Source organism: Ylistrum balloti, unplaced genomic scaffold (genome assembly GCF_031769215.1).
Source record: "Ylistrum balloti isolate Yb309-2 unplaced genomic scaffold, AGI_CSIRO_Ybal_v1 Utg369986, whole genome shotgun sequence".
In the NCBI taxonomy this organism is placed as follows: domain Eukaryota; kingdom Metazoa; phylum Mollusca; class Bivalvia; order Pectinida; family Pectinidae; genus Ylistrum; species Ylistrum balloti.
Window position 1 is genome coordinate 152,258 of NW_026782071.1, and position 144,179 is coordinate 296,436.

Consider the following 144,179-nt stretch of genomic DNA (forward strand, 5'->3'; position numbering starts at 1 on the left):
TACGCACAAAAATTACTTGGACGAATTCACGTGGTAATGGGCAGGTAACGTGATAAATCACAATACTTAAACATGATACGGTGTAGTAGTAATATATTGATAAATACATTTACAAATCAATCTTACATTCACATAACAGCGACACAGACTTAAAAAGACATTTCATAAATCAAAATTATATTCAAAATATCTAACTTAAGTTTTAATAATAAACAACAGGAAATGCCAACAAATTATCGAAACCTTAATTCAATGTAAAAACCAAAAAGTCATGCAAACAAAGGCAAACTACAATCTAGCATCACTGACAAGTCCTAGAAGGACGAAACAGTTATATGATGTAACATCACTGACGAGTCCTAGAAGGACGAAACACTTATATGATGTAGCATCACTGACGAGTCCTAGGAGGAAGAAACAGTTGTATGATGTAGCATCACTGACGAGTCCTAGAAGGACAAAACAGCTGTATGATGTAGCATCACTGACGAGTCCTAGAAGGACGAAACAGTTATATGATGTAGCATCACTGACGAGCCTAGAAGGAAGAAACAGTTGTATGATGTAGCATCACTGACGAGTCCTAGAAGGAAGAAACAGTTGTATGATGTAGCATCACTGACGAAGCCTAGAAGGACGAAACAGTTATATGATGCAGCATCACTGAGGAGTCTAGAAGGACAAAACAGCCGTATGATGTAACATTACTGACGAATCCTAGAAGGACGAAACAGCTGTATGATGTAACATTACTGACGAATCCTAGAAGGACGAAACAGCTGTATGATGTAGCATCACTGAGGAGTCTAGAAGGACGAAACAGCTGTATGATGTAGCATCACTGGGGAGTCTAGAAGGACAAAACAGCCGTATGATGTAACATCACTGACGAGTCCTAGAAGAACGAAACAGTTATATGATGTAGCATCACTGACGAGTCATAGAAGGAAGAAACAGTTGTATGATGTAACATCACTGACGAGTCCTAGAAGGACGAAACAGTTGTATGATGTAGCATCACTGACGAGTCCTAAAAGGAAGAAACAGTTGTATGATGTAGCATCACTGACGAGTCCTAGAAGGACGAAACAGTTATATGATGTAGCATCACTGACGAGCCTAGAAGGAAGAAACAGTTGTATGATGTAACATCACTGACGAGTCTAGAAGGACGAAACAGCTGTATGATGTAGCATCACTGAGGAGTCTAGAAGGACAAAACAGCTGTATGATGTAACATTACTGACGAGTCCTATGGAAGGACGAAACCGTTATATGATGTAACATCATTGACGAGTCCTAGAAGGACGAAACAGTTGTATGATGTAACATCACTGACGAGTCTAGAAGGACGAAACAGCTGTATGATGTAGCATCACTGAGGAGTCTAGAAGGACAAAACAGCTGTATGATGTAACATTACTGACGAGTCCTATGGAAGGACGAAACCGTTATATGATGTAACATCATTGACGAGTCCTAGAAGGACGAAACAGTTGTATGATGTAACATCACTGACGAGTCCTAGAAGGAAGAAACAGTTGTATGATGTAACATCACTGACGAGTCCTAGAAGGACAAAACAGCTGTATGATGTAGCATCACTGACAAGTCCTAGAAGGATGAAGCAGCTGTATGATGTAGCATAGGTGACAAGTCCTAGAATGACGAAACAGCTGTATGATGTAGCATCATTGACGAGTCCTCGAAGGACGAAATAGCTGTATGAAGTAGTTGAATTCAATGCTTGGCTCTGGTGTATCTAAAACTAAATCAAAGACGTTAGTTATTCATTTGTGTGTCTTTTGCACAATATTCAAGATTACAGGTGGTAGACAATGGTGGAGGACTTTTAGTACCCCGCGGTTAACCGTAACCTACACGACTTAGTTCATTCTAATAGTAGTACAGTTCAGGATACACACATATACTTGACGTTCTTCTAAAATTATTACAAATATGAAGTGCCACTCCCAATCTAGTTTTAAACTTTTCTTTGGATTTTTCTAAGTTGCCTGCAAGGCTTCAAAATTTAGGCCGTAGACATCACTGACACGTCCTATAAGCGACCAATGGAAGGACGTATGTAGGGATTTTAATGAAGTTTTAGAGTCTCAATTATTCCCAATACTTAACATTATTTGATGATTACTAGTTGTCTATGAAACACCGAGAAGAAAGGATAATATGTAGTTTTAAGTGATTATCAATTAAGTTTGTTTTCCTACGCAGGAACTCCTATATTGTTTGTAGATAAGTATCAAGCTATCCTGCTTACTATACCCTCTAAATACAGCCCGCTGGCAGAGTTCATTTGGAGACCAAGGTTTACATGGCGAGTGACGTGGATGAACACTTGGTATTATGCTTCTTGAATTAATCCAATAGCCTTCGTCTTTGTCCATATATTCATCGTTGTAAATTCAGCATTAGAGGAGGGACACTGATGTTGACATGGCGAGTGGGATTATGTTTATATTGACTCTTTGGCTATTAGTTTTTTTTAATAAATTGGAGACATTCTATATTTGCACTACATTGACCACAGCAAGACACGCTCTTTTAACACCAAAAGAATTTTGTTTTATTTCCTAAATATCAGTTTTATTTTCCAAACACTATATAACAGTATCGCAAATGTTCTGTGTTTTGCAAATTTGTGCTAAAACATATTTTCTCTTCTTTAAACACTGAGTGTTTCATAAACAACTAGTTGTAATATTAATTTAGGATATTTGTTAATATGACATTTAAAATGCAGACACGATGTAATTTTAGGACTAAGAATGTAAAAATAGACCGCAAATGTTCGGGGAGGTGTTCCATGTTAACATGGGCAGTGCGGAATCATTGTTTTTCGACCTTTCGTCTTTCGAGTTGGTCTATGACTGAGCCTTGTAACTTCCCACTACTCTGTTGTAGAACCTTTATTCTGATTTCTGACGCGCCTTAAACTGGACAACTGTGATTACTGTGGGATCTACATTCCTTGGTATGTTAACAAAAATGCCCCCGGTTCCATATCAAACGTTGAAAATGACGTCAGAGTGTTAAGATTCGTCTTACTTGCTATAATATCAATAAACGACTTGGCATGATTAATTAATACCTAGTATTTCGTCTTCTGGAAGAAAGGACAATGCTTACGTTTTAAGTGGTTATTAAAAAAGTTTCTTTTTATCAGCCGGTAATCCGACATCAAGCTATCGCGCCTTATCTGTTCAAACAGCATCCACATCTTTTGTACATTGTTGAGTGTAGTATTGACATTGTGATCAAGGAAGACAAACTACTCTGCTTTCATTTCAGATTTTAAACTTCAAAATATTATAGGAATAATTGATTTTACCCACTCTTGATATGGATCGCAGCGTGCTCTGGTTTCGGCCATTCTATGGCAAAATTTTTCATGGGATTCATTGCTAACTTGTAATTAAAATGTAAACGATAGAAGAAGTTTCATGATATTTTGGTTCCTTCCTACGCTATCGTACCGTAACAAATAGGATAATGTGAAAGTTAATTAAGTGTCCAGACGGATCATGGATGGAAGAGGTAGATCTTAGGTCATCTTGGTACTTTCTGCAGTTGCAGAATTAAAATGGATTGACCAAGGTTTACATGGCGTGGCGACGATGTAGCTGAAGACGCGTACCCTTCCGGAACACTCTCTTTGTACTAATTTAGGAGTCACCGTGTTAACTGTTCTATATATTGCTTAACTTCTCTTTAACTTCAGTTTGTTAAAGGATTTTGTTAATATGTTGATGTTTTCTTACTTGTTTTGATGCTTAATATCCCTAAATACACTTCATTATTCCCCAAACGTGAAAACTGGGAGACTATAGCTTTCCTTTCCTTTCCGCTTGTCCGCCCGTCCGTCCGTCGTTCGTCCGGAAGTAATGGGTTTAGAGGATTGCTAGGACATGTCAGGCATGTTTCTGTATGAAAAAAATGTTTGCAGATTTCTTGTGTAGAAAATAACTGATGTAAATAATATTGCCTGCTTTGTCGAGTTGCTGGAGTACTCCAGTCATCCGAACGGACTGACTCAAAAAGTATGTGCATCATTCCATTAGTAAGTTGTTCCCATGCTGCTGTAGCGTTCGATAACTAGACAGAGAAAACATACGACGTAGTTTCCTGTATATAAAATGAGATGAAAAAGAAACGCAATTAGCAGAAAGTTAATATTGTAAATTAAATCCTTGACGTACACCCTTGAAACTTGACAAATGTGTGCATTTGAGTTAAGTCCTATGGTACCGTATTAAAATCACTGATGCGTAACTAAACTGCGCACGCCGCTTGTACAAAAGAATAAGAGACAAAAGCACGATATCTCGAACCCAGTATAAAGGACTGGTCCACATTCTGTGTGTGCGAATCTTCAGACATATCCATCTTGATTTCCCACATTTTAAGCATAAACAGTTCACCGTAAAAAATGCCACGACTGTCCGAGGTTGACAGGGGTCGTGCCATTGCACTTCTTATGCAAGGTACCCCGCAAAATCAGGTCGCTAATCAAATTGGAGTCCATCCATCGAACATTTGCCGTCTCATCCAAAGACTACATACCACCGGAAGGGTTGCAGACCGTTCCCGAAGCGGTCGCCCTCGTGTGACGACGCGTCGGCAGGATAGGGCAATGGTACTTTCGCACCTTCGCAATCGCTTTCTGACGGCCACGGAAACAGCAAGGAACATAATTGGGCGTCATCATGTTCCAGTTGATCCAAAGACAGTGCGTACTCGACTGCGTGCCTTCGGTCTAAGACCGCGGCGGCCATATGTTGGACCACAGCTTAATGCGCGGCGACGTGCCAGACGAATGCAATGGCTGAATGCACATTCCGTAAGACGCTTCCCAATGCAACGTTGGAGAAGGGTCCTGTTCTCAGATGAATCCAGGTTTTCGCTTTACCGGGCAAACGGCCGACGTCGTGTCTATAGACGTACCCACGAGCGTTATGCAGATGCTTGCGTGATAGAGAATGACCGCTTTGAAGGAGGATCGGTCATGGTATGGGGAGGGATTGCATGGTATCAAGACTCCTCTGGTCGTTATTCAGGGAAATCTCACGGCCGTCCGCTATAGAGATCAAGTCCAAGCGTCGCATGTTTTTCCTCTAGTACAGCAGCGTCAACTGACGTTTCAGCAGGACAACGCCCGCCCGCATGTAGTGATGGTTTGCTGTGGTTGTCTCGCAGCAAACAATGTCCTCACCATAGACTGGCACCCATACAGCCCTGACCTCTCCCCAATAGAGCATTTATAGGACGAGTTGGACAGAAGGATAAGACGTAGGCCGAATCCTCCAATCAACGTCGCTCAGTTGGCGTTGGCGCTGGATGAGGAATGGAATCATATACCAATGAGAAGGGTTAATATCCCGATCAATTCAATGCACAAAAGAGTTCGTGCAGTTACTGCAGCTCGCGTTTCTTTTTCCTCTCAGTATAACAAGAACTGGACATGCGTGATAATGAAGGAAACCCCAAATGTATATTATACAATGATCATGCTTCATTTAGATTGTCTATAAATGATAAGGCTACGGACCTCCTCAGTTATATTGGATTAGTAAACTTCACAAGAATTTACATAAACATCGTTTTATTGGTGGCCCGTCTAACTGTTCAACCAAACTTTTGTCAAATTTACAACTACCATTCTAAGCACTATCAAATCTCTGCTACATTCTTATTGTGATACTGTAATTAATAGTATGTGGATTTTTAAGAACTCCAATGACCTTTTGACCAATTATCAACACCCTCTTCTATAAAAACATTTGATTTTTTCCACCTTGTACACCACCATACCCCATTCTAAGCTGAAGGAAAGCCCTCATTCTCTTGTTATGACAGCTTTCTTCTCCAAGAAAGATAAACGGTGGTACAGATATTTGGTTGTGAACTACACTGCAACGTATTGCGAAAAACATACGTCCAAATCCAAATAGAAATATACGGAGGACGAAATGGGGGATGTGTGACATGCTGATTCACTGTTGTTCGACCTTTCGTCTATCGAGTTGGTCTATGATCTTGTTTCTGCCGCGCCTTAAACTGGAAAGATGTGATTACCCCACATCACACACTTCGCGTCTTTTTTATCAGGGATTGTTTCCTGGTGTTTTCTGCAGGATCCATAGCTGTGTAGGTGAATTAGAATTGATGTATCATTATACTTGGTAAATCTTAACAACAAACAACATTATCGTAGTCTGTAGAAAATAACATAATTATCTCAGATACACAGAAAGGAGCGAATATGACCCTAATTGGACTGACTAACCAGGTGCTGATGAATAATATTTCATCAATATACTTTGAGTATAGGTAAACTTTTACATGTTTTGTTAAAAAGACAATCAGGGCTCATCATAATGAAAATTATAGGGGCGTTTTGTATCGTCAGAGTGCTAATGATTGAGAAATATTCTATTTCTTTGTGCGATATGAAGCCCGACGTTTCTGATGCTCGTTAGTGTATCTGTTGGTCCCGTTGTGCGATATGAAGCCCGACGTTTCTGATGCTCGTTAGTTTGCCTGTTGGTCCCGTTGTGCGATATGAAGCCGGACGTTTCTGATGCTCGTTAGTTTACCTGTTGGTCCCGTTGTGCGATATGAAGCCCGACGTTTCTGATGCTCGTTAGTGTACTTATTGGTCCCGTTGTACGATATGAAGCCGGACGTTTCTGATGCTCGTTAGTTTACCTGTTGGTCCCGTTGTACGATATGAAGCCCGACGTTTCTGATGCTCGTTAGTTTACCTGTTGGTCCCGTTGTACGATATGAAGCCCGACGTTTCTGATGCTCGTTAGTTTGTCTGTTGGTTCCGTTGTACGATATAAAGCTGGACGTGTTTGATGCTCGTTAGTGTACCTGTTGGTCCCGTTGTACGATACGAAGCCGGACTTTTCTGATGTTCGTTAGTTTGCTTTGCTTGGTGATACTGTTGTTGTATATATACCTTGTTTTCCTTTGAGAATGATACAATCACTTACTTGGATTGACCATTGTTTACATGGCTGGTGGAGTCGATGAAGCAGAAAACGATTACTCTTTCGGAACACTTGGTTTTTTTTTTTCAGGAATATTGTTGGTCTTATAGGTGCCAATATATACAGGATTTTAATTTCATTAAATTTAAATTTAGTTAATTTGACAACTCACCAAGTACACATTTCGCATAAAGACGTACACTTATCCATTTAGATACGATACTTTGTTCCTGTCGTCCGAAAAGCAGACGTGACATGACCTTGAATAAGTTCCAGGTGGATAAATGATGAAATTATACACAGAATTTTTATATTCACATATCATACCATATCGTATTCATCTATTCAAAACAACAGCAAGTTCTGTTCCTTGCATCTTTGAGATACAGAAAAAGTAAGGCTCACCGTAAAATACGGTAAAACCCACCTCCCCTATATATGATCATGAATTGAAACGCACTTGTAAATATCAATATACAAAGTTTGTTTTCCATGTCTGCCCGGAAGGATGTTATAATCATCAGTTTTAAATGTTAACATCGTGTTACAGGAAATGCATTTTACATTTTACACATGTGAATATAAAATGCAAAACTGTTGAATAATATTTAATGCAACAACACTATGATTTTCCACACTAGAAACCGCATATAAGGGACAAAATTGATATCATTCATAGATTTATATCATATCTTTTTAAAACTTTTAATTCTTGTGAATCATCAAATCTATCAAATTATGAGATAGGTAAACCTTCTCATTTGATTTTTAACATTGTTTCATCGGTTTTTTTTTACCGCCTCCTAGGTTTCAACAATTAAGACCCATAGCATCACTGACGATTCCTAGAAGGATGAAACAACTGTATGATGTAACATCACTGACGATTCCTAAAAGGATGAAACAACTGTATGATGCAGCATCACTGACGATTCCTAGAAGGATGAAACCGTTGTATGATGTAGCATCACTGACGATTCCTAGAAGGACGAAACAGCTGTATGATGTAACATCACTGACGATTCCTAGAAGGATGAAACAACTGTATGACGTAGCATCACTGACGAGCCCTTGAAGGACGAAACAGCTGTATGATGTTACATAACTGACGATTCCTAGAAGGATGAAACAACTGTATGACGTAGCATCACTGACGAGTCCTTGGACGAAACAGTTGTATAATGTAGCATCACTGACGAGCACCAGAAGGACGAAACAGCTGTATGATGTAGCATCACTGACGAGCACCAGAAGGACGAAACAGCTGTATGATGTAACATCACTGACGAGTCCTAGAAGGACGAAACAGCTGTATGATGTAGCATCACTGACGAGCACCAGAAGGACGAGTCAGCTGTATGATGTAACATCACTAGGGGAACGAAACATTTTTGTTCACTGTATCTGATTCTAATTTTGTATTAACAGTTACTTTCAGCTGTGGTCTGTTGAAATCGCGGTGTATTGTACAATATTTGTTTTACATGTAAAAAACGCTAAACACTTGTGTATATTTCGTGTATTCGTATTAAAATATGCTAATGCGCATATTGTATAATATTTATGTTAAAAGACGTTAATCACTTAAACATGATTTGTACATTCCTGATATCCACCATGCGACTGTTGATACAAACAAGTCAGTGTCGAATATTTTTATTAACTCTGCTTGGAAAATTAAAATAATTATAAATTGTGGTGCAGGTGATTGTTACATTATGAAAACCTCTTACTTTTTTTTTTTTTTTTTAGGTTTTAACCTGATTTGTTTCCGGATCATTTCTCTCGATATGACTTACATTTATCTATCTTTTATATAGACTTTGGTGTTAGATAACGTGTTGTATTGGTGATTTTAGTCTCTACAGCAGTGGCGTTGGTTAAAGGGGGGCAACTGTGGGTGTACTGAATATTGGATCAGATATTGAACGAGGGTAAACATAGATTTGATACATCTATGATTTTTCTCATGAGTATCTACATCTATATTTTAGCTTAGGTGTATATTAATCTTATTCTCAAAAACTTTTCGGCAAAATAAGCGTTGTTATTGTCGAGGAATTGTATTTATTAATTTATATCGATGCTAGAATAAAAATCATGAAAATAGATTTGATAAAAATAAACCTGATAAAGAAAACTATTGCCCATGTCATAACTTCTATGAAAAATACACTATTTTTGCTTCTGTCCAACGGCTATAGTGCGAATTATTGAAGTGTTGTAAATAAAAACCTGTCATGGTATAAGGATTAGACATTTTATAGGTATCTGTGGTATTCTTCATATTGTCATCAGAATTGGCTAAATTTCTTCCATTCCAGTCACAATTTCAACGACGAACAGTTTTTAAAATTTCATTTCATTTTTTTATACTATTTTTGTTTTTAAGATAGTGACTTGAAACTCTTGTTAAGTATCCGAACACACTCGACACAATGTTAAAATCACCAGATTTATTTTCTATCTTATAAGCCTATTGACACAGTATCAAAATCAGTACATTAATTTTCTATCCTAGAAATCTATTTTGATACATTGTCAAAATCATCACTTTTACTTTCTGTCCTATAAACCTTAATGCCACAGTGTCAAAATCATCACTTTTATTTTCTGTCCTATAAACCTTAATGCCACAGTGTCAAAATCATCACTTTTATTTTCTGTCCTATAAACCTTAATGCCACAGTGTCAAAATCATCACTTTTATTTTCTGTTCTGTAAACCTTAATGCCACAGTGTCAAAATTATCACTTTTACTTATTGTCCTATAAACCATAATGCCACAGTGTCAAAATCATCACTTTTATTTTCTGTCCTATAAACCTTAATGCCACAGTGTCAAAATCATCACTTTTATTTTCTGTCCTATAATCCTTAATGCCACAGTGCCAAAATCATCACTTTTATTTTCTGTCCTATAAACCTTAATGCCACAGTGTCAAAATCATCACTTTTATTTTCTGTCCTATAAACCTTAATGCCACAGTGTCAAAATCATCACTTTTATTTTCTGTCCTATAAACCTTAATGCCACAGTGTCAAAATCATCACTTTTATTTTCTGTTCTGTAAACCTTAATGCCACAGTGTCAAAATCATCACTTTTACTTATTGTCCTATAAACCTTAATGCCACAGTGTCAAAATCATCACTTTTATTTTCTGTCCTATAAACCTTAATGCCACAATGTCAAAATCATCACTTTTATTTTCTGTCTTATAAACCTTAATGCCACAGTGTCAAAATCATCACTTTTATTTTCTGTCCTATAAACCGTAATGCCACAGTGTCAAAATCATCACTTTTATTTTCTGTCCTATAAACCTTAATGCCACAGTGTCAAAATCATCACTTTTATTTTCTGTTCTATAAACCTTAATGCCACAGTGTCAAAATCATCACTTTTATTTTCTGTTCTGTAAACCTTAATGCCACAGTGTCAAAATCATCACCTTTACTTATTGTTCTATAAACCTTAATGCCACAGTGTCAAAATCATCACTTTTATATTCTGTCCTTTAAACCTTAATGCCACAGTGTCAAAATCATCACTTTTATTTTCTGTTCTGTAAACCTTAATGCCACAGTGTCAAAATCATCACCTTTACTTATTGTTCTATAAACCTTAATGCCACAGTGTCAAAATCATCACTTTTATATTCTGTCCTTTAAACCTTAATGCCACAGTGTCAAAATCATCACTTTTATTTTCTGTTCTGTAAACCTTAATGCCACAGTGTCAAAATCATCACTTTTACTTATTGTCCTATAAACCTTAATGCCACAGTGTCAAAATCATCACTTTTATTTTCTACCCTTTTCCAGATTTTAGATTTTTTCTGTTCAATCTATGAAGCAATTGGACCAATAAAACTAATCTAATTAAGATTTCGCCAAAATGATTTTCTGGGTGACAACAGTTTTGGTTTCTAATAGTAAAGAACTGTGTGATGTAGATGTAGAAGCTATGTGATTTAGATGAATAAGCTGTGTGATGTAGTTGTAGCTGTGTTCTGCAGTTATATAAGCTGTGAGATGTATAAGCTGTGTGATGTAGTTGTTTAAGCTGTGTGATGTAGATATATAAGCTGTATGATGTAGTTGTATAAGCTGTGTGATGTAGTTGTTTAAGCTGTGTGATGTAGTTGTATAAGCTGTGTGATGTAGTTGTATAAGCTGTGTGATGTAGATGTTTAAGCTGTGTGATGTAGTTGTATAAGCTGTGTGATGTAGTTGTATAAGCTGTGTGATGTAGATGTTTAAGCAGTGTGATGTAGTTGTATAAGCTGTGTGATGTAGATGTATAAGCTGTGTGATGTAGATGTATAAGCTGTAGATGTAGTTGTATAAGCTGTGTGATGTAGATGTTTAAGCTGTGTGATGTAGTTGTTTAAGCTGTGTGATGTAGTTGTTTAAGCTGTGTGATGTAGATGTTTAAGCTGTGTGATGTAGTTGTTTAAGCTGTGTGATGTAGATATATAAGCTGTGTGATGTATAAGCTGTGTGATGTAGTTGTATAAGCTGTGTGATGTAGTTGTATAAGCTGTGTGATGTAGTTGTATACTTTATTGTGCACATCCTTTGTCATTTATTACAAACAACAGATCAGAAGTGACAATCACTTCAATTGTTTTCACGAAACGCTATACATATATATGATACATATTGTCGCCCCGTCTGCCATCAGAGCGATATAGAAGATATATGAGCTCCATTTTCAGTACAACTGTGTGATGTAGATATATAACGTCGCTGTCAACCTCCGTAAACAGGTCAACAACAACATGTCTGTGTGATGTACGTTGTATAAGCATGTGTGAAATGTAGCCGATATATAATCTGTGTGAAAACCTTGTATAGACTGTGTGATGTACAATATATAAATCTGTGTGAAACATTATTTTCAAGTTAAAATAATTCTAAATACATTACATAATTATGTGTTTTTTTAATAAAGCACTGTTTCTATTTTTAACCTTGGAGATTCCACACTGGTCATAGTCTGTGTGATGTACAATAATCAAGTCTGTGTGATGACAATATATAAGTCTGTATAGAACGTACAATAATAAGCTGTATGATGTAGTTGTTTAAGCTGTGTGATGTAGATATATAAGCTGTGTGACAATGTACCGAGTCTGTATAAGCTGTGTGATGTAGTCTGTATAAACTGGACAATAATGTAGTCTGTATAAGCTGACAATAATGTAGTCTGTATTAAGCTGTGTGATGTAGATATATAAGCTGTGTGATGTAGTCTGTATAAACTGTGTGATGTAGTTGTATAAACTGTGTGATGTAGTCTGTATAAACTGTGACAATAATAGCTGTGTGAGTCTGTATAAGCTGTGACAATAATACCGAGTCTGTATAGAACGGACAATAATACCGAGTCTGTATAGAACGGACAATAATACCGAGTCTGTATAGAACGGACAATAGTACCGAGTCTGTATAGAACGGACAATAAAACCAAATCTGCGAAAAATGACATTTAACGGTATCGCTACCAAATGATATTGACGCTGAATCAAAGAATGAATGAAAATCATAGTTCTGTTATAGTTTTATGTTTTATGGACAAAATTCAAGGAAAAGTTAAAAGTTATAATTGTGATTCACGTCATATTTCCTTTTCACTTCATTTTCACCTTTCAGATCCTGCATGTTATCACTCTCGTCAACTACGAATCGAAAACAATTTGGCCTCTAAAGAAATCTGCAGACAATTTTCAAAAAAGAAAAACCAATCTTGGGAATTGGAGACAAATGCCGTACAGCCTTCCTCCGAATACACACGGATAACATCCCCTATATTCCAAAGTCTATAACAGTGAATACTTTACTTTAAAAAGTTATCTCCCTTTCTATTTTATACGTTGCATATTAGAAGTATAATTAAGTGGTTTAAAGCAGGTATCTATCCATCAATGAAGACGTCATTTTCCTCACTACGAGAAAAATTGAAAACCATTTTCTAGGGGCTTAATTTTCATAGTTTGTCCAAAACTTCCTGTTTTGTGGATTAATATTGCTCAATAAATCATTTTATATAAATTCTAACATGTAATGGATACTTGAGGTCGTGGAATAAGAGTTCCAACGAAATCAACGAAAATTAATCCTCTACGAAAAGTAACGATTTTACAGTACAAGGCTACGTTACTACAACGGCCTGATCAGCTATTTATACTCCCAAAACGGAGATCACAATATTACAACGGCCTGATCTGCTATTTATACTCCCAAAACGGAGATCACAATATTACAACGGCCTGATCTGCTATTTATACTCCCAAAACGGAGATCACAATATTACAACGGCCTGATCTGCTATTTATACTCCCAAAACGGAGATCACAATATTACAACGGCCTGATCTGCCATTTATACTCCCAAAACGGAGATCGCGCAGTACAATACAACGGCCTGATCTGCAATTTATACTCTCAAAATAGAGATCGCGTAGCATAATACTACTGTTATATTATTGGTTCATATTGGCAGATACATTGTAGAATATGGAGAAAATCTATCACATTAAATCCTAATTTTGATTTTTATACATGATTTATTAATTCTTGATTTGATTTTGTAATTTTCCGGAAATCCTTACCGGTGACCGGATCCCTGTTATATAATGATTATGTAATAAACCCCGGATGTGCAGGAATAAACAAATGAAGAAATGGAGGCAAATTCTCGAAGTTACGTGATCTGTTCGCTAATTCCCTATACTACAACGGCCTTATCTGCTATTTATACTCCCAAAACAGAGATCGCGCAGCACAATACTATAACTAGGCCGTCGCAAAGGTGAGCACGTATCATTTCTATGTACATACTGATTACCATATTTATGCAAATATTTCCTCGAAAATTGTATATATGCTGAGCAGACAAAATATAAAATGACATTTCACAGTCGCCTGACAACCAGGTCATTACAATTGTTATAAAAAGGTAAAGAGGCCGAGATTGTCAGACAATCTATTTCGTATCGCGAAAGATGGGTTTCCGTTGCATTTACATAACTGCTTACTTTTTACCATTTGTCCTGCTTAAAAAACACGTAATTAACAAACTGGATCATAACTCCATTCGTTTAAATTGTTCGTAACTGCATAATTACAAAGCTTGTTTAAGATTATACAACATCGTAAAATGTCTTCTGAATTACGTTAAGTTGATGGTCGTTATTATCATGTAGGCATATTTTGGTCGATGAAGTAGAAGACGCTTGCCCTCAGAAACAACTGATCTTATCATCCGGGTATTTTTGTATTAATGACAAAAGGGTGAGAAATATCAATGAAAGGAAATCTATGTAGTCAGGGTAAATATAACAAAATCTAAACCATCTATTGAAATCCCTGATACGTCACATAACCAAGGTCAAATATACGTGATATGTTCTTAACCCGCCGTATAACCAAGGTCAAAAACGCGTAATGATCTGTTCTTAACCCGCCGTATAACCAAGGTCAAACACGCGTAATGATCTGTTCTTAACCCGCCGTATAACCAAGGTCAAACACGCGTAATGATCTGTTCTTAACCCGCCGTATAACCAAGGTCAAACACGCGTAATGATCTGTTCTTAACCCGCCGTATAACCAAGGTCTAACACGCGTAATGATCTGTTCTTAACCCGCCATATAACCAAGGTCAAACACGCGTAATGATAAGGTAGAGCTAAACAAGTGACTGTTTTGTCCTTCTAGAACTTGTCACTAGTTGGTTACCTTTCACGTAACAATCTATGTTGGTAGCCCGTCACGTTACAGTCTGTGTTGGTAATCTTTCACGTAACAGTCTGTGTTGGTAGTCCGTCACGTTACAGTCTGTGTTGGTAATCTTTCACGTAACAGTCTGTGTTGGTAGCCAGTCACGTTACAGTCTGTGTTGGTAACCTTTCACGTAACTGTATGTGTTGGTTACCTTTCACGAAACAGTCTGTGTTGGTAACCTTTCACGTTACGGTCTGTGTTGGTAATATTTCACGTAACTGTATGCGTTGGTAACCTTTCACGTTACAGTCTGTGTTGGTAGCCCGTCACGTTACAGTCTGTGTTGGTAACCTTTCACGTTACAGTCTGTGTTGGTTACCTTTCACGTAACAGTCTGTGTTGGTAACCTTTCACGTAACAGTCTGCGTTAATAACCTTTCACATAACAGTCTGTGTTGGTAACCCTTCACGTTACGGTCTATGTTGGTAACTTTTCACGTAACGGTCTGTTTTGGTAATATTTCACGTAACAGTCTGTGCTGGTAACCTTTCACGTTAGTCTGTGTTGGTAACCTTTCACGTTACGGTCTGTGTTGGTAATATTTCACGTAACAGTCTGTGCTGGTAACCTTTCACGTAACTGTATGTGTTGGTTACCTTCACGTTACGGTTTATATTGAAATGTAGATATGCTGTATAAATAAAGCACTATGCTTATCCTGATGTGGTCTAAGCCGGTCGATATGGTTTTGTTATATGTAACCATATGACATAACACCAGATAGCGTTTTATTTGAAAAGAAACATTACAAAAACAAAACAAAAAATGATATCGACGATGATCTATAGCTTTCTGCTTGCTATCTTTTGTTTAATACACTTTTGACACAATTGCCAATGAAAAGATATCCGTTGGATAAAACTCACTATATAGTCGTTATAGCAGAGTTTTATTGGCTAATTCAAAAGATTTTCTCTGCTCTCGTGTTTCAGTTCAGATGACATGGAAGCGGAAGTCGAATGCATTTGCAGCGGACTATATTTAAAATCAGATTACAGAATGGACCAGCAGATTTCTACAGTAAACGCTAGTAAAAACCAAACAACCATCCCGTCCGAAATGATGCTGGTGTGTCAAGCGTAACATTATAAGGTATTAAGATTACGGTGTTGGTTCCTGAGTTTTTACCATGTCAAAAATTAGTATTGTTTATGAATAGCAAGCTTGATGGTCTCGTTTCCCGTTGATTTACATATACATTTCGGTCGAATGGCAGAATATACCGATATTTTCACTCGTGCTTTGCACGTGAAATATATCGGCATTCACCTTTACTAGTGAAGTATGCCCAAGATTCGAGATTAACGACATTTAGTAGACTCTTGTCAAACAAGTATACCCGGACAACAGAGAACGGGTAAGACATGAACAGGCTTCAATTTCCGAAATGACGTGGAAAGGTATGGTGATACCTGCCCCGCCATACGGGTCTTCCCCGGGTTTCCTCCAACACTTAGACACTTGTTTCGCAATTGTTGTAGTATTAATAGTTCGAATACGCCCCAGAAGTGATAGTTTTTTAACATCACTTCGAAGGTTTGAAATATTCTGTTTTAGTTTTCAACATTTTATCAAGTAGGTGAATATTTTCATGAGTTTAAACTCAGATCCATTGACATTATTCATTAAAATTGCTAAAGATGGGCGTCTGTATTAAAGACGTGCCTATAGACCGTGTTGAAAATGTTGATTCTGTCACGACGCCGCAGGCACCTTTAAAATGTTGTAAATAAACGCGGTGTTTCCACCTTGACCTGAACCGGTCGTCGATAGGATTTTTCTTCACTTATACATTAGTCTAGTATCTGGTTTTCATGACGGCTACCGTACTGAGGTCCTTGTGGGATCTTATTTACACTACAAAACATTGACAGATCTGCAGTGCACTAAGGTAGGTACACCTCGTGACTACGTCATTCATGTCAATTTAATTATATATTTTTATGCAAATAATCTGTAAAACATTTTGAAATAATTTCTCTTTTGAATCAAAACAGAATTAACAGACATGAATTAAATCATGGGTTACTACATATAGTTGGTGTGATTCAATATAGATCTATGGTCTATTGATCTCATTAACACTGGCTGTGGCCTTCATGTCACGTGGTTTGTTGGTGATTAAATCGCGACTGTGGCCTTCATGTCACGTGGTTTGTTGGTGATTAAATCGCGACTGTGGCCTTCATGTCACGTGGTTTGTTGGTGATTAAATCGCGACTGTGGCCTTCATGTCACGTGGTTTGTTGGTGATTAAATCGCCAGTTTGGACAGAGTTGCTTATGGTGATAATTGAATGTACCTATATTAATTGAAGAGGATTTACATATCCTTTTCACTTTTATAAATGTAATACCATTTAAAACAAGTTGGTCATCGTTCCAGGTTGGTATATGCAAATCAATAATTTTCTCTTTTTATTCTTTCATTTTCCATCTTTTATAAGGATTTCTGAGTTTTGTGATATGTTGATTTTTTTACATTTGACTGTATTTAAAAAACAACTGTAGACAGATTGATGTTTTTGCCAATGAATACTGTTGAGGACTTGAAGTTAGAGTTAGTGTTCAATTTGCTTCACTGTATGATAATTTTATTTTTTAAAGAATCAAAGTAACAAAAGTATTCGACAAGTTACAACCAGCCCAATAGGTAACACTGAGGTTTTCAGGGGAAGTTAGATAAGAAAATATTTATTATTTGTAGGGTTAAAGAGCGAATTCTTATTCGAGACGTTTTTGAAATTTTTTTTTATGTTTTTCGTTCAACCATTTATCTCGATTGTATAACTTCATACATTATCCTGCACCTTTTAATCTTGTTTGTCCGACTGCATATATCAACCCTATACCTTTTTATCTTGTTTGTCCGACTGCGTATATCAACCCTATACTTTTTGTCTCGTTTGTCCGATTTCATATATCAACCCTATACCCTTTTTTTGTCCCGTTTGCCCGACTTCATATATCAACCCTATACTTTTTTTGTCTCGTTTGTCCGATTTCATATATCAACCCTATACCCTTTTTTTGTCCCGTTTGCCCGACTTCATATATCAACCCTATACTTTTTTTGTCTCGTTTGTCCGATTTCATATATCAACCCTATACCCTTTTTTGGTCTCGTTTGCCCGACTTCATATATCAACCCTATACTTTTTTGTCTCGTTTGTCCGATTTCATATATCAACCCTATACCCTTTTTTGGTCTCGTTTGCCCGACTTCATATATCAACCCTATACTTTTTTTGTCTCGTTTGCCCGACTTCATATATCAACCCTATACTTTTTTTTTGTCTCGTTTGCCCGACTTCATATATCAACCCTATACTTTTTTTGTCTCGTTTGTCCGACTTCATATATCAACCCTATACTTGTTTTGTCTCGTTTGTCCGACTTCATATATCAACCCTATACGTTTTTGTCTCTTTTGCCCGACTTCATATATCAACCCTATACTTTTTTATCTCGTTTGCCCGACTTCATATATCAACCCTATACTTTTTTTATCTTGTTTGTCCGACTTCATATATCAACCCTATACTTTTTTTTATCTTGTTTGTCCGACTTCATATATCAACCCTATGCTTTTTTTATCTTGTTTGTCCGACTTCATATATCAACCCTATACTTTTTTGGTCTCGTTTGTCCGACTTCATATATCAACCCTATACTCAACCCTATACTTTTTTTGTCTCGTTTGTCCGACTTCATATATCAACCCTATATTATATCAACCCTATACTTTTTTGTCTCGTTTGTCCGACTTCATATATCAACCCTATACTTTTTTTTATCTCGTTTGCCCGACTTCATATATCAACCCTATACTTTTTTTATCTTGTTTGTCCGACTTCATATATCAACCCTATACTTTTTTGTCTCGTTTGTCCGACTTCATATATCAACCCTATACTTTTTTGTCTCATTTGTCCGACTTCATATATCAACCCTATACTTTTTTGTCTCGTTTGTCCGACTTCATATATCAACCCAATACTTTTTTGTCTCGTTTGTCCGACCTCATATATCAACCCAATACTTTTTTGTCTCGTTTGTCCGACGTGATTATTGACTTTTTCGTTCCTAAATGTGTCATTTAAGAGACGACAGAGGAAAATCCAAGGTGATCGAAAGAAAAGTCAAAATGTAGAGGTGAGGTGAAGTAGCCACACTAATTGATAAATTTTGTAATGATCACGTGTTAGGTGGATACTGATTCATGTTATCAACGACAGGAGGAGAAGCATTACCCAATGTCATCGCGTAATTACGAAAGTTGCCGAAGCAAAGTAATTAGATGGAATTTCTTTTAGAAGATCAGAAAAAAATGTTTTGCTATATTGTTTTCAACGATACATTTTTATTTTATTTCCCACATTTGCATATTACTTGTAAATTTACAGAGATAAGGACTGGAAAACAAACTAATGAATCGCATTGATTTTAATATATATATATATATATTGTTCCACTGGTAGAATGTGGTCACAAAACCGATGGTGTGTTGCTTAAAAGTGGATCACATCGTAATTAGATAGATACCCAACAAATGAAGTCAGGCTATGTTAAATACTATACCATAGGTATTGAAATATCAGAAATGTTGTTTATGTGTGTATCTACAGTACAGGTGAAACTTATCTTAATATCATCATCAACGTGAACAAGCCAGTGTCCTGTATAGGAGCGACAATTGTTTTGTTTGTTATGCGTCCTAGATTTGCAGATTTCGATGTGGTGGTATATATATATCATAGATATTGTATATAAGCATGGAGAAGTTTAAGGTGAAGCAGTGTGATCATGGAATTGTATTAAACTCTTGTAATGCATTTTTTGCAAACCGACCATATCATCAGATCTAAAGGTCACGTTTTGCACATTCGTCTGTAGAACCATTGCCTCTGTAGAGTGTAACAAAATAAGATCCGATTAATAATTATGCAGTTAATAACCAATCAGAGTTAATTAATAATATTTTATATAATTGATGATATTTAGTGCAGAGGTATCAAACCGTTTATCGGTCAAGGAATTAGATAGGTACATAGTCTTAGAGTCAAGATTATACGAAAGTGAAGTGGTCAGTAATGGAATACACAAAGTCAAGTGTAGTCAGTGTTGACATAGTACTTAAGGTCTCACGTTAAATACATAATTAATTTGGGCAAATTCTGGTAGGGTTAGGAACACTTGACCATATCCCATGTTTGGCAACGTGATCGTTGTCTATAAAATAGGGGCTCGCACTGTTGCTAACAGACTTGGGGAGAACGACTGGCCAGAGAACATCACCAGTGTTACTCTCTCTCCTCATTTCTCATATTCGGCCAATGGAACCTAAAACTTGTTAACTGTGGACTTTATTTCAACTTTTCGAACTCTTTCGTTTTAACTGCATGTGAAGACTAGAGAACTTGTACTACCTGGTTGGATTGTTATTTTTAAGCATATATAAGCACCTGAAGTGTTATGAAGTACTAACTATGGAAAACCACTATACGATGAAATAAACGTTTCGGTCAACCCAAGTAAACACTGTGTTTAGTCATTGTGTTACAAGAGCGTTGAATATATATGCGTTAATACTTATTGACATCATCTTCGCCTTAGTAAACGATTGGACGATTTTTTGAACTGCTCCAAAGTTCGCTGGACGTAAAAAGGTTGTCTGTATTTTTCTGTCATAAGCAAATCATTTTGTATGATGCATAATGGTTATTTCTTGTACTGTTGAAGTTTGAATAAACCAAAGTTTAAACAAAGCACATAATGAGAGCGCACCGAGCGGCCGTGGCTTTGTTTCAGGCGTACAGCAGCCAATAAACGAAGGGACATAACTCTTTGAAACCAAGAGATAAATGTATTACAGTGACTTTTCTTACTTATATTACAGGAACCAAAATCTAGAGAGACGATCTACTTAAAGCATTTGCAGTGCTTCAAATCATTTTGACTTTGCCTATACTTGACAAGTGCTCCACTGAAATAACCATATGGGCAAATAAGGCGACACTCGTAGTGATTCAATCAATTATACTGATTTAAAATCATTGTGGAAATCGATCAGAAAATACTTCCTGGTTTGTTTTTTTACATTCATTTTCGACTTTAAACATATTCAGCTCTTAACACCACTGAAAAGACCTAAAAGAAAAAAAAAAGAATACAACGTCATTTCTGTCTTGATTTATATCTATATGTATTTATTCATTTTGTTTATTCTTTTTTTTTAATTTATTTTTATTGGGTCTACAGCATCTAATTCCGTATTCATATTGAATTGTTTTTCACTTGAGTGTCTTATCCAAAGGTACGTTACGTTATCATTTAGGTTAATATTTAACTTAATCAACACCCTTCCCTCCATCAACTTCCTTTTTTATGTTATTCTTATCATCATCTTTACTACTTGTGTAATTGATTTCGGTTCCAGTAATCCCGGCTACGTTTCCTCGTAATCCTCATCTTCTACTGCGTCATGGCCGGTAACTTGGACAACTGTACAACGTCACTACACAATTTTCAGGACGGCCAAGATTCTGTGTAAGTGTTATAATTCGACATAGTTGTATTTCTTTCTGTTCATGAAGAACGTTGTATTTGTTATTTATTTCTGTTTGAGATTTACAAACGCATTGTGACTTTTATCTACATATTTTTGTTAGTTTAATGGTTTTGTTTTGTTTATCGCTCCGTAAACAGTCAGTGTCATTTTGAGACAAGGTCTCCTTGTAGTAGATGGTGTTTACCTCACTGAACGCCATGTTTAGGTAATTAGTGTAAAGTGCCTTGTCCTCGGTCATTACACCACAAACTGGTCCATCTAAGCTATCACAGCCCTTTGTTAATTTCATCGTAATAGTTATATAACTTGTATTTATTGTAAGTGACTACAGTTTGCAGCGTGATATTAATTTCTCTACCATATATAAATCTTTATTTGCATGCGGTTCTTTAGGTTAAAATAATGAATATTGATATCCTGTTACATTCAAGCTCTCCTCAGGCAGATTATTAAAAAAGTCATAAAGATTCAAGTTAAACATACATTTCATATACTGTTATAAACCTGTGGTGCTCAATTTGCGTGATTTGTTTTCTTCATGGACACTTTGTAGATAAATGCAGCTCAGCACCAACGAAATCAATCTAAATGAATCTCCCACAAAACATTAGTTTACAGTATACTGCATGTAAATACACAAATAACATAACACTGATTTGATAAAATGATGGCTTTTACATGCATGTACATGTACACATGGAAGAAACACCGAATGAACATCAAAACAAGTGTAAAAATCCCCCAAAGGACCGAAACATATATCGAACAGCTGTTTACTTCTGTCATTGAAAACCAGACGCAACATGGTCAAACGAAAATACTTGATTATCGTTGATGTTTTCTTGAGTTGGAACCTCGCCTTGATTTAGATTGGGAGCAGGCCTAGTAAGTTACAATAGCTTGAGCCTAATCGTTATCATTTAGGTTAATATTTAACTTAATCAACACCCTTCCCTCCATCAACTTCCTTTTTTATGTTATTCTTATCATCATCTTTACTACTTGTGTAATTGATTTCGGTTCCAGTAATCCCGGCTACGTTTCCTCGTAATCCTCATCTTCTACTGCGTCATGGCCGGTAACTTGGACAACTGTGACACTTGCCCTAATACAATCTGCCCTGAGGCGTCATGTTTATCACGACCAACATAACCTGGACACTGCCTTTGACGCTGGAGGCAAGGTCACTCTTAGCCTCACTGCTGTCACCGTGACGTCACAAATGCTTTGGCCAGCAGACTTCCTGCAAAGTGCTACAGTCGCCATTAAGGTAAACCATAACACTAACTTTCAGATTGAGTTAATATTAAACCCTCTATCCAGTATCATAGTATCCGCCTGTTATCCAGTGAACTCTCTCCATGTAATATTTTGTGTTTACATGAATATCACTAGTGTAAACACATAGGATATTTTTTTCATTGGCTACGCCAGTTAGCAATCAATTGTGATATCACGATATGAATTATGACATAACATTGTGAATTAAAACTTTGTCAGCAAAATGGTTACCTTCTTTTAATTTTGTCCTCCAAACTTTTTTCATTAAAACTCATCAAAATATAACTTTCCATAGTGAGATAATTTAAATATATCTTAAATTCCTTTTCATTTCATACACGAGTTTATGAAACGATTCTTTCTAAGTTCTTCTAGCTTTTTCGATTTAGAATTTTCCTATGAAATAAAAACTTCTCTAAATTTCCACGTGTAATTGTCTGTGTGACACTATAAACAAGCGTTAACGTGATATCTGTCCGAGGCCTTTAGCTTTGCTGTGATATGAAGTCTTGGTTTGGGTCATGATAGAGGCTGATTACAGGTGTTCTGTCCTTAAAATTCATCTGATAAAATTTTCGGTAAAAACAGAGTTGTGAAAAAAAATGAAGATTTCTGACTAGCACAACGATCTTTGATGATACCTCCTACTGAAGGATTAAAAAAATTCACATGTGGCGAAACAGGGAGAACAGAGGAAAATATTGATAACATCGGATGAATATTTTAAAACAGGATCTAGTCACTGTTGCCTTTATGAAACGTATTTGGTTGATTTACACCTAACTTCTGAAAGTATTACCCATAAGACAGATGCTTGGTCATAGGGAATGCACCATGCTGTTTTCTCCATGTTGGCTTTCTGTTGATGATTCCAATATGTAATACATTGTATTGCCATATAATGTATAAGATATTCCGTATTTCATGATGTGACCAATCATTTCATATAGTTATAATCACGTGACATAAGTTGCTTTGTAACAGACAGGATTGGGAGGATCGTTATTTTTCTCCATCGGTATCGTCCTGGATATCCTTCTCTTTCCCATGTTGTCTATACACCTCAAGACTCGCGCACCTGGAGCCAAAACCTTTCTTCAGGTAATATCATCTTCACATTTTTATGTTACATCAGCATCATTCTTCGCTTTCTTTCAAGTTACTTTCTCTCTTCATCAATGGAAATAACATGGTCATTATGAAAATTTATCAGATTAGAAACTTAAGTCATGCCGTTTTACATTTTATAGAGTAATTCTTTTCTTTTAAGTTTTTCTTCTTGCATGTATCGTTTTTAAATTCAATAAATATTGTTTAAATATTAGTTATTTGTTTTTTTTTAATTTCCTCATATTTTGTGTTTATTGATATAAGATATTTTAAACGTAAATAAAATAACACAAAACAGTTTTACTTTTTTCAACGTGAATACATATGTAACATGTTAAATAATTTCTCGAAGTAGATGATAACGCATGTTTTACAATCAGTGCTTGGTTAAATTAATGTATTAAATGAATACATAATTTTTCCTACAAATAATGTGTGAACTTAATTAATTAATTGATATATAATTGACTTTTAAATCGAATTTACTCTCTTCATCGTTATGTCATTTTCATGTGATTGAATTAAGTTTTTTCCTTTTTTTTATTTGTTTTTATAGATCATATATTCTAGATTCGGAAAGGTTGCCCACATTTACTTCTGTTTTGTGGCACTGCTAGCAAATCTCGTTACTATGACCTCACTGGTGTTGGCAGGAAAAGCCAGTCTGCACGTGCTGGTGAAGGATGCCTCAGATGAGTTTGTTATTCTCATCCTTGCTGTCCTGTTTGGATCGTACTGTCTGATTGGTGGACTTGGAACCACTTTTTATATATCGTACTTTAACACGGCCTTGACTTTCGTCACGTTGCTGGTGTTTGTGGTGATGGTCAGTTACACTGATAAAGGGCCTACTCAGGCCTATGCCACGAATGAAGCCATGTATGAGGCCATGGTGTGTATTGCTGGACCTGATGGTAACCATGACAATTCGCTCATGACCTTCAGGTCAAGGTCGGGTATCATTTATGGTTTAGTGTTGTTCTTCATGGCTACTTCGATAAGTTTTTGTGACCAAGCCAACTGGCAGAGCAGAATAGCCGCTAAGCCAGCGCAGGGCGTTCTCGGATTCTTCATAGCAGCCTAAATCTGGTTTGCAATTCCAACGACAATAGCGATGACGTCAGCCATGACGTATATGTCGCTGGGCTATCAGAATGGCACACACTTGCTCACGTCCAGTGATATAGATTCTGGTGAGTATTTCATACCTGAGAATTTTAAACACATGGTATTGTATTGTTTGTCGAAAACGTTTGTAATGAGTCATTTGATCAGGATACGAATCTTCTGGCTTTTCGTAAATCCGCCGTAAGTCAACTCTTTTTTTTAAAAAAAAAAGAAGCATTGCTTAAGGCTATTTTCTTTCCACTTTGAGTTTGAGAGACATAATAAAAAGGAATATCCCGTTACTGAACGTGTAGGTCTCTTTTATTGTATAAGACAAAGTTTCATATTATGTAACGAAATCATATTTTTAAAGGATTCATTACCCCATTCGTGATGGAAACTCTAATGGGATCTAAAGGCGGATACCTGCTCATCACCATGGTAACAATGGCACTCATGTCTACGGGGTCTGGTGAGGTGATGGCAGTTTCTTCCATTATCGTTTACGATATATATCGTACCTACGTCAACCCATACAGGTATAGAAAACTCATACAGACACAAAAAGGCAACAATAATGATAACAAATTCTTCATACAAGTATAGAAAAGCAATACAGAAACAAAAAGGCAACAATAATGATAACAAATTCTTCATACAAGTATAGAAAAGCAATACAGAAATAAAAAGGCAACAATAATGATAACAGATTCTTCATACAGGTACAGAAAATTCAAACAGACACAAAAAGGCAACAATAATGATAACAAATTCTTCATACAAGTATAGAAAAGCAATACAGAAACAAAAAGGCAACAATAATGATAACAAATTCTTCATACAAGTATAGAAAAGCAATACAGAAATAAAAAGGCAACAATAATGATAACAGATTCTTCATACAGGTACAGAAAATTCAAACAGACACAAAAAGGCAACAATAATGATAACAAATTCTTCATACAAGTATAGAAAAGCAATACAGAAAAAAAAGGCAACAATAATGATAACTGATTTATCATACAGGTATAGTAAATTCATACAGTATCTTGATTCAAACTCCAAATCTTTGAAACTAAAGCAAAATATGAATAAAAAGAAGATTTACATGGATGCTTATGAAAAGGTATAAGGAGAATAAGACAAAGGTGTTCCGAAAGAGAAAGCGTCAGTGACAACATCCAGCATGTAAATCTTGGTCAATCCAAGTAATTTCACTTTTCGAAATGAGAACAGATTAACAACAACGTAACCAACACATCCTAACGAGCATCAAACTAACCAACAGACATCCTTACGAGCATCAAATTAACCGACAGACATCCTAACGAGCATCAAAGTAACTAACAGACATTCTAACGAGCATCAAATCAACCGACAGACATCCTAACGAGCATCAAATTAACCGACAGACATCCTAACGAGCATCAAAGTAACTAACAGACATTCTAACGAGCATCAAATTAACTAACAGACATCCTAACGAGCATCAAATTAACCGACAGACATCCAAACGAGCATCAAAGTAACTAACAGACATTCTAACGAGCATCAAATTAACCGACAGACATCCTAACGAGCAACAAATTAACCAACAGACATCCTAACGAGCATCAAAGTAACCAACAGACATCTTAACGAGCATCAAATTAACCAACAGACATCCTCACGAGCATCAAAGTAACCAACAGACATCCTTACGAGCATCCAAGTAACCAACAGACATCCTTACGAGCATCAAATTAACCAACAGACATCCTTACGAGCATCAAAATAACCAACAGACATTCCAACGAGCATCAAATTAACTAACAGACATCCTAACGAGCATCAAAGTAACTAACAGACACGACATTCTAACGAGCATCAAATTAACCGACAAATTAACTAACAGACATCCTAACGAGCATCAAATTAACCAACAGTCATCCTTACGAGCATCAAAGTAACTAACAGACATCCTAACGAGCATCAAATTAACTAACAGACATCCTAACGAGCATCAAATTAACCGACAGACATTCCAACGAGCATCAAATTAACTAACAGACATCCTAACGAGCATCAAAGTAACTAACAGACATCCTTACGAGCATCAAATTAACCGACAGACATTCCAACGAGCTTCAAATTAACTAACAGACATCCTAACGAGCATCAAAGTAACCAACAGAAATTCTAACGAACATCAAATTAACAAACAGAAATTCTAACGAGCATCAAATTAACTAACAGACATCCTAACGAGCATCAAATTAACCAACAGTCATCCTTACGAGCATCAAAGTAACTAACAGACATCCTTACGAGCATCAAATTAACCGACAGACATCCTAACGAGCATCAAAGTAACTAACAGACATTCTAACGAGCATCAAATTAACCGACAGACATTCCAACGAGCATCAAATTAACTAACAGACATCCTAACGAGCATCAAAGTAACTAACAGACATTCCAACGAGCATCAAATTAACTAACAGACATCCTAACGAGCATCAAATTAACTAACAGACATCCTAACGAGCATCAAATTAACTAACAGACATCCTAACGAGCATCAAAGTAACTAACAGACATCCTTACGAGCATCCAAGTAACTAATATACATCCTTACGAGCATCAAATTAACCGACAGACATCCTAATGAGCATCAAATTAACCGACAGACATCCTAACGAGCATCAAATTAACCAACAGACATCCTAACGAGCATCAAATTAACCAACAGACATCCTAACGAGCATCAAATTAACCAACAGACATCCTTACGAGCATCCAAGTAACTACCAGACATCGTTACGAGCATCAAATTAACTAACAGACATCCTAACGAGCATCAAATTAACTAACAGACATCCTAACGAGCATCAAATTAACTAACATCCTTACGAGCATCAAAGTAACCAACAGAAATTCTAACGAACATCAAATTAACAAACAGAAATTCTAACGAGCATCAAATTAACTAACAGACATCCTAACGAGCATCAAAGTAACTAACAGACATCCTTACGAGCATCAAATTAACCGACAGACATCCTAACGAGCATCAAAATAACTAACAGACATCCTAACGAGCATCAAATTAACTGACAGACATCCTTACGAGCATCCTAATAACCAGCAGACATCCTAACGAGCATCAAAATAACCAACAGACATCCTTACGAGCATCAAATTAACCAACAGACATCCTCACGAGCATCAATTTAACCAACAGACATCCTTACGAGCATCAAATTAACCAACAGACATCCTAACGAGCATCAAATTAACCAACAGACATCCTCACGAGCATCAAATTAACCAACAGACATCCTCACGAGCATCAAATTAACTAACAGACATCCTCACGAGAATCAAATTAACCAACAGACATCCTAACTAACATCAAATTAACCAACAGACATCCTAACGAGCATCAAATAAACCAACAGACATCATAACGAGCATCAAATTAACCAACAGACATCTTAACGAGCATCAAATTAACCAACAGACATCCTCACGAGCATCAAATTAACCAACAGACATCCTTACGAGCATCCAAGTAACCAACAGACATCCTTACGAGCATCAAATTAACCAACAGACATCCTAACGAGCATCAAAATAACCAACAGACATCCTTACGAGCATCAAATTAACCAACAGACATCCTTACGAACATCAAAGAAATGGATCATTATGCTGATCATATAGCTTCCCCATTATTTTCATCAATTATATTACAAACATCGAGTAACGTGTAATAATCTTTGAAAAAAGTATGACGTGAGCAGTTCTGTATGTATGGCGTATGTAGCGAATAACACAAATTCATAATAACCAAACAGTTGTTAAAAGTTTGCTTAACTGCGTCTCTTATCCCCTATTAGGATACTAGAGTAGAGAGATAGATTTAACGTGTAGAAAGTATTGATGTCACTTGCCAATTCATACTCATTCCTTCTCTAGTACTACAATTTCCTCAAATATATCACTACACTCTCCCGTCATGGCAACAAGAGTGAAAAATACCAGGTTATACAAATTGTTTTAGTGTGTCGCCTGCAGAGCTGGGGACACTTAGGGATCACTTTGTCCGTCGTCAAGCGTCGGCGGCGTCCGTACGAAAGCTTTCCGGACCTTTTTCGGTTATGCTTTGAGTTATCGAAATGAAATTTAGTATATGGCTTCTTGTTGGAATGGTACAGATTGGTTTTGATTCTTGGCTGTCTGTGACCCTTCTTTGCAGAGTTATGCCTCTTCGAAAATTCTTCGAGAATATAGTTTTTTGTACATTTTTTTGGGAATATTGTTTTCAGGAATTTACTTGGTTATGCTTCAAGCTGTCAAAATGCAATTTTGTATACGAGTTCTTGGTCAAAAGTTACGCACCGAGTACGCTTCTTGGCAGTCTGGAACCCTTTTTGGCTGTGATATGTCCCTTTAAACTTTCTAGGGAATATTGCTTTGCGCAGTTTTTCCTTTATGCTTCGAGTTACAGAAATGAAATTTGGTATTACAACTTTATGGTTAAACGTTGCACATCCAGTTCGATTTCTGGGTGACACTTCATGCATTCGACACATACAGTTCCGAGGAACTCTTGTATTTGGTGTCAAATAACTACACCTTAGTCTTAGTTAACACGCCAAATGCCTGTATATAAGCCATATTTTGTCTGTAAACATAAGGGCCTAGTGGCTGATTAATACGTAGATTGTTTTAATACGATCTATCATTTAACTCACATGATCTCAATCAGACCAGAATTCCTTTCATACGGCGTCAGAACATCCGGTATTACCAGACACTCATATCCTCGCTTTTAACCATATCGATAAATTATTCTCACCATTTTTCCACTTCCCTGATAGGAAATCAAGTTCGCCGACAAGCTGTTTGTTGTGTGGTAAAGAAAAAGTATCGGCCAAGACAATAAGAGAAACAGAAGTCTGTGTTTGTAAATCGGTGGAGAACTGTCGTGACTGCAAAGACGATATCAAATTACGCATGACCGGAAGTAAGAATTTTGGTATGCGGTATGGATGTAAAAAGCACGGATTGTACCGCCATTACGAGGATCTTTTGATTCATTACAAGAGCTGGTGCATTGTTTGGGTTACCATTGCCGTGGTACCCTATGGTCTTGTGATTATGGCTTCCGGGGTGAATTTGAACTGGGCTGTTTTTCACGTTACAGGCTCTCCTTAGTCCATTCTTGATACCGCTCCTTGTCACGATTGCCTGGTCAAAGAGTACGGCTGCTGGGGTTATTGCGGGTATGTTTTCATTACAGTTTGTCATAGGCATATATATTCTTCTTTATATCGATATTCTGTCTTTTGAGGGCGAAAAAACAGGAAAATAAATTCTTCGAAAAAATTGTTTCGTTATATGGAAAAAATTGGCCACTTCGTGTTACTAGTGCAAAAATATATCTGTCTGTTAATAGTATCAAGAAAATATGACTCATTGGGAAAAAAGTTGTGTTTAATATCAAATCTAACGGTACACAAACTATGTAACATATAATTACCCCGATATTTCATTTTGCATGTTGTTAGGCAGTGCAAGTGGTCTCGTGGCGGCAATCACAGGAATCCTGGTGGTAGGCGAAACAGCCCATAAAGATGGCCTGAGAAATTTCATGGTAAATACTTCGACAGAATTTAGTCTTCTTGGCGGCATTGGAGCAGGCGTCATCACCAGTTCTGTGGTAACCATAGTAATATCACTGTGTACCAACAACATCCGGTCTGCAGAGGACGCGGAGAAAGAGTGGGAAAAGACCCTTTCGATTGATAATCCCCTAAACCCATGGGTGAATATTTATAGAGAAGAACTTTCAAAAATAACTCAAGATACCAAAATAACCGGAAACGATATGGCCGCCATATTTCGCCGTGCTAAGTGGGTATCGTACATAGGAGGTGGAATAAGCGTGCTATTTTTCTTGGTTGTCTTTCCTGCTGTGATGTTGAGCTTTGAGGTGTTGACATACCAGCAGTTTTCACGCTGGCTCACTGCCTGTCAGGTATGGAGTATGATCGGAGCGGTGTTCGCGATTATAGTGCCACCTGTCGAAGAAATTATTCAAGTGTGGCGTCAACATCGAAAAAACAATAGCGACAAAATCAAAGCTGCTTATGAAAACAAAGCATATGAAGAACGTTTATAATTTGATTTCTTTTCTCTTTCTTTTCTGTACAGTGAAAGTTACACACGTCTACAAGATATACTACTCTTTTATACTTTTTAAGAAGTTGAATTTTATTCAAGTTTTTTCTCCATAATCACAAAAAACTATAAAATCTCACCTCACAATAATCCAAATTTGTATACACATATACATTTCAGTAGCATGCTGTACTGTACAACTTACACTTAATGATAAATCTGTATACACACATACTTTGTAACAATTTACATACTTTGTAATAGTATACTGTACTATACAACCTACACACAATGATATCAATTTGTATACACACATACTTTGTAACAATTTACATACTTTGTAATAGTATACTGTACTATACAACCTACACACAATGATATCAATTTGTATACACACATACTTTCAAATAGCATACTGTACTATCCAACTTACACCAATGATATAAATTTGTATATACAGGTACTTTAGAGGTACACATATGTATACTGTACTTACATCTTACACATAATGATATAACTTTGTATATACATGTGCTTAGTAATATACTATATTTTCATAAAAAAACATGTGCATATATCTGTATGTCAAGTTGGTAACTTAAAGTATAGTTGTATATTTTTTTATTTTAATCAGCAGATTATCTTAACTTAATAACTGATTGATAAAAATCCATTTGTTTTTTTTTTTTTTATCTTTTCTTGTTTTTTATATGTATATTCATATATCCCCATATCTTCTATTTTATTACAATAGTTAATGTATTTTTTCCCTTCAGAAATTGTAGGTACTGTATTTTTAGGTCATCCGACCCGAAGGGTCCGATGACCTATAGTCATCATGCTTCGTCCGTCGTCGTCCGCCGTGCGCCGTGCGCCGTCCGCCGTCCGCCGTGCGCCGTCCGTAAACTTTTCATTCAAACGACTTCTTCTCAAATACTAGAAGGTCTAGGGGGCTAATACTTGGCACAGAGGATACTGGCATGGAGCTACCAAGTTTGTTCAAATGAATGACCTTGACCCACTTTAAAGGTCACAGGGGTCAAATATGTTAAAATCTTTAAACAACTTCTTCTCATTAACCAAAAGGCTCAGAGTGTAGATATTGGGCCTGTGACATGCTGGGATGAAGGACTACCAAGTTTGTTCAAATGAATGACCTTGAACCACTTTAAAGGTCACAGGGGTCAAATATGTTAAAATCTTTAAACAACTTCTTCTCATTAACCAAAAGGCTCAGAGTGTAGATATTGGGCCTGTGACATGCTGGAATGAAGGACAACCAAGTTTGTTTAAATGAATGACCTTGAACAACTTTCAAGGTCACAGGGGTCAAATATGTCAAAATCTTTAAATAACTTCTTCTCAAATACTAGAAGGCCTAGGGGGCTAATACTTGGCCCATAGCATGCTGGCATGGAGCTCTACAAAGTTTGTTCAAATGAATGACCTTGGCCCACTTTCAAGGTCACAGGGGTCAAATATGTTAAAATATACAAAGGACTTCATCTCAATAAGCAAAAGTCTATGAGTGCCGATATTGGGTCTGTAGCATGCTGGGAGGAAAGGCTACCAAGTTTATTTAAATGAATGACCTTGAACAACTTTCAAGGTCGCAGGGGTCAAATATGTCAAAATCTTTAAATAACTTCTTCTCAAATACTAGAAGGCCTAGGTGGCTAATACTTGGCCCATAGCATGCTGGCATGGAGCCCTACAAAGTTTGTTCAAATGAATGACCTTGGCCCACTTTCAAGGTCACAGGGGTCAAATATGTTAAAATCTTTAAACAACTTCTCATTAACCAAAAGGCTCAGAGTGTAGATATTGGGCCTGTGACATGCTGGGATGAAGGACTACCAAGTTTGTTCAAATGAATGACCTTGAACCACTTTAAAGGTCACAGGGGTCAAATATGTTAAAATCTTTAAACAACTTCTTCTCAATAACCAAAAGGCTCAGATTGCTGATATTGTGCCTGTGGCATGCTGGAATGAAGGACAACCAAGTTTGTTTAAATGAATGACCTTGAACAACTTTCAAGGTCACAGGGGTCAAATATGTCAAAATCTTTAAATAACTTCTTCTCAAATACTAGAAGGCCTAGGGGGCTAATACTTGGCCCATAGCATGCTGGCATGGAGCTCTACAAAGTTTGTTCAAATGAATGACCTTGGCCCACTTTCAAGGTCACAGGGGTCAAATATGTTAAAATATACAAAGGACTTCATCTCAATAAGCAAAAGTCTATGAGTGCCGATATTGGGTCTGTAGCATGCTGGGAGGAAAGGTTACCAAGTTTATTCAAATGAATAACCTCAACCCACTTTCAAGGTCGCAGGGGTCAAATATGTTAAAATATACAAAGGACTTCATCTCAATAAGCAAAAGTCTATGAGTGCCGATATTGGGTCTGTAGCATGCTGGGAGGAAAGGTTACCAAGTTTATTTAAATGAATGACCTTGAACAACTTTCAAGGTCGCAGGGGTCAAATATGTCAAAATCTTTAAATAACTTCTTCTCAAATACTAGAAGGCCTAGGGGGCTAATACTTGGCCCATAGCATGCTGGCATGGAGCCCTACAAAGTTTGTTCAAATGAATGACCTTGGCCCACTTTCAAGGTCACAGGGGTCAAATATGTTAAAATATACAAAGGACTTCATCTCAATAAGCAAAAGTCTATGAGTGCCGATATTGGGTCTGTAGCATGCTGGGAGGAAAGGCTACCAAGTTTATTCAAATGAATGACCTCAACCCACTTTCAAGGTCACAGGGGTCAAATATGTTAAAATATACAAACGACTTCTTCTCAACAAGCAAAAGTCCATGAGTGCTGATATTGGGCCTGTAAGATGCTTGGAGGAGAGGCTACCAAGTTTGTTCAAATGAATGACCTCAACCCACTTTCTAGGTTTGGCTTGCTTTTTGTCAGATGACCGTTAAGGCCCATGGGCCTCTTGTTCAACTTACAATAGTAAATAAAATATCTCATGAGAATTAGTAAAAAATCAATTTCATATCGGTGTTCCATATCTACACCTGTTACACCAAAAATAAAGATTTTTGGATGCCTAAGTAAGGTTATTTGGTATTTGTTTTCTAGCATTTCCATCAACAAAAGCCAAAATGTTTTGACCACACTACATTCCCAGAACAAGTGAATAATAGTTTCCCTCTCATTTATACAGAAAGGACATCTTTCAGTTTCTGTTTGTTTACATTTCATTAACTTTGTATTAGTATACAACATATTGTGTATTATTTTATACTGAAAGTTTATAAGTTTTGTATCATCAGTTACCTCCCTTGGCATGAGATTAATCAGTTCCCAAGTTTCTTCGCTGATATCAGTAGTGAGAATTTCTTGCCATTTTCTTTGACTACTTATTGGCTTTTCAGAAAATAAATGAATAAAAATATGATAAAAATATTTAGTTACTTTATCATGTGTAGTAAGGTAATTGATTAATTTATATTCAACAGTAGGTGTATCAACATTTACATTCTGCAGAATTACTTTCCAATTTCTTGGTATGGCATTAATAACGCCATTGTAATCTAAATAATTTACATTAATGTTATAGTTAATAGAGGAATTATCATAAGACATAAGTATATTGTTTTCTAGGTAGTCAGAAACAAAAAATATGCCCTTTTTACACCACTGTTTATAAAAAACTATCTTTTGTCTCTTTTAATGAAACTATTAAAAAAGATAGGCTGTGATACCACCTCTTCAGGGGTTGTGGGGGGACACATTTCCTTGTATAGAAGCCCAAGCGGTAAACACCTCTCTCCAGAAAGTATTAAAATGCTTTGATAATTCTGTTAATCCTACTTTGGTCATTTTAAAAATATTATCACCTCCAACACCATCCAATTCATCTATGAGTAGTATTTTCCATGCTGATTGTTTCAATTGATCAATGATTTTTTTATCCAAGACATCTTGAGAGAATGACAAAAACTTAAAACTTGTGGAAGACACAATCCCTCATTTCCATAGTCACTATACATAATATTTCTCTTTATTTTGTCTGGCTTTCCATCCCACAAAAACAAAAACAAAAAAACATTTTTGTAGTTCATTTGTAATATATGAAGGTGGGTCCAGAAGGACAGTACATGTCTGAATAAAAATAGACAATGCTAGAGTTCGAATGATTGCTACTCTTCCAATGTAAGATAAATTTCTAAAAGACCAATATTTCAATAATTTTTGAACTGCTTTTGATTTTTCAATGTAGTTATCTTCAAATATGTTCATTTTTTGAAAATTATATTTAATACCAAGGAGTTTAAAAATACCTTGGTGATTCCATGATAAATTTCTTTCATGTAAAAGTTCCAACCCAAAACCCCATTTTGCCCCAATCCAAATTGCCTGAGTTTTTTCAGAATTTATTTTAAGTCCTGATACTTTTCCAAAATCTTCCAAAATATTTAATACTGTTTCAAGGGACACTGGATCATCTAAGAGTGTAAAAGATGTATCATCTGCAATTTGGTTTATTAAATATTCGGAGTTATTAATAGTAATGCCATTCATATCTGGATTAATTTTTAAAGCTGAACTTAGTAGTTCTACACATAAAATAAATATATAGGGACTCAAAGGGTTGCCCTGCCTTATCCCACGCTGTACATCGAAAAATTCTGAACAATTCCCATTGTTTGAAATACAACAAGAACTGTTTTTATACAGAGCTTTAATCCATTGAATAATTGAAGGCCCAAAACCATAAAACTGTAAAGAATGAAAAATAAAATCTAAAGAATCGAAAACTTTTTCAAAGTCAATCAATAAAAGAAGTCCTGGAATATTACTTTTTCCAGTATTTTCTATTATGTCTGCAACCAATCCAGTGCACTCTCCTATATATCTACCTTTTATAAAGCCTTTCTGTGTATCACTAGTAAGAGTATCTAAAACTTTCTTTATCCTAAATTTATAGAACTCTGCAGTGTATCCATCAATACCAGGCGATTTATTGTTCTTCATACTTTTTACTGAGAAGAGACACTCTCTGTATTCTAATTTACCTTCTTATTCATCAATTTGTGTGACAGACAATTTTTTTATGAATGGATTTGTATCATCAAAAAACATATGCTGATTTCCTTCTGCTGTATTATTTGTATATAATTTTTCGTAGTAATGTTTCTGTTCTTGAATAATCTCTTCTAAATCAATTATCTCCTGTCCATGATCTTTTATAAGTTTCGGAAAAAAGTTATATATCAGGTGTTTGTTATTTTCATCCTCTCATAACCTATTGTCATATTTCTTATTAGTATTATTCCGAAATTTGATCAGTAAGACACATGTTTCAAAGTCTATTTAGTGCTTTGTAGATACATATCTGGAGATGTACTTGTAACATTTTAAAGTAGGTCATAAATCCAAATATGGCCGCCATGACGTCATATGTTAAAAACATTAAGTGGTATCTCGAAAATTGAGCTCGTTAAATTTGTAGATAAGTTTCACATCTATTTTCCCAATAATTGTTAATAGAAAGTATGTCAAATAAAATAACCTCGATGTTGGGTCAAAGGTCGCAATTTATTTTTTTGTCTATTTTGAAAATTTCTTTGACAGATTGATGTAGAATGTCATTCCGATGAACTTAATGTCTTAAGTGTTTCTGTAGCAATTGCTATTGCTATTGACGCCATTTTGAAAATTTTCATTAATCTTTTAAAATCCGAATCCAATTCTTCCGGTAATTGCAAAATCTCATTAACGGTTGAAAGCATGTAATTCATATTTGGATATATTATGTAAGATATCAAATAATAACATAATTCAGGACACATGTGTTTGTAAAATGTCAACTTCCGGTTTTAGTTAGGGGTCAAATTTCAAATTGGAAATATTGTGAAACAGACTATATAAAAAAATTGCTGAAATTCTACAATGCCAAGAGGCTAGATATTTTAATTCAATATCTTTAGGTTATTGGCTATTAAGTATAAATGATCTTGACCAACTTTCAAGGTCACAAAGGTCAATTTTGTCAAAGGTTTTAAATACTATGTTCTCAGTAACCAAGATGCTCATGATGATGAAATTACAGTGTATGTCTATTGCTATTGAATGTATTAATAAAACCTAGTCTGAACATTCAACTTCCTGTTCTCGGTAGTGATGAACGTTGAAAATTGCTATTTTAGGTAACAAAGATCGAGATTCTTGATATTTCATTTTGAGTAAGCTCTTGTCATTGACTTTCAAGTTCGATATTATGAATTACCTTGACTCATTTTCAAGGTCACAGGGTTCAATTATATGAAAGTATTTAAAAAGTATTTTCTCGATAACTAAAATGTACACAGAGATGAAATGTCGCCAGTAGCATACTGTGATCAATTGTTATTGAATGTTTAATAAAACCTTGTCTGAAAATTCAATTTCCGGTTCTCGGTAGTGGTTTAAAAATTGCTAATTTTGGTAACAAACTTTAAAAAGTTCCACAGTGTCTAAAACTTTGTTATTGCATACGTAAAATGTCTAGGTCAATAGCTACCAGCTTTGATACTATGAATTACATTGACCTACTTCCGAGGTCACAGGGGTCAATTTTGTTAAGATTTTGTAAAATTTTTGTAATGGCTTTTTGCAGGAAGCAAGAGGTACAGAGTGATATTTGTCATTTGCATATTGCGCTCAATCGCAATAGACAGTAATAAAAAATATTGTAACTCATTTTAAAAGGTTTTCCGGTAATATAAACAAGTAATATGAAAATGTACAGTTTACTGTGTAATATGTAAGTTGCTTGAATGGTTGCGGAAATTATTGACCTTTATAAATCTATATCTTTACGTTTACCAAATACTATCATGCTATATAAAAACGTCCTTATCAAACCCACCTAAAGGGTATATTATTATATCATATTTCTTTACACTATTTCCCACATTAAGTGTATCATATTTCTTTACACTATTTCCCACATTAAGTGTATCATATTTCTTTACACTATTTCCCACATTAAGTGTATCATATTTCTTTACACTATTTCCCACATTAAGTGTATCATATTTCTTTACACTATTTCCCACATTAAGTGTATCATATTTCTTTACACTATTTCCCCGCATAGAGTGTATCATATTTCTTTTCATTATTTCCCCGCATAGAGTGTATCATATTTCTTTACACTATTTCCCACATTAAGTGTATCATATTTCTTTACATTATTTCCCACATTAAGTGTATCATATTTCTTTACACTATTTCCCACATTAAGTGTATCATATTTCTTTACATTATTTCCCACATTAAGTGTATCATATTTCTTTTCATTATTTCCCCGCATAGAGTGTATCATATTTCTTTTCATTATTTCCCCGCATAGAGTGTATCATATTTCTTTTCATTATTTCCCCGCAAAGAGTGTATCATATTTCTTTTCATTATTTCCCACATAGAGTGTATCATATTTCTTTACATTATTTCCCACATAGATTGTGTCATATTTCTTTATATTATTTCCCCGCATAGATTGTGTCATATTTCTTTACATTATTTCCCTCATAGAGTGTATCATATTTCTTTACATTATTTCCCACATAGATTGTGTCATATTTCTTTATATTATTTCCCACATACAGTATTTTATATACTTAATATCTTATATCATTTCCGAATGTATTTTATTCCATTGTTATGATGTCTACCTACATTTACTCTCGAGTCCAGTAACATTGTAAAATGTCATACATTCTTTCTATTTCATTCAGCAGTTGTCAAATGAAATATGCTTATACTATATAACCTGGAAGAAATATGTAGAAATATATTGTTTTTATTTTGTGTCAATGTCTTATTGCCATGTGCACAATTAAAAATGATAATTTGGCTTTGTAAAGGCAATTTTAATGTTATCAATCAGTATGATAACTTGGAGCCTCATGACATAAATAATCTACACCGTATAAAATATTTGACACCGTATTTTATAAACCGAACAAGTACTAAGTGCTTGTGAGACAATTTGTTTATCATGTATCAAGGACTTTACAGAACGTGCAGATTATATCGGAAGTTTATTTCATTTCAAAACATTTTATTAATACAAAGTATTAATAGGATTAGACAGCAGGCTAGTGCCTATATAAGTCTTCTCCTGGGACAACACAGGTGGTTAATTACAGTTACACTGATCAGATTCAAACACACATACATACTCCCTCTCTTTCACACTCACAAACCTACATACTTACATGTACATGTATAACATACAGTAACTTACAGTGGATACATACATACAAACACACATATAGACATACATATATACACACACCCTCACACGCACATACACACCCTCTCTCCCATACACACCCTGACACACACATACAGATATATACACAGAGAAACCTTAGAAGGGAGATAACTCTTACTTAATTTGGTATATAATTCAAAATACAAAATAATCTGATCTGTAAAATTTAGAAATATTTTAACTGAATTAATACACTTACGGTACACTTGCTCCTCCATACTGACAGGAATATTGGGCCATGAGTGTTTATTATGGATATAATGAGAGGAATCAATAAGTGCGTCATGTTTTCCCTTCCCAGTAAATTATTCATTTCCGGGATATAATGTTTATGTTAATCTATTATCAAATTTACTTTAAACTGCGGTATACGGTCTCCATGATATAACCGACCATTTTATAAACTTCATTTTTTTAGACATTAATTAAGGTCATATTTTCCATGGTATAATTCAATACGTATTAGAAAAAAATGTTTAAAGGTAACGATCTAGAATTATGGTCCAACCACCAACACTTTACACCTGGACCATTCTGTTAAACTAACCTATACTCACCAAACATTAAAACACTGAGAATAAGTTACTAATTATCAACGAAAGGTTGAGTTAGAATATAACTAACAAAAATACACAATAAACAATATACAATGTTAGTACCATTAGTTTATACATGAAAAGGTGATATTCACTTGCGCGCCTTTTATACAGTCTTTGATATTATGATTTATTTTAACAAAAGGAACTCTTCTAATAAATTTGTGTTAAAATGTATTATTCACTTTTATGAGTTATGTACAATCTTTAAAATTGCAGGTGAGAGACCCTGCTGGAGACCTTTAGTCCCCGAGGTTTGCTATAAGATGCATGTCACGTTTTACTCCATCTAGATTTTGACTTTTCTTTCGATCACTTTGGATTACCCACAGTCAACTCCTTGGCATCAAAATTTAGGCTTAGCATCATTGACGAGTCCTAAAAGGACGAAACAGTTGTAAAATCCATTGTTTTTGCTCTACTGTATCTAACACAAAAGTTGTATGATTATATGTTATGTACTTGTGTTTCTGTTGTACAATCTTATTCCAATGTTGTAATGGAAGAAGGAACAGAATTAGGTGTTATCTGAATAATATCCAATAATTTACTGTAGACAAAATGTGGTAACAGGTAGTCGCGCTGATTTTACTATCACCGACCTAAATCCCTTTGTAAACAGAAGTGTCGTTTAATGTCAACTCCAAGCCGTTGTCGCTTGAAGCATTCTCGTCTCTCATTGGTCTAGATTTATCTTTGGCGGGTGCATTTTTCCTAAGCACTTTGTAGTATGCTTGTTTCAATATCTTGATCAAGATTTTCCGAAATCTCATCCCAACTACACCATAAATGATGAAATTTATGGACGAGTTGAGAATAACGATGGTGTTAAATACACAGATAAGATCAACGAAACCGGCCTTGTATACATTGTACACGTATACCGCCACAAGGAAGGGACCATTCAGGTTGGACAACACTGAAAACAAAACGATCAGAAGAAGCACAATAGTCACATTCGTCTCCTTGCTCTGAAGAGTTCCTGGCGATGTACTCATCATCCTAACACGCTTCCGGTATGTTATACAGAGTTTACATATAATAGGAATACTAAGCGATCCAAGCAGAAGAGTCGGTAAAATGTTGTACATTAGCAAGTTTAACCAAAATGGTACCTTTGAATCATAAAATGCTTTTCCAACAACAGTTAAATAATTAATGTAACACAGTTCACCGTAGCATGGATAACTAACTGGTTCAAATTCAATAAGTTGCTGGATGCTGAACACGAAGAAGAAAACTACAATGATTGCAAGGACAATAGTGGCCCTTTTCTTGGTACAAAGAACGTTTGCTTTGTGAAATACGCAGACGAAGATGAACCTTTCAGCGCAAAGCGTTATTGTGATCCAGATGTTGATTCCACGAAAGAAGTATATAACATAGAGAAGAACAATGTAAATACACGGGTATAACACGTCCAGGTAATAGGAATTACCTTCCGGTATCTGGAAAAGATAATATTCCGAAACTGCATTCAGTGACCATACCAAAGTGACCGCCATGTCCGTGATAACGAGGGCTCGGAACAACAGGATTGTTGTCGAGGACTGCATCTTTTTGTGCCACAACACAGCAATTGTCAACGAGTTCCCGATGATGCCAAGAATTAGCAACATCGGTATTATGACGGGGTATATGACATGGACCAAGTTCGGCCATTCTAGCTTGGATAAATAATCACGACGGATGAGGAAGGTGCTTCCGTTTGATGAAGAATTAGGTGGTACGAAACCCGGACGAAGTGCGCTGAGCGGAATGTTCATATTTCTCCTTTACAGATGAAACCTGAAACACACTTGAGATATTATAAACAAATACTTCAATACTTTGTAACGGTATAAATACAACAAGAAAATGTCAACGTGTGATCAAAACCCAAGTTCAAAATCAGTAAAATTAGGGCAAAATATGAACGAAATAAAGATTTACACTGATACTCCTGAAAAAGAACAAGGAGAATAAGACCATGTGTTCCGGAAGAGTAAACGTCTGATTCATCAACAACACCCGCCGTGTAAAATCTTGGTTAATCTTGGTTAAAACTAGATGTTAGTCTGCAATTTCAATTTAATGTAACTTTCGAACTCAATAAAAAAAACCTTTTCACAATAAGATATATTATAACATATATTCTTTTACAAACCTTCCTCTGTATGTATGCTTCAATTTATCAAAAGATAGGAAAGACTTACATGTAATGTAAATGATGAGCCAAATACCTTCCACTAAAAGTTTACTAGATTATTTCTAAACCCAGCGTCGCTTACAGTTATCCACTTATAACTGACAGAGGTATTGATCAAGTGTCCTCTTATACCAAACCAAGGGTGACATCAACTTCCGCCTGACCTCCGATTGAGGTGTTGATATAGTGTTCATCCTTAAATCCGGTTTTTCAATGGTAAACAAGACTCATTGCATCTCGCTGGTCAGTAACCTTAATAGATCAATACTTAATCGATGCAGTGATGATGCAGATATTTATTTTAAATTGATTAGAAAATAAACACCCATCCGTGTCCCTCTTAAGACGCAATTGTGACTCATAAAAACAGTTGTACCGAAGGATTATTTACTGAGTCAAAAGCCTGTAAGTTACATTGCTAGATGATTTTGGTTCTATTCTCATTGTTGTTTTTTCCAGGAGTCTCCGAGTACATCTTCCCTTTGGTCATATTTTGCCCTTGTTTTATTGAATTAATAAAATTGAGTTATGATGATGTTAACATGTTTGTATTTTTGGACAGTGTGAAGATTGTACAAAAATTACAGTGAATGGCTAGAATCAGCTAAATTAGAGACAAATAATCAAATAAATTTTATTATACAGCTGTTTCGTCCCTCTAGAACTCGTCATTGAGATACATCCTCCAACTGTTCCTTCCTTCTAGGACTCGTCAGTGATGCTACACCATACAACTGTTCCTTCCTTCTAGGACTCGTCAGTGATGCTACACCATACAACTGTTTCGTCCTTCTAGGACTTGTCAGTGAGGCTACATCATACAGCTGTTTCGTCCTTCTAGGACTCGTCAGTGATGTACACCATACAACTGTTCCTTCCTTCTAGGACTTGTCAGTGATATTACATCATACAGCTGTTTCGTCCTTCTAGGACTTGTCAGTGAGGCTACATCATACAGCTGTTTCGTCCTTCTAGGACTTGTCAGTGAGGCTACATCATACAGCTGTTTCGTCCTTCTAGGACTCGTCAGTGATGTTATACCCTCCAACTGTTTCGTCCTTCTAGGACTCGTCAGTGATGTTATACCCTCCAACTGTTTCGTCCTTCTAGGACTCGTCAGTGATGTTATACCCTCCAACTGTTTTGTCCTTCTAGAACTCGTCAGTGATGTTATACCCTCCAACTGTTTTGTCCTTCTAGAACTCGTCAGTGATGTTATACCCTCCAACTGTTTTGTCCTTCTATGACTAGTTTGTGATGTTACATCCTACAGCTGTTACACCCTTCTATGAATCGTCAATGATGTTACATCCTACAGCTGTTTCCTCCTTCTTTAAATTTTAAACTGCCGTGCTGTCACTAACATCACTTGCTATTTTGTTGGTGCCATTGATTCTCCTGTGGTTAAGTGTTTGTTATATCAGCCTTGAATTGGAAAATAATATAGATGATACATACAGTCTAGTTTTGTTAAGTGGGAGAGTATCATAGATGATACATACACTTTGTTTACTATAAATTTCCCTTATGAGAGGAAGTTATTCTTATCATTTGTATATCATTTTAATTTGATTGTAACATCACATAATTGAAACAAGTGTACCTAGCACGGACATTACCGTGAAGATCAGTGCCTGTACAGATGGCAATGGTCATGGTACAAAAAATAATTTCTTCCGTCATCACTACTTAACAGTTAATGTATCTTTATTAACTTTCATAAGGGATTTATTTAGTTGAAATGATAGGAAGAAATCGTTATCTTCACCACTGGAATCACGAAAATGAAGTCACAAAAACATGTGTTATTTCAAATCAGATACTGATTATTTTAACTCCAAAACGTTTATGTATGAATTGCGAGTAAGTTTAACCATTGGTAATCATTTTAAAACAATTCAATTGTCATTTAATTTTGTCATTCCAATTATATGGAAGAGACAATATTTGTTGATTTCATTATATCTAACCGTGCTACAAAGGATCGTAAAAAAAAAGATCAACAAGAAAATAACACCTTTAAAAAAAAGATTTTACATCAGAAACACTTAACTCATTAATTAAACTATGTTTCGTTTTTTATGTCTTGTTAGTAATGATAGAGGTCAAAAACGTTACAGTACATGAGGCGATTAAGTAAAATTAAAATAAATATAGGAATATACCCGTTTCCTAATTACTTATCACTCCGAACAGAATTGTGTGTCAGTACGGAATCATGGTATACATGCTGATTGGCAAAAGACACACAAGGTAATAGCACCTTAAAAACGTAGAATTAGATACAGTAAGTAAAGCAACACAATAAATTAAACTTTAGCTGAATGGTCTTTCTAGAACTTGCCAGACATCCAAAGAACTCAGGGCGGGGGACATTGCAAACACGAATGTGATATATTAACACACATATGTACACATAATATACACTTCCTAGTTTTTTATAGATAAAAGAAAAAACAAACAAACAAAACACGTGTAGGTGTTCACCGATCCTTTCCTTGTGTTTATCGCCTTAATTAATGTAAATGTCCGATAATAAAAATACTATACTTAATCACGTTTAACACACAAACCGGAAGTTAATGGGATTAAACTTCAACAATATACACCTAGATCGAAAATGATCGTCAAGTGTTGATGAAAGCACACATGGGGAGACGTCATCAATATTCCGGCCAATCGTGAGTGGTCATTTCCCAACGACGCATGTTCGACAAAGACTTATAGTGACCTTTTATCACTGCTACATCGCCAACAGTTTCATATCTTATTCACAGTTCCTGACGTAATGAAATCCATGTGCTATTTTTTTTTCATTTTTTATTTTTTTATGTTTACATTCTGTTGATATGATTACAGGTTTCTTCACGCATTTTCTTATTAAAATTGTACTTTTTGCATGAGTTTTTACTTCAACAGAATCAAGACACAGATGACATGTCGGTATATTTTTTCTATTTAGTTTTATTTCTATTTAAAGGTAGAAAAATATATCAAACTGGTTTTAAAATACGTCCTGAAAGCTTCATCCTATCTTCAATATACAATGTAAGTATGGACATCAAGTATATATTGACCTTTGTACTCCGTAATATTGTGTATCTGCTTCTTCTTCCTTTATTTCAGGCTGCCCACGCTAGAGAGACTGTCCTTACGCTCATCGACACACTTCCGGTTATACTAACTGTAAATATCCTATTTCGTAAGCAATGTCCCATTGGTAAGGTCCAATCTCAATACGATTGTTTTACGAAAGCTGTCTTGGGTATTTTTTTCCAATCAAATTTAGCATAAGATATAGATGATACAAACTGTGTTAACAAAATGTTCCGTCCTTCTAGCCAGAAGGATTAAGTACATGAGGCGGATTAGAAGGATTAAGTACATTAGGCGGATTAGAAGGATTAAGTACATGAGGCGGATTAGAAGGATTAAGTACATGAGGCGGATTAGAAGGATTAAGTACATGAGGCGGATTAGAAGTATTAAGTACATGAGGCGGATTAGAAGGATTAAGTACATGAGGCGGATTAGAAGGATTAAGTACATGAGGCGGATTAGAAGGATTAAGTACATGAGGCGGATTAGAAGGATTAAGTACATGAGGCGGATTAGAAGGATTAAGTACATTTTGAGGCGGATTAGAAGGATTAAGTACATGAGGCGGATTAGAAGGATTAAGTACATGAGGCGGATTAGAAGGATTAAGTACATGAGGCGGATTAGAAGTATTAAGTACATGAGGCGGATTAGAAGTATTAAGTACATGAGGCGGATTAGAAGTATTAAGTACATGAGGCGGATTAGAAGTATTAAGTACATGAGGCGGATTAGAAGTATTAAGTACATGAGGCGGATTAGAAGGATTAAGTACATGAGGCGGATTAGAAGTATTAAGTACATGAGGCGGATTAGAAGGATTAAGTACATGAGGCGGATTAGAAGTATTAAGTACATGAGGCGGATTAGAAGGATTAAGTACATGAGGCGGATTAGAAGTATTAAGTACATGAGGCGGATTAGAAGGATTAAGTACATGAGGCGGATTAGAAGTATTAAGTACATGAGGCGGATTAGAAGGATTAAGTACATGAGGCGGATTAGAAGTATTAAGTACATGAGGCGGATTAGAAGTATTAAGTACATGAGGCGGATTAGAAGTATTAAAATTCACCGAAATAAGAAAGAGATATGGATGTATACCAAATCCACAATTCATAATTTACGTCATTTCATTGGTTCATTATTATTTGGAACCTAAGAGCCGACAGTAGATAATTAAAATTGGCCAAAAAATGTAAAAATCTAGCAGCAGACATAGAAATACACTAGCTTCGCCATTTCATGGACTTATTAATTTCAAATATATGATAATTTCCTATAGTTCAAGTACGAGGTTTTATGGGCCAATGACAAACCTCGGTCCATTTTACCAGTGCATGAGTGAGGAAAGAATGAGGCTGCGGTATCTAACTGAATGACGTACGAGGCGAGCAATTGTGAGGTTTGAGTGTTGTCGTGGAGGAAGAAGAAGACACTTACTTTTCCAGAACACCTATCTCTTCGTGTAAATATTACTTTTGTTTTACACCAGTTTCATTGCATTTGAGTTTGGATTCTGTTCAAATGTTGGTATTTCCATCATCTTCTTTCTTCTTTGCCTTTTGTAATGAGACATTGATAAAAGAAACTGACTTGTAAATAGCAATGCAACACTAAGCGACTTATTAATCCCTTTCTATCGTACTTTTTCTTCTGTTGGTGTCTCCCTTGACAGCCGTCCTCTTATGTCCCTGACTGTTGGTGTCTTCCTTGACAGCCGTCCTCTTTTGTCCCTGACTGTTGGTGTCTTCCTTGACAGCCGTCCTCTTATTTCCCTGACTGTTGGTGTCTCCCTTGACAGCCGTCCTCTTATGTCCCTGACTGTTGGTGTCTCCTTAGACACCCATTCTCGTATGTCCCTCGCTGTTGGTGTCTCCTTAGACACCCGTCCTCGTATGTCCCTGGCTGTTGGTGTCTCCTTAGACACCCGTCCTCGTATGTCCCTGACTGTTGGTGTCTCCATTGACACCCGTCCTCGTATGTCCCTGACTGTTGGTGTCTCCCTTGACAGACGTCCTCTTATTTCTCTGACTGTTGGTGTCTCCATTGACAGCCGTCCTTGTATGTCCCTGGCTGTTGGTGTCTCCATAGACATCCATCCTCTTATGTCCCTCGCTGTTGGTGTCTCTATTGACACCCGTCCTCGTATGTCCCTGACTGTTGGTGTCTCCTGAGACATCCGTCCTCGTATGTCCCTTGCTGTTGGTGTCTCCTTAGACACCCGTCCTCGTATGTCCCTCGCTGTTGGTGTCTCCTTAGACACCCGTCCTCGTATGTCCCTCGCTGTTGGTGTCTCCTTAGACACCCGTCCTCGTATGTCCCTGGCTGTTGGTGTCTCCTTAGACACCCGTCCTCGTATGTCCCTAGCTGTTGGTGTCTCCTTAGACACCCGTCCTCGTATGTCCCTGGCTGTTGGTGTCTCCTTACACACCCGGCCTCGGATGTCCCTCGCTGTTGGTGTCTCCTTAGACACCCGTCCTCGTATGTTCCTGACTGTTGGTGTCTCTATTGACACCCGTCCTCGTATGTCCCTGGCTGTTGGTGTCTCCTTAGACACCCGTCCTCGTATGTCCCTCGCTGTTGGTGTCTCCTTAGACACCCGTCCTCGTATGTCCCTGACTGTTGGTGTTTCCATTGACAGCCGTCCTCTTATGTCCCTGACTGTTGGTGTCTCGCTTGACAGCCGTCCTCTTATTTCCCTGACTGTTGGTGTCTCCCTTGACAGCCGTCCTCTTATGTCCCTGACTGTTGGTGTCTCCCTTGACATCCGTCCTCTTATGTCCCTGACTGTTGGTGTCTCCCTTGACAGACGTCCTCTTATTTCTCAGACTGTTGGTGTCTCCATTGACAACCGTCCTTGTATGTCCCTGGATGTTGGTGTCTCCATAGACATCCATCCTCTTATGTCCCTCGCTGTTGGTGGCTCTATTGACACCCGTCCTCGTATGTCCCTGACTGTTGGTGTCTCCCTTGACAGCCGTCCTCTTATTTCTCTGACTGTTGGTGTCTCCTGAGATATCCGTCCTCGTATGTCCCTTGCTGTTGGTGTCTCCTTAAACACCCGTCCTCGTATGTCCCTCGCTGTTGGTGTCTCCTTAGACGCCCGTCCTCGTATATCCCTCGCTGTTGGTGTCTCCTTAGACACCCGTCCTCGTATGTCCCTGGCTGTTGGTGTCTCCTTAGACACCCGTCCTCGTATGTCCCTCGCTGTTGGTGTCTCCTTAGACACCCGTCCTCGTATGTCCCTGACTGTTGGTGTCTCCATTGACATCCGTCCTCGTATGTCCCTGGCTGTTGGTGTCTCCTTAGACACCCGTCCTCGTATGTCCCTGGCTGTTGGTGTCTCCTTACACACCCGTCCTCGTATGTCCCTGACTGTTGGTGTCTCCATTGACACCCGTCCTCGTATGTCCCTGGCTGTTGGTGTCTCCTTAGACACCCGTCCTCGTATGTCCCTGGCTGTTGGTGTCTCCTTAGACACCCGTCCTCGTATGTCCCTGGCTGTTGGTGTCTCCTTAGACACCCATCCTCGTATGTCCCTGGCTGTTGGTATCTCCTTAGACACCCATCCTCGTATGTCCCTGACTGTTGGTGTCTCCCTTGACAGCTGTCCTCTTATTTCTCTGACTGTTGGTGTCTCCATTGACACCCGTCCTCGTATGTCCCTGGCTGTTGGTGTCTCCTTAGACACCCGTCCTCGTATGTCCCTCGCTGTTGGTGTCTCCTTAGACACCCGTCCTCGTATGTCCCTGGCTGTTGGTGTCTCCTTAGACACCCGTCCTCGTATGTCCCTGGCTGTTGGTGTCTCCTTAGACACCCGTCCTCGTATGTCCCTGGCTGTTGGTGTCTTCTTAGACACCCATCCTCTTATGTCCCTGACTGTTGGTGTCTCCTTAGACACCCATTCTCGTATGTCCCTCGCTGTTGGTGTCTCCTTAGACACCCGTCCTCGTATGTCCCTGGCTGTTGGTGTCTCCTTAGACACCCGTCCTCGTATGTCCCTGACTGTTGGTGTCTCCATTGACACCCGTCCTCGTATGTCCCTGGCTGTTGGTGTCTCCTTAGACACCCGTCCTCGTATGTCCCTGGCTGTTTGTGACCTATTTGTAAAAAAATGTGAAAATTTGTTGTCACTGGAAATGCAAGAGTGGCAAAGGCAAAACTATGACTGACCTGTCTCAAAGACCCTACTGCTGTGAAATGATGATTTCGTCTTATTGCCGTTGGAAAGTTTTCGCTAACTACTAGTTATTTACTAAAAGCCTTTAAACAACCGAGGCCAGAATGTTTCTCTGTGATACCTTTACAAAAATAGCACTAAACTGCCAAGTGATTGTCAGAACATATTTGATATGAAGAACTTGGGTAATTAATTAAAAACCAAACGCAGATGAAGTTGAACAGTCTTTTATTATCTGTTATATAGCATTTTTAAGTGTGATAGATCTGAATTTACATGGTGAGAGGCATGTTAATCCCACCTGTAAGTAAGCTGTCTGTCTTCCAATGTGGAAAGGCTATCACACGAAATCACTGTTCATAACATTTTCACGAATAAGAAATAAGACGGGACCAAGGACAGACCTTTGCAGTTATCTGTGATTTTGTTTTTGTAACGTTTTTCATCTTAAGAGATGTTTAGGTTCGAATTGGTCAGTAGACTAAGATGCCAAGCCTTCAGAAAATGTTTAGAAATATCGCAAGAGAAAGCAAGAGTTTTCTGAAAATATAACATAATTGGTGAGGTATTAAATGACCTAGCTGTAACACATTTTAAAGCACCAAGGTCACAAGTAAGGTTGTGTGAAGAGAGAGATTACGAACAGAAAGAGAGATTTAGTCCTCGTTCACGATAATGATAGAGGGATATTTCAGAGATTTTACACATTACACGTGATAAAGACTGGCTAAACTAGCCCTCTGTGAGAAATCAAGTGTACATGTTACGGTATATGTTTCTGCTATAGATGCTACTAAATGACCTCGCGATGAAATGTTTCAAGAGTGATTTAATTTTTAAACATGTTGAAACGGAAGTATTGTATAAGGGGGGATTTTAGACTGATACGGTGTATGCTAGGCCGGTGCATAATGTGTCAGGAAGGCATGTTGCCTAGCTGTACATAATGCACATCTAGTAGTATTGTGATTAGAGTTTTAGATATAAAACTTTTCCGTTGTTATACCACCGGAGGTACAAGATCTTAAATGAATCTATTCTGGATAAAAGTTGTGTAAATTTGTGTAAAAGACACACATGTGAATAGCAGTATAAATTTACAGAAAAACAAAAAAATCTTAGTAATGCATTAATCTTTGTCATCATACAGTTATTTGTGTAAAGTAAGGCGATAAGAATAACAAAAATAATAATAAAGTAAAATAAAACGGAACTTTACATATAAATAATCAAAACTCTTTATACATGTTAATGAGCGATATGAGTTTTTTGAAGGTGAGAAGAATGAAGATTCGGATAGGTTTGTCGTGTTTTATTTGAGTTGGGTTTGTTTCAGGTTTAACATTCTCTAAGTGTGTGATGCAACAAGAAAATACGAACATATAAACAAAGTATTGAAACATGAAATAACACTGTAGAATAAGACCAGGTCATCCGGAATGATAAGCGTCTTCTGTTTCATCGACGATACCCGCCATGTTGGTTAATCCAAATAAGTACTGTTGCTTTCTCAAGTGATAACAAAATGAACAACAATGGATTCGTAAGGTCATTTCCATGGTGACGAGTGACTAGATCCGCTCATGGCGGAGAGGACGAAAAGGTTAGATAGAGAAAACGGATTTGAAATGTCGCGATAGGACAGTTAAAACACGCAACGATAAAATCCTGTTACCGATTCTGGATTCTGAAACCGACGACTTCTGTTAACGTAAAATACGGCGATAACTTATTCCAAAACTACACAAGGCTTAGATAAATTCATCTTTATTCTAAAATTTATCTGAAAACATCTTAAATTTCATTATGCTATTGAGGATTGATAAACTGGGTAATTGTCTGGAGTTTTAAATATGATTAATACAACAGGTCAGAAATACCAAGTCTCGCCTTTCACCTAGCCGACCGGGGTTCGATTCCCGGAACTGGACGTGAAAAAGTGTAAGGGGTCATCTGCCCGACCACGTGGGTTTTCCCCGGGTACTCCGGTTTCCTCCCACAATAAAACCCCTCGCGCGCTTACATCCGGGCCAACAAGAGTGATTAGTATAAGTTGACATAACTTGTTTCGCAATTGTTGTAAAATAAATAAAGTTTATATTTATATTTCATTTAGACTTACAACTGGATGGTTGATCGTGACTTAACGGTAATGCGGATAAATGGACCATCACATGGAAATGCCCAATCCTTTACACATCAGCGGTCGAACAAACCCGAGATCAATAACACTCATGTTCTGAATATTAGGGATCTATTTTCCATAACCCCGTGCATTACACGGCTCGTTCCTTACTGAACGTCACCGCCGGTAGATGTTTTACGTGTACTATGGGAGGGAAAAGTCAGAAGTGCGCTGATGAGTATTTTGTTGTTGGTTGGTCGCATCACTGAGAACTATCCTACAGGGTTTGTTCATGACCGTAAGTATAGGCAATTGGATATCCTGTGTCTTGAAAATAGTCTTCATTTTATCCGTTTTCATATACGAATTCTAAAACTTGTCACCTGTTTCGTTTATTTTGAAATATGATATGAAAAATGTACAGATTTATAACTACTCAAACAGAGGATCGAACTGAAATAAGTCACAAAAAGGTTACGGTGTACCTTAGTGCAGATAATGTGTACCGTCCTGTGATAATTTCACTGAGTGTGAATGAATAAAAACTCTCAGTCAATCCCAAATGCTGCGTTCAATACAATCTTAAGTTGATTTCATCATCTATTAGTTGATTTTATACAGTGTTTCTTCTACATCACTGTGTCATCGTGTCCATGTAGTTCTGATCTAATGTTACATATAAAAATGCTCTTCGGGTTCTAGATCATTTACATAGTCAAAAATCTAATTCAAGTAAGCTTATATTCAGTTTATCATATTTAGTTCCAACATGAAATATTATTTAAATGGATGAAAATTTATCAATAAATGAAGCGGTTGCTGGTCGTAATTAAATACAATCAGGATACTACAGCATCGTACATTCATATAAGGGACTAAGGAAACAAAGCCATTGATCGGATGGTCGGTTTTCCGTGGAGACACATATGGGAAGGGAGACAACTCCGTTCAATGCACAAAGATTTGCGCTCGGACTTTCGAGAGAATATACGTAGTTAGTGTTTTAAAATAAGCTGCATTTTGGCGAATATTAAGAAAAAGAAAAGTGGCGAGTTTCTAGCGAGCCAGTATTGTCATTCTGTCCCACGCTAAAATGTTTACATTTTAAGATACCGACATTGTGCACTATTTGTCCTGCAACACTTATTGAAAATTCAGAAAATCTAAATCTTCAATAATTTTTTTGTTTAGTCTTTGTTTATTTAGTCTAATATACTTGACGCTGACATTATTTAAGATGCCCCATAATATACGCCAAAGTTATTGCCACGAGCGGAAATATACTTCCAACTGTAACTGTTAAAATGTATTCATTGTAACAAATAAAATCGAAATAAGATAGAAAGTTAGTGCTAGACAGGTAAATACGTACATCTCTCATGTATCTATCTTGAAACAATGGTGGGTCTGACAAATAATTAATGACTGCTGCAGCATATTGAAATATTTAAGTTTATTCCAAAAATAAATTGTTTGAGCTACAATAAGTAAAGTACGCTTATCGATATTTAAAAAAAAAACCTGATCTTACGTACATCTACTTCTTCCTGGTGAATTACCTCTATACATCAATTTTATCATTTATGCTACACATAATGGAAGAGGGGGAGTTGTTGCGTAGAATTTGAGTTTGAGAGTACATGTCATCTTTATAGCATCAGTTGGTGGGAATTTCCATAGATATTTCTTCCTTTCTTTGCCACAATCAAGTTTATTTAAAAAAGAATGTATTTGAATAAAATTCTATGTATTTTTTCTTAACTGTTCTATTTTACTGGGTTTTTCCTATTTTGTTTGGTTGGGGTGGGTTATTATATGTCAGTTTATTGGTAAAATTATCCTAACTAACTGAGGAGTATATTTTTTTCCCATAATTTTTACATTTTAAATATTTCCGTTATTTTTTCTTTAATTTTGATTCCCGATAACTCCACTTTGAGATGACTACAACATAGAACTTTTTCTCGGCTTTAAAATGAAGTATTATTTGTGTTGATACGTGGGCTAGTGACCGAACTACACTTTTTAAATTGGGTTTTCTATCATGAGGCCCACTGTGTAGCTATGGTTTGGCGCTAGCGGCAATACCTTCCCAAGATTGCGGCGCTGCAGGCACATTGCGTCAACAGTCGCGGATAGGCGGTGCGGCATCTAGGTTAGATATCTATGGGAATTTCCCTTTAGTTTAGAGCGGTAGAGTATCCGACTAGAGAAGGGTCTCTAGTTGTCTCTAGTGCGAACCTCAGCGGTTGCAGTGTGTTTTTTTTACTCCTTCCCTTTACAACTGCACAGTTGTACATGTGCGTATTACGTACCTTAACAACGATGTCTTTTTTGTAATTCATTACCATTTGTTCAAGTAATAATACGTTATCATCAGTCTTTATTTTTGCCAGTGTGAGCGGGTATGTGGTGATAGTGTACTAAAACGCCCCACAGTGGATTCCTTTCATGTTATCCAATCCTTCAGAGATCTTCTCATTCGCTTCCTATGCTTCAGAATATAGGTTCTTAGCATCCCTGACGAGTCGTAGAAGGACGAAACAGCTGTATGATGCAGTTCACTGCATTGTTCAGTAGCCCAGTATCTTATTTTATTTTTGTTTAAATGATGTTATTCTCTTGTGTGTCTTTATTACCAACAAGATAAAAAAAATATTCTAATTTAATTGAAATTTGTAATCTTGAGAAGAGGTCTCTCTGATACAAGTATTGAGATATACATTAGTAGTTTGCAAAGGCGTATCATGTATAATACATAGTCATACAATCTTTATGAACTTAACAAATTCTCCCCAGTCAGCAGTTGGATCACGGTTTGCTCCCCTATCCCATAAGTCATTGCAACCGGAAACGTCGACTCCATGCGCACCGAGATATCGAGAATTGACAATATTGAAAGCCATTGAAAAGGAAAAAAATACAATTTTTGAGTAAAACTTGAGAGACAGTATCTAGAATTCATGATATTCAGTCTGGGGAAATGGGTAAACCAAAGAACAAAGGCAAAAAGGGGCAGGATGAAGAATTGTAAGTATACGGGTCGTTATTGTTACCCGGTTCCATATGTAGACTGATGGTGCAATATTGTAATATCGTTTTAAACGAAACACACTGTCTGACAATACTTATATTTTTTGTGTAACAATGAGATTAAATACTATATTTGCCTGTGTATCAGCATCGAAAGTAATTGTAAATAATATTGTCAATGTCCTTGTTGGTTATCGGCTGATAAACTTGGTCTATACTATTTGAACATATTTTTTTAACTGTCTTGTTTAGGGTATTTTTTTGTTATTCATAATAATAATTAAAGAAATTTACCCAATCAAACCCAGCTTAATATATATATATATATATCAAGGCTGGTGTCTATAAACCATACAAGTACTCACAAAAGATTTTAATTTTAGTCATTTTTTTTATCTGATAAAAATTCAAAATTAGAGAGAATATGAAACTATCGTTCTTCAATGAATTCTACAACTTCGTCGTTTTTTATTTTTTAGTGATGATGACATCCCTGACCCAGTTTTGAATTTGGAGAAAACAGAAGAAGAAAATGTTAAACCAGTCAAGTCTGCAGGAAAGAAGAAGAACAGGAGGAAAAGGGATGATGATGATTGGTAAGGCAAACATTTCAAAATGTGATATATCTTCAAATTTATAATGAGTTACCTCTTTATCAAGATTTGGACATTTCTATCCATCAGTTTTGATTTTCCTCAGTCACCTCTGTGGTTTCAAAATTTAGGCCCTTAGCATCACTAGCAGGTCCTCGTAAGGACAAAACAGCAGTACAATTCATTATTTTAGGCACCACTGTATTTTTGTACAGTGTCTTTGTTACAGTGTTTATTCTTTTGCTACTTTTGTTGCTAGTTCAATATATTTATTATTGATTTATTTGTTGATTTTGATTTGAGATTTTCATCATGTACTCTCGATTTTATTTATAAGTTTATTGTACCTACTTTTATGAATGTGTGATGTATGATTATTTGACAGGGAGGATGATGTGGCTGCTGAGTTAGCTGCATTGTCAATGGAAAATAAAGATGATGAGGTAAATGGAGACAAGAATGAGGAACCAGTGTATGCCCCAAAGAAAAAGGTATGTTATTCTAAGAGAAGGATGTCACATAGTGCTTGTTTGTGATCTTTTGGAAAGGAACCGGGATAACAGAGGAAGTATCATCCAATTCAAAATTTGAATGTCAGATAATGTCACCTCATAGATTTTTTTTATTTTCTGGTTCTTAAATTTTATTTCACTCTGAAGTAATTGACAAAGTTTTAACAATTGACTTTCGGTAAAGAAATCATATTTTAAGAAGATCAATGTAACTGTAGGAAAAGAAGAAGAAAAAAGCAAAAGCAGATGAAGAGGATGAAGAGGATATGGGAGAGGAAGAAGTTGAAGTACAAAAGAGCCAGAAAAAAACAAATATGTCAGCATTCCAGCTTCTGATGGAGGACGAGGATGAAGACAATATGGCTTCAGACAAGGTAGCATCTTTTGGAACTAATTGTCAATTCTTAAAATAGAATTCCATAATTTCCTTGGAATTGAAACAACATCGAACTTGATTGAAACCCGATGTTAGTTATTGTCAACCAAACTGTAACCTGATATCTATTGGTACGTTGATGATCAAGAATTGGGAAACAAAAAAAAACAATCCAACATCATCATAACATTACATCAAAATGGTTTAATACATCTAAGTACTTAAATGGTTGATTTACCATCAGTTTCATGGAGAATTCACTTAACTACAAAAACAAACTTTAAAAAAAGGTAAAATCTCTGTGCTTTAGATATTCCCATGAAAATAGTAAGGCCACTGTGATATTCTCGTAGGAATAATTGTAATTAAGGTGGAGTTATTTTCCTTCATTGACGCTCATGTACTTGAGATAAAAAGAATTCAATAATGCCAAATGATTTCTAAGACAATAGACTTGATGTAGCAATTGAGATCTTGTCTGAAAGCAGAAAAACTTTAATCTTTTGACTTTTTACAACTTCTTCAAATAAATCAAAATTAGAATTAACAAAAAATGCTTCGGAGGAACCAATGACATGTCATTGCATTAACTTGCATGTTTTATGTATATAATTTTTTTTCACAGGATGATGAGGAGGAAAAAGAAGATGTTATAGAAGCCAAACCGAAAGTTGAAAGTACTAAATCAAAATCCAAAAGTAAAAAAGAAAAGAAAAAAGAACAGAAAAACGAAGATATTGATGCTATTTTAGCTGACCTTGAAAAACCAAAAGCATCAAAAAAGAGTAAGAAAAAGAAAGGAGGTGATGTTGAAGAAGATGAAGAAGAAAAAGCTGCTAACAATGACTTGCCTACTGAGGAAGAAATGGAGGCCAAGATGCAAGCCAAGGTAGGGAATATTTAGAAGTATTAGTACTCTGTGTTAGACTTTGATTTTGTTTTTCTTAAATTGAACTGGTAGGAGCCTGCTTTTTAAATCAGGTGTTTCATTGACTCTGCAAGTTATTTACAGGATCATGAATGATATTTCAGTAGATTTGCATCTGTGTAAAAGTAGCTATCATTGTAAACATCAACTATATCAACTTCGTGTTGAATCCAACGGACTGTGTTACTACAGGGCTCTCACACCCCATTTTGGGACTGGAGCTAGGGGCCCTTAGAATTGGGGAAAAATAGCGGCATTTTCCATAGAATTTGGAAAACCTGGGGTCTAAATTGGGAAAAAAAGATACTATTTTGCATTGGGAATAGTATTATTGAGACTTTTAGTCTTTGGTAGGTGTATAAGGACAGCGGGATAGTATTATTGAGACTTTAGTCTTTGGTAGGTGTATACGGACATAGAGATAGTATTATTGAGACTTTAGTCTTTGGTAGGTGTATAAGGACAGCGGGATAGTATTATTGAGACTTTTAGTCTTTGGTAGGTGTATAAGGACATAGAGAGAGTATTATTGGAAATTAGTAGAAAAATGGTTTATCTCTCTGTTAGTGTATGAGTTTACAACTATGGCACTGTTGTAAAATATTCATAACATTGGTGAATAATTTCATATTTCATAATGGGAGGAATTCTGACTATGAACAGTGATAAAAAAGGAAATTGCAGACAGATAGTTGGATACCTTTGGACAAGTACTGTAAAACTTGGTTTTTTTTTCGCCAATTCAAATTTCTGCAGTTTTGCCGACAGCTTGAAGCAAAAAAGTTGTATTTTTGACAGAAGTTATGACATTTACAATAGTTTTCATACATTTTCAATTTTCAAGGATGCCTATTTTAGGATGTTATTCCATTTGTTTTCAGTATTATATGACTAGGTGTTGTGTACTTCATTATGGAGTTGGTTTCACACTGTTGTATGGAGGCTCACATAAATAGGAAGGGCATCCTTAAATGAACCTAGCTAACTACAATCCACAAAAATAGAATCCCTCAAAGGTCACAACCTCCAGAGTATACAAGAAGGTTTAGAATAATGATTTGTCATAGTTTCCAATATTTCAAATAAACATGCACAAATTGTCAGATAAATGTTACCATGTATTTCAAATTTCCCTTTATAGGTGGTAACAATGGAAGATCTGGATGAGGAGGAAGATGAGGATGATAGAAAAAAGAAGAAAAAGAAAGGAAAGAAGAAAGACACAAAGGAAGAAACAGAGGGGGAGAAAATAGAGGAAGGAGATGAAGGTGAAGAGGCTGAGGAAGGACCTACTGTAAAGACAAATGCTCAGAAACGGAAAGAAAAGAGAGAGCGAGAGAAACTTAAAAAACAACAGGTAAATAGATAGGACAAATTGCAAACAGAAATGGAAAGAAAAGAGAGAGCGAGAGAAACTTAAAAAACAACAGGTAAATAGATAGGACAAATTGCAAATAGAAATGGGAAAACAAAGATGCATTGTAAAGAAAAGAAAATAACAGCTACTTCAAATTCAAGTTTTAATTTCAGATGATGACTTCATGACTTCAGTGATTTACTGTCTGAACTCAATGATGTGACATTTGTTATAACTGTATTTGTCATGTATCGGTTTTTTTTATACCATTTGCCCATCAAAAATAATGATGGGACATATTGTAGCAATACATTGACCATCTGTTGTTTTTCTAGATATCTCTTCTCACAGTTTTTTTTACTGAACTTTAAAGCGTCACATGAAGTTCTGTTTTCCAGAATGTCAGTTTGATTCAACTGTGTTTGGAGGAGTTACTGCTGTTTATTGTTTTCATAATGTTAATCACCTCTGAAGAGGAGGTGTTTCCCTACACAGCAGGATTCAATAAGTTTTGAAGGAATTATTGTCATTTAATTTTTTAGTGTTTTATTTTTGTATGGAGATCTCCTTTATTGGTTTTTGTTTACCAGTTTCTTCGAAGCTTTCTAGGATTTATAAACCATTGCCTGAAATAGTGTTTTTTCTTTCAGGCTTTGTTATTTTACAAATTTGGAAAGAGTTATGGCTGTTTTTTTCTTCTTTACAACATATTTCTCTTGTCCAGATATCTACTCCCTCAGTTTTCAACCAATTTCTTTGAAATTTAGTAGGCTTATTAATGACAATGTGAGGTGCTCTTGCGAAAAACATCTTTATTCAACAATATTTCCAAAAGTTACTGCCCTTTGTTCCTTTCAGCACTTTAATCTTGTCCTGAGATTTCTTTCTGTCTTTCTCTTTAAAACTTGCTATGCAGTCATTTATCGTAAAACAATAGAATACTATTTTATCTCTTGATGTTGGGACTTATTATTACCATATCAATATTTGTATTGTTTTAGATACAACAAATCCTGGATATTTCTTTTCCATGGGATAGGTGTACTTTTTGTTTCAGAATATGAAGTTATTTAAGGTAAATTGCCTTTTTTTTAAGGAAAAGAAAAAGCAGAAAGCAAAAGCCTCTGAGGAAGCTGATGTGGCTGTGACACCAGCCGAGACTACTGAGGGAGCCTCTGTAGATGAAACTGCAGAAGGTAAAGGTGTTCCATTCTTCTATCTTCTATTTCAAATAACATATCCACATTACTCGGTAATACATTAAATGTAGAATATCCTAATACACAAGTGACCACTTATTGTGGATTTCAAATTCACAGCCCCAGGGTCTCACATTTTCCCATGGGAAGGGGGTAGTTTTATATAGTTGGTATAGGAAAAATAGACTTTTGAGCATGATTTGTTTAATTTGTATTTGAAATATTTCAAACTTAGTAAGATGGGTTTCGCATTTCTCCTAAGGGAGAAGGTTAACTTTACTATAATTTTTGAGCATAACATTGTTTTTTTCCCATTTGAAATAGCTTAATAAGAATTTTTAGTATAGGATGACAGTTTTGATGGTATGCTGGCTTACTATCATCAATATCAAAATTTCTTTATCATGACACTTGAAAGCTACTTACCCTTTAACCTTTATATTCATTATTGCTTAACTCAGGTGACCGATAAGGCTGTTAGGGCTGTCGTATTTCAATGTTTTTTTCTGGACCATTAAATGCTACAATTTTCACAGGTATTGATAAAACTCATGCACACTTAAATTTCTTTATGGAAGAAAATGTTTGTGAAAAAATATTATTGTATCTCTAGGAGAAAAGAAAGATGATGAGGATGAGAAAAAAGAAGAAAAGGAAGGAAAAAAGAAGAAAAAGAAAGGAGAGAAGGAAGAAAAGAAGAAAAAGACTAAGGCACCGGTAAGATGAGTTTGAATGAAACTGACCATTCATGTGGCTTCCTACAAGTTTAATACATAGCTGTTGTAAAAGTTACTTTTTTATTGATCATTTTCAACGACCAGTAATACTTCAAAGTAATTCACTGTTTGTTAAGCAATATGTCATGTCTGGTAGGAATATAGTCTAATATATATATTCCTGTTCAAGAAAATTCCTAACAAATGATATTGCATGGTCTTGTAATAAGTCCATCCCCTGATCTTAAATGAGAGACGTCTAGTGTTTGAACTATGAAAAATTAGTCCTTACTTACAAGTGTTGATGATAAAAATTTGCTATACAGGTAGCAGCCATCAAAGCCCAGTTAGAAATGATTCGATTGGAGGAGGAACGAATCAGAAAAGAGGAAGAAGAGAGGGAAAGAAAAGAAGAAGAAGAACGCTTGAGAAAGGAAGAAGAGGTAGGAAAATATTATTATATGACCAGTATTCTTAATTGTCGATTTATTTGTAACAATGTTGCAGTTTGCTCAACGGTTTGATTTGCTTCATCAAAGTTTTGATATGAATTGACATGCCCAGCTATAACACATTGTAGAAACGTCTTGAGGAAGAGAAAAAACAAAGGAGAAAGCAGAAAGAAAAAGAAAAGAAAGAACGTCTGAAACAGGAGGGTAAATTACTGACAGGGAGACAAAAACAGGATCGTCAACGAGCCATGCAGATGTTGGAGGAGATGAAGGCCAGAGGTATGTTATACAAGGCTTCTGTCTTATTTATCTTATATTCCTTACACCATTTTCATTTATATTACTCTGGTGTTGAAAGATAATTTGAAAATAATTTATTCAGACCTTGGTTTTTTTCTCTGGATGCTTTATTCTTGAAATATACATGTACTTAACAACTGTCACTTTTTGTATTTGAAAATTGCTTTATTCTAATGGGGATGAAAAAAGACAATGTCTTGTATTGGATGCAGGTATTGATGTTCCCAACAAAGACGAAATTGCGAAGAAGCGCCCAGTCTACTCAAATCGTAAAAAGAAGCAACAACATCAAGTTGGTATGTACAATCTGAACACTGATATGTACAGGGTTTTATGTTTAGAGGTCATTATAGGTCAGGTAACATGAGTTTCTACTCTAAGATATTACAATATTACTGAAAATTCTGACTGAAGTCAACTTGATTCACTAGCATCAATGATTCTACTCTATGTAATGTATGGTAGGTTTCTGTGGTGAAAGCCTATAAGCTTTGTTAAAATAACCTTGACCCACATTGGAACTTTTTACAAATTTGGCCAATCATTTTGAGAAAACAGTTAAGTGTTTAAGACCATATTTATCGGGAAATAAGCCCACCCATAACTTGTTCTGTTTAGTTGAATTATTTCTGTATTTATCCAGTAATAAGACCATGTCTGGTAATATGCCCACCCATATCTATTGCTGTTTAGTAGAATTGTTACTGTATTTATCCAGTAATAAGTCCATGTCTAGTAATAAGCCCTCCAATATCTACTGCTGTTTAGTAGAAACATTACTGTATTTATCTAGTAATAAGTCAATGTCAGGTAATAAGCCCACCTACATCTACACTTGTATCATTAGAAATTGAGCAAACACTGTAACATGTCCTGAAACCTTGATAACCTGCTCTAATATGATAATCACTATGTCTGACCGTTCGTCCATCTGTGACAACATCATGTACAAGATATCTCATGAACTCCAGAACAGATTTAGAGTAATTCCTTATAACTACATGAAAATACTGACAACTTACTTCCTGATCCAGGGATATGGGGGGGGGGGGGGGTCTATCTAGGTTAGCCCCTGCTCACTTTAACTTCCTGATCCAGGGGTAGTGGAGGTGGGGGGTCTATCTATGTGAGTCCATGCTCACTTTAACCTCCTGATCTAGGGCTTGGAGATATATCTATTTTTGAGTCCTTGCTCACTTTGAAATCCTGATCTAGCAGGGGTTTTTCTGGGTAAATTGGGAAAAGCCTCTGGGTGTAATTGGGAAAAAATGCATATATCAACAAAGTATTTCTTTCAACAGAAAACAATATATTGATCAAATTTTTCATTCAAATTGCTTTTATTTAATTTATTTATAAAGGCAGGATTCAATTTTTTTTGTATCTAAAAATATTGACCAGAGTGTTTAGGGTCTGCAAAACCCTCAACACAAATCAATATTAAGTTTATGTAACTGCCATTATTATGCTGAAAGGCATGATACAATTATAGATGGTCCTTTGTCATAGGTCTGTGGGCGGTCCATCTGCCACCTTTTGTGTTTGTGTAGAGTTGGCAGATTGTGGTAACCTGATATATTCTTATATCACACAGTGTACAGAGTTATTTTCCGTCATTTAATGATTTGTTCAGAGAAAATGTCTTACCCCCTTACCCTGACATAGTGAATACTGCTCGGAAGGAAGTGTCATAAAAGGAGATGGGGTCAGAATCATTACCAAGTCATAACTACTGGTTAATTTTTTTCCCTAGTTTTGGGTAATGACTGGAATTTGTGCAATAATCTCTCTTGTACAACTAGAAATGCCTAAGGCCTTAGGCTTGATCTTGTTTTCTACAGATAGATCTTTACCATCTCACCTTAGGCTTGATCTTGTTTTCTACAGATAGATCTTTACCATCTAACCTTAGGTTTGATCTTGTTTTCTACAGATAGATCTTTACCATCTCACCTTGTTTTCTACAGATAGATCTTTACCATCTCACCTTAGGTTTGATCTTGTTTTCTACAGAAGATACACCATCGCCGGTAGAAGAAGTGTCACCCTCAGCTTCAGTGGAGGAGAAAACACCCGAACCTGAGCCAAAAACAGAGGAAAAACCAAAAGAGGAAGAAGACAATGTGGCTGATGCTTGGGATGCTGAGGATGATGTCAAAGATGAATGGGATGCAGAGGATGAAGAAACAGAAAAGAAAACGGAAGTAGAAAAACCTGCAGAGCCAGGTTTGTATTGTTAAAGATCTGAGAAATAATTTTTCATAGGTATCAACCTTTGGTACTTCATCTTAACATCATCTTAGTGTGGTAGGTTTTTGTAAATGTACAACAAATTTTACTTTCCATTTTAAGCTTCGCATATGATTTTAATATATTTTCACATATATATTTCCTTTCATGAGGCATTCAGCCTTTTTTTCCCCCTAATGTTATTTGTTTTAGAATTTCTAATTTCTCTGTCCACCTATCAGTTTCACTTAGGGTCTTTTTGGTCAATCGTTTGATGAGTCAAATGTCACATGATCTGTCACTAATAATACAATTAGAGTTTTGTTTCTGTGAAATGATTTCGAAATGATGTAAGAAAATAAGTTGAGTTGATGTGGATACTGGTATCTGATTGTTGAAGAGTTCTGGTCTCTAACAGTTCGTCATTCACAGATTTAATGTCCTTCTGTTAATAAGCGTTCACGAAAAAAGTATTTGTGAAAGCTAAGTGATATAGAGTAATAAAAGTCTAGATCTTCAAAAGGTTGAGTTGTTGTCATAGCAACAATAATGTGTCATTTGATAGGCTCAAATGCCAAACTATTTCTTACTTAAATAGAAATGATTGCTGTGCGATGGCAATGTCTGGTTTTCCTTGTAGTCACTTGTGTATTTCATTTACAGTAAAAGAAGAAGTAGCAGAGGAAAGTGAAGAAGAAAGCGAAGAAGAGGAGGAAGAAGAAGAGGAGGAAAGTGAGGAGGAGGAAGAGGAAAGCAGCACAGAGGAAGAAAGTGAAGATGATGATCTGACCCCTGTAGAACGTGCTAGGGAACGCATCATGGTAGGGCATGGTTTGACATGATAATGATAAGTAATTCTCATATTTGTCACAAATTGGGTTTCATTCTTACATTAATTCTAAAGGTATCAACAAATGACACTGTAGATATTCACTATTTGATAATCAGACATCATTGTGTTAAAAAGACATATCCTACCACCAATCTATATCGCATAATCATGGTGTCTCAGACATCTCACATTGTTGATGATGGTGCAGTGTAGTGAGTTGAATATTACACTTTGCACATATCTATAAGTATCCCTTGGACAGTATGCAAAAAAAAAAAAAAAAAAACAAGAACAGAAAATGTGATGTTGTCATAAAAAATTAGTCTTCAAAATAAGTCTACATGACATAGGGTTCAGTGATTCTAATGTATTTATATAATACATCATGGCGAGATTCCGTCAGAAAATGCTATTCATCAAGTTAATGGGATTGATATACATTGATCATTTTGGTTTCTGTACATGATCTCAAGTTTTGAAGGAAGTGCTTGCTTGGGGTGTTATAACTTTTCATACCAAGGTCGAAGGTCATGATCACTGTTGCTATCAATAGAAAATCAGTTTCCATGTGGAAACTAGAGTTTGCTATGGCCAATCAAAGCCTCATACATTGCTTCCCTACAAAAAGTGCCTGTTTTGGATATTGCTTTTTATATCCATAAGGTCAAGGTCACTGTAATTATAGATTAAAAATCAGATTGTTAAGTGAAGTTGTTAGTATGTTGTTGGTTTTTTTTTTTTAATTTTTTTGTGGCAGAGTGAACTTAGGTCTTGCCAGTAATCTGTCAGTCTGGGGTTTGTGTATCTAAGAGTGGGGTGGTGGATGGAGAGGCGAAGGAATTTTCAACCACATAGCAGGGCCCTTGCTGTCAGTGTTCTAGTTTGTTTTATCTTCAAGGTAGAAACAACAGACTTTGATAATCGTAAGACAGTAATATTCTATAACAGTTTTGATATAGAACTAGAGCCTTTCAGAGTCCAGACAGAGAAAAAGATATACAACACATTTTAACATTTTCGTATTATTATTAAATTTTCAATATTTTAAATCAGCTTTCACATCAAAGATCTTTTTGGATGTATATGACTTTTTGTCTTAAAACAGAAAAGGAAAGAAGAAGCTGAGAAGAATCGTACAACAGATGTGCTCCGATCTCCTGTTGTATGTGTACTAGGACATGTTGACACAGGGAAAACAAAGATCCTTGATAAGGTACAGGAATGTTAATTTTGTGTCGATTTTTGACAAAAAATGATGTCGGGAGTCCCATTGGTACAGAAGTAGAAAATTTTATTGGAAACTAAATCTCGATAATTCAGCAAACTTAGTACACAGCATATAAAATAGAAGTTCTTATAACAGAGCCAGTAACACATTTATGTGGCATTTCAATGAAATTCCTGCCATTTCCAAGATGAGAAATTACCAGTGTGTTTTTTATGAATACAGCTACGGAAAACAAACGTCCAGGACGGTGAGGCAGGAGGGATAACTCAACAGATCGGTGCTACAAATGTTCCCGAACACGCCGTTAAAGAGCAAACAAAGATGTGTAAGGAGGTAAATGTCCAGAAATTGTTGTTTCCTCTGAGTGTAAGACTGAGGTCTTTGTCCTTCTGTGTGTTTCCTTCTCTTTCTATCAGACTTTAACATTGAGTGGGAAGATATTAGAACATGCTAAGCTGAGTCATCTTCATTTGCATTGATAAAAGAGTGATATAAGTTTGCTTTATCACAGACAAAATAGATTCTTCACCGTTTTTGCCTTGAAGAAAAAAAAGTTGTTTCCAATAAGTTCCCATAACCATAACATCTCTTCCAGCAGGTTTTTTTTTCCTTCTTTTCTTTTTTTTCTATTGTTAATTCATATTTTGCACAATTTTGAGAAGTAAGCCATTGTCCAGCAAGATTATTTGTGGTATGACATTTAAAAATCTGAAAATTTCCAAAGTGTTTCAGGTAACTGCATTCAGAGATAACAAAAACATTACAAGTTACAAAAGTGTCATCATTCACTATACATAGGAAATCCTCATATAGAATCTAAAAGATTTGTTCAGAATTTCTGTATGTAATTACATGATTTAGTTGTAAGCTAATGATTATTTGTTTTAAATTTATCATGAGACAAAAAATTAATAGAAATACCATCTTCTGTTTCAGTTTTCAAAGAAAGAATTAAAATTACCAGGGTTATTAATTATAGACACACCAGGCCACGAGTCTTTCAGGTAATTTTTTATTCTTTGTTAAGTTTCTGTGTTGTAGTGTGATTGTGAGGCTAATGATCCACAGACGACACTTCTGATGTAGACAGATATTAGATCAGCAAGCTGGGAAGAGAAAAATGATTCTGAGATAATTAAGTTTGATTAAATTGTTTCACAGGAAGGTGGCGTCCTGGGCCTATCTGTGATGTGTAATTTGACAATTTACCTTGATTGTTGTGGATAGTATGTAACAAGACTTGTGTTATACAATGAGACAGTGACTACAAGGAGACTCGGTCTGGAGTAACTCTAGCTTTTCATCAGGGCAATAAACCCAGAAAGCAAACATCATATCATGGCATTAGCTCACCTGGCCCAACTTTTCTTTATGAACTAAAAAGCCTAAAGGCATGATATATGGCTGGTATGTTCCTAGGATGAAGCCCAGTGAAGTTTGCGAAAAGAAAAGACCTTGACCTATGTACAAGGTCAATGTTGTGAAACTAGTTAAAATCTTAACATCACTTCTGCTGTCTTACCAAACAGTGCAGAAGCATTTTGCTGGTAGGTTTCTTGATGACTGACAATGTCTGTGAAAAGAAATTACCTTGACCCATTTTCAAGGTCAAAGTGATACATTGTTTTGAAACCTGTAAAAGATTTCTTCTGATTAGCCAAAAGTCTGAAAAGCATGATGGAAAGGTGTTTCTTAGTTTAAGTCCAACAAATTTTAGAAAAAAAAATGATATTTATGAATGTCATTGGTGTATTTGTCAACATTTGTCAACATTTGTCAATATTTGTATTATTAACACAGATTCTTTTTTCAATGAACATTAATTTGGCCTCTTGTTTTATACCTTAACAGTAACCTGCGGTCCCGAGGATCCTCTCTCTGTGATATTGCTATTTTAGTGGTGGACATCATGCATGCACTTGAACCACAGACAATCGAGTCAATCAATCTCTTAAAGCAACGTAAAACACCTTTTGTGATCGCCCTCAACAAGGTAAGATACCTGTGAGGTCAGAATAAGATTCTTTATTATTAAAGTTTATTTTTACAATTACGAAATAAAGTTGTTCGATTCAGTCATGTTGAGCCGGATAGAAGTCATATGGTCAGACAGGTGACCTATATGTTTTCACATCTGTTGGGGGAAACAAACCTGATATGCTTAAGTAAAAGGCGAGTGCATTACCACGGGCGCCTCCCAATCACTTGTTTCTGTTACGTTTATATCATGATGTTGCCAAACAAATGCAAAATATTTTCTTTGCACTGCCACCTCACAAGTCCTAAAGCATGCTATTAAATATGCAATGTTTTTGTTTTACTTTTTTTTTTAAACAAAATACAAAAAAAGTCAAAACATTTAAAAACTCCATCTAACTGGTGTTTTCATGAAGAGTGTGGTCATTTTTTGACAGGTGGATCGTCTTTACCAGTGGAAACCCATGCCACAAACAGATATTGTCAATACCATTAAAAAACAGAATGCCCAGACAAAGAGCGAGTTTGATAGACGTGCCCGTGAGGTCATCACTCAGATGGCTGAACAGGTGAGTTAATTGACCAATAGAATGGTCAGTTTGACAGATATCAATTGTAGCAGTGGTTAAATCAAGGAATATTTTCATACGTCATCTTGTTTTAATTAAGCCACTGGCAATGTTATTGGTCTCGCTGTACACGTTGATGAAGGACTGTACACTGTTCTTACATGATCTGGACAAGTGCTTTTAAAACATTTTCTTACACCCCTGCAACTTAACAGGATAGAAATATATTTATTTAGTATAGAACTCTCACAATCTCATGTGTTATATAAGAGTTGTCTCCCATTGCAGGGCCTTAACTCGGCATTATTTTATGAAAACAAGAATCCTAAAGAATACATCTCTCTTGTGCCCACATCGGCACACTCCGGTGATGGAATGGGTAATTTGATTGCCCTATTATGTGAGCTCTCACAGACCATGCTGGCCAAACGTCTGTCCTACTGCACTGAACTGCAGGCTACAGTGATGGAGGTAAGTGTCATCTTCACAAGCTCCTAATAATCTGTAATTTAAAGCTGAGTAGGATGGACCTTAGTCAGTAACCATCTGTCAGGCTGTACTGACCTCGTGTTATTAACTGTATTTTTTAATTATTACTTTTTAACTCTGAGATAGAAAAAATATATATATCAGTATAGGATTCAGTCCTGGGATCTTTCAGCTCAGACATCAGCTCTTTGATAATGAAAATGTAGTATATTCACAGCTTGATAGAAGATTGTACACAGAGAATGGTTAGTGTCAGGGGACAACCTAGTGTATTCTACCTGGTATAGCACTGACAAATGCTGTGTAACTTTCATCAAAAATAAAGTCTAGTGGGAGGAATGTTTATACCTATATAGGTTGTGAACTTCTTAGGACTGGAACGGGGTTCTCCAATCATAAATTTTGTCAATATTTTGATGACATAAAAATTCTAACCTTATATGTAGCATTTTCTTGAGCAGTAGTAAAGATAATAAAAGTTACTTTGCTCTCAGAAAGCTAGGTAAGCCAAAAAAAATCTATCTTGGTTTTGTATTGTCTGTATTAAACAATATATACAGCAGGGATTAAACCTTAACTTGACCTACATTTCATGCCTCAGTGACTTGATGACAGGTTATACTGTCGGAATTTTTCCTTGGTAATTACAGCTGCTACATGGATTCATCCTTGTTACTGTAACGAACAAATGTTGTCAAATACTAAATTAAATCAACATCTTATGCTTTAATACTTAATGATTTCATGGAGTTCATATCTGGGTTTATTGGCAGTCACAAAATATAGGACAGAAATAGACAATAGGACAGTCACAGACAACTAGACAGATATAGATGACAGGACAGAAATCAATGATAAAACAGTCACAAATGACAGGACAGAAATAGATGATCAGACAGTGACAGACAAGTCTTGTTACTGAACTGAAAAAATGTTGTCAAAAACCCCTGAAGGGCCAAGTGAGCTTAAGGTATACCTTGGTGTCTGTTGTCCAACATTTTCTTTAAAAAAAAATTGCTACCTATCATAAACCATTTACAGGAAAGGGGCACAACTGTTGTATAAATACTGTGTCTCTGCCCCTTGGGGCTTGCAGGGTGTTCGCCCAAAAGGGAAAATGTTTAGATCCTACATATCCGAAAGTAATGATTGGTTTTGGCCCAAAATTGGTTTCAAGCATCGGTGGGTGAAAGGAAATCAATTTTGTATAAATGATGGGTCTCGGCCCCCTTTGGCCTTACGGGAGGGACCCATGAGTGGAAATAGAGCAAATTCTTAAAAATCCTACTCCTCCTGTAAGAATAATTAGATATTTCCCAAATTTGGTCTGTAGCATTGTTGGGTGAAGGGGAATCAGTTTTATATGAATGGTAGGTCTTTGGCTCCGTGCAACCTGAGGGGCAAGGCCCATTAGGGGTAAAAAAAAAATTTTAAATCCTACTTCTCCATTTGGAATGTTTGGGCTTAGCCTAAAATTGATCTGAAGCATTGTTGGAAGTAGGGGAATCAATTTTGTATAAATGATGGGTCTCGGCTCCCTTGGGATAGAGGGGTGGGGCCCAATATGGGAAATAGAGCAAATTATTAAAAATCATATTTCTGTAGGAATGGATTCCAATAGGAATGATTAGACATGGCCCAAATTTGGTCAGAAGTATTTGTGGGTGAAGAAGAACAAAGTTTGTGTAAAGATTGGTTCACAGTTTCCATGGGCCCTTAGGGGCTTGGAAAGTTCTTTAAAATCTTACACCTCCCATAAGAATGATATTTTCCAATTTTGGTCTGAAGTATTCTTGGGTGAAAGGGACTAAGTTTATAAATGGTGCATCCCGGCCCCCCAAGGTGGGAGGAAATGACACAGTTGACGAAATGTAAGTTCTTAAAAAGTCCTGCTTCCGTTCATGGATATTGTCCATGGTCTGAAGCAATTTTTATGAATAGTTGATCTGACCTCTGTTTGACCACAAGAGTGGGACCCAATATGATAATTATATCAGAAATTGTTTGTAATATTTGAAATTCTTTATTAAATGGATGAATAGTGGAACAAACAAGGTGAGCGATGCAGGCCTCTTGTTACTTAATGAAGTGGCATCACTGACTTTGACCAGAATCACTGTTGGCAAACCCTGTGCAGAGTCTAGGTGAACAAGACTATACATTGTATAATATCATTCTTATGTCCCTTAGAGTAGAGTATTTCATTCATCCTTCACCTTATTCAAGGTCTCATTTCCTCACCAGCTTCAGGTACACAAGATCTCCCAAACTTAATTGCTGGGTAGAGGAAACCCAAATGTAAACAGAGAAACAGCTCCAATATAAGACAGTAAAATGGTCATTTTTAGCAAGTGTTTAATATGGAGTAGAATTGACACTTGGCAAGTGTTTAATTTTGGAGTAGATTTTTACACTTAGGCAAGTGTTTAATTTGAAATAGAATTGACACTTTGACAAGAGTATAATTTTGGAGTAGATTTTTACACTTAGGCAAGTGTTTAATTTGAAGTAGAATTGACACTTTGACAAGAGTATAATTTTGGAGTAGATTTTTACACTTAGGCAAGTGTTTAATTTGAAATAGAATTGACACTTTGACAAGAGTATAATTTTGGAGTAGATTTTTACACTTAGGCAAGTGTTTAATTTGAAGTAGAATTGACACTTTGACAAGAGTATAATTTTGGAGTAGATTTTTACACTTAGGCAAGTGTTTAATTTGAAATAGAATTGACACTTTGACAAGAGTATAATTTTGGAGTAGATTTTTACACTTAGGCAAGTGTTTAATTTGAAGTAGAATTGACACTTTGACAAGAGTATAATTTTGGAGTAGATTTTTACACTTAGGCAAGTGTTTAATTTGAAGTAGAATTGACACTTTGACAAGAGTATAATTTTGGAGTAGATTTTTACACTTAGGCAAGTGTTTAATTTGAAGTAGAATTGACACTTTGACAAGAGTATAATTTTGGAGTAGATTTTTACACTTAGGCAAGTGTTTAATTTGAAGTAGAATTGACACTTTGACAAGAGTATAATTTTGGAGTAGATTTTTACACTTAGGCAAGTGTTTAATTTGAAGTAGAATTGACACTTTGACAAGAGTATAATTTTGGAGTAGATTTTTACACTTAGGCAAGTGTTTAATTTGAAGTAGAATTGACACTTTGACAAGAGTATAATTTTGGAGTAGATTTTTACACTATAACAAGAATTAATTTTTTAGTAGATTTTTACATTTTAACAAGTGTTTAAGTTTGAAGTAGAATTGACACTTTGACAAGAGTATAATTTTGGAGTAGATTTTTTTAGGCAAGTGTTTAATTTGAAGTAGAATGACACTTTAACAAGTGTTTAAGATTTTTTTGGCAAGTGTTTAATTTGAAATAGAATTGACACTTTAACAAGTGTTTAAGATTTTTTTAGGCAAGTGTTTAATTTGAAGTAGAATTGACACTTTAACAAGTATAATTTTTAAGATTTTTTTGGCAAGTGTTTAATTTGAAGTAGAATGACACTTTAACAAGTGTATAATTTTGGAGTAGATTTTTACACTTAGGCAAGTGTTTAATTTGAAATAGAATTGACACTTTGACAAGAGTATAATTTTGGAGTAGATTTTTACACTTTAACAAGTGTTTAATTTGAAGTAGAATTGACACTTTGACAAGAGTATAATTTTGGAGACACTTTACAACAAGTGTTTAATTTGAAGTAGAATTGACACTTTGACAAGAGTATAATTTTGGAGTAGATTTTTACACTTAGGCAAGTGTTTAATTTGAAGTAGAAATGACACTTTAACAAGTGTTTAAGTTTGGAGTAGAAATGACACTTTAACAAGTGTTTAAGTTTGGAGTAGAAATGACACTTTAACAAGTGTTTAAGTTTGGAGTAGAAATGACACTTTAACAAGTGTTTAAGTTTGGAGTAGAAATGACACTTTAACAAGTGTTTAAGTTTGGAGTAGAAATGACACTTTAACAAGTGTTTAAGTTTGGAGTAGAAATGACACTTTAACAAGTGTTTAAGTTTGGAGTAGAAATGACACTTTAACAAGTGTTTAAGTTTGGAGTAGAAATGACACTTTAACAAGTGTTTAAGTTTGGAGTAGAAATGACACTTTAACAAGTGTTTAAGTTTGGAGTAGAAATGACACTTTAACAAGTGTTTAAGTTTGGAGTAGAAATGACACTTTAACAAGTGTTTAAGTTTGGAGTAGAAATGACACTTTAGCAAGTGTTTAAGTTTGGAGTAGAAATGACACTTTAGCAAGTGTTTAAGTTTGGAGTAGAAATGACACTTTAGCAAGTGTTTAAGTTTGGAGTAGAAATGACACTTTAGCAAGTGTTTAATTTGGGTAGTTCTATTTCACAGAAAAAAAAAATTGTTTGGTTTATATCACATTTCATTACGATTTCCATGTATTTTTCTTTGGACAAATAACAAAATTTTTTCAAAGTATTAAAACAAGCAGACTATGGATCACCACCTTTCCAGCATTAACATTTTTGTTAAAAAGATAGAGAGAATGAAGAAATAAAAGAAGGGGCTGACTTCCTGCCTTTGTTTCTAGTCTGCATCATATATGGTGTCTGTTTCAAGAATTGCTTGAATATTAAAAACCACAGAACAAGTTTAACAAACAAAAATATACTCAAGGGATGAAGAAACCCAGGGAGACATTATTTGCAACATTTTGTGAACGCGTTGTTAAAAAACAATGAGAATTGGTCCAGCAACTCTCAAGGTTACAGTGCGTGTCGTCCTGTATTGAATGTTGCATTATTGTATGTGCAGCGGTGTCTTCTGGAAAAGCACGAAATGGGAAATGAGACATGAGTAACTCTGCTGGTCATATCATTAGGTAGTCTTCATAGAGACACATCATTTTCCAATATTTTGATTAATTTCAGATAGCATTAAACAATAGCACAACTGACGTAAGTTCAGAGGGGTCAGGCCATTGTGATGATTATGCAAGTTCAATGGCAAATATAGGTTGCCAGACATTTCGATGTCTATATTTGCACTCGAGAATGTCTTCATAGACGTCTAAGGGAAACTGGGCGGGGGTGCCAACAGACCTAGGTCATGGGGTCCATGCGTGACGTCACAACATCAGGACAGGTTTATTCATCTTGTGCATTTGCACAATTGGCACCTTACTGCTACTGAACCTGACCTTCATAACATAGGAACTGTCCTATCCATGCAAAAACTAATGATTGCAGGAAGTTGGTCTGTACTCATATCACCTATTTATAGGTCTGCTCCTTACCGCTGCTTGTCGCCAGCATTGTATGGCTTGGGTGGCTGCACATGCCCCTACAATATTCCCTTTGAGGCATTGGAGGCCGGTCTTGTTTTCAGATGAGTCCTGGTTCAGCCTGCTTAGAGTGGATGGTCAATGTCTTGTATACTGACGTTGTGAAGAACATTTTGCTGACTGCTGCGTAGTAGAGACGGATAGGTTTAGGGGTGGATTGGTTATGGTGTGGGGAGGAATCTCACATCGAGTTAAATCAATACTGGTTGTGGTAGCGAGTAATTTAACTTCCACTAAGTATAGAGATGAGATCCTCCAACCCCATGTTGTCCCATTATTGAAGCAAAACAACCTCACATTCTACCATTATAATGCTGAGTCCCATGTAGCGAACAATAATAACAATAATATCCACCCACTGGACTGGCCGCCATACAGACCTGACCAATCTCCTACTGAGCACTTATGACACCAGCTGGATAGACAGGTTCGATGACGCCAGCCTCCAGTGAGGTTCAATGACGCCATCCTCCAATGAGGAGGATAAATTCACTCATGAACTCCATGCCTGTGGAGAGTGTGAATGGGGGACATATCTGGTATTGGCAAGCCAGCTGTCAATCAGTCTGCTTCAATTTCAGATTACAGAGTTCTTTTTCAATTCCATTCAATTACTCCTAAATCACTTACCAGATACAAATCATTGATTTGGCAGTTTGTTCTGTATTGATTAAGCTTCATTCTTACCTAAAAATATTGAGTTTACTTAGGTGTTTCTTCATCCCGTGAGTTTTAATTTAACAATTTAGTAAAAATGACAGGTTGGCAATTTGAATTTTCATTTCTCTATCCAGAAAAAAATATCTTGTAACTTGTTTATCAAAATATGAGTTTTGTTATCTTTAAGTGATTTGTGACCAAAAGAAGTCACAACTATAAATATTTGACCAATAAACTGTCTGCACTTGTCTCCCTTTAATCATCGTTTGGATTTCCCACTCTTGTTTAAGAGTTACTTCCCTTCGACCATCCTTTAAAATGTGGTACTGTATATCTATTTTGTTAAGGTCACAATATCTAGTGAAGCTACAGTTTAGAAGGCCAGTTTTGTCAATAGGCAGTGAACCTGATAGTGGTCAAGAGGTGGACACTGTGTAATATCAGTGTTTACATAGTGATAACCATCTTTAAACTGACCACAGGCTATCAGAGGAGGAGTAAACACTTACTGTACATAGATAATGACTATGAAAATCTTTTACAACATCATATATATCAATACATCAATTATTTTTAAAGTTTAATAGACCTTTAGTGAAATTTTGCATACTAACGATATTTTAACCCTAATTTCAAACCAGGCTTAAGAAAAAATACTGTTTTTTCTTAATCTTCCTACCCAAATTTGTAACAACTACCATGAACATTTTATTGCAGTTTTGAAGGAAGCACTGTTTTAAGTTGTGATCACCCTTCTAATATAACCTGTTAAAAAACCCTTGAAAATAAAAGAAAGAAGTAAAATTTACCTTCCTACTCAATCATATACTGGTAATGGGAAACAAATATTTTTTTAGCTGGCCTTAACTTGTCGGTCATTACTTATGAATCTGATAAGTCAACCAGAAAGAGAAGTTTAACTTATTTCATATTAGGATATCAATTTGTCAAAGAATCTGCAGCTATTAACAGTTCAGATTTCTGACAATCAAGATCATGGTAGCTAATAGTAATGGAACATTATCAGCAAATCTGATTCTATATAGGAATTAAGAGGGGTAATATGTACTCAGTCATTCGACAACATAAATAAGATTTCATGCATTCTATATAAAACTGAAATACAATAGATATATGGAGAGATCATTTTGATTTTTAATGTCCCCTTGATCCCCTACAGAACTATCCCTGGAATAAGAAAAATGACTAAATCCTAGTTTTAATAGTTTATCATGAGATCTACTAACAACCCCTGACATTTCTCTTACACAGTGTCTAACAGTATATATACCCTGCAATAACCCAAATGCTCAGCACATTAATTCTAACTTGAAGACAGAGGTGGGCTTATTTCAGGACAATAACCCAAGGGGTCAACACATTAATTCTGACTGCGGGTGAGAGGATTGGCTCATTACAGGTGAATGAAATTGCGTTGATTCATATTAATATAGAACAACTATATATATGGTTTGGCTTGTTACCAGAGATGGATTTGTTATTGGCTGATAAATACTGCTAGTTTTCCTGCAGGTTTGATGACCTTCTGTTTTGCTGTAATATTGACCCAGTTATTGTGAGGAGTGGCCTCACTGACTTACTGGTGCTACTGACTACAGTGTTATAGATCCCTGTGACGGTCCATCGACTTGTGATAGCCAATCAACTCCTGATAGACTTACCATACAACTAATTTCATTGGTTCTTAGTTCAGTCTTACCTATCTCATTTACAGTACTCCTACAGAATGATGCTGATCCATATCATATTAAAACTGTATGTTATACACAACTTTTACAAAAACGGACAATGAAATTGTCAAACATATATTGAATATCTTTACAATACTTACTCAGGATTTATTGGGCTGGGTTAATAGTGTTGTTGACCCCAAAAGGGACCAACCCTCTTAAAATACAATGAATGCTATTGACTCTTAAAGTGAATGACCCACTTACAATACAATAACCGACTGATATTCAGCAGAGGATCATCCAGCCCCTAATTAGGTTGACCTACATGAATGGCCCCTTATCCTGTTAACTTGATACAAACATTTTCCAAACACACCCTAACATGTTGATTCTCTCCACAGTATATCCTTTAGCAGACATGGATAAAAAGAAGATAAAAAACAAAACTATCTAGATTTTAAAAGAAAGGAATTGAGAGCATATTTATTTAATTAAGCAGGATTTGTTTTGTTTTACCTTAGTCCATCCATATGTAATGTTGTTCAGTTGAATTACTGACCAATGCAATTTCATTGTTTGGTAGTAAGTCTTTAATGGATTTGAGTTGTCATTGGTCAAGAATAAATGTCAAAGGTCACCTTCGATCACTTTGAAAATAAAAAAAATTGTGTGAAATTATGTGTGTTTTTGTGTGTGTGTGTGTGTGTGGGGGGGGGGGGAGTTATATCTATGCGTCCCCCTTATTTAATTAAAATTTTTGTCGCAGACATTGGATAACATTATGGTTGCAATTTACATCAAAAAGCATTTTTACAGATTTATTTTGTTTGCTTCTGAGAGATCTGGTGCAGGGTATTTAAATGACTATAAGGGGCTTGTGATTAAAGCCCTCAAGTGTTAAGGACATGCTGGTAGGAGGAAATCCCTCTGGTCAACATGAGAGGGGGATTGGTTACATCACAAACAGCAATAATTGAATTTAGGTCACAGATGGTCATTATAGTTGACCATTCATGTGACCAGAATTCGCAAGTCCTATTTCCTGTCCAGAGCAGATAATACCCAGCTAATTTGACCAGGAATGTTGACCATCATCCATAAATCTGCTAGTTCACAATATGCCCTAACAGAATCAAGGTCAAATCATTACTTAAAAGGAGTTCGCTGTTTGCAATGGATTTAGAGATTACTACAATTTGTTGTATTGTCGAGTTATCTAAGATGCTAGATATCACTTTATTGATAAAGTAATATAGTTAGTGGCCCTGATTTATTCAGGGTTTGGGATTTACGAAGATTGTTAAACGGAAATCGTCCATCGTTGCAACTATTGATTGGCTGTTGATCAACATACTTGGAACCGAATACAAGCAAAACTAAAAATGATGAATCAAAGTGTTATCAATGCAGGTTTCAAGTAGTTGAATTATTACTTCCGCTTAATGTCCAACTTCTGAAGGGTAGTGTTTCCTTCAGCATAGATGTGATATTGGTTTTGTTTGAAATAGTTTTTATCAGAAGGATTTGGTAGGATCAAAACTTTGTAATGATCTTTTTTTTTACGTTTCCTGATCTCCAGAACATTTCTCAGTATTGATTATACTTAAGCTTTTAAGATTGTGTATCATTTTAATGTCCTAGATGTGATTATACACTCCTAACTCTTTAGCTGACTCTTAGTCGGATTTGATGAACTATCATTAAAAGAGTCTTTAAAATGGTCAGGTGCACTACAGTAAGAGGTGTTTGGTGGGGGGAGATAGGTTATAAAAGTTTATAAAAAAATCTTTTGAAGAATTTCTAAAGATATAAATTTTCAATTAAGCACCATTAGAGATTATAATGACAGCATTTTGGAGATGATATGTGGTTGGAGATTATATGGCCGGAAGCTTCAAATTTATGTTTTATTTTGAGTTTTTTGAGAAATAATACTGACGATAGCTTAGAGACTGTGCTGATTACAGCTGAGAGACTATACTGACGGCAGCTGAGAGACTGTGCTGATTACAGTTTAGAGACTATACTGACAGCAGCTGAGAGACTGTGCTGATTACAGCTTAGAGACTATACTGACGGCAGCTGAGAGACTGTGCTGATTACAGCTGAGAGACTATACTGACAGCAGCTGAGAGACTGTGCTGATTACAGCTGAGAGACTATACTGACGGCAGCTGAGAGACTGTGCTGATTACAGTTTAGAGACTATACTGACGGCAGCTGAGAGACTGTGCTGATTACAGTTTAGAGACTGTGCTGATTACAGCTTAGAGACTGTGCTGATTACAGTTTAGAGACTATACTGACGGCAGCTGAGAGACTGTGCTGATTACAGTTTAGAGACTATACTGACAGCAGCTGAGAGACTGTGCTGATTACAGTTTAGAGACTATACTGACAGCAGCTGAGAGACTGTGCTGATTACAGCTTAGAGACTATACTGACAGCAGCTGAGAGACTGTGCTGATTACAGTTTAGAGACTATACTGACAGCAGCTGAGAGACTGTGCTGATTACAGTTTAGAGACTATACTGACAGCAGCTGAGAGACTGTGCTGATTACAGCTTAGAGACTATACTGACAGCAGCTGAGAGACTGTGCTGATTACAGTTTAGAGACTATACTGACAGCAGCTGAGAGACTGTGCTGATTACAGTTTAGAGACTATACTGACAGCAGCTGAGAGACTGTGCTGATTACAGCTTAGAGACTATACTGACAGCAGCTGAGAGACTGTGCTGATTACAGCTTAGAGACTATACTGACAGCAGCTGAGAGACTGTGCTGATTACAGCTTAGAGACTATACTGACAGCAGCTGAGAGACTGTGCTGATTACAGTTTAGAGACTATACTGACAGCAGCTGAGAGACTGTGCTGATTACAGGTTAGAGACTATGCTGATTACACTGACAGCAGCTGAGAGACTGTGCTGATTACAGTTTAGAGACTATACTGACAGCAGCTGAGAGACTGTGCTGATTACAGTTTAGAGACTATACTGACAGCAGCTGAGAGACTGTGCTGATTACAGTTTAGAGACTGTGCTGATTACAGCTTAGAGACTGTGCTGATTACAGCTGAGAGACTGTGCTGATTACAGCTTAGAGACTGTGCTGATTACAGCTGAGAGACTATACTGACAGCAGCTGAGAGACTGTGCTGATGGCAAATTTTACACTGAAGAAATTAAAAAGAATAATACTGACAGAAGCTTAAAACTTTCACTGACAGAAACTTGGAAATTACACAGACAAACAATACACTGACAAAGGCTTAGAGACTGTGCTGATGGATGGTTAGTGATAATTCTAACAATAGCTCTGAGATTATGTTGATGGAAGAGTTTTTCTGCAATATTTCCAGGTATTTTAGTTCTTTGATAACACATCTTCTGTGCAAAATTTGACCAAAGTGTCACATAAGTTGCATCCTATTTTTTCCCTTGGCTGTATGGTTCGCTGTCACCCATAGAAAGTTGTCTGGATTGGTACTGTACCTATATACCTGGTAGCTAGGGGTTTTACTGGGCTGTGTGCCAGTTGGCAAGGAACACGCCTCCATTCATGCACCTTCATCAATGAACTGTGGAGAGTGTGCCAGCTCCTGTTTTACAATTAACCACACAGTGTTATGATGTAGCATTGATCACCTACAGAGCTGAACTTCCAAACAAAGCGTTCTGTTTGTACTGACGTAGGAAACCTATTCAAACATTGGCAGGAAATTAATGTTCCCAGTATTGATGTAGACTCCCAATCTCCTAGCCAGATTCTCAGAGCTGTTGTCCGCTGATGAGAAGAGTTAATTATAAAATCTAATGCACTTTCTACCAGAATTTTTAAAAACTGCTTTAGATGTTTCTAAATATTGATATCCAAATAGTTGTTGATATTTAAGAGTTTCCCATCAGTCCAAATATTTGGCATTTCACTTGTTTAGTGTTAGCTGTGATATAGTTTTTCTGGAATTTAGTAAAATGCTTTATTTCTTTTTTTTTCATTGTTGAATTATTATAATATTTATGATTTATTCATGAATTTGAAGAATTTATAACAATCCTATCACCAATGTTGAGATTAAATTCAATATTAAACTAAATGTCCTACAATTAGGCTTGATTTATTAATGTTAATCTTCAAAAGGAAGACGATATGCTTCACTCAAAGAATATGTTCAGTGTATTAGGTGGCTGTACCCTTTCTGTAATTTCGAAGTGACCTTCACCTAAATTGAAAGAAAGTCTGAACAAAGAACAAATGAATTTGACCTTCACCTAGATTGAAAGGAAGTTTTAAAACAATAATGTCAGTTTGGCAGTAAATGAATTCAAAAGCAAATATGAGGACGATATGTCCGATATATAGACATGATTTTGTGATCTCTGGCAAAAATATTATATGAATATATGCTAGCCAGATGATGTACTGGTGTCAATCTAGAGGGTATTTGATGATTGTAGAAATTTTTTTTTGTCATCAGTGATGGTAAAGTAGCAATACAATGTAATGATGGAATGTACATATGTATATCTAAGTGTGAGGAAAAGAAACAGTTTCTCCTCCCTCCCCATGGACCCCTCCCCATCCTCCCCATGGACTCCTCCCCATCCCCATGGACCCCTCCCCATCCTCCCCATAGACCCCTCCCCATCCTCCCCATGGACCCCTCCCCATCCTCCCCATGGACCCCTCCCCATCCCCATGGACCCATCCCCCTCCCCATGGACCCCTCCCCATCCCCATGGACCCCTCCCCATCCTCCCCATGGACCCCTCCCCATCCTTCCCATGGACCCCTCCCCATCCTCCCCATGGACCCCTCCCCATCCTCCCCATGGACTCCTCCCCATCCCCATGGACCCCTCCCCATCCTCCCCATGGACCCCTCCCATCCCCATGGATCCTCCCCATGGACCCCTCCCCCTCATGGACCCCTCCCCATGGACCTTCCCCCCTCATCCATTCCCATGGACCCCTCCCCATCCCCATGGACCCCTCCCCATGAACCCTTCCCCATCCCCATGGACCCCTCCCCATGGACTTTACATATCAAATTCATTTTTACTTTAATAATAGTGGTTGGGTCAGAAGAATTGTAGACAAAAAATGAAATTTGGTTAAATAAACTAAAATCTTGATAATCTTGTGTCTGACCATCCCTGTACTTGTGGTGTGTGAGCATTTTAAACATCAGTATGGCATAGACTTGTTCTGAAAACCTGTGATTATGATGACTTTTATAAAACAAATTAAAGGTATCATTTGCTCCGGGGTGATACCTGTTTCAGTATTACAGCTGAAATAAAAACCTGTCCAGTCAGACAGGATACCCCAATAGAGTGTAACTGACTTCTACAACGAGAAATAGACTCGGCTACAGGAAACCTTGGTTTCAGGTGTGAGGTCATAAGGTCATATCATTGCGCTGCAATATGTAATAGGATTATTTGGCAAAAGTCTTCAATTTGTGGTCTTATCACCAGCCAGGATACTGTATAGTTAAACTCTGTTTATTTGAGTGAGAAACACTGAGATATAACACTGTTTATTTGAGTGAGAAACACCGAGATATAACACACTTTATTTGAGTGAGATACACTGAGATATAACACACTGTTTATTTGAGTGAGAAACACTGAGATATAACACTGTTTATTTGAGTGAGAAACACTGAGATATAACACTGTTTATTTGAGTGAGAAACACTGAGATATAACACACTGTTTATTTGAGTGAGAAACACTGAGATATAACACACTGTTTATTTGAGTGAGAAACACTGAGATATAACACACTGTTTATTTGAGTGAGAAACACTGAGATATAACACACTGTTTATTTGAGTGAGAAACACTGAGATATAACACTGTTTATTTGAGTGAGAAACACTGAGATATAACACACTGTTTATTTGAGTGAGAAACACTGAGATATAACACACTGTTTATTTGAGTGAGAAACACTGATATAACACACTGATATAACACACTGTTTATTTGAGTGAGAAACACTGAGATATAACACACTGTTTATTTGAGTGAGAAACACTGAGATATAACACACTGTTTATTTGAGTGAGAAACACTGAGATATAACACACTGTTTATTTGAGTGAGAAACACTGAGATATAACATTGACATTGATATTGCTGAAATATTGCCTTTAAGAGCCTGTTTTGTCTTCCCCAGATACTGGAGAGACCACTATTTAGCCTTTTCAGATTTTATCCTCAATGCTAAATAAAATATTCAATGTTTCTAATAATAGATCAGAACTTTGGTTTGAAATCAAAGTCCAGAGCAGGAGAGAAATACTATCTATTGCTTTTTTTTGTCCTGTCCTGTCCTGAAACCTGTCCACAGAGATTGTTTTGGATTTATCAACCTGTCCACAGAGATTTTTTAGATTTATCAACCTGTCCACAGAGATTGTTTCGGATTTATCAACCTGCCCTGAAACCTGTCCACGGAGTTTTTTGTATTTATCAACCTGCCCTGAAACCTGTCCACAGAGTTTTTTGTATTTATCAACCTGTCCACAAAGATTGTGTTGAATTTATCAACCTGCCCTGAAATAATTCTTCTGCTCACCACACCATACCTGTCCATAAAAAATTTTAAGATAGTCTTAAAGAAGTCAATTCTTGCCTCTTAGCCTGTCCATAAAGACCACGTTCACCCACCTTATCAACTGTCCGGTTTAGAGACCCCCATTGTCTATCACTAACAATTTGGGTTTTTTTTTCTATTAATTTTGTATACTGTATATATGTCTAGAAGGCATTTTACCTCGGAAACAGCTGTTTCTAAGTTTTCTTCTGTTTTGGTTTAAAATTTCACTCTCGGGGCAAAATGAGACAAGTAACAGAATACATGTAATAAAGTCATGAATCCTGAGAGTGGTTTATGTTTAAAACACATGTGTTAACAATAGTCTTCAAATTAGGCTTCAATCTTTACAGGGGGTCTGGGATTTCTGTTGAGGGAGGAGCTAGATGGGGCACAGATATAGAGGTCTCATTTAGGCCATGATCCTGAAATTTAATCAGTGTTATATATCATGTATGTTTTAGAGCTTTAGGAAATCCGAGAAAATTACATTTCCAATAAATGTCCAGCTCATTTTCTAGAGAGTAAACAGTGTGCTGATTCATGACGTGTATAGACTACAATCACCTGGAGACTATTATCTGTCATTTCGTTCTTCTCTAATGTAGGATTAAAATGGTTTGACATAGTTTGATACAACTCCATATAATGACACCAGGTTAGTGACACCTTGGCACGATCACCTCTTTACAGTGACCCTCCATATATTGACACCTTGGTACAATCACCTCTGTACAGCGACCCTCCATATATTGACTCCTTGGCACGATCACCTCTGTACAGTGACACCTCCATATAATGACACCTTGGTACAATCACCTCTGTACAGTGACACCTCCATATATTGACACCTTGGTACAATCACCTCTGTACAGTGACCCTCCATATAATGACACCTTGGTACAATCACCTCTGTACAGTGACCCTCCATATAATGACACCTTGGTACAGTCACCTCTATACAGTGACCCTCCATATAATGATACATTGGTACAATCACCTCTGTACAGTGACACCTCCATATAATGATACATTGGTACAATCACCTCTGTACAGTGACCTTCCATATATTGACACCTTGGTACAGTAAATTCTGTACAGTGGCCCTCCATATAGTGACACCTTGGTACAGTGACTTCTGTACAGTGGCCCTCCATATAGTGACACCTTGGTACAGTGAATTCTGTTCAGTGACACCTTGGTACAGTGAATTCTGTACAGTGAAACTTAGATAGTCACCTCTGTACAATGTCAACTCCTTATTGGCACCTAGGTGCTGTGATATAACTTACTACGCTCATGTCAATGTTTGCTTCAGGACAAGACCTCATCATCTTGGGTCTTATGCTTTTTGAAATTATTAGGTGAGAGGAGGATTTGCCAAGAAGATTTATTGATGGATGATGATTAAGTTCTTCAATAAATCAGATTCTCATTTGTCAGCTGTAAAAAAATGTTTTGTCTTCTGTTTTAACAGGTGAAAGCACTCCATGGTTTGGGCACAACAGTTGATGTGATTTTGGTCAATGGAAAGCTAAAAGAAGGTGACTTAATTGTTGTTCCTGGCACAGAGGGGCCCATCGTCACACAAGTTAGGGGTCTGCTCATGCCTCAACCCATGAGGGAGCTCCGTGTTAAGGTCAGTCTGGTGACAGAGATTGATATTATGATGGCTTTTGGGGAGAATATAAAAGGGATGTTTCCATGCGTAATACTTATTTTTGTCAGGGTGAAGGTCATTGGTACTATTTATAGAAACTCATTGGCAGTGCTCTAGCTTTTAAGGTCATCTGACCGAAAGGTCTGATGACCTATTGCGATCGCCTTTTGTCCAGCATCGTCCGGCGTAAACATTTTCAACTTCTTCTCAAGTTGTACATGTCTCATTGAACTGAAACTTACCTGAAATGATTGTGACATGATCCTGACCAAAGTTTGTTAATTTCAGGTTGGTCCAAATTTCAACATGGCCGCCATCTTGAAAACACATTTTCGACTTCTTCTCAAGTTCAAAATTTGAAATCTTTTATTTTATGTTAGATGATCGTTAAGGCCCATGGGCCTCTTGTTTTATTTCTTGTAGGATTTTCAACTCTACATGCTTTCAAAGGACCATATTGTCTTTGATATGTTTAAGTTTCAGGTTTTTATAGTCCCTGCTCCTATTTTGAAACAGTCCCTCAAAGCTTTCTAGTGGCTTCATTACTCGTGGGATTTTGATCAAAATTCACATTCTTATAAAGGATCCGTGGCAGATCAAGGTCACCTGTACTGGTTTTAGCACTTTTGTTTCATTCCTTGACGGATTTTGATAGAGTTTACACTATTGGTCATCTTCCATCTAAACCAAGGTGGAACGGCAGGCTGACTGGCATTGTCTGCATTGCCTTTTTAATGTGTAATCCTGAACCTCTATGAAACTGGTTAAAGATATCTAAAAGAAGAAACTTTTTTTCTGGAAAGAAAACAAATATTACACAGAAAGATAAAGTTGAAAGTAGAAACAGATCTCATTTTGATACCAAACCTGATATTGGTAGTATTTCTCTAGAGTGATCACACTTGTAGTGTGTAAGTACCAGGGAAAGATTGCTTTCTGTATAAAAGATTGTCAATTTTTACATCAACTGTGTCACAGAGTCAGTGGGAACATCATAAGGAGGTCCTAGCTGCCCAGGGAGTGAAGATCATAGCCAAGGATATGGAGAAAGCCATCGCTGGGCTACCTCTCTACGTTGCCAAGAACCAGGATGAAACCGAGTATTACAAGGTAAGATTGGACAAACTGCTTTTCTTGATTTGAAGGTGTGTTGCTCTCCCTGTTGTTTCGATGTTTTCACAAATGTCTGTTTTCAACAATGAACACTTTAGTTCAGATTAGATCTGTGTGTTTTGAAGCTGTATTATTTTTGCATATTCACTTATGTTATATACCCTGGAGTGCTTTTCCTGCATCATAAATTGAAAATGGCACAACAAGATGACTGCCTCTGTTTACAAAACCTGTCAAAATGAAACTTTTCTGAGTTATGAAAATAGGATTAAAACATGAAAATAAGAATTAAACCACAGTATTCTGATGTGGAGTCTCCATCGTCTATCTTTTGTTTTATGAATTATGTGATAAAAAGTGTTTTACATGAAGTTTCATGAAACTTTTGTTGAAGATTTTCATTTTTTTTCAAAAATTACAATTTTGTTGATTCTTGATAAATCACTGTAGTCCTGAATGGACTGAACTAAATATAATTCATGTCAATTTTCAGCTGTTAATCATTTCATGGACATATGAATTGTAAAATTAAGAACAGAGCCACCCATAAAATGAAAATAAAAAAAAAAACTTAAAAAATGATAATTTCACAGAATTAAGATACAACACCATGATATATACCAGATAACTACTTTCTTGGATTGAGAAGAAAACCCAGTTCCCCTAATTACTGTAAAAACACACATCGTAGTTTAAAAAAAAATATACAAGATTATGGGTGGCTGGGATTCAAATGCATACTCATAGCTGCCATTTATCTGCAATTAGAAAAAAAATAGTTTCGGCCTGTTCATGACTGAAATGAAAAATAGCATTGACACACCTGCACTAATAGAAGCACTTGACTGTCATGACGAAGTGAAAAAACGGCTTTTAAAAAAGGAAGGTTAATTTTCTTTATTCTGATCTGTGTCAGTCTAAAAGACTGCACCTCTGTTTGTAGCCTGTGGTTTGTCCCACATACAGACCTGGCTAAATACGAAACGAAAATTGTCAGGGATTATCGTGTTGCTGATATTTAGTATAGTAACAAATACGTTAAAAAAAGACAAAACTTGTATACTTTTTGTCTGTGTTATATTGATGTAAGCGGAGAAATATTACATTGAAGTACAAAACCAACAGACCTTGACACTTGACGGTGATAACTTCACTAGGCTAGTCGTAACCCCAAACCACAAACTTCTGATACACAAATGTTTGGGTTTTTGTGTCTTTCAACTTTTCCAAATAAAATATCTTTTCAATACATATAAACATACAAACCACAAACTGAGGATGTATTTACCTAATAATGAAAGGAAGATGTTTTCAGTTCAAACCACAATACTTATTTTTCTCTTGTTGTAATGAATTACAGACACAATTTATATAATAGGTCCATGATGTTGCAGTTTTTTTTTACCAAAGGGAGCACAGGTCTTTATCTAGGCAGGCTATTAATGGTATTGTCTTGTCTATGTTATCTTTACAATCTGAAAGTACAGCCCTTATGTAAAGGTGTTTTTTAAGGAATGGCTCTTCAAGTGATATTTCAAAATTTTAAAACTATGTAAGTAATGAAATGTGTGGGATGGTGATTGTTTAAAGGAAATTCACACAATTAGGAAGTATACACTGGTAACTATGTCATTAACAAATCATGTAAAGGGCCACAAACTTTATACGGTAGACATTCTCATCCTGGTTTTCATACCTAATTGAATTTTCTTTATTGTTTCCTGTCAATAGAATGAACTATATATAGCAAGATTAAAGTTCACATCATTGATAATAGTTTTAATGTTGAAACCCTAGATTACAGATGTAATCTGTTGCCCTGTCTCCCTGATATTGATAAGAAATGTGTTGCCCTCTCCCCTGATATTGATATGTAATCTGTTGCCCTCTCCCCTGATATTGATAAGTATGTGTTGCCCTCTCCCCCTGATGTTGATATGTAATGTGTTGCCCTCTCACCTGATGTTGAGATGTAATGTGTTGTCCTCTCCCCTGACTTTGATATGTAATGTGTTGTCCTCTCCCCTGATATTGATAAGAAATGAGTTGCCCTCTTCCCCTGATATTGATAAGAAATGGGTTGTCCTCTCCCCTGATGTTGATAAGTAATGTGTTGTCCTCTCCCCTGATGTTGATATGTAATGTGTTGTCCTCTCCCCTGACTTTGATATGTAATGTGTTGCCCTCTTCCCCTGATATTGATATGTAATGTGTTGCCCTCTTCCCCTGACTTTGAGATGTAATGTGTTGCCCTCTCCTCCTGACTTTGAGATGTAATGTGTTGCCCTCTCCCCCTGACTTTGAGATGTAATGTGTTGCCCTCTCCCCCTGATTTTGAGATGTAATGGGTTGCCCTCTCCTCCTGACTTTGAGATGTAATGTGTTGCCCCCTCCCCCTGACTTTGAGATGTAATGTGTTGCCCTCTCCTCCTGACTTTGAGATAAAATGGGTTGCCCCCTCCCCATAATTTTAAGATGTAATGTGTTGCCTCCTCCCTGAAACTATCATTCACTGGTATCCATGAGCACTAGGGTCCATAATGAGAAATATTTTAGATTTAACTGTAAAGAACAGGTATGTATATTGTGGGATCCAGTTGTACAAAAATATCAAATTTTCAAATACATAGGTGTCCAGCTCTACAGATACTTAGGCTTTATAAGAGTCCAGCTCTACAGATACTTAGGCTTTATAAGAGTCCAGCTCTACAGATACTTAGGCTTTATAAGAGTCCAGCTCTACAGATATCAGGTGACCAGTTGTACAGGTATTTCAGCCATACAGTTGTCTATTCATTTAGGTATATCAACTCTACAGGTTTCCAGTTGTACAGGTATTTCAACTGTACGGGTGACCAGTTGTACAGCTATTTCAACTTCACAGGTGACCAATTGTAAAGTTATTTCACCCATACAGGTGTTTATTTGTTTAGGTATATCAACTCTACAGGTTTCCAGTTGTACAGGTATTTCAACTTCACAGATGACCAGTTGTATAGGTATTTCAACTTTATAGATGACCTCTTTTAAAGGTAGGTATCACTAGGGATGAGCTGGTATGCCTTGTTAACTCAGGTGTCTAAGTATACAGTTTTTTTCTACATAATGTAAGGTAGAAAGGATACAAATTCTGTTGTATACAGGTGTCCTAGTATACAGGTGCAAATGTACTGATCTTACTTGGGACAAAAAAGTCGTTAACTACAGGTGCCTAAGTGTACAATAGTAATAGTAGGGGTGTAGTTGATTTGTGGAGATGTAATGTGATATTGGGGCCTTTGTTGGGTTTGTGACTACAGCTATCAGGCTGTTGTATGGAATTTGATATTTCCTGTCACATATACATAGAGGTATGTCTTGTGTATGTCGACCAGGTGTGGAGGCTTTGTTAGTCTCACTCTTACAATAGCAGGTTCTTAATTCATTTAAACCAACGCAAGAGAAGATGTTTAGAAAGACATTATTTAGGGTTAAAGATATAAGATTTCTGTCGATTTTTTATATCTGTGTCTGGAGAATGAGATCTTCAGATGCAGTATTTCGATGTGACATCACTGAAGCTATACAGACTGATGCGATGGAGGTTACTGATGACACCTGGTGAACAGCCGACTCATACCTGTCAAAATATCATTTGTCCTCACCACAAATTTTGTATTAAAGGGCTGTGATTAATTATCGACAGTTGGCTGTAGATAGCTTTTATGAATGGGTTGACTGTTTCCGGTCTACTAACCCATGTGAAGGACATTCGCTCTTTATCCAGTTAGGGGGTAATCAGCCGGCCTCGGTGCTCAGTATTGGCTATTAGTCTTTTGAGTAGTTTATGAAATTAACTTTTTTCATTAAAAGTCGATTAACTGTCTTTCTCAATGAAAATGTTAAATGTAGGTCACATTTTATGTTTTTTGAACACATAGGCCAGTGGATTAAGTTAATGTTCTTTAAAATAGTGATTTAAAAATTGAACAGAAAGCAACTTCATCGTATGAGAGATGGTGGATTTAATCTATCACATTTTTTAAGTTACCAGAATTGCTGTATTTATGTGGCATTAAGCCCATGCCTGGTAGTAAGTGGACCATATATATTGTTGTGAAGTAAAGTTGTTGATATTATATTATCTTATTGTCCTGTCATAAGCCCACCCCCTAACTCCGAATGACAAGTAATTTGTTAGCTCAGTGGTCTTATTTACAGGATAGACATCAAGTAAACTACATCTGTATAGGAGGAGGTATTAGTCTGAATAGTACTAATATACAGTTATAAAATGTGGAAGGAGGGAAGAAGCAAGTCTAACGGGTCAGAGGATCTCTGGGGAGGTGAGGGAAAATGTGTCTAAAGGATTGAAGGACATTAAAATGTGTCTGGGGAGGGGAAATGTGTGTGAAGGATTGAAGGACATTAAAATGTGTCTGGGGAGGGGAAATGTGTCTGAAGGATTGAAGGACATTAAAATGTGTCTGGGGAGGTGGGGGAAAATGTGTCTAAAGGATTGAAGGACATTAAAATGTGTCTGGGGAGGGGAAATGTGTCAGAAGGATTGAAGGACATTAAAATGTGTCTGGGGAGGAGAGGGGAAATGAGTCTGAAGGATTGAAGGACATTAAAATGTGTCTGGGGAGGAGAGGGGAAATGAGTCTGAAGGATTGAAGGACATTAAAATGTGTCTGATGAGGGGAAATGTGTCAGAAGGATTGAAGGACATTAAAATGTGTCCGGGGAGGAGAGGGGAAATGAGTCTGAAGGATTGAAGGACATTAAAATGTGTCTGGGGAGGGGAAATGAGTCTGAAGGATTGAAGGACATTAAAATGTGTCTGGGTAGGGGAAATGTGTCAGAAGGATTGAAGGACATTAAAATGTGTTTGGGGAGGGGAAATGAGTCAGAAGGATTGAAGGGCATTAAAATGTGTCTGGAGAAGAGGGGAAATGTGTCTGAAGGATTGAAGGACATTTAAATGTGTCTGGGGAGGGATATGTGTCTGAAGGATTGAAGGACATTAAAATGTGTCTGGTGAGGGGAAATGAGTCTGAAGGATTGAAGGACATTAAAATGTATCTGGGGAGTAGAGGGGAAATGAGTCTGAAGGATTGAAGGACATTAAAATGTGTCTGGGGAGGGGAAATGTGTCTGAAGGATTGAAGGACATTAAAATGTGTCTGGGAAGGAGAGGGGAAATGAGTCTGAAGGATTGAAGGACATTAAAATATGTCTGGGGAGGGGAAATGTGTCTGAAGGATTGAAGGACATTAAAATGTGTCTGGGAAGGAGAGGGGAAATGAGTCTGAAGGATGGGTGGGGATCATGATGACTTTGACCTTGTTGTAAAACAAAAGAAAATGGTTATAGGAATTGCAGTGTGGGAAGCAATTTGTGTTAAATTCATTAGATTTCAATACTCCAGTAAAAGGATTAGTAAATTATGTGACTACTTCGTGTCTTTTGTTTGTGTGGTAAGTGTTACTTTGTGATATTATAACATGGTTCTATGAGAAGGTCCACAGGTGTGAAGTACGGACAGGTGTACATTTATAGTCAGTTTCTTTAACAGGTACACAGGGGGTCACTCAAGGTCACCACAAACTGTCACTCTGGGCTGGTGGGAACAGATCAATGTGTTTTGTACTCCTGTAACATCTAAACCCAAGTTATATCCATAATTAAAATATGTCAGCCAGAGTGATTTACACTTCGGAGCTATGATAGGGAATACATTCTACAAACCTAGCTGTCCAGCCCAGGCCAAGCTACAGCAGTACTGTGCTACCATATTTATCTGAAAATGTACCCCTACCCACAAATATATTTCTAATACTAACAGGTCCTGGATGGATTCTCATTATTAGTGATTCATTCATGTAACCACACCATTTCCATTGTTTATGTTGTATTTTTCACCTGATATTGCACATACCTTTAGCTTTCTAAATGTGACTTTGTAATGTTATCTTTTACCTTTACAGGTAAGAATTACAGGTGAAAGTATGTAAAGCAAGTTAAACAAGCATTTCTCGTGAAATGCTGTGAAATACCCTACTAGGCAAAGTGAGATGTTACAGAACTGACAACGGAATGTTATTTCAATTGCTTGTCCTTTTTGGGTTTTGCACCCTTGACCCGTGCATTCTCTGGAGATCTTTTTTCTTCCTTCTGTTTTCACAAGTTCATGATGTCTGATAGTTTGTAGAGATATTTTCTTCATCTGCTTTGATTTTCTCCCCACTGTGTGCTTTTTAGATATAAATCCTGCTTTGAGTTGATCAGCTACATCCATCTGTAATGTCAAACGATCATACTCTTTTGGAGAAGTGGGCTCCTTTTCTGACCTTTGGAAGAGAATGAAAGCATTGATAATGGTCGTATTTATGATCTACCACAGAAGGTATAGCCGCCACTATATAGTTCCAGGATGTCCCACTGGGTAATAACTGGCAAGTTGATCAAATTTGTCTACCCCTCCCATGTGTTGGTTGTACAGGACAATCACGTTAGGTTTGTCTACAAATACCATCCATGTGAGGGGGAATAGAGATGAGAGATACATGATCTGTCATTTGTCTTTGTAGGAAGTAGCAATAAGGTTACCATTTTGTATCTGTTCAAGTCCTCCTCTAAGTTTCAGTTTTACCTTCCTGATAGAGTCGGGTAATCCTTTTCTGTTAGCACGGTCTCACACATAAAGGTATTCACAAGCTCCAAGCGCTCAGCCAGATTTGCAGATTTAAGAAGCGATCAGAGTAGACATGACAATTTTGGTTATGATATGGCTCAGACAGATTACAGATAGTATCATATCCAGGTCCATTTTAATGGTTACCATCTGTTTACTTCCCATGTAGACCTGGAACCCAAAACAGTTCCCACTTTCAGATTGACATATCTGCCGTATTTTGATCCCCCATTTGGTAGGCTTAGCAGGCATATACTGGCAGGTGTGTAAGTCGTCCCTTAAAGTCAATCATACCTTCATCAATGAAAAGATATTCCAGGTGTGTAGTTCTCCTTCAGTTTAGGGGTACCAGGTAATTGTGTTGATTAGTGGCCTAAGAAGGGGTCGTGCCCATCTTCTCCCCTGGCTGGAACAACTGATATATCTCTCAATTGTATATATTGGTTCAATTTTATTAATCTCAATTTTGTCATTACTTTTTATGTATTCTGGTCACTAAATCTCTAGACCGTTTCCATATGCTGGGCAACTGGCTCCCTCCCATGATGATGTTTATCACTATATATGCCCTTACCTCTGCTGGAGTTGTCAGCATCTATCTTGAATCCTTGCCCTTTTGCTCTGCATACCTGTTGGTTTCAAGCATTATTTCATGAAAGTAATTGCTCAGGATAAATTTTTAAAAGAAATGCAGTGGCGTAGCATCTTTATAATATCTATAATTTAAACAAGTTTCCTCCGTAAAATCACCTACGATTGCATCTCTAAGCCGACCTGACCACACCTGGTTTGGCTGATTCAAAACAGGATTGTTATCATCACTGTCGCTATCACCAGACTCATTTTCAGAGCTCTCAATATCAGACCCATTTATAACGTCCTGAGTTGTAATTGTTCTCCTCTTTCTTCTGCTTCCCTGACGAACAGTTTTTTGTTATCCGAGCCTGTTTAGCCTGCAATTTTGGTTTCATTCACCAAATTCGAGAAGTGTTGAAATTTTTCAAAAAATGTCTTCTGCTACATCATTTAATCTCTGAAACTCTTTGCCTTTAAGCCATATTGAAAGGAAGTAGTATTACTTAAGAATATTGTCAGATTTTAGCGATGTCTGCATTACTTCCTTAGCGATACCTAGCAACAGTAAACAAGTCATGGAGGGGCTGTTTCGGGGGTTTTGGCACAAAAAGGATAAAATAATAAGCTAAAAGTAGTTCACAAATAAGCCCTCTACAAACTTTAAGACTAAACTTTTGCATCAGGGGAAGTGGGCTTATTCGAGGATAAATACTGTAATACGTTGAGGCTTCTCAGTTTCTCACTATTCTTAAAATGTATACATATTAATCCAGATATAAGACGGTGTCTAGTGATAAGCCCACCCATGTCTGGTTTTAAGCCCATCTTTCCTGGTGATAAGCCCACCCATGTCTGATGATAAGCCAACCCATGCTTGGTGATAAGCCCATCCTTCCTGGTGATAAGCCCACCCCTAACCTTATGATAAACCCACCCATGTTTGGTGATAAGTCAGCCCATGTCTGGTTTTAAGCCCATCCTTCCTTGTGATAAGCCCACTCATGTCTAGTGATAGACCCACCCCATGCCTTATGATAACCCCACCTATGTCTGGTTTTAAGCCCATCCTTCCTTGTGATAAGCCCATCCATGTCTAGTGATAAGCCCATCCATGTCTAGTGATAAGCCCACCCCATGCCTTGTGGTAAGACCTTCCATGTCTGGTGTTAAGCCCATCCTTCCTTGTGATAAGCCCACTCATGTCTGGTGTTAAGCCCACCTATGTCTGGTGATAAGCCCACCTATGTCTAATAATAGGTCAGGAGAGTTACCAACAAATGCCATGCCATTGTCCTGTAGTGAATGCAACATTGAGGAGTAAGGATTGATTTTGGAGATGAATATATCAGTCATTTTTTTGGTTTCTGACATATTAGACACTCTATCTTATATTATCTTGTTTTACTGGAACCATGGAATCACCTTTGTATAGCTGTTTGGATTTCATTCATCCCAGACCTAAGGATTGAATGCAGAGAATCATCATTGCTATTAAGATAGAACAAGCACCAAAAAAAAACAAGCATTAGTTCTGTACAGGAGAAAGTATATAGAAGGAAGGGATGAAATAGACAAGTAAGATCTTTCTAAGAGAAAAAGTATCAAATGAAGCTGAAATATGCGATTGTTGTCTTGTAAGAGAAAAAGTACTTGATGGAGAAGGCTAAAATAGACGAGTTATATTTTGTAAGAGAAAAAGTACTTGATGGAGAAGGCTGAAATAGACGAGTTATATTTTGTGAGGGAAAAAGTACTTGATGGAGAAGGCTAAAAAAGACGAGTTATATTTTGTAAGAGAAAAAGTACTTGATGGAGAAGGCTAAAATAGACGAGTCATGTTTTGTGAGGGAAAAAGTACTTGATGGAGAAGGCTAAAATAGTCATATTTTGTAAGAAAAAAAGTACTTGATGGAGAAGGCTAAAATAGAGCAATGAGCAGGCTACACTAACATCTGATTCAGATTTAAGGAGGCCATAGTAGGCATGTTCTGATACCTATATATGGGAAAAAGTACATGGCGGGGGAGGCTACAATAGCGATGTATCCCCTCAGAACCAGAGAAAGTACACTCCACCTTTAATAGATTATTGACGTTTCTTCCACAGGGGAAGTAATATATTTTTAACGACCTATTTTTTTGCAATGGATTTCGGGATGTTTGACCTTCTTTGTTGGCTATTGTATCACTCTATTGTGGAGGATGAAACAGGAAGCTATATGAATTATGGGAAAGTTTCCTGTCCTTACGATGGAAATTTTATTCAACAATGTCTTCCAGATCACATGGTCCTTAAGAAAGAATAAAAAAATATCTGAAATTTAATTTTGATGAATTAGTGTTAAAGAGTCATAGGTGCACGTGGCAGAATAAAGGAATGGGCTCTCGTAAAAGACTTTTTAATATCAGACCAATTTAAAAGGAAAAGTGATTGTATTGGAGAGGACTTGTAGGTGACATCCCCACCAATTGTTAGGGACCCACCCTATCTTATATCATGTCGTCTGTCAGGTGTCAGGTAAATACTCTCCATGCGAGACCAGTCATATCCGTCTCATCTCCACTGCAACACGATACATTGTCATAAATACAGAATGAAGTGGAGCAGATTCTGATAAAGACAACGTAGATTATGCTGACACAATGAAATAGACAATGTTTTAGTGTTAAACAAATGTTCTCTTTGTATTGTAATACAATTCCCTATTCAAGACTTTCTTCTAAAGATTTTCCACTAAGGCCTCCTCTCATAATCATCAAAGAGCTGCCCTCATGTTTCAACGGTCCCAAAGCATCGCATTCACATCTCTTTTAAGATTCTTTTTCAAGGACCCTTCTTCAATGCTCTCTTTCTCCAGTAACTTTTTCAAAGCTCCAAGGGAATGTTCATCCTCCACAAATAACCCATATTACGAGATAACCCCGTAAGATATCATTTACCCATGGTACTGTTTTTCATGACTTGCCCACCTAAAAAAGATACTTCATGAAGGTCCCCTATCCTAAAGAGGTTGACCCCTAAAATGCTTTTGGAGAGGAATCTCTCTTCTAGGCCCTGCACCCCACACCCCACACCCCACACCCCACACCCCAGGCCCCACACCTCATACTCCACACCCACACCACACCCACACCTGCACCTCACACCTCACACCTCCCCCCCCCCCCCCCCCCCCCATCACCACGCCTCAACCCAAAACCCCCCCACCCCACCTCACCCCTTACCTCACAAGCCACATACCGCACATCTCACCCCTCACCTCATGTCATGACCCTACCCCCACCCCCATTTCCTCCACATACACACACACACCTCGCACACCCAACATACCCCCCCTCTAGTTTCCATTTCTTATTAAACCACACATTAACAGTTTCACAGGAATTTCTTGACTCCCTGTCCAGCACTTGATGGGGTTGTAATTGCCCTTATAAAATGTTCTCACTCACCTTACATCTGCTCTGATATCAGTTCGGGTAAAACTTAAAATCTTTTATTTCAGTGTTAAAATTTCTAAGTTAAAAACATACAGACTTTTTAATATTCTGGGCCCTGATTGTCAATCCTGAGTGACTATAGATAGTTAAGTATATGGCAGTACTGACCCCAGTGTGGTAGTTTGAGTGACACTAATGTTTCAGTGGAAGGTCTTATATTATGTATCAGTAGAGCTGTATGAACAACACATTTATTAGATTCTCACATAGATTGGCCCTTCAGTGACATAGTATTCAGGCTCATGAATAATTTACATGTATTCTGAATTTGATAAAAAAAAGTTATTGGGCATCGGAAAAACATGGGGGAGGATTTAAATAGTGGTGAAGGATTTTACAAACCAAGGGTCAGGAGAGTGTGATTTGTTGGGAATTCTACTTGAGGCTTATAGAGAATCTGGGTCAGAAAATGGAGTCAAGAGGGAAGACTGTGGGGGCCCATGGTAATGGGTAATTCCTGTTCCTAGAGTACCCACTGCCAGGAAACATCACGACTTATCATATATCTGTAACCATTTTCATACCATCTCTCAAACTATTCCAATTCTCTACAGCAAACATCTTCATATCACACATCTCCAGAAAACCCCACCCTAAAAAACATACTTCACTCCAAAACCCCTTCATAACAGCATAACTGTCTCAAAAACCCGTCCTGAAACATTCCTCTAAAATGTTTTTCCCCAAACCTCTCTCTAACAATATTCCCTCTTGCTGAAAAACCCTGCTTAACAATATATCTCTCCCAAAAGAAACTCCCTAACAATATACCCCTTCCCAAATCCCTCCCTAACAATATACCCCTCCCTAGAAATATACCCTTCCCCAAATCCCTCCCTAACAATATACCCCTCCCTAGAAATATACCCTTCCCCAAATCCCTCCCTAACAATATACTCCTCTCCAAATCCCTCCCTTACAATATACCCCTCCCTAGAAATATACCCTTCCCCAAATCCCTCCCTAACAATATACCCCTCCCTAGAAATATACCCTTCCCCAAATCCCTCCCTAACAATATACTCCTCTCCAAATCCCTCCCTTACAATATACTCCTCTCCAAATCCCTCCCTAACAATATACCCCTCCCTAGAAATATACCCTTCCCCAAATCCCTCCCTAACAATATACCCCTCCCTAGAAATATACCCCTTCCCAAATCCCTCCCTAACAATATACCCCTCCCTAGAAATATACCCTTCCCCAAATCCCTCCCTAACAATATACTCCTCTCCAAATCCCTCCCTAACAATATACCCCTCCCTAGAAATATACCCTTCCCCAAATCCCTCCCTAACAATATACTCCTCTCCAAATCCCTCCCTAACAATATACCCCTCCCTAGAAATATACCCTTCCCCAAATCCCTCCCCTAACAATATACCCTTCCCCAAATCCCTCCCTAACAATATACTCCTCTCCAAATCCCTCCCTAACAATATACCCCTCCCTAGAAATATACCCTTCCCCAAATCCCTCCCTAACAATATACCCCTTCCCAAATCCCTTCCTAGAAATATACCTTTCCCCAAATCCCTCCCTAACAATATACTCCTCTCCAAATCCCTCCCTAACAATATACCCCTCCCTAGAAATATACCCTTCCCCAAATCCCACCCCTAACAATATACCCTTCCCCAAATCCCTCCCCTTCCCCAAATCCCTCCCTAACAATATACCCCTCCCTAGAAATATACCCTTCCCCAAATCCCTCCCTAACAATATACCCCTCCCTAGAAATATACCCCTTCCCAAATCCCTCCCTAACAATATACCCCTCCCTAGAAATATACCCTTCCCCAAATCCCTCCCTAACAATATACTCCTCTCCAAATCCCTCCCTAACAATATACCCCTCCCTAGAAATATACCCTTCCCCAAATCCCTCCCTAACAATATACTACTCTCGATATCCCTCCCTAACTCCTCCCTAGAAATATACCCTTCCCCAAATCCCTCCCTAACAATATACTCCTCTCCAAATCCCTCCCTTACAATATACTCCTTCCTAGAAATATACCCTTCCCCAAATCCCTCCCTAACAATATACTCCTTCCTAGAAATATACTCCTCTCCAAATCCCTCCCTAACAATATACCCCTCCCTAGAAATATACCCTTCCCCAAATCCCTCCCTAACAATATACCCCTCCCTAGAAATATACCCTTCCCCAAATCCCTCCCTAACAATATACCCCTCCCTAACAATATACCCTTCCAAATCCCTCCCTAACAATATACCCCTCCCTAGAAATATACCCTTCCCCAAATCCCTCCCTAACAATATACTCCTCCCTAGAAATATACCCTTCCCCAAATCCCTCCCTAACAATATACTCCTCTCCAAATCCCTCCCTAACAATATACTCCTCTCCAAATCCCTCCCTAACAATATACCCTTCCCCAAATCCCTCCCTAACAATATACTCCTCTCCAAATCCCTCCCTAACAATATACCCCTCCCTAGAAATATACCCTTCCCCAAATCCCTCCCTAACAATATACTCCTCTCCAAATCCCTCCCTAACAATATACCCCTCCCTAGAAATATACCCTTCCCCAAATCCCTCCCTAACAATATACTCCTCTCCAAATCCCTCCCTAACAATATACTCCTCTCCAAATCCCTCCCTAACAATATACCCCTCCCTAGAAATATACCCTTCCCCAAATCCCTCCCTAACAATATACCCCTCCCTAGAAATATACCCTTCCCCAAATCCCTCCTTAACAATATACTCCTCTCCAAATCCCTCCCTAACAATATACCCCTCCCTAGAAATATACCCTTCCCCAAATCCCTCCCTAACAATATACTCCTCTCCAAATCCCTCCCTAACAATATACTCCTCTCCAAATCCCTCCCTAACAATATACCCCTCCCTAGAAATATACCCTTCCCCAAATCCCTCCCTAACAATATACCCTTCCCCAAATCCCTCCCTAACAATATACCCCTCCCTAAAAATTTTCACTTGCCCTAATCCGTCCCTAACAATATACTCCTCTCCAAATCCCTCCCAAATCCCTCCCTAACAATATACCCCTCCCTAGAAATATACCCTTCCCCAAATCCCTCCCTAACAATATACTCCTCTCCAAATCCCTCCCTAACAATATACTCCTCCCTAGAAATATACCCTTCCCCAAATCCCTCCCTAACAATATACCCCAACCTAGAAATATACCCTTCCCCAAATCCCTCCCTAACAATATACCCCTCCCTAGAAATATACCCTTCCCCAAATCCCTCCCTAACAATATACCCCTCCCTAGAAATATACCCTTCCCCAAATCCCTCCCTAACAATATACCCCTCCCTAGAAATATACCCTTCCCCAAATCCCTCCCTAACAATATACTCCTCTCCAAATCCCTCCCTAACAATAACTCCTTCCTAGAAATATACCCTTCCCCAAATCCCTCCCTAACAATATACCCTTCCCCGAAAACACTCCCTAACAACATACTCCCCCCCCCCTCCCCAATCCCTCTCTAACAATATACCCCTCCCCAAAAACCCTCCCTATCAATATACTCCTCCCCAATCCCTCTCTAACACTCCCTAACAATATACCCTTCCCCGAAAACACTCCCTAACAATATACTCCTCCCCAAATCCCTCCCTAACAATATACCCTTCCCCGAAAACACTCCCTAACAATATACCCTTCCCCGAAAACACTCCCTAACAATATACTCCTCCCCAAATCCCTCTCTTACAATATACCCCTTCCCAAAAACCGTCCCTAACAATATGTTGCTAGAATTCTGATGTCAATATTCATCTTGGGATTGGAGAATTTGGCATTTAAAGATCAGGTCTTTTACAACATGGAGTTATGGCCTTTGTCTTTGTTGGTAGATAACTTACAGAGTTGTGGCCCTTTGCTTGAGTTAGTTTTACACAGTGAAACATGATACACAATGCATTCTTTCTTAATTTTCCTTTACAGGAGGAATTGTCTACAGCCCTGAAAGAAGTCCTGAACGCCATCAAGCTCTCTGAGAGAGGAGTGTTCGTTCAAGCTTCTACACTAGGCTCACTAGAAGCTCTTCTAGAATTTCTCAAAGTTTCCAATATTCCAGTAAGTATTGATTCGATCATGCGGTGTTCGATATTACTTCTGCCATTATTTATTAATTGTGACTTAACTCTCACTGAAGTAAGATGTAAAAGGAAGGGGACAGTGTATATAGAATCACTTGTGTGGCTCCATCCTTGCATACATTGTGACGACCTTGTGTACAAGATATCTCACGAAGCCCATATCAGATTCAATGGACATTCAACCCAGAGTATTGCTCCCCACAAGGTCGACACCTGATTCAATTTTGGTGGTCATCGGTCAAGGTTAAAGGTCAAAGTCACCCTTGACCACTTTTGAAATAAACAGCTTGTTTACAACATATCTTGTGAACCCTTTAATACATGAACTTTTCAATAGATTTGGATCAGAAGTAAAAGATGAGAGAGAGAGAGAGAGAGAGAGAGAGAGAGAGAGAGAGAGAGAGAGAGAGAGAGAGAGAGAGAGAGAGAGGGTGTGGGTATATCTAAGATGAGAGAGGGAGGGAGAGAGGGTTTGGGTATATCTATGTGAGTCAGTGCTTACTTTGTTTTTGTTGACATTTACACAAAATAACAATGTTGTCATCATACAATGATTTAATAACAAAGGAAGTAATTTATTTTTTCTTGTTATTAATTTTTTTCACATTCCTCCCTCATTATCTGAAAATATCCTGTTATAGATCTTTCCTTGGAGTAATGATATAAAGACAAAACATTAACAAAAATATAGAAGGTGTACCTCATGAAATAGAACAGAGTTTAGTCATAGATTTGTTTTCTATATTTGGGATCTAATATTGATAATTTGATCCTCTTTGTTTCAGTATGCGGGCATTAATATTGGTCCTGTTCATAGAAAAGACATCATGAAAGCTTCTATTATGTTGGAACATGATACCCAGTAAGTCAAATACCTAATCCTTTTGATCACGATGAGACTTCACACTCATTTACTGAATTAGATAAATTATCACACAAGACTCATCACTGAAGATCATGCAGTTGATTGGATGGGAAGAGCATATCACATTAACCCAGCACTAAGTCCTGGGAAAAACACAGGGTAAAGTTCATACTGGGTAAAATTCCTTCTGGGTAAACCACAGGGTAAAGTTCATACTGGGTAAAATTCCTTCTGGGTAAAGTCCATACCAGGTAAAATTCCTTCTGGGTAAACCACAGGGTAAAGTTCATACTGGGTAAAACACAGGGTAAAGTCCATACTGGGTAAAGTTCATACTGGGTAAACACAAGGGTAAAGTCCATACGGGATAAATCACAGGGTAAAGTTCATACTGAGTAAACACAAGGGTAAAGTCCATACAGGATAAAACACAGGGTAAAGTTCATACTGGGTAAACACAAGGGTAAAGTCCATACGGGATAAATCACAGGGTAAAGTTCATACTGGGTAAAACACAAAGGTAAAGTTCATAATGGGTAAAACAAGGGTAAAGTTCATACTGGGTAAAATTCCTTCTGAGTAAAGTCCATACTGGGTAAAGTTCATACTGGGTAAACCATAGGGTAAAGTTCATACTGGGTAAAACACAGGGTAAAGTCCATACTGGGTAAAGTTCATACTGGGTAAAACACAGGGTAAAGACCTTACTGGGTAAAACACAGGGTAAGGTTCATACTGGGTAAAACACAAGGGTAAAGTTCGTACTAGGTAAAACACAGGGTAAAGTCCGTACTGGGTAGAATTCATACTGGGTAAAACAAGGGTAAAGTTCATACTGGGTAAAACACAAGGGTAAAGTTTATACTGGGTAAAACACAGGGTAAAGTTCATACTGGGTAAAACACAGGGTAAAGTCCATACTGGGTAAAACACAAGGTAAAGTTCATGCTGAGTAAAATGCAAGGGTAAAGTTGATACTGGGTAAAACAAGGGTAAAGTTCATACTGGGTAAAATACAAGAGTTCATACTGGGTAAAACTCAGGGTAAAGTTCATACTGGGTGAAACACAAGGGTAAAGTTCATACTGGGTAAAATACAGGATAAAGTCCATACTTGGTAAAATAGCAATAATTCCATACTCGGTAAAATACTGGCCAATAAGTCCATGCTAGGTACTGTAAAATACAGGGTAGTCAGTCCATACCTGGTATAGCACAGGGTACTAAGTCCATATTATGGTAATAAAGCCATACTGTGTGAAAAGGTCAATATTAGGGTTATAAGTCCATGCTGGGTAATAAAATCAATACTGGACAATAAGTCAATAGTGGGGGTTGTAAGTTCATATCAGGTAATACATGAATAGTCAGTAAAAAGTCAATTGTGGACAATAAGTCCTCACTGGGGTATTGGCCATACTGGTTAATAAGCTGATATCTGGTGCAGGTCATTTTCCTGTAGTAAGCCCAATATAGTTTCCCCCAATATATTTTCCCTGTAATAAGCCTATCTCCCAATATATTTTCCCTGTAATAAGCCTATTCCCCTATATATTTTCCCTGTAATAAGCCTATCTCCCAATATATTTTCCCTGTAATAAGCCTATTCCCCAATATATTTTCCCTGTAATAAGCCTATCTCCCAATATATTTCCCTGTAATAAGCCTATTCCCCAATATATTTTCCCTGTAATAAGCCTATCTCCCAATATATTTTCCCTGTAATAAGTCTATCTCCCATTATATTTTTTCTGTAGTAAGTCCATCTGCCAAGTTTGTGTTAGACAGAAGTATTGTTTCAAAGACTTAGTGCTGGATATAAATACTGCAATAGGTCCATCATTCTCCAGAACGTTGCTTCAGTTATCGACTGTACCTAAAGATACGCTGGCAAAATGACCAGACTATTTAGTTTGGTACTGGACTTGTGGTTGACCACGAAACTGTTAGGTTCAGACAGAACAGTTGATATGGGCCATGTGTATAGTGTCTGATTCAATTAAGTTAGGAAAAAGTTCTCAGCTATGTCAGAGTACTACATGCTGTGTAACACAAACCTAACTTCAAATTATAGTGATTTTTTGTGGGCACTTCAGAGACAAAAATAGAAAGTGGAAATTTAAATAAATAGTGTGCTGGTGGAGATGAAATCCAAAGACAATGGAGTGAACTATGACCAACCAGACTTCGGTGAAAACTTGACATGATATTTTCAGTGTTTGGTAAAATTTTGGCTCAACCACCACAAATTAGTTCCCAATGTCCACTAGTGGTCAGAGGTCACCTTATCTGTTAATCTTGACTAGTGCCAAGTCAGAGGTCATCTTATTTGTCAACCTTCCCTACTGTCAAGTCAGAGGTCAGGTTATTTTCATTGACCTAGCTAACTGATGTCAGATCAGACAGATTAGCAAAAACACTTACTGTAAAGATAGTTATTTTTAAAACACCATCATCAGATGGTGGGCTGTTAAAATCACTCTGTGTCCGTTGTCCGTCCCTCTGTCCATAAAAAAATTTTTTTTGACAGCTGCCATCTTGTGTTTTAACTTTGAAAGTTTGTTATTGCTATTTCTTGAAAAGTACTTGATGGATCTTTCTTAAAGTTCATATGTAGGTTCCCCTTGGTGCCATGTTTCACCAGTTTGATTTTGGGTCTGATCAGATAAACAAAATAGCTGACAGCCATCCATCTTGGATTTTGACTTTGCAAGTTTGTTATCGCTATTTCTTAAGAACTACTGAATAGATCTTTCTCAAATTTCATATATATTGATTCCTTTCGGTCCCTAGTTGTGCCCATTTAATTTTGGGTCAGATCAGAAACACAAATTAGCCGAGAGGCAGCCATCTTGAATTTTGACTTGGAAAGTTTTTATCTCTATTTCTTGAGAACTACATCACAGATCTTCCTCACATTTCATGTGTATGCTTTCCTTGATCCCTAGTTGTGCCTCTTTTGTTTTTGGTACTGATCGGAAAAAACAAAATGGCCCACAAGCGGCCATCTTGGATTTTGACTTCGAAAGATTGTTATCACTACTTCTTGAGAATTACGGTATAGATCCTTCACAAATTTCATGTATATGGTTCTTAAGGTCCCTAATTTTGCCTATTTTAGTTTGGGACTGATCAGAAAAACAAAATGGCCGACACGCAGCCATCTTCGAATTTGCCTAGTAAAGATAGTTTTTGATTTTTCTTAAGAAGTACTGAACTTAAATTTCATACGTATGTTTCCTTTGATCTCTCCATGTGCTCGTTTGATTCTGGGACTGATCAGAAGAAACAAAATGGCTTCCAGGTGGCCATTTTGGATTTGGCAGGTTAAGATTATCATCACTATTTCTACAAAAAAATGTTTAAATGTCTTTAAGAGCAAAACAGAGAAGAAGAAAGAAGGGAAAAAATTTCTCAAAGGGCATATAAATATTAAACAATTGTGGGTGCCAAGCTCCCTGTGGGATCTCTTGTTGATGGTTCAAATTTTTGTTCAGTTTTACGAAAAATTGATGCAAAATGGATATATTGTTTTTGGAAACCATGTAATGGACTATTGTTTTCTTCATTCAATTTCATTTTCATCCTATTTGCCCCACAGCTTTTTCTTAACTTGATTTCATTTGTGATTCTGATGACTCCAAGATTGGATTGTGGTTTGAGTATTGGCATTTGCTGGGATTTTAACTGTATAGGACAGCTCCTACACATTCATCGTCCGTTCATTCGTCAACTTTTCCTTTTTTTGATGGTTCAGATTTTTGCAGTTTTACAAAATTGCTTGAAACAAAATGAATGTTTATTCAAGCACTTTTGTTCTGTTCTTGAAAGTGGTGAAAAATGGTGAACCCAAAAATAACAAGCTTAACAGCCTCTGTCAGCTTTTGTGGTGGTTTGTGTAGAAGATCTGTGATTTCTCTGAAGAAAATCTGAACTGTCATGTTGATGGGCCTGGTTATCTGTGGTACAGTAGTAGTTCTGTGGTCTGGGTACTAGCTGTTCACATCCACCAAAGTAACCTTACAGACAGAAGGAATCTGTTAAAATGTCTTTCACCTTCCCAAATAGTGGCAATTATATTTGTGACCACAAGTATTTAGAATGAGGTCACGGAGACTGTACCAGTTAACACTGAAGTCTGCTATCTAGAGAACTCTGTAGTCCACCATTGCTCAGTCAGTGGTTGGCCATTCCTTGCTTTATCAAAGTCTTCACCTTTAGCACTATTTGAGTACATTGGTACCCAAATTATCACTTGTGGAATGGTAGATATCATCATCCGTTTTACATTTACAACAACTTAGTACAAGCTATCATTTATGTAGTCCATTATCATCAAATGGTGGGCTTTCAAATCGTGCGGTGTCTGTGATGGATTTCTCTCTAATTTCATATATAGTCTTACCTTTGTCTCTAGATTGTTCCTAGAGTCAATGGCTATTGTATTGGTCACAGGAAGGGATCCTAGAGTCTGTGGCTGTTGTATTGGTCAAAGGAAGGGATGTTGGAATCTGTGGTTGTTGTATTGGTCAAAGGAAGGGATCCTAGAGTCTGTGGCTGTTGTATTGGTCAAAGGAAGGGATCCTAGAGTCTGTGGCTGTTGTATTGGTCAAAGGGAGGGATCCTAGAGTCTGTGACTGTTGTATTGGTCACAGGAAGGGATCCTAGAGTCTGTGACTGTTGTATTGGTCACAGGAAGGGATCCTAGAGTCTGTGACTGTTGTATTGGTCAAAGGAAGGGATGCTGGAGTCTGGCTGTTGTATTGGTCAAAGGAAGGGATCCTAGAGTCTGTGGCTATTGTATTGGTCAAAGGGAGGGATCCTAGAGTCTGTGGCTATTGCATTGGTCACAGGAAGGGATCCTAGAGTCTGTGACTGTTGTATTGGTCAAAGGAAGGGATGCTGGAGTCTGTGGCTGTTGTATTGGTCAAAGGAAGGGATCCTAGTGTCTGTGGCTGTTGTATTGGTCAAAGGAAGGGATCCTAGTGTCTGTGGCTGTTGCATTGGTCAAAGGAAGGGATCCTAGTGTCTGTGGCTGTTGCATTGGTCAAAGGAAGGGATGCTGGTGTCTGTTGCTGAGGAAGTTACTCTAATAAGTCTACCAACCCCAGATTGGTTTTAAGCAGGCTTCCCTGAGAACGGCATTTTCATTTGCTCCAGATTGTTAAAGAAGACTTGAAACCTGTAGAAGTTTTAATGATGGCACAGTGACTCAGGAGAGGGTACTTTACGGTAGAAATGGCACAATTTGCTGATATGCAGTTTTTCTCTTGGAAATAGTTTATTTCTGTAACATTGTATGTTTTTAAGGGGTTCAATCTTCAAGGTTTTTCAAAATATTTCTATTTTACAGACATTAAAGCTGTATAAATATACTTACACTAAGAATATGACAAATGAATTTATGTTACACTGAGAATGACAGGTAATGGACATGAATTCATGTTACACTAACAATGACAGGTGATGGAACTTTGAATAAAGAATGATTGAGAGTAACCATGAAATCAACAAAAGTAAACCCCCTCCCCCACACCACCACCACTAACCCATTCACATCAAACGAAATAGATATTGACTGAAATATTTTCACAGAGATTAAAATTGTAATGATATTTTTTGTGTTTCCTCAACAGGTATGCTGTGATTCTTGCATTTGACGTTCGTGTAGAACGAGAGGCACAAGAGATGGCGGACAGTTTAGGTGTTACCATTTTCACTGCAGACATTATATATAACTTGTTTGACAAGTTTATTGCCTATAGAAACGTGGATAATACACATAAAATGTCAGGATGGATAATACACATAAAATGTCATTGTGGATAATACACATAAAATGTCAGTGTGGATAATACACATAAAATGTCAGTGTGGATAATACACATAAAATATCAGTGTGGATAATACACATAAAATGTGAGGTTAATACACATAAAATGTCAGTGTGGATAATACACATAAAATATCAAGTGTGGATAATACACATACATAAAATGTCAGTGTGGATAATACACATAAAAATGTGGATAATACACATAAAATGTCAGTGTGCTTAATACACATAAAATGTCAGTGTGGATAATACACATAAAATGTCAGTGTGGATAATACACATAAAATGTCAGTGTGGATAATACACATAAAATGTCATTGTGAATGTGGATAATACACATAAAATGTCAGTGTGGATAATACACATAAAATGTCAGTGTGGATAATACACATAAAATGTCAGTGTGGATAATACACATAAAATGTCAGTGTGGATAATACACATAAAATGTCAGTGTGGATAATAAACATAAAATGTCAGGGTGGATAATACACATAAAATGTCAGTGTGGATAATACACATAAAATGTCAGTGTGGATAATACACATAAAATGTCAGTGTGGATGTAGATAATACACATAAAATGTCAGTGTGGATAATACACATAAAATGTCAGTGTGGATAATACACATAAAATGTCAGTGTGGATAATACACATAAAATGTCAGTGTGGATAATACACATAAAATGTCAGTGTGGATAATACACATAAAATGTCAGTGTGGATAATACACATAAAATGTGGATAATACACATAAAATGTCAGTGTGGATAATACACATAAAATGTCAGTGTGGATAATACACATAAAATGGAGTGTGGATAATACACAGTGTGGATAATACACATAAAATGTCAGTGTGGATAATACACATAAAATGTCATTGTGAATGTGGATAATACACATAAAATGTCAGTGTGGATAATACACATAAAATGTCAGTGTGGATAATACACATAAAATGTCAGTGTGGATAATACACATAAAATGTCAGTGTGGATAATACACATAAAATGTCAGTGTGGATAATACACATAAAATGTCAGTGTGGATAATACACATAAAATGTCAGTGTGGATAATACACATAAAAAGTGTGGATAATACACATAAAATGTCAGTGTGGATAATACACATAAAATGTCAGTGTGATAATACACATAAAATGGATAATACACATAAAATGTCATGTCAGTGTGATAATACACATAAAATGTGGATAATACACATAAAATGTCAGTGTGGATAATACACATAAAATGTCAGTGTGGATAATACACATAAAATGTCAGTGTGGATAATACACATAAAATGTCAGTGTGGATAATACACATAAAATGTCAGTGTGGATAATACACATAAAATGTCATTGTGGATAATACACATAAAATGTCAGTGTGGATAATACACATAAAATGTCAGTGTGGATAATACACATAAAATGTCAGTGTGGATAATACACATAAAATGTCAGTGTGGATAATACACATAAAATGTCAGGATGGATAATACACATAAAATGTCATTGTGGATAATACACATAAAATGTCAGTGTGGATAATACACATAAAATGTCAGTGTGGATAATACACATAAGATGTCAGTGTGGGTAATACACATAAAATGTCAGTGTGGATAATACACATAAAATGTCAGTGTGGATAATACACATAAAATGTCAGTGTGGATAATACACATAAAATGTCAGTGTGATAATACACATAAAATGTCAGTGTGGATAATACACATAAAATGTCAGTGTGGATAATACACATAAAATGTCAGTGTGGATAATACACATAAAATGTCAGTGTGGATAATACACATAAAATGTCAGTGTGGATAATACACATAAAATGTCAGTGTGGATAATACACATAAAATGTCAGTGTGGATAATACACATAAAATGTCAGTGTGGATAATACACATAAAATGTCAGTGTGGATAATACACATAAAATGTCAGTGTGGATAATACACATAAAATGTCAGTGTGGATAATACACATAAAATGTCAGTGTGATAATACACATAAAATGTCAGTGTGGATAATACACATAAAATGTCAGTGTGGATGTAGATAATACACATAAAATGTCAGTGTGTATAATACACATAAAATGTCAGTGTGGATAATACACATAAAATGTCAGTGTGGATAATACACATAAAATATCAGTGTGGATAATACACATAAAATGTCAGTGTGGATAATACACATAAAATGTCAGTGTGGATAATACACATAAAATGTCAGTGTGGATAATACACATAAAATGTCAGTGTGGATAATACACATAAAATGTCAGTGTGTGGATAATACACATAAAATGTCAGTGTGGATAATACACATAAAATGTCAGTGTGGATAATACACATAAAATGTCAGTGTGGATAATACACATAAAATGTCAGTGTGGATAATACACATAAAATGTCAGTGTGGATAATACACATAAAATGTCAGTGTGGATAATACACATAAAATGTCAGTGTGGATAATACACATAAAATGTCAGTGTGGATAATACACATAAAATGTCAGTGTGAATGTGGATAATACACATAAAATGTCAGTGTGGATAATACACATAAAATGTCAGTGTGGATAATACACATAAAATGTCAGTGTGGATAATACACATAAAATGTCAGTGTGGATAATACACATAAAATGTCAGTGTGGATAATACACATAAAATGTCAGTGTGGATAATACACATAAGATGTCAGTGTGGGTAATACACATAAAATGTCAGTGTGGATAATACACATAAAATGTCAGTGTGGGTAATACACATAAAATGTCAGTGTGGATAATACACATTAAATATCAGTGTAATATGAAATCCAGGATATAACACACAGGCACAATAATTTGTAATCCGGAAAAAGTTGAAAATGTTTTAATTTTGAAATAGAAAATCGCGGTAGATTTTGGGGATGAAAAAATATTGAGCCACCGGTTTGTAAATAAACAGAACCAAGAATTTTGGCTTGGTACATTATGTAGTTTGAGCTCTGATAAGAACTGTGGTTGGTGAGATTTGGAGTTTTCTCCTTTCTCCCGTGTCTGGTTAACTTTGTGCTGTGTGTTAATCAGGAAACTTGAATGCTGTCGTTAAACGGTGATATTCCAATATTACAGATTTACTTGCTTACATGCTTATTTTCGATCCATTGAAAGGTTTTGTGATAAAATTTGGAGACAGTGATAGTAAATTGACTTAGTAGTATAGGAAGATTTCCATGGATGGAATTGCGATGCTAAGTCTATACCGATTTGGCAGTGTAGATTTAGTGTTTTGAAGTGTAATCTGCCTCCTAGGTGCATTCTGTTATTTGTTGGAGTGATAGAAGGAATATCAGACACGTGTTGTAGTACTGGGCGGGGCCCTTCTGACGCTCTTCTAGGGCACCATGTAAAACATGGCTGTAAGCCAGGCGCCAACCAAATTCTTCAGTACACATCATATCCAACTGGTTCCTGATTATGTTCAGTGGTTGTGTTGGGCCCTGATTATGTTCAGAGTGATTATGTTAGGCCCTGATTATGTTCAGAGTGATTATGTTAGACCCTGAATATGTTCAAAGTGATTGTGTTAGGCCCTGATTATGTTCAGAGGGATTATGTTAGGACCCGATTATGGTCCTAAGTGTTTTGACTTTTCATCTCGCTTTAGGCCCTGATTCAAAATATTTTATTTTGGGCCCTGATTATGTTCAAAGTGATTGTGTTAGGCCCTGATTATGTTCAGAGGGATTATGTTAGGACCCGATTATGGTCTAAGTGTTTTGACTTTTCATCTCGCTTTAGGCCCTGATTCAAAATATTTTATTTTGGGCCCTGTTTATGTTCAGAGTGATTGTGTTAGGCCCTGATTATGTTCAGAGTGATTGCAGTAGGCCCTGATTATGGTCTAACCTTTTGACTGTCATGATCAATAATTTCCAGACATTGATTTATTCCCAGACAAATAACCTGATGGCCCATATTTTGTTGTCGAGTTGATATGCAATCCTAAAAATCACCACAACCACACACCTAATATAGCAAACCATTAAGGAATATCTACAATCACTTACAATTTTGAATGGATACATCATTTTCCTGATGTAATTATCAACACAGGTAATATTTTCAGAAGATTTGAAATTTATTATCAAGTCAAAATTAAGACTTATCTTATTAATCCTGATGATTAATGGTAGTGTGAGGGTTTGTATAGGTGAGAAGATAGACTCTTTTTTACTGCATCCCTCCTACATACCAACCGATCCCATATCACAACACCTGAAGGATTGGCAAGCTGTTCCGTTTGTTTTGATTTTTTAACCTCTACAGTTACCAGTTACAATTCTCTTTGTGGTTCTGACTTACCTCTACAGTTACAATTCTCTGTGTGGTTCTGACTTACCTCTACAGTTACAATTATCTGTGTGGTTCTGACTTACCTCTACAGTTACAATTCTCTATGTTTGTGGTTCTGACTTACCTCTACAGTTACAATTCTCTATGTTTGTGGTTCTGACTTACCTCTACAGTTACAATTCTCTATGTTTATGGTTCTGACTTACCTCTACAGTTACAATTCTCTATGTGGTTCTGACTTACCTCTACAGTTACAATTCTCTATGTGGTTCTGACTTACCTCTACAGTTACAATTCTCTTTGTGGTTCTGACTTACCTCTACAGTTACAATTCTCTCTGTTTGTGGTTCTGACTTACCTCTACAGTTACAATTCTCTATGTTTATGGTTCTGACTTACCTCTACAGTTACAATTCTCTGTGTGGTTCTGACTTACCTCTACAGTTACAATTCTCTCTGTTTGTGGTTCTGACTTACCTCTACAGTTACAATTCTCTATGTGGTTCTGACTTACCTCTACAGTTACAATTCTCTATGTGGTTCTGACTTACCTCTACAGTTACAATTCTCTGTGTGGTTCTGACTTACCTCTACAGTTACAATTCTCTATGTGGTTCTGACTTACCTCTACAGTTACAATTCTCTTTGTGGTTCTGACTTACCTCTACAGTTACAATTCTCTGTGTGGTTCTGACTTACCTCTACAGTTACAATTCTCTATGTTTATGGTTCTGACTTACCTCTACAGTTACAATTCTCTATGTGGTTCTGACTTACCTCTACAGTTACAATTCTCTGTGGTGGTTACAATTCTCTGACTGACTTACCTCTACAGTTACAATTCTCTGTTTGTGGTTCTGACTTACCTCAGTTACAGTTACAATTCAATTCTCTTGTGGTTCTGACTTACCTCTATAGTTACAATTATCTGTGTGGTTCTGACTTACCTCTACAGTTACAATTCTCTTTGTGGTTCTGACTTACCTCTACAGTTACAATTCTCTCTGTTTGTGGTTCTGACTTACCTCTACAGTTACAATTCTCTGTGTGGTTCTGACTTACCTCTACAGTTACAATTCTCTTTGTGGTTCTGACTTACCTCTACAGTTACAATTCTCTATGTTTGTGGTTCTGACTTACCTCTACAGTTACAATTCTCTTTGTGGTTCTGACTTACCTCTACAGTTACAATTCTCTCTGTTTGTGGTTCTGACTTACCTCTACAGTTACAATTCTCTTTGTGGTTCTGACTTACCTCTACAGTTACAATTATCTGTGTGGTTCTGACTTACCTCTACAGTTACAATTCTCTTTGTGGTTCTGACTTACCTCTACAGTTACAATTCTCTGTTTGTGGTTCTGACTTACCTCTACAGTTACAATTCTCTCTGTTTGTGGTTCTGACTTACCTCTACAGTTACAATTCTCTCTGTTTGTGGTTCTGACTTACCTCTACAGTTACAATTCTCTGTGTGGTTCTGACTTACCTCTACAGTTACAATTCTCTCTGTTTGTGGTTCTGACTTACCTCTACAGTTACAATTCTCTATGTGGTTCTGACTTACCTCTACAGTTACAATTCTCTTTGTGGTTCTGACTTACCTCTACAGTTACAATTCTCTATGTGGTTCTGACTTACCTCTACAGTTACAATTCTCTATGTTTGTGGTTCTGACTTACCTCTACAGTTACAATTCTCTTTGTGGTTCTGACTTACCTCTACAGTTACAATTCTCTGTGTGGTTCTGACTTACCTCTACAGTTACAATTCTCTCTGTTTGTGGTTCTGACTTACCTCTACAGTTACAATTCTCTTTGTGGTTCTGACTTACCTCTACAGTTACAATTCTCTCTGTTTGTGGTTCTGACTTACCTCTACAGTTACAATTCTCTATGTGGTTCTGACTTACCTCTACAGTTACAATTCTCTATGTGGTTCTGACTTACCTCTACAGTTACAATTCTCTATGTGGTTCTGACTTACCTCTACAGTTACAATTCTCTGTGTGGTTCTGACTTACCTCTACAGTTACAATTCTCTGTGTTTGTGGTTCTGACTTACCTCTACAGTTACAATTCTCTTTGTGGTTCTGACTTACCTCTACAGTTACAATTCTCTATGTTTGTGGTTCTGACTTACCTCTACAGTTACAATTCTCTATGTGGTTCTGACTTACCTCTACAGTTACAATTCTCTTTGTGGTTCTGACTTACCTCTACAGTTACAATTCTCTATGTTTGTGGTTCTGACTTACCTCTATAGTTACAATTATCTGTGTGGTTCTGACTTACCTCTACAGTTACAATTCTCTTTGTGGTTCTGACTTACCTCTACAGTTACAATTCTCTCTGTTTGTGGTTCTGACTTACCTCTACAGTTACAATTCTCTGTGTGGTTCTGACTTACCTCTACAGTTACAATTCTCTATGTGGTTCTGACTTACCTCTACAGTTACAATTCTCTCTGTTTGTGGTTCTGACTTACCTCTACAGTTACAATTCTCTTTGTGGTTCTGACTTACCTCTACAGTTACAATTCTCTTTGTGGTTCTGACTTACCTCTACAGTTACAATTCTCTATGTGGTTCTGACTTACCTCTACAGTTACAATTCTCTATGTGGTTCTGACTTACCTCTACAGTTACAATTCTCTATGTGGTTCTGACTTACCTCTACAGTTACAATTCTCTCTGTTTGTGGTTCTGACTTACCTCTACAGTTACAATTCTCTATGTGGTTCTGACTTACCTCTACAGTTACAATTCTCAATGTTTGTGGTTCTGACTTACCTCTACAGTTACAATTCTCTGTGTGGTTCTGACTTACCTCTACAGTTGTGGTTCTGACTTACCTCTACAGTTACAATTCTCTGAGACTAAATGTGGGTTCTGACAGGACCTACTTACCTCTACAAAACATCTCTACATATGGGTGGTGGTCTGACTTACCTCTACAGTTACAATTCTCTATGTGGTTCTGACTTACCTCTTGTGATAAACTACAGTTACAATTCTCTATGTTTGTGGTTCTGACTTGCACCTCTACAGTTACAATTCTCTAATGTTCTACTAAACAGCTGACTTACCTCTGGGTGGGGTTATTACCAGACATAGACTTATTACTGGATAAACACAGTAATAATTCTACTAAACAGCAGTAAATATGGGTGGGCTTATTACCAGACATGGACTTATTTCTGGATAAATACAGTAATAATTCTACTAAACAACAGTAGATATGGGTGGGCTTATTACCAGACATGGACTTATTTCTGGATAAATACAGTAATAATTCTACTAAACAGCAGTAGATGGAGCTTATTCCTTAACTTATCACTGGATAAATAAGGGAGATCTATAAAAATCAATATAACATTCAGTAACTTGTTTAACTTATTTTCTGTTTCCTTCATATCATCCAGTTTTGATAAAACAAAATCTATATAAATAATTGTTGGAATGATACTGAGTGCACTGTCATGATACAATCAGCAGTATTTCCAGTTTGTTTTAATTTTATGGTGTGGGAATTCTAGTATCTGGATTTTCTGGGAAATATGATTCAAACTTTTTGGGAGTGAAATTAAATTTTCTGGAAACCCCAGATTCACTACCTCGCAAAAATCTAAAAATAAAAACCATATAGAGAAAAGTGTAATAAATTAACTGTTGTAGGGTATATATGGTCTCTATGGAATTGACAGTGATCTTTAGTATATAGCTGTAAGGCTTCAGGTAAGGATCACATGGATTTGAATGTGTGTATTGGGGCTTGCAGGGCCAATGGAAGTGTGTGTGTACTGAGGTGGAACACTTTAATCGTCACCTCTAAGTAAAAACCTGACGCTATACAGATTGATTTTGTCAGTGGTAGCGTATATTGATACATTGAAATAGACGCCACCTATCAATCATGGGCCTCATTGGCTCCAAGATTTACGGAGATAAATGACTGACCTTGACCTTATAACCCCCTCGTAAGATCAGATCTGTTTCAGTTACAAAGATTATAGAATGTGACTTTTTACAGGTAAATACATAAGATGCTACATAAGTATCTTTATATCTTTGAGAAAGTGCTGAGTCGACTTAAGTAAGTGTCAGCTGTTCAGTTGTTATCCTTGATAATATTTGGAAAATTGAGGCAAAAGAAAACAACGAATTTGTTGGTATCTCCCTAGACATCTATTCCGATATGACTGGCTGTTGGTGTCTCCCTAGACATCTATTCCGATATGACTGGCTGTTGGTGTCTCCCTAGACATCTATTCCGATATGACTGGCTGTTGGTGTCTCCCTAGACATCTATTCCGATATGACTGGCTGTTGGTGTCTCCCTAGACATCTATTCCGATATGACTGGCTGTTGGTATCTCCCTAGACATCTATTCCGATATGACTGGCTGTTGGTGTCACCCTAGATGTCCATCTGGTGTTAAACTAGGTACAGAGAGATAAGTTTGTTGTTAACTCATTGGTACAAAGAGATAAGTCTGGTGTTCACCTAGGTACAGAGAGATAAGTTTGTTGTTAACCCATTGGTACAGAGAGATAAGTTTGGTGTTAACTTAGGTACAGAGAGATAAATCTAGTGTTAACCGAGGTACAGAGGGTTAAAATTGTTGTTAACCCATTGGTACAGAGAGATAAGTCTGGTGTTAACTTAGGTACATAGAGATAAGTCTGGTGTTAACCTAGGTACAGAGAGACAAGTCTGGTGTTAACCTAGGTACAGAGAGATAAGTCTGGTGTTAACCCAGTGGTACAGAGAGATAAGTCTGATGTTAACCCATTGGTACAGAGAGATAAGTCTGGTGTTAACTTCGGTACAGAGAGATAAATCTAGTGTTAACATAGGTACAGAGAGATAAGTCTGGTGTTAAACTAGGAACAGAGAGATAAGTCTGGTATTAAACTGGGTACAGAGAGATAAGTCTGGTGATAACTAAGGTACAGAGAGATAAGTCTGGTGATAACCTAGGTACAGAGAGATAAGTCTGATGTTAACCCATTGGTACAGAGAGATAAGTCTGATGTTAACCCATTGGTACAGAGAGATAAGTCTGGTGTTAACTTCGGTACAGAGAGATAAATCTAGTGTTAACATAGGTACAGAGAGATAAGTCTGGTGTTAAACTAGGAACAGAGAGATAAGTCTGGTATTAAACTGGGTACAGAGAGATAAGTCTGGTGATAACTAAGGTACAGAGAGATAAGTCTGGTGTTAACCTAGATACAGAGAGATAAGTTTGTTGTTAAACCATTGATACAGAGAGATAAGTCTGGTGTTAACCTAGGTACAGAGAGATAAGTCTGGTGTTAACCTAGGTACAGAGAGATAAGTCTGGTGTTAACCTAGGTACAGAGAGATAAGTCTGGTGTTAACCTAGGTACAGAGAGGTGAGTCTGGTGTTAACCTAGGTACAGAGAGATGAGTCTGGTGTTAACCTAGGTACAGAGAGGTGAGTCTGGTGTTAACCTAGGTACAGAGAGATAAGTCTAGTGTTAACCTAGGTACAGAGAGATAAGTCTGGTGTTAACCTAGGTACAGAGAGACAAGTCTGGTGTTAACCCAGTGATACAGAGAGATAAGTCTGGTTTAACCCATTGGTACAGAGAGATAAGTCTGGTGTTAACCTAGGTACAGAGAGGTGAGTCTGGTGTTAACCTAGATACAGAGAGATAAGTCTGGTGTTAACCTAGGTACAGAGAGGTGAGTCTGGTGTTAACCTAGGTACAGAGAGGTGAGTGTGGTGTTAACCTAGATACAGAGAGATAAGTCTGGTGTTAACATAGGTACAGAGAGGTGAGTCTGGTGTTAACCTAAATACAGAGAGATAAGTTTGGTGTTAACCTAGGTACAGAGAGGTGAGTCTGGTGTTAACCTAGATACAGAGAGGTAAGTCTGGTGTTAACCTAGGTACATAGAGGTGAGTCTGGTGTTAACCTAGATACAGAGAGGTGAGTCTGGTGTTAACCTAGATACAGAGAGGTGAGTCTGGTGTTAACCTAGGTACAGAGAGATAAGTCTGGTGTTAACCTAGGTACAGAGAGATAAGTCTGGTGTTAACCTAGGTACAGAGAGATAAGTCTGGTGTTAACCTAGGTACAGAGAGGTGAGTCTGGTGTTAACCTAGGTACAGAGAGGTGAGTCTGGTGTTAACCTAGGTACAGAGAGGTGAGTCTGGTGTTAACCTAGGTACAGAGAGATAAGTCAGGTGTTAACCTAGATACAGAGAGGTAAGTCTGGTGTTAACCTAGGTACAGAGAGGTGAGTCTGGTGTTAACCTAGGTACAGAGAGGTGAGTCTGGTGTTAACCTAGGTACAGAGAGACAAGTCTAGTGTTAACCCATTGGTACAGAGAGATAAGTTTGGTGTTAACTTAGGTACAGAGAGATAAATCTAGTGTTAACCGAGGTACAGAGGGTTAAAATTGTTGTTAACCCATTGGTACAGAGAGATAAGTCTGGTGTTAACTTAGGTACAGAGAGACAAGTCTGGTGTTAACCTAGGTACAGAGAGATAAGTCTGGTGTTAACCTAGGTACAGAGAGATAAGTCTGGTGTTAACCTAGATACAGAGAGATAAGTCTGGTGTTAACTTAGGTACAGAGAGATAAGGTGTTAACCATTGGTACAGAGAGATAATTGTGTTAAACATTGGTACAGAGAGATAAGTCTGGTGTTAAACCATGGATACAGAGAGATAAGTCTGGTGTTAACCTAGGTACAGAGAGATAAGTCTGGTGTTAACCTAGGTACAGAGAGATAAGTCTGGTGTTAACCTATGTACAGAGAGGTGAGTCTGTGTTAACATAGGTAGAAGATAAGAGATGAGTCTGGTGTTAACCTAGGTACAGAGAGATAACAGAGAGATAAGTCTGGTGTTTGTTAACATTGGTACAGAGAGATAAGTCTGGTGTTAACAGAGAGATAAGTCTGGTAGGTACAGAGAGATAAGTCTGGTGTTAACCTAAGTACAGAGAGACAAGTCTGGTGTTAACCTAGGTACAGAGAGATAAGTCTGGTGTTAACCTAGGTACAGAGAGATAAGTCTGGTGTTAACCTAGGTACAGAGAGATAAGTCTGGTGTTAACCTAGGTACAGAGAGATAAGTCTGGTGTTAACCTAGGTACAGAGAGATACAGAGAAGTCTGGTGTTAACCTAGGTACAGAGAGATAAGTCTGGTGTTAACCTAGGTACAGAGAGATAAGTCTGGTGTTAACCTAGGTACAGAGAGATAAGTCTGGTGTTAACCTAGGTACAGAGAGACAAGTCTGATGTTAACCCAGTGATACAGAGAGATAAGTCTGGTTTAACCCATTGGTACAGAGAGATAAGTCTGGTGTTAACTTACGTACAGAGAGATAAGTCTGGTGTTAACCTAGGTACAGAGAGATAAGTCTGCTGTTAACCTAGATACAGAGAGGTGAGTCTGGTGTTAACCTAGGTACAGAGAGATAAGTCTGGTGTTAACCTAGGTACAGAGAGATAAGTTTGTTGTTAACCCATTGATACAGAGAGATAAGTCTGGTGTTAACCTCGGTACAGAGAGATAAGTCTGGTGTTAACCTAGGTACAGAGAGATAAGTCTGGTGTTAACCTAGATACAGAGAGATAAGTCTGGTGTTAACTTAGGTACAGAGATATAAGTCTGGTGTTAACCAAGGTACAGAGAGGTGAGTCTGGTGTTAACCTAGATACAGAGAGATAAGTCTGGTGTTAACCTAGGTACAGAGAGATAAGTCTGGTGTTAACCTAGGTACAGAGAGATAAGTCTGGTGTTAACCCAGTGATACAGAGAGATAAGTCTGGTGTTAACCCATTGGTACAGAGAGATAAGTCTGGTGTTAACCCAGTGATACAGAGAGATAAGTCTGGTGTTAACCCATTGGTACAGAGAGATAAGTCTGGTGTTAACCTAGGTACAGAGAGATAGGTCTGGTGTTAAACTAGGTACATAGAGATAAGTCTGGTGATAACTAAGGTACAGAGAGATAAGTCTGGTGTTAACCTAGGTACAGAGAGATAAGTCTGATGTTAACCTAGGTACAGAGAGATAAGTCTGGTGTTAACCCAGTGATACAGAGAGATACGTCTGGTGATAACTAAGGAACAGAAGGATAAGTCTGGTGTTAGCCTAGATACAGAGAGATAAGTTTGTTGTTAACCCATTGATACAGAGAGATAAGTCTGGTGTTAACCTTGGTACAGAGAAGTGAGTCTGGTGTTAACCTATGTACAGAGAGGTGAGTGGTGTTAACCTAGGTACAGAGAGATAAGTCTGGTGTTAACCTAGATACAGAGAGATAAGTCTGGTGTTAACCTAGGTACAGAGAGATAAGTCTGGTGTTAACCTAGGTACAGAGAGATAAGTCTGGTGTTAACCCAGTGATACAGAGAGATAAGTCTGATGTTAACCCAGTGATACAGAGAGATAAGTCTGGTTTAACCCATTGGTACAGAGAGATAAGTCTGGTGTTAACCTAGGTACAGAGAGATAAGTCTGGTGTTAACCTAGGTACAGAGAGATAAGTCTGGTGTTAACCTAGGTACAGAGAGGTGAGTCTGGTGTTAACCTAGGTACAGAGAGGTGAGTCTGGTGTTAACCTAGGTACAGAGAGGTGAGTCTGGTGTTAACCTAGGTACAGAGAGATAAGTCTGGTGTTAACCTAGGTACAGAGAGATAAGTCTGGTGTTAACCTAGGTACATAGAGGTGAGTCTGGAATCAGGATAAACTTGTTATATTTATGTAATATGTTTTTCCTTGGTATAGACTGTTGATATGCACCACACCCTCTGGCCTCTCTCTTTTGCCCATAAAGACTATGAATTAGTGTTGGCAGTGTTCCCTGTATCCTCTAGCCACCTAGTACAAAAAACACCCCAGAAATAGTCATGTTGTGAGTGCATCAACAGGAGTAAACACCATGTCACCACACTTAGTATCAACAGGGCTAAACACCATGTCACCACACTTAGTATCAACAGGGCTAAACACCATGTCACCACACTTAGTATCAACAGCAGTAAACACCATGTCACCACACTTAGTGTCTGTTTGACTGCCTTGATGAATTTATTTTTGCATGTCAATACTGAACAGATTTCTTCTCTATGCTCTCAAATATTTTCAAGGTACCATATAGTCACCATTTTGTCAGTCCGTCAATCCATCCTTTATTGTCTGAAGAATAACTTTTGCCCACAGATAAACAAGGACCAAGAAACTTGTATATACATTGGACATACTAAGACGATATACAGTGTACCAGATTCAGGGCCTGAATCCCCTTAATTACAGCATTATTGCTCTCTATCAAAATTTTATGTTCAATAAAAAGTACTTTTCAGCATCGCTGATACTCTTTTTCTAAAGGAAGGAGGAGGGGGGGGGGTCCAGTCTCAAATGTTCTGATAGTAATTTTATGTAAACCACAACGTTAGATTTGAGAGACTTTCAGTTTTATTGCCAAGACATTTGATTCTCAGTTTTAAGATTTAACCCCGTACATATTATGACATGATGTGATCCCATTGGTAGATAAGGTTGCTGTACCTGGGATCACAAAATATGAATATTTAACCTATATCTTCGTAGCATATGTTATATATACCTTTGTTAGTTGCCATACGTCCAACTCTGCCAACATTTATAGTTTATTAATGGCACATTCAGTTACTCAACCAAAAAAAAGCACAACATCACACACCAATCATATATTTTAAAAATCAGATTTGATTTCTCAAGAAAACTTAAAAATATTACATTCACAGAGAGGAAAAGGGGTCAGCAGGTACAGCATGACAGGGTTAAAGAGAAGGGAGATAACTCACATAGTGACATGGGACAGGGTACTGTGTGAAAGATACAGCATGACAGGGTTAAAGAGAAGGGAGATAACTCACATAGTGACATGGGACAGGGTACTGTGTGATAGATACAGCATGACGGGGTTATAGAGAAGGGAGATAACTCACAAAGTGACATGGGACAGGGGACTGTACATTAGATACAGCATGTTAGGGTTATAGAGAAGGGAGATAACTCACATAGTGACATGGGACAGGGTACTATGTGATAGATACAGCATGACAGGGTTTTGATAAAGGGAGATAACTCACTGACAGGAGACTGCTTCTTTTTCAGAATATTTTACTGTCAAGATTTTACTGACAAAAGAAATCAGACAATAGGCAAAGCCTACAAAAACCCTCTCCTTACTATTATAAACAAATTTACACACCAGTCTGATAATGGATACAATGATAAGAATACAAAGTACTGAGTGATAATATCACTCAATGACTGGGACAAGAATCAGTCTGAAAGTCAATTTGAATAGAATGCAGCAAAGGCTGGTAGTCAATAGATATTCACCATCCTTTGCTGAATCCGTACAGATAACAAGCTGACAAAAACCTGACACAGCAATGTATGAATGTAAAATTTACTTAAAAAAGACATCTGGTATCAGTAATGAATCTCTGAATCAACTCAAGAATGAAATTATTCGTAACTACATCTAGCTCATAGCAACCATTTAGAAATGTTTAGAGGAATATGATTGCTCAGACCAAAACGAGATGTGAAAAGGAGTTGTCTTTGGTTAGTGAAATGAGGACAATGAAGAAAGAAGTAAGAGTAATCTTCAAATGGATGACCACAAGTAAGATAGGGTTATTTATTTAGTGGGAATTAAATGAATTGATATTCAGATCATTAACAGAATTTTCTAACTGAAAAAAAAAAAAAAATTTGCCCTGACTCACTTTACTTTTTTAAAAATGTTGAAATAACACATCTTATCTCATTTCACTAATGATGAAGGGAGATAACTCACATACTGACAGGGGACTGGTGTTTGATACAGCATGACAGGGTAATGCTTTAAGAGAGATATCTTACTGACAGGGGACTGCATTAGATACAGCATGTTAGGGTTATAAGGAAGGGAGATAACTCATTGACAGTGGACTGTACATTAGATACAGGAAGGGAGATAACTCATTGACAGGGGACTGTATATTAGATACAGCATGTTAGAATTATAAGGAAGGGAGATAACTCATTGACAGGGGACTGTATATTAGATACAGCAAGTTAGGGTTATAAGGAAGGGAAATAACTCACTACTGACAATGGACTAAGTGTTAGCATGATAAAAATATGATGGGAGATAATTCACATATTGAAGGGGACCAAGTAGTCTGTTACAGCATGACAGAAATATAATGAACATGCTCCAAAAGAAATCTGACTTTATCCAAACCACCTGTTAGTATGGACCACCTGTTTTAAGGACATCCTACAACTCTAATATAGGTTTTTATATAATAACTACTGTGAAAGGACAGTTTTATTTTCTTTGTACACTCCTTCAGATTTAGTATACTCTGAAATCATAGATTTTCCTGGTACTGAGGTGTTACGGTTTTCCTTAAAAATATTTTTTTGTTGACATTGATTTTGTGAGTGAATAAAAACAAATTCCACTGATGCCTGGATATTCTAATCTTTTCATGAAATTGAAATTTGATGATTGTGAGTACCTATAAAATCAACAAAGGTAAAACTGTACAAAAATGAATCATTTCACAATTTTCTAAAGAAAGTATATCACTATTGAAAGGTTTATCTCTTAAGGAATCCAAAGAGTATCTCTCGAGAATATGTCTGTCTTAGAAGATATGTATCTGAAATACAATTATCATCTCTAGAAATGAAAGTAATTAACAGTAGTTTTAGGGCAGGACCATGATGTCTATACATTATGATGGGAACAAAACGAGGCCTACTTCACCATGGGGGGAAAAGGTTGGGTAGTTAAGAATGCAGCGCTGACTCCGGCAGATGCTACACTGTGTATTTGTATAGCCCTGCAGCTGTCTTCTCTCAGAGCCAGCTTCATTGACGTCAGAAGTCCGGATATTACTGGCAGTGATAGTGCAAGCCCCTCACACACTGCTGTAGCTGGCACTCCACCAATCTCTCGCTTCAGGAACTGGCAATTTGTCATAACCCATACCTGGAGGAGGGGGAGGGGCACTGTGTCATAACCCATACCTGGGGGAGGGGGAGGGGCACAGTGTCATAACTTATACCTTGGGGAGAGGGAGGCACAGTGTCATAACCCATACCTGGGGGAGAGGGGGGCACTGTGTCATAACCCATACCTGGGGAAGGGGAGAGGCATTTTGTCATAGCCCATACCTGGGGAGTAGGCACAGTGTCATAACCCATACCTGGGGAGAGGGGGGCACAGTGTCATAACCCATACCTGGGGAGAGGGGGGCACAGTGTCATAACCCATACCTTGGGAGAGAGGGGGCACTGTGTCATAACCTATACCTTGGGGAGAGGGAGGCACAGTGTCAAAACTAATACCTGGGGAAGAGGGGGCACAGTGTCAAAACCCATACCTGGGGCAGAGGGGGCACAGTGTATTAACTTATACCTGGGGGAGAGGCACTATGTCATAACCAATACCTTGGGGAGAGGAAGGGCAGTGTCATAACCCATACGTGGGGGAGGGGGGCACAGTGTCAAAACTTATACCTGGAGGAGAGGCACTATGTCATAACCCATACCTGGGGGAGAGGCACTATGTCATAACTCATACCTGGGGGAGAGGGAGGCACTATGTCATAACCCATACCTGGGAGAGAGGGGGGCATAGTGTCATAACCCATACCTGGAGGAGAGGCACTATGTCATAACCCATACCTGGGGGAGAGGCACTATGTCATAACCCATACCTGGGGGAGAGAGGGGGACACAGTGTCATAACCCATACCTTGGGGAGAGAAGGGGGCACAATGTCATAACCCATACCTGGAGGAGGGGGAGGGGCACAGTGTCATAACCCATACCTGGGGGAGAGGGGGACACAGTGTCATAACCCATACCTTGGGGAGAGAAGGGGGCACAATGTCATAACCCATACCTGGAAGAGGGGGAGGGGCACAGTGTCATAACCCATACCTGGGGGAGAGGGGGGCACTGTGTCGTAACACATACCTGTGGGAGAGAGGGGGCACAGTGTCATAACCCATACCTGGGGGAGAGGCACTATGTCATAACCCATAACTTGGGGAGAGAGGGGGGTAGAGTGTCATAACCTATACCAGGGGGAGAGAGGGCAGTGTCATAACTTATACCTGGGGGAGAGGAGGCACAGTGTCATAACCTATTCCTGGAGGAGAGGCACTATGTCATAACCATACTAGGGTTAGAGGGGGCACAGTGTCATAACAAAGACTTTGGTTAGAGCGGCAATGTCTCATAACCAATACATGGAGGAGGCAGTGAGGGGGCACAGTATCATTGGGGGGTTAAAGTTGGGGAGGGGAAGGATGGAATATGGTGCTAAACACATCCTGGACTAGGGGAAAGGGCAGTTGTGATAGTGTGTTACCTATATCCTGGATTAGAAGAAGGGAACAGATGTGATCGTGTGTTACCTATATCCTGGATTAGGAGAAGAGAACAGATGTGATAGTGTTACCCTGGATTAGGAGAAGGGAACAGATGTGATAGTGTGTTACCTATATCCTGGATTAGGAGAAGGGAACAGTTGTAATAGTGTGTTACCTATATCCTGGATTAGGAGAAGGGAACAGATGTGATAGTGTGTTTCCTATACCTGGATTAGGAGAAGGGAACAGATGTGATAGTGTTACCTACATCCTGGATTAGGAGAAGGGAACAGATGTGATAGTGTGTTACCTACATCCTGGATTAGGAAAAGGGAACAGATGTAATAATGTGTTACCTATACCTGGATTAGAAGGGAACAAATGTGATAGTGTGACCTATATCCTGGATTAGGAGAAGGGAACAGATGTGATAGTGTTACCCTGGATTAGGAGAAGGGAACAGATGTGATAGTGTGTTACTTATATCCTGGATTAGGAGAAGGGAACAGATGTGATAGTGTGTTACCTATACCTGGATTAGGAGAAGGGGACAGATGTGATCTGTGTTACCTATATCCTGGATTAGGAGAAGGGAACAGATGTGATAGTGTGTTACCTATATCCTGGATTAGGAGAAGGGAACAGATGTGATAGTGTTACCCTGGATTAGGAGAAGGGAACAGATGTGATAGTGTTACCCTGGATTAGGAGAAGGGGACAGATGTGATAGTGTGTTACCTATACCTGGATTAGGAGAAGGGGACAGATGTGATGTGTGTTACCTATATCCTGGATTAGGAGAAGGGAACAGATGTGATAGTGTGTTACCTATATCCTGGATTAGGAGAAGGGAACAGATATGATAGTGTTACCCTGGATTAGGAGAAGGGGACAGATGTGATAGTGTGTTACCTATACCTGGATTAGGAGAAGGGAACAGATGTGATAGTACGTTACCTACATCCTGGATTAGAAGAAGGAGCGGATGTGATATGGTGTTACCTACATCCTGGATTAGGAGAAGGGGCGGATGTGTTATGGTGTTACCTACATCTTGGATTAAGAGAAGGGGCGGATGTGATATGGTGTTACCCATACAAGGGTATCCAGATAACAGAGATTTTGATATTACAATTTCATAACCGAGCTGACTTTATAGTTTTGACAGCTCTTCAGTAGGTTAATAAATTTTTTCTGCGTTCTAATCTGGCAGTGCTCGCTGTTAATATTCGGAAGCTGATAGCACCTGAGAAGGAGCTCATTATCTGCCTGGTGATCATAAGATGAACTGTTCCTACAATACTGGTACTGCACTTTTAAACAGGAAACGGCACATCTTCTTAATCAGATGATTTGTGTTGGAGGGAAGATAGTGGGGTCTGGCTGCCTGCCCACACCTGTGTTTCCCCCTCCTCCTTCACACTACCTGTCAGCTTTAGTAGGTTCAACTCTACAGTGTTAGATTTAGGGGTCATCAAGACCATAACAATAAAAACTGTGTAATCTGACCACTAAGGTTTCCAACATCCTGCAAAATCCATAATAATCTATTACCTCTGTCCCAGGTAACTTCATAGCAGACCTGTGTATTCTGACAGGTTGTCCCAGGTAACTTCATAGCAGACCTGTGTATTCTGACAGGTTGTCCCAGGTAACTTCATAGCAGACCTGTGTATTCTGACAGGTTGTCCCAGGTAACTTCATAGCAGACCTGTGTATTCTGACAGGTTGTCCCAGGTAACTTCATAGCAGACCTGTGTATTCTGACAGGTTGTCCCAGGTAACTTCATAGCAGACCTGTGTATTCTGACAGGTTGTCCCATGTAACGTCATAGCAGACCTATGTATACTGACAGGTTGTCCCATGTAACTTCATAGCAGACCTGTGTATTCTGACTGAACGTACAAACTGTTAATGTTGTAATGTTTGCTTGAAACCCATTTACAGACCAAGGAGATGTACATTGTTGAAAGTGTCCAGAGTTGTAACACAAAACACACACTCCTGATCATCATGTGTCCTTGAATTGCCTGACATGATGACCCATCAGTGAAAAGCATTTTTGTGTCCTTAAATTGAAAAAAAAAAACTATCAGAAAAGATAACTTACCTTGTCAAGGTAAACTGTACATATTTTGGATAGGTTGTTTCTCTAAGTGACCCTTGTCATACTAAGCATATTTTTAAGGTCCTAAATACAAGTTAGTGCTTTATGTACAGTCAGTACAATATTAAGTAGAAGAACAATGTAATGATAAAATAAACAGAAGACTTCATATATCACCTACTTCACTGTAAAATCGATCATTTTTGTTGTAGATTTATTTTCATTGAATTGGAGTTTACACTAAATCCACCATTTTATATGTCCACAAAATGATAAACAGATTGAAATTGACAAGGATTACACGACTACTAGATTGTGTGATAAAGATTTATCAATGAAATCAAGTGTCAACGAAAATTAATATATTTGGAGGACCACAAAATTTTATTCTCACTAAAACATGTGATTTGACAGTAATTGTGAGTATATTGTTTTTATGAAAGAAAAGTTGGAACATTTATTTAATCTAAAACAAGTGTTAGTAATAATTTTCAATTTAATAACAGGAATTTTCTTTCAATTTTACCATTTAAACATTAGAAATGGATTTTAAATCATTGTTGAAATTTATACAGCCATGAATTGATAAACAGATTGAAGTTGGCATGGATTATAGTACTAGTGGATATTGTGAGCAAGATTTATCCACAAAATCGAGTGCCAACAGAAATGTATATTTGTGATAAACCATGAAATTTGTAGCCCACAAAAATAAATGATTTGACAGTAGTCATCAAATAAGGACACAATACATTTTCTGAATTCTTCATCCATATAAATCTAGAGGGAAAAAAACATGAGAACTATAACAGCTAAAACATGGTTGTGGTCATTGCATCAGTTGGGTACACATGTAAGGATTGTAAAACAGACCTCCGCCAGGGTTAAAAAGGGTAGATTTTGAACGAGTTAAAGAAATTCTTTAGACTGACTGGACTTACGGTAGCATACCATGTACACAGACTTTTTGTTTGTTACAGTTTTTGGATATTGGTCGAGTGACTAGTTTGGAAGCTAATCACAAACATGTAGATATTGCCAGGAAAGGAATGGAGGTGTGTATTAAGGTAGAACCACTTCCTAGTGACACCCCAAAGATGATTGGTCGACACTTTGATGAAACCGACATACTAGTGAGCAAGGTAAGTTTACAGTAGTGTTGTCCTATATAAACGCTGTTGCGGTAATATCAATCCTTTTGTACGAAAACAGGAAATGGTAATTGGTTACTCGTGCAGATATTACGTTTTTTGTTAATTCTTGAGATTTTTGAGATTTAAATGAAACTTTTCAGGTGTGTAAATCTGATCCCAGTTACATCATTGTCATGTGGTAGGTCAGACTTGTAAGCTCACCTGCCATAGCCCGCCCGTTGGCATACACTATGATGTAAGGCATCTGTCATCAACATTCTTATCCAGTCACTTTGGAAGTGGGTTTTTTTTTTTTTGGTTGGGGGGGGCATTATTGTTACCTGTCCTGTCCATCTTCTGTTGCATCCTATCCTGTCCCGTCCTGACGTTATTTTTTAATATTTAATAAATGACTTCATTATCTCAGAATACCTTTAATGACTTTTGTATTTCAGTGTCAAGGTCAATGTTACCGTTACTAATCCCTCCACACTAACATCAGCTTCTTCAGTTCAAAAAGGTTTTTACGTTAGATCATTTCAATTTCAGTGTCAAGGCAACTTGGGTTTTTGAGTGGTTTTTCTATTGAATACATCATGGACATCATTTATGATTTAAAGAAAATTGTTAAAATTTATAGGAAATTGTTTGAAAAAAGGATGATATTATTATATATGATTGAGGCCATTCATACCTTATTGACAATTTTGTTAGTTTTAGCCACCATCCCCTAACACCCTCACCCCCACTGGTTGGCAGTGTGTGTATGATTTAGAGGAACAGGGTAAATGTTGTGTTGTTCAATGATGATGAAAACTTCTTGGCTTCTGTCCACATCATTTCTAAATCCTGCATTCACTTTGATAGAAATATCTCAAGTTGGGAAAATGTAAATATTAATTGATAACGATAATTATATTGGTTAAAATCTTTCATTTTTTTAAAATGAAGTTTAATTAAATTATACCCTGCAAGAAGAGGCTGCAAATCCCACAGTCCACTCAACAGAACTCCACTCTCACATCTGTGCATTTGATAATGTCAAAACCCTGCAGTCATGTTTTCAGGACACCAATAACTAAGGCTGGCAACCACAGAAACAACAAGTTAGGAATCCCTTTCCCTATAGGCCCCTATATCCACCCCCATTTCCCAGTGGTACCCAGTATCCCACCCCTATCCCTGTTGGGCCCTATATCCACCCCCATGTCCCAGTGGTACCCAGTATCCCACCCCTATCCCTGTTGGACCCTATATCCCAACCCCTGTCCCTGTGGGATGCTATATCCCATCCCTTGTTCCATTGGTACCATGTATCCCAACCTTAATCCCTGTTGAATCCTGTACCCCACTATCAATCCTGATATGATCATGTACCCACCCCCTGGAGTTTAAGAAGCCCTTATGATCCTCTGGGGTTGCAAGGTACCTTTGGTAATTCCAGGTAGTGGAACCACCTAGGACTGTCGTTGAGCTGTCTGCTGTAATAAGTGATTTCGGGTGACAACAATTATCGACTACATTCTCTGTATGTTTGTGTTCCCATGTAGTGACAGTGATTACTTCACTACAGTATCACACTGAACAGGAGAGACTAGAACAGAAGAACAGGGTGCCTCTTGGCTTTAGTAACTATGGTATGCTAGCGTTGGCATTAGTTGTCCAACTCTCTGCTTTTTGGTTCAACATGTCCAGAGTATAAGTGTGCATCAGTTTCATTTTACAAATTAATGTGTCAATCTAATTCCTCCTAGACAATTTCTTCTTTAGAACCATGGATCTGAGAGTTATGACCTAGATTAATTTTGTGAAGATCTATCAATATTCACAGTGGACTTAACTAAACTCTCAGTAATGGACATAAGAGGCAAAAGATTTGTTTTTTAAGACTTGAGAATGTTACTGGGGTAAGGATTTAAAAGATTTCTTCTAAACTGACTTTTATCAGACATGTAATGACTTATTGACACATGGTAAAGTTCTCATACTACTCCTAGTGAACCAAAAACACTTGTGTATGATAAGGTCATTTGATAAAGTGATTAATTACCAAATTCATCCACAACAATCAAATATGTTGTAATGTTAAAAAACATCTGGAACAGGAACCAGAAATATTAGGCCTGTGTTTTTTTGGAATATTTCCTTAGTTATTTGACCTCGGCTAATCATCATAAATTATTTTTGTTTAATGTATTTAAATATTAAAACCAGCTTCAAGTTAAATTTTGCTATAATTGGTTGCTGTGATGAATGGCTGTCAAGACCCACACCAACAGGAAGTAGTTAACTAAATGAAATTGTCATCATTTGTACTTAGGTAGAGCTATTAAGTGTGTTTAATAAATAATTGTTCTCAACATTCATTTTGAGAGAAATCATTTTTCATAAACTTCTTCTCAAAAACCTACAAGATATGGAGTCATTATCTTTCTGAGATACTTTAAATGTTATTAAATTAATTAAATTTGGCAGAGAGTCAAGGTCTAGATTACTGCCATAACTTGCTATTGAAGAAGTAACTGAATGTGTTTTAGCCTTGTGGACTCTCAGGTCTAGATTTCTGATGCTGTGTACAGAGGTCAAACTCGGGATGATTTCTTATGGCTTTCGAAATGATATATGCATGCATTTTGTCATCACCATCAAATAACCGGTAATACAGGTCTTTTGGGCCTCATGTTCACGTTTAGTATACCTGGTAACTAATGAATCACCTGTACTTGGCAAGTCAACAACAATTTAAGCACAGATGAGCAAAAATTGTTATCTTGATGAAGTGTATGATTTTGAAGAAATAGTCTGTTTTTATTTACAAATAACATTGGGGTTATATGTTAGTGTTAGAGAAATTATCACATACATCTTCTGATCCACAAAATGATTTCCACACACACACAAAAAAAAGTTAGGAGCAACGATGACAAGATAAGGACAACAGAAATTCTGAGGTATTTACACTGTTGATGAAAACTGCACCTGAAACGAGTCGGTTAAGCTCGGCCTACGATTCAATTAGACAAGGAAAACATTCACTTTGGTTGTTTGTTGATCCCAAGGAGCTGTGGGTTGATGTTGTCGTGGTTGTCTACTGAGGTTGAGTAGGAGTGTTAATATGTGTAATCGTGTAAACTCAGGACAAGGTGGCCTCAGGTCAGGTCATACATATCTACGCACCAATTCACCTGTCTTCTCATCACAGCTGTCAGCAAACAATATTTATTTCCTATAAAATTTTACACATATCAAAACAATTCTTAAAAAAATCATTACTACAAGCAATATAAAAAAACAATGTTGTACAGCAAGTTTAGACTAGCAGTTGAAGAATATAGGTCTGATCCTCATTAATGTCACCATTGTTTGGGGTAGAGAACCACTCAGTATGTAAACATCTTAAAACACCCGGACATAGAAAGTCCATTGGTGGACATTTAGTGATAGTGACTTAAGATTGGATTCAGTTCTGTTTACTTAAACCTGGCGACTGATATACAGTGGGAAACAACTCCGTCTTTTAAACTCTTTTTTCAGGTTATTCATTTTTTATTAATAACAATAATATGAATATAAAATTCTGTTCAAATTAAATTTCCCATTGACATAGTTATGTTTTTTTCCATTCGTACTTATTATACTTGGTTTTCAATATATAGATACTATCTCTGTCAGATCATAGTAGATAAATTTACAAATTCTTTTGTGCTATCAGCCAATAATATAATTTATGAGCAGTTACGACATATATTTACTACATGGAATAGTGAACTCAGGTTCAATGTGAACAACATCTAAGAAATTCCTTCTGGGTTTGCACCCAATCACCCCGCTAAATCACCTGTACTTTTGAAGGTTTTATGTGTCAGAAGATGCCCTGCTGTGATTTGCTCAATTCTATGACAAAACAATGTAAACACAGATGATTAAAATACAAAAGTACTTGATGAAGAGAAGAATTTTTATTATCCAGATCAACCTACTTCTAACTTTGTATTCATCACAACAGGTTATGAAGCTTGATATTTCTTCATCTTAGTATTTGCAATCACAATACTGATCACAAAATACGACATACAGGTAAGCTGGCGAGATAAGAACAAGGAATTCTTAATTTTTTTCTTGGCTGAAACTATGAAACTGCCCTAAAAATCTTTTGGAAAGGTGATAACCAGTCTAGGCTTTGACTAAAAACACTAAAGACTAAAATACTTTTGTTATAAAACCAGTTTCAGTCTTGTTCAGTGGATATGACCACAAGTTAAGGCCTTATGCAGTTCAGCACTTTAAAACATTCAGATACAGCTGTTTGGGTTAAACTAAATTTATTTCTGACACAAATAAAATACTGTTGCTTAAGAGTACATGGAGTCTGAAATATGAAGGGAGGTATAGAATAAAAGATCACAACCTTTTAAAGGGAGATAACACAGCAAAGGGAGATAACACAGTAAAGGAAAATAACGCCTATTGATTATTGCATTTGTTTTCTCCTCCCACATTATTAGCCCACCATCATCAGATGGTGGACTATTCAAATCGCTTTGTGTCCGTGGTCTGTCGTCCATGCATACATAAACAATTTTTGTTATTGCTATTTCTTGAGAAGCGCTGGATGGATCTTTCTCAAAGTTCATATGTAGGTTCCCCTTGGTCCCTAGTTCTCATTTGATTTTGGGACTGATCAAAAAACAAAATGGCCGCCAGGCAGCCATCTTTGTTTTTTTCAGTGAAGATTGATATCGCTATTTCTTGAAGATTGAGGGATGGATAACTCTCAAGGTTCATATTTTGGGACTGATCAGAAAAACAAAATGGCCGACAGCCAGCCATCATGTATTTTAACTTTGAAAGATTGCTATTGCTATTTCCAGAGGAGTACTTGATGGATCTTTCTCAAATTTTGTATGTAGGTTCCCCTTGGTCCCTAGCTGTGCCTTTCTAATTTTGGGACTGGTCAGTTAAACGAAACGGCTGACAGACAGCCATCTTGGATTTTGATTTGAAAGTTTGTAATCACTATTTCTTGAGAAGTGCTGTATAGATCTTTCTTAAATTTTCTTAAAAGTTCTTTAGGTCCTTAATTGTGCCTGTTTGAGTTTCAGACTGATCACAAAACAAAATGGCTGACAGGCAGCCATTTTGGATTATTCCAAGAAAAGATTGTTATTGCAATTTCTTAAGTACTGAATGGATATCAAATTTCATACATATGTTTCCTTTGGCCTCTCATTGTGCTCATTTGCTTTTGGGACTGATCAGGTGGCCATTTTGGATTTGGCAGGTAAAGATAATCATCGCTACTTTTGCAAAGGAATATTGAAATGTCTTATCATAAAAAGCAAAAACAGAGAAGAGAAAAGAAAGGAATATTTTTAGATAATCTCTTTTAAAATGTACACATAAATCAGAATAAGTAAATGCAAAATGCTACTTCTTCTGGTTTTGTGTTCAATATAAATTCCAAGTAAAAAAAAAGAAAACAAAAGAAAAGCAATCTCAGTGACATTCTCATGTCAAGATTATGATCCATATAACATTCCAAAGTGAAGGTTATGATCTCAGCAACATTCTAAGGTCAATGTTGTGACCTCAGCAACACCCTAAGGTCAAGGTTATTATCTCGGGAACATTCTAAAGTCAAGGTTATGATCCCTGTAACATTCTAGGGCCAGGGACAAAAATCACTATCATTCTTAAGTCAAGACTGAGAACTCAACAATATGCTAAGGTCAAGGTCATGACATCTAACATTCTATGGTAAAGGACAAATCTCTGTTATTCTAATGCCAAGGTTATAATCTCAGCAACATTCTAAGGTCAAGCAAGGTTATGATCTCAGCAACATCCTAAGGTCAAGGTTATGATCTCAGCAATATCCAAAAGTCAAAGTTACGATCTCAGCAACATCCTAAGGTCAAGGTTATGATCTCAGCAACATCCTAAGGTCAAAGTTATGATCTCAGCAATATCCAAAGGTCAAGGTTATGATTCCATGGACATCCTGAGGTCAAGGTTATGATCTCAGCAACATCCTGAGGTCAAGGTTATTATCTCAGCAAAAACTAAGGTCAAAGTTATGATCTCAGCAACATCCAAAGGTCAAGGTTATGATCCCATGAACATCCTGAGGTCAAGGTTATGATCTCAGCAATATCCAAAAGTCAAGGTTATGATTTAAGCAATATCCAAAGGTCAAGGTTTTGATCTCAGCAACATCCTAAGGTCAAGGTTATGATCTCAGCAACATCCTAAGGTCAAGGTTATTGTCTCAGCAGCATTCTGTTCATACAACATAGAAGGTTAAAATTATTCTGCTATGATTTATCAAGAACAGGATTTTTTTTCGCCTGTGTTAGATTTAGGTTCTCTATAATGTATATTACCTGTGTGGTGGGTCACCAGGAAATACACATATGTAAATGGCTTCTAATAATGTTCTAAATGTTTTAATTAGAGATGAAATCATAATTATAATTTGCTGATTTGCATTTTGTTTAAGTTTCCTGAAAGGCTTTTCAAATTATATTACATAATTACATAAGAAAGCTAGATTTTCTATAGTGTTGATTGATTGTCACCACCATCCCCACTATGAAATGGCAGAGACATATAGTGTTGTTCATACCCATTATAATTTAATTTCTGCTCATTTACTGTTTTAAAAGATGGAGATATGTAACTGTATGTAGTTGTGTAATGATAGAATTCAGAAATTATATAGCACAAGGTTTTTCACAGGTTATACATAATGTACTAAGGTCTACCATCAGTGAGTATTGATGACTGGGTCAGCCTGTTATCAGGTGTCACCAACATACCTGTTTATCATTACACATACCTGTCATATCTTCTTGATGTATTGGCCCCGTGTCGGGGATTATCCAACCACAAAAGATAATCCCTGCTGTCATGTCCCTGTCATTGGGGTCAGTCCAGACTCCCCGGGGGTTGGGGGCAAGATCTGGCACAGATTACTGTGATAGATTGATCCCAGTCTGTCTACAAAGAAGGAATTTTAGTGGGGCCCTTGTGAGTAAACTTCACATCTGTTGCAACTACAGAGATATTCAACTGGAAATGTTTCATATCTCAAATTTATGTTTATAACTTTGGCCAATTTTATCTGGTCTTAAAAAAACTGAGGGTGCTGACATTGTCATCAAAGTGTCACCTGGTACGTCAGTCCAGTTGTAGTAGTCACCAAAGTGTCACCTGGTACGTCAGTCCAGTTGTAGTAGTCACCAAAGTGTCACCTGGTACGTCAGTCCAGTTGTAGTAGTCACCAAAGTGTCACCTGGTACGTCAGTCCAGTTGTTGTGATCACCAAAGTGTCACCTGGTACGTCAGTCCAGTTGTGGTACGTCAGTCCAGTTGTTGTAATCACCAAAGTGTCACCTGGTACGTCAGTCCAGTTGTAGTAGTCACCAAAGTGTCACCTGGTACGTCAGTCCAGTTGTAGTAGTCGCCAAAGTGTCACCTGGTAAGTCAGTCCACTTGTAGTAGTCGCCAAAGTGTCACCTGGTATGTCAATCCAGTTGTCCTAATCACTAAAGTGTCACCTGGTACGTCAGTCCAGTTGTAGTAGTACTAGTCACCTAAATGCCTTCTTGTTTCTGAGAGGCTAAGGCCACACTAGTAAGAGCAGAAATAATTTTGAGTGTTTTTTTTAATTCATTAGGAATCTTGTCACTTACATTAAATGGGAGTCAATGTCCTGAAATAAGCCCATCCACTAACATTAAATGAGAGGTCAATGTCGTGAAATAAGCCCACCCACTAACATTAAATGAGAGGTCAATGTCGTGAAATAAGTCCACCCACTAACATTAAATGAGAGGTCAATGTCCTGTAATAAGCCCACCCACTAACATTAAATGAGAGGTCAATGTCCTGTAATAAGCCCACCCACTAACATTAAATGAGAGGTCTCGTAATAAGCCCACCCACTAACATTAAATGAGAGGTCAATGTCGTGAAATAAGCCCACCCACTAGCATTAAATGAGAGATCAATGTCGTGAAATAAGCCCACCCACTAGCATTAAATGAGAGATCAATGTCCTGTAATAAGCCCACCCACTAACATTAAATGAGAGGTCAATGTCCTGTAATAAGCCCACCCACTAACATTAAATGAGAGGTCAATGTCGTGAAATAAGCCCACCCACTAGCATTAAATGAGAGGTCAATGTCGTGAAATAAGCCCACCCACTAACATTAAATGAGAGGTCAATGTCGTGAAATAAGCCCACCCACTAGCATTAAATGAGAGGTCAATGTCCTGTAATAAGCCCACCCACTAACATTAAATGAGAGGTCAATGTCGTGAAATAAGCCCACCCACTAACATTAAATGAGAGGTCAATGTCCTGTAATAAGCCCACCCACTAACATTAAATGAGAGGTCAATGTCGTGAAATAAGCCCACCCACTAACATTAAATGAGAGGTCAATGTCGTGAAATAAGCCCACCCACTAGCATTAAATGAGAGATCAATGTCGTGAAATAAGCCCACCCACTAGCATTAAATGAGAGATCAATGTCCTGTAATAAGCCCACCCACTAACATTAAATGAGAGGTCAATGTCCTGTAATAAGCCCACCCACTAACATTAAATGAGAGGTCAATGTCGTGAAATAAGCCCACCCACTAGCATTAAATGAGAGGTCAATGTCGTGAAATAAGCCCACCCACTAACATTAAATGAGAGGTCAATGTCGTGAAATAAGCCCACCCACTAGCATTAAATGAGAGGTCAATGTCCTGTAATAAGCCCACCCACTAACATTAAATGAGAGGTCAATGTCGTGAAATAAGCCCACCCACTAACATTAAATGAGAGGTCAATGTCCTGTAATAAGCCCACCCACTAACATTAAATGAGAGGTCAATGTCGTGAAATAAGCCCACCCACTAACATTAAATGAGAGGTCAATGTCCTGTAATAAGCCCACCCACTAACATTAAATGATAGGTCAATGTCCTCAAATAAGCCCACCCACTAACTACACAATATTTTGTTGTTTTCCCAGTGTATCAACTGTGTTAGCTATCAATGTGTGTATGGTTTCTGTATTTACAGATTTCCAGGAACTCGATAGATGCTGTAAAAAATTACTTCCGTGAGGACATGTTGAAACAGGACTGGCAACTCATGGTCGAACTCAAAAAAAGATTCGAAATTTTATGAAATCCCAGGATATCTGCATACATGGTTTGGATGAAAGACGAAATAAAGGAAGCAGTTTGGAATTACAGATTGGTGCTTGGTCCTCAAAATATATGATCTGACCGCTGGAAAGTTTTATGAAATATTTCCAAGCTTATGAGCATGCTTTGTTCTAGTTGCTGACCAATGGAGAATATGCAAAAGGCATGACAAAAATCCAGAGATTATATAGGGGAATGGCATGGTATTGATGATTTAAGAAGTAAAACCTTGATGTAAAGAATCAATTCACAAATCTGTTGTGCCTTTACCTCTGGGAGGTATTGTCATATAGATGTTGGTCAGAAGACTTATTGTAAATTTGTCTGAAAATTCTATCATTAAACAAGTATATTTGTCCCATGTATATTTTTGCTGATGGACACAAAATTGGTATCGTTAGTGCTAAGAGACTTTGTAATGATAGAGTATCAGAAACTTAATGATCAACTGGTAACATGTCATCACTGTAATCATGATGGCATTCAAATTTGTATTATCTTACTATAATGGTATAAATCTAATAAAACATCAAGGTTTGCTGTTAGCATATTTCATTTGCAAATTAACGCATGGGATCACACAAATGGTAGAGATAGTTGTAATCTAATGTTGCATTTAGTAACTTCATGGAAGTTTATACTGTTGATCTTAGGTAAGAAAAGTGAATTTCCATGTTTCCTGGTCCTTGGGCAAATCTCTGTTATCATATCAACACATTGCTATTGTTGCAAGGCAATAAAGGTGAAACTCTTTTGAAGGGAGGTAACTCATAAGGCAATGAAATGTCACATTATCTGTAACAGGGATTGTAAAACTTGAATTTATGTTTGTGGTTAAATGTCGAACTGTTACAGTTTTAACCTGTGCTGGAGACAAAGTTATTGACCAGTAATAGTACAAAAACTGGTAATGGCTGAATTGCTGAAAAAACAGGGAAATTGATATCATGTTGTAATGTCAGACATATCTTCTAGATTTTTTTAGTCCATTTGGAAGTCTTCAGTTTCATAACAAATTCACCACTGAGTGGGAATGCTGAGATTTGTTAAAATAATGTTTGGCATGTTTTTCAGAATGCTTCGTAAATAAAGTTAATTTGATCCTACAGAATGTTTCTGTGAGAAGTGTCAGATCTTTTATAGCACCTGATGTGATAAAGTGGGATGATTTAAGGCTATATGGTTCCTAACAATATCATGTGTGAATTATGTTGAAGTTATCTCCCTTAAAATTGATTGGTTTTTTTTTTTTTGGATAATAACTTTTTACATTTGTTATTACATGCATTATTTTATTATTGGAAAGAGGTTTTCAGCTTGGAACTCTTCATATAAAGGAGGTAATTTAAACAAAAGTGTCATTTGTTTTCAATAAAATTTTGGATTATAAATTTTTGTTACTAGTATCAGATGAAGTAAATTGGAAACTAATTGGCAGGGTAAAAAGTTAGGAATTATGGTTACAGACAATATATGGTCTTCAGTGAAGAAGGTAATGGGAGTTATCATTTGGAAAGATGAGAGAGATGAAAAATGGAGGCTGTCAGGGAAACCTACCTGGTCAGCATGGGTGTCCATTCAAACAACTCCTAATTTACACAAGTCATTATTTGACTCTAACTTTGACTTTGTTTAAAGTGGTCAACTTGTATGTTATTTTACAAGGCTGCTGTTGTCAGTGTTACATGACACACAATCATGTACAACATTTCTTTTTCAGTTGTCAATCGGAGATGAAATTTTCAATGAAATTTCTTAATTGATTTTCTATCAGTTCTGACAGGATGATGAGAGCCTGTAGGTGATGTTCAGCTAGATGAATAGGAATATTTATAAATATACTGTTAGACAATACAATTCCGCCAATGTGTTTCCTCTTCTAGCTACCCTATAGTTTACATGAAGAAAAGCTGGGGGCAAAATCCAAAAAGGCTTTCATGTTTTATGGAAATATTTATTTTTTCAAAAGATTATCACTCTCTCCAAAAATGCTTCATCTGCGACTGCTATGGATGATCAATGATATTAGGAATAAAAGTATATTTCTTCAGTACTAAGATCTGTGCCTTGTGTTTTTGTTGAACTTTGACCTTGGGTGATTTTGTACAAAGATTCTATAATCTTTTTATCAATACATTATGTAACTATCTTTTTCATTTTAACAATTTAACAAAAAATTATTTAGGAATATTTTCTTCAAGGTGGTTATGTCAATAGAATAAAAGATTTTAATGTGATGTTTTGATGACTATGCGGTCACCTTCATCAGACATAAGACCCATGTGAAGCGTACAACCAATGACACACGTATGAGAAATGGTAGGAACCTTTTTTGGATGTACTCGAGAAGCTAATCTTTTACTGGATGTGTAATAAGAACTTCCATTCTATAAACAAATAAAAAGCATTTTCTGAGTGTAAGAATACTGGATATAATTACGGGTGACCTACTGGTAAATCCCAAGGATTAGATCAGGCCCATCTCACAATGGTATCAACTACAATTACATGTATATTCTGAAAATCATGCTTGCCAACCCTCCAAATTTAGGAGGAACTCTCCTGATTTTGGACGTCTAGTTCTGCTGTTTTCCACAAACGAATTTGCTAAACAATTCTTATATTCTAAGACCTTAAGATTTCATTTGAATGAACAACTTGAAAGATGTAATTTACAAGCATAAAGACTGTACGGTATGTACATACATTTTATGTATGCTTCTGTTTTTGAGCTTGTAAAATTTATCCAGTGGAAATTAGAAAAATGTTGGTATGTGTAGAAAATAGACATTACCAACAACACATGTTTGGGTAGTATAAATGATGAATCTGGTTATATTAAATGGACAATATGACTTTAATCAATGGATTAAATGAAATTTAAGAAATAGTTGAAATGTGGATGGCTGGTGAAATCACAGTAGTGTGGGGCCAGTTACTGTTTCAGTCTTATCCTGACCATCTTGTACTGTGGTAATGGGATAGCAGTTGACAAATGTAAATGTGTAAAAGCCTAGGAATTACTCAACAGACAATGAGCTGACTACAACAAAGTTTGTTGACAAGAGAGATGAAGGAAACATTTGAGGAAACTTAATGGCTAATTAAATTAGGTTTAAAAAGTTCTTAGTTAAAAAAAGAGAGCTAAATGAGAGCTTTTCAAGTTAAATACTGAGATGGAAATGTGTCTTCATGAGGCTGCAAGTTATGTCAGTCAGAAGAGCATTGACTTTAGCAACCAGCAACCACGGGAGCAGATTCAAGGTGCAGGGTTGGACATTCCATTTCTCAAGGAGCTGAGAAACCGACCAGTTTTTGCTGTGGTCTTGTGAAAGACCCTTTATTGTAATTACTCTAGATGGCATATGACGGGCCTCTCCTATGTTGTTCAGTGTGGTAGCAATGGGCTTCAACAAGGAGACCCCACCTCAAAATGACCCGGACTGCTCTCAGGACAATCTTTACAATAGAATCTGTCTTGGTGAACAAGATGTACTCTGAAAGGTCGACAGTGATTTCCTGGACACAAAATGGATCTGTGCTGGGTCCTCTTTTGCTTTTAATATTTGAAGACAGTTTCTCAGAATCCATTCATTCTAATATGAACTCCTCTGAAAATGAAAAAAAGACAATTCAGATTTTGTATTATGCTCAGAAATAAAAACAAAAAATGATTTAAATTGAGAAATAAAGCAAAGATTTTTACTTAAGATGAAGATGAATCTGAAAGCTCTAAGGTTTACAAGCAAGTTCTATGTTCATCATAATCCTAACTTAATTCAAGCAACAATGGAGGGGTCTGTCACAGGAAAGAATACTGGAATTGTAAGTGATTAGGGGAGTATTATATGTCATAAATCCCTGATTTTATTAGGGGAGTATAATATCATAATCCCTGATTTGATTAGGGGAGTATAATATCATAATCCCTGATTTGGTTAGGGGAGTATAATATCATAATCCCTGATTTGATTAGGGGAGTATAATATCATAATCCCTGATTTTATTAGGGGAGTATAATATCATAATCCCTGATTTGATTAGGGGAGTATAATATCATAATCCCTGATTTGATTAGGGGAGTATAATATCATAATCCCTGATTTTATTAGGGGAGTATGATGTTATCGTAATCCCTGATTTTATTAGGGGAGTATGATATTATCATAATCCCTGATTTGATTAAGGGAGTATGATATTATCGTAATCCCTGATTTGATTAGGGGAGTATAATATTATCATAATCCCTGATTTTATTAGGGGAGTATAATATTATCATAATCCCTGATTTTATTAGGGGAGTATAATATCATAATCCCTGATTTTATTAGGGGAGTATAATATTATCATAATCCCTGATTTGATTAAGGGAGTATGATATTATCGTAATCCCTGATTTGATTAGGGGAGTATAATATTATCATAATCCCTGATTTGATTAGGGGAGTATAATATTATCATAATCCCTGATTTTATTAGGGGAGTATAATATCATAATCCCTGATTTTATTAGGGGAGTATAATATTATCATAATCCCTGATTTGATTAGGGGAGTATGATGTTATCGTAATCCCTGATTTTATTAGGGGAGTATGATGTTATCATAATCCCTGATTTTATTAGGGGAGTATAATATTATCATAATCCCTGATTTTATTAGGGGAGTATGATGTTATCGTAATCCCTGATTTTATTAGGGGAGTATAATATTATCATAATCCCTGATTTTATTAGGGGAGTATGATGTTATCGTAATCCCTGATTTTATTAGGGGAGTATAATATTATCATAATCCCTGATTTTATTAGGGGAGTATGATGTTATCGTAATCCCTGATTTTATTAGGGGAGTATGATGTTATAATAATCCCTGATTTTATTAGGGGAGTATGATGTTATCGTAATCCCTGATTTTATTAGGGGAGTATGATGTTATCGTAATCCCTGATTTTATTAGGGGAGTATGATGTTATCGTAATCCCTGATTTTATTAGGGGAGTATGATGTTATCGTAATCCCTGATTTTATTAGGGGAGTATGATGTTATCGTAATCCCTGATTTTATTAGGGGAGTATGATGTTATCGTAATCCCTGATTTTATTAGGGGAGTATGATGTTATCGTAATCCCTGATTTGATTAAGGGAGTATGATATTATCATAATCCCTGATTTTATTAGGGGAGTATAATATTATCATAATCCCTGATTTTATTAGGGGAGTATAATATCATAATCCCTGATTTTATTAGGGGAGTATAATATCATAATCCCTGATTTTATTAGGGGAGTATAATATTATCATAATCCCTGATTTTATTAGGGGAGTATGATGTTATCGAAATCCCTGATTTTATTAGGGGAGTATGATGTTATCATAATCCCTGATTTGGTTAGGGGAGTATAATATCATAATCCCTGATTTGATTAGGGGAGTATAATATTATCGTAATCCCTGATTTTATTAGGGGAGTATGATATTATCATAATCCCTGATTTGATTAGGGGAGTATAATATTATCATAATCCCTGATTTTATTAGGGGAGTATAATATCATAATCCCTTTTGATTGGGGGAGTATAATATCATAATCCCTGATTTGATTAGGGGAGTATAATATTATCATAATCCCTGATTTGGTTAGGGGAGTATAATATCATAATCCCTGATTTGATTAGGGGAGTATAATATTATCACAATCCCTGATTTGATTAGGGGAGTATAATATTATCATAATCCCTGATTTGGTTAGGGGAGTATGATATTATCGTAATCCCTGATTTGGTTAGGGGAGTATAATATTATCATAATCCCTGATTTGGTTAGGGGAGTATAATATCATAATCCCTGATTTGATTAGGGGAGTATAATGTTATCACAATCCCTGATTTGATTAGGGGAGTATAATATCATAATCCCTGATTTGGTTAGGGGAGTATAATATCATAATCCCTGATTTTATTAGGGGAGTATAATATCATAATCCCTGATTTTATTAGGGGAGTATAATATCATAATCCCTGATTTGGTTAGGGGAGTATAATATCATAATCCCTGATTTTATTAGGGGAGTATAATATCATAATCCCTGATTTGATTAGGGGAGTATAATATTATCATAATCCCTGATTTGGTTAGGGGAGTATAATATCATAATCCCTGATTTTATTAGGGGAGTATGATGCTATCATAATCCCTGATTTTATTAGGGGAGTATAATATCATAATCCCTGATTTGATTAGGGGAGTATGATATTATCATAATCCCTGATTTTATTAGGGGAGTATGATATTATCATAATCCCTGATTTTATTAGGGGAGTATGATATTATCGTAATCCCTGATTTGATTAGGGGAGTATAATATCATAATCCCTGATTTGATTAGGGGAGTATAATATTATCATAATCCCTGATTTGATTAGGGGAGTATAATATTATCATAATCCCTGATTTGATTAGGGAGTATGATATTATCATAATCCCTGATTTATTAGGGGAGATATTATCATAATCCCTGATTTGGTTAGGGGAGTATGATATTATCATAATCCCTGATTTGGTTAGGGGAGTATGATATTATCATAATCCCTGATTTGGTTAGGGGAGTATAATATCATAATCCCTGATTTGGTTAGGGGAGTATGATATTATCGTAATCCCTGATTTGATTAGGGGAGTATAATATCATAATCCCTGATTTGATTAGGGGAGTATAATATTATCATAATCCCTGATTTGATTAGGGGAGTATAATATTATCATAATCCCTGATTTGATTAGGGGAGTATGATATTATCATAATCCCTGATTTGGTTAGGGGAGTATGATATTATCGTAATCCCTGATTTGGTTAGGGGAGTATAATATCATAATCCCTGATTTGATTAGGGGAGTATAATATTATCATAATCCCTGATTTGATTAGGGGAGTATAATATTATCATAATCCCTGATTTGATTAGGGGAGTATGATATTATCATAATCCCTG

At 37.0% G+C, this 144,179-nt stretch overlaps 3 protein-coding genes, 2 long non-coding RNA genes and 1 pseudogene across 6 annotated transcripts; 5 read left to right on the top strand and 1 right to left on the bottom strand.

The window, feature by feature from the left end:
- Positions 1–13,751: 13,751 nt before the first annotated feature.
- LOC132547880 (uncharacterized) lies at positions 13,752–21,323 on the top strand. The gene is made up of 3 exons (XR_009554133.1): positions 13,752–13,831; positions 15,739–15,898; positions 21,245–21,323. It is a non-coding gene; the product is annotated as an uncharacterized LOC132547880 (long non-coding RNA).
- Positions 21,324–22,494: 1,171 nt separating this feature from the next.
- LOC132547879 (uncharacterized) lies at positions 22,495–31,093 on the top strand (annotated as a pseudogene).
- A 7,999-nt stretch (positions 31,094–39,092) lies between these two features.
- Positions 39,093–42,177, bottom strand: LOC132547877 (FMRFamide receptor-like). Of its 2 annotated transcripts, none has more exons than XM_060211684.1 (2): positions 42,125–42,177; positions 39,093–41,717 (listed from the first exon to the last, which is right to left on the bottom strand). In XM_060211684.1, exon 2 carries the CDS (start codon positions 41,693–41,695, stop codon positions 40,532–40,534), a length of 1,164 nt encoding a protein of 387 aa, XP_060067667.1. In that variant the 5' UTR covers positions 41,696–41,717; positions 42,125–42,177; the 3' UTR covers positions 39,093–40,531. The 2 variants fall into 2 exon arrangements, with proteins under 2 accessions (XP_060067667.1, XP_060067668.1); XM_060211685.1 differs by having other exon boundaries at positions 39,093–41,727; positions 42,125–42,161.
- Positions 42,178–54,407: 12,230 nt separating this feature from the next.
- LOC132547852 (uncharacterized protein DDB_G0283697-like) lies at positions 54,408–58,335 on the top strand. The gene is made up of 6 exons (XM_060211657.1): positions 54,408–54,554; positions 55,037–55,153; positions 55,536–55,641; positions 55,881–56,036; positions 56,664–56,927; positions 58,108–58,335. The coding sequence occupies exons 1-6, from the start codon at positions 54,508–54,510 to the stop codon at positions 58,333–58,335; spliced, it is 918 nt and encodes a 305-aa protein (XP_060067640.1). The 5' UTR covers positions 54,408–54,507.
- Positions 58,336–58,354: 19 nt separating this feature from the next.
- On the top strand, positions 58,355–110,435 carry LOC132547853 (eukaryotic translation initiation factor 5B-like). The gene is made up of 20 exons (XM_060211658.1): positions 58,355–58,396; positions 59,420–59,519; positions 60,136–60,239; positions 60,565–60,681; positions 60,819–60,969; positions 61,203–61,286; positions 63,004–63,216; positions 63,883–64,040; positions 65,157–65,264; positions 65,502–65,612; positions 66,216–66,283; positions 67,131–67,272; positions 67,694–67,825; positions 68,114–68,296; positions 84,088–84,249; positions 85,249–85,380; positions 100,088–100,219; positions 101,028–101,104; positions 106,744–106,896; positions 110,273–110,435. The coding sequence occupies exons 4-20, from the start codon at positions 60,592–60,594 to the stop codon at positions 110,433–110,435; spliced, it is 2,259 nt and encodes a 752-aa protein (XP_060067641.1). The 5' UTR covers positions 58,355–58,396; positions 59,420–59,519; positions 60,136–60,239; positions 60,565–60,591.
- Positions 110,436–127,828: 17,393 nt separating this feature from the next.
- On the top strand, positions 127,829–139,247 carry LOC132547871 (uncharacterized). Its single transcript, XR_009554132.1, has 2 exons — positions 127,829–127,986; positions 137,061–139,247. It is a non-coding gene; the product is annotated as an uncharacterized LOC132547871 (long non-coding RNA).
- Positions 139,248–144,179: the final 4,932 nt, after the last annotated feature.

What these genes read in the sequence shown, in the direction of transcription:
- LOC132547877 (XM_060211684.1), bottom strand. Translation starts at nt 41,695, where the DNA reads ATGAACATTCCGCTCAGCGCACTTCGTCCGGGTTTCGTACCACCTAAT.
- LOC132547852 (XM_060211657.1), top strand. Translation starts at nt 54,508, where the DNA reads ATGGGTAAACCAAAGAACAAAGGCAAAAAGGGGCAGGATGAAGAATT. An exon ending in TGTATGCCCCAAAGAAAAAG is followed by an intron (nt 55,642 to 55,880) that starts GTATGTTATTCT and finishes ATGTAACTGTAG; the next exon opens with GAAAAGAAGAAGAAAAAAGC. An exon ending in AGGCCAAGATGCAAGCCAAG is followed by an intron (nt 56,928 to 58,107) that starts GTAGGGAATATT and finishes TTCCCTTTATAG; the next exon opens with GTGGTAACAATGGAAGATCT.
- LOC132547853 (XM_060211658.1), top strand. Translation starts at nt 60,592, where the DNA reads ATGATTCGATTGGAGGAGGAACGAATCAGAAAAGAGGAAGAAGAGAGG. An exon ending in GCTTGAGAAAGGAAGAAGAG is followed by an intron (nt 60,682 to 60,818) that starts GTAGGAAAATAT and finishes AACACATTGTAG; the next exon opens with AAACGTCTTGAGGAAGAGAA. An exon ending in CCAGGCCACGAGTCTTTCAG is followed by an intron (nt 66,284 to 67,130) that starts GTAATTTTTTAT and finishes ATACCTTAACAG; the next exon opens with TAACCTGCGGTCCCGAGGAT.